We start from the raw sequence: 144,179 nt of genomic DNA, 5'->3' as shown, positions 1-144,179 counted from the left end.
CATAGCATTTTACAATAAAGTTTTTCTAAAAAATTTAGAAAATTCTCTTTTCACGTGATGTGTGTTGTGTATACAGGTGATCAGTCGATAGATACGGAAAAAAGTGAAATCGATATTTCAATTGTGGTGAGTGACTCCAAAAGTGTTTTCGAGGCTCCGAGCCCTAGCCCTAGCCCAACACGTCAATGTACGAGTTATTTGGGGTTTTGTATGATGGGTATAACACCTAAGGAGTGCAACAAAAAGTGCAATAGGTTTTATGCGGGTCAGAATCCATTCGCACGCTGTTTTCACTTGCCCATGACTGATGTGTTCGCTTGTCGATGCGAGCATGATTGCTCAAAACCCTAAAAACATGTATCTATTTAGTTTGTCGGGTTATCATTCTCTATGAATAAACAGAGCATTTGCATGATTTTTTGTAATATGAGTTCTTTTGATTTTTAACCATCTCATTGAAAAAAAAAACAAACAAATGTAATCCCAAGAATAAAATAGTGCTTATAAATCTAAAAAAGGCCGGTATAAACATATATTCTCACAAAGGTAGAACAACACTTGCAAAAAAAGGAGATGATTTCTAAATTAAAAATTGTGTAATTTCATCTCTACATAAAAAACATATACACCCAAATAATAATATATTTTATCAGCAATAAATATGTTAATGTGATTGGAACAAAATGGATTTTTAATTACAAAACTGATGTGTCAGAAAATATTGTTAGAAATAAAACTTGATTGGTTGCTCAAGGGTATACGCAGGTTGAGGAGGTTGACTTTGATGAAACATTCGCCCATGTAGCCCGCATTGAGTCAGTCTGACTGTTGCTTGACATTGCATGTAATATGAGGATTAAACTTTATCAGATAGATTTGAAAAGTGCATTTTTGAATGACATTTTGAATGAGGAAGCTTACGTGAGTCAACCGAAAGAGTTTGAAGATCCACACCACTCGGACTATGTCTACAAGCAAAAGAAGGAATTGTATGGACTCAATTGCCGTAAACCTATTCTAGAGTTCTTTGCGAACCTCTCATCTAGTGTGGGTGATAAGAGGTCTGTTAAATATGCCCGAGTGTGCTTATTTCTCCAACGATGTCCCTTGGGCGAAAGGAGCTTGTCTAGGCAAAATTTTTAAAATTATACCTTTATTTCCGTCTCTTCCAGCTACTTTATCGTTGTTCAATCTGGGGGTGCTTTGAAAAGCTTTATTTCATATGTATCAGTTTAATCATATTGTGATTAATGAGTTCTATAACACTTTGCCCGGTGAAAAAGAAGGTTGTATCCCTGACATTCATGGAATAATTGGTGTTCTCACGGGAGGATCGATTCGATGTTTTCACGATCATCTCAAGAGACTGTCTAAGTCAAACTTTATCTTGTTTTTATTCTGTTCTTCACAAGACTACCATCCGGAATTGGACTTCCTCAACAAACACAAGAGTGATTACTAGACCACAGACACTTATTTTGTTTCCCATTGGTACTAGGACTACTTTCATCTTAGAAAAGCTTGTATTCAAGACTGTGCTTCAATTTGCTGACGGATGATTGAAATCAACAAAGTTGTCATTTCCATCTTTAATTTATGATATTTTGGAATCTCAAGGTTTTATCATATACAATGATAAGGATCTCTCTGATGTTGGTGAAATGCTGAAGATTGCCCCAACTTACTTTAGGGGAATAGGAAGTTGGACCTTCCCTGTTCTACTACTAGTGTTGCCCACGATGTTGGCAACACGACCTCTTCATCTATAGTGAATCTTGCTGGTTTTATTATGTTGTCCTCCTCTTTTGTATAAGCTCAAATTGAGTTTTTCTTGAAGCAAATCTTCAATACGAAAGAGCTCATAGCTCATTATGAAGTTCAAGTAGCCGAGTACCGTTTGCTTCTAGAGATGGCGGTGCATTTTTGACAAAAAATGGAGTAGGAGAAGCTGCAATAAGTGCAAGTGTTGATGTAAGATCCGAAATTTTACCATGTAATTAATAAATTGTAAGGAAATTTTATCATAAGATTTTATAAGATGTGCATATTGGAAATTAATGGTTGGGAAATCCTTATGACCAAGTCAACAATATCTACACATTCCATGCCAACTTCGAAATTTGGAAGGGGATTTTTGCAAGATTAAGATATAACCTACAAGGAATTAAGGAATGATAGTGCAAATATAATATAAAAAAAATCGAAAATTAGCATAATGTGCCTGAGTATGAGATTGCTTGAATCTTGGACTTGAGCTGATCGAATGGGAGCAAATCTCCTACCTCCTTTGCACCTCATTTTTAAACCATTGGATTAGAAATTTGGGGAGCACGATTTGGTAGAGAATCAACAGCCATGGAAAGAGTTTTTGTAGTCAAAATTATAAGATTTGGAATGAGTTTTGGTATGATTTGGGTACCAATTTTAGCTCCACTCCCCTCCCCTATAAATAGTCCACCATACCTAGCCCTTCTACACCATAATTTCGAAATCCCCTAGCTGCAGACTTCGAAATTCCAGCAGCTCCCCTAAGCCAACATTCTGCCCGAATATCGTCCTGAAGCTAGACAAGAAAGCAAGCCGAAGTTCTGTCTGAAGTAGGAGCGAGAAACGACTCTATTTCCGAGCCAGACATCCACGTTTTTTTTAGCGTCAAAACACGGTAAGTGGGCTGTTTTAAATGCTTGAACTTTCGGTTTAATGTGTATGAAAAATTTCGGTTTTTACATGTTCCGTTTTTTAAAAATTCGGTCGAGCTCCGTCTCCCGTCTATGCGTTTTTACGAAAGTTGTTACGTTATGTTTGACACTGTGAAGATTCCCTGAAAATGGGTGGAATTCCAACATATGGCCCTCAACGGTGGGATAGAACCGTTTTATGGCCTCGTCCCCTTAGAGGATTAAAACTTAGGGACTGACGTCAGTAAATCGTTAAAGGTGAAAAATCGCAGTGTTGTTATGTTACGAATACGATGTTACGGTTATGAAAAGCATGCTGTATGTATCTGTATGTTTCAAAAATGTTATTAAATTGTTTATGATGTGTTCAATATCCCCCATTTTCTGAGTATTCCCAAATACTCACCACCCCTCCTTACTCTCCACTCCCAGATAAGTCCGAGGAACAGATTGAGGACGAAGAGTCCGAACAGTTTTGGGGCTGGTGAATCACAAGATTAGTAATAGGTTTTATTTCAAATTTTATGATTTAATGAATTGTAAGACGCTTCCGCATTTATTTCTGTCGTTTAGTGATTTTGGTTGTAAAAGACAATGTTTCTTTGGATTGAAATTATGATACATAAACTGGTTCGGTTTATACTGTGCTACGAAAGGCTTGTTGTTTCGATTGTGTGATTGTTAAACAACGCCGGTGTCAATCCCGAGTTTCGGGGCGTGACATTTAAGTGGTATCAGAGCCAACCTCTCTTAGTACGGTGTGGTTCGGGGACGAACCAAGCGGAAGCTGGTGGGCATGTGAGGCCCGGGGCCGAAGAGGGCGGGGGTGATCGCCGGTGCCATGAGGTTGCACGGACAATGAGCGGCTCCTGACAGGCTTCTAGGTGGAGGGAACATGAATGAACCAATCTCACACCGGAATGAGAGGGATTCTGAGACTGTTCAATGTAATGGACTGTACAGTTGAAGAGGGCTTAAAAGATTTTATGTGTACTACTCATATCACGAAGGCGCATCTTCTTTTCGGTAGCTCATCATTTAAGAACTCCAAAGTTAAGCGTGCTTGACTTGGGACAATTTTGGGATGGGTGACCTCCTGGGAAGTTTCCCAGGGTGCATGTGAGTGAGGACATTAGCACGCTGGAAAGACTCGTCTTGGTACAGTGAGGACAATCGTCGAATGATGTGAGAACCGAATTTTCTTCCAACTTTATAATTAATATTGTAAGGAAATTTGTAGGACTTGATTTTTGTATAAAAATAAATGATATAATAAGTTCTGCACCTTGGAAATTATTTGTTGGATATTTTTATCAAGTCAACAATATTTATACGAAGGTATACATATTTTCGAAGATATGCAAGGGAATTCACAAGATTTGGGATATCATATACATTAGAGGGATTAAGGCATGAAATTTCTAGCAATTTTCGAAATCACCCACCAAATATTTTTCCTAAATATTATAATACCTAAATATTGGATTATAGGCAAGCTTATGCTACAAGAAAGGAAGCAAATCCTCCCCTCCTTTGCACCTCATTTTCGAGCCATTAAATTAGGATTTTGGGGAGCCCAAATTTGGTAGAAAATCATCCGGCATGGAAGGAGTTTTGGAGCCAAAAATGAGAGATTTAGGCCAATTTTAGGCATGATTTGAGTGCCATAATTAACCCCCTTCTCCTCCCCTATAAATACCCCATCAAGCCTAGCATCCCCTACACTTTAAATTTCAAAATTTCTAGCTGAGAAATTCAAATTCCAGCAGATCCTCTCTAGCCGAAATATTGCCCAAAAAAAATCGTCCCATAGTTAGGCAAAAAAAAAAATCAAGCCAAAGTGCTTTCCGAACAAGGAGCAAGGAGCGACCTAAATCCCAAAGCCAAACACCTATGTTTTTTTAGCATCAATTATACGGTAATTGGGCTTGTTTTTAAAATTTAAATCTCGGTTTATGCATATGTTATTTTCGGGTTTTTGATTTTAAAAATTCGGTCGAGCTCCGTCTCCCGACTATACATTTTTACGAAAGTTGTTACGTTATGTGGACACTGTGAAGACTCCCTGAAAATGGGTGGAATTCCAACATATGGCCCTCAACGGTGGGATAGAACCGTTTTATGGCCTCGCCCCCTTAGAGGATTAAAACTTAGGGACTGACGTCAGTAAACCGTTAAAGGTGAAAAATCGCAGTGTTGTTATGTTACGGATACGATGTTACGTTTATGAAAAGCATGCTGTATTTATATGTATGTTTCGAAAATGTTATAAAATTGTTATGTTGTGTTCAATATCCCCCACTTGCTGAGTATTTCCCAAAATACTCACCCCCTTACAACATGTCCCAGTGAAATCTGAGGAGGAAATCAAGGAGGAGGAATCGGACCAGTTTTGGGGCTGGTGAATTGTGAGACTTCAAGATTTAGATTAAGTTTAAGTTAGTATTATTTAGTTTTACGTTTCCGCAAGTTAAACTCTGTCGTTTTTTTTTTAAATTCGGTATTGTAAGACAATTGTTATTTAATTGATATTATGATTTATAAACTGGTTTCGGTTTATACTGTGCTACAAAGGCTTGTTGTTTCGATTGTGTGATTGTTAAACAACGCCGGTGTCAATCCCGAGTCTCGAACTCGGGATTGACACCGGCGTTGTTTAACAATCACACAATCGAAACAACAAGCCTTTCGTAGCACAGTATAAACCGAACCAGTTTATGTATCATAATTTCAATCCAAAGAAACATTGTCTTTTACAACCAAAATCACTAAACGACAGAAATAAATGCGGAAGCGTCTTACAATTCATTAAATCATAAAAGTCGAAATAAAACCTATTACTAATCTTGTGATTCACCAGCCCCAAAACTGTTCGGACTCTTCGTCCTCAACCTGTTCCTCGGACTTATCTGGGAGTGGAGAGTAAGGGGGGGGTGAGTATTTGGGAATACTCAGTAAATGGGGGATATTGAACACAGCATAAACAATTTAATAACATTTTCGAAACATACAGATACATACAGCATGCTTCTCATAATCGTAACATCGTATTCGTAACATAACAACACTGCGAATTTTCACATTTAACGGTTTACTGACGTCAGTCCCTAAGTTTTAATCCTCTAAGGGGGCGAGGCCGTAAAACGGTTCTATCCCACCGTTGAGGGCCATATGTTGGAATTCCACCCATTTTCAGGGAATCTTCACAGTGTCAAACATAACGTAACAACTTTCGTAAAAACGCATAGACGGGAGACGGAGCTCGACCGAATTTTTAAAAAAAGGGAACATGTAAAAACCGAAATTAAGGAGCATCTATTTAAAATTAAAAGGAAAAACAAAAACAAAATTACACAATTTGTTGTTAAGCCTTATAAATCCATATAAATTAAGGAGCATCTATAAATACATTTTTAATTTATTTTATTTTAAAAAAAAACCTTATATATACTAGTGATCACATTCACTCGTTGTATGTTTATATAATTGTTTTTTATATTTAATATTTTTAGTGAAGGAATTTAATTTTATCTTCTTCTTTTTTTTTGCATTTTATTTCATTGTTGCTTATTTTATGGGGTTTTTTTGTCTTGATTTTTTTCAATTTATACCGGATAGTTATCTAAAAATATTTATTTACTTAATTAGAAAAAAAACATATTGTGTACTTTTGAGAGAATTTTTCATTTTTGTTGGATAAGTTATCTGTTGTTTTCACGAGCGATCCAAAAATGTTTTGTCTCCACTCTCATATTTTCACATGTTCTTCAAGGTACATTAAGTTATTTGTCTTGCTCTCTCGTCCGCCGCACGCTGCTCCATCCGCCACCAAACGTTGCTCCATCCGCCAGAAGAAAGATGGAGCGGCATGCAGTGGCCGATGGAGGAGGGTCTAGCGTGACAAAATAACTTGGCGTACCTTGAAGAACACGGTCTATGAAAATACGAGTGATGAGACAAAACATTTTTAGTTTTGGCTGTAAAAAATACGAGAGAGAAGAAGAGGGATATGAAAACTTATTTGTTTAGAAAAAAATTAAAATATTGTGTGGCTTCCACGCGGGCAACACGGGGCCTAATTAATTGTGTGTTTTCCATCTACTAAAATATTAGTACCTATTATGGGCTTCAGATACTTGATTTTGCTATTTGAACACTCCAAATGTGTAAAAAATACTATATTTTCGAACATTCATAAAAAATTCAGTCATTGTTGGTTTTTCATTAAAAATGCATTATGTTGATTTATTCATGTCATTTTATTTTTTAAAAAAATATAGTTTATAACTCATCATTAAATAAGATTAAGTACTTATTTTGACATATAAAGTATCTATTTTGAAGTTCCAGATACTTGATTTGGCAATTTAAATACTCCAAATGTGTGAAAAAAATACTGGATCTTCGAACGATCACCATAAATTCAGTCATTGTTGGGCTTTTCATGAAAGGTGTATTTGGATGACATATTCATCTCATTTAATATTTTTTTGTAAAAAAAATCAAATTCCCAACTAAGCATGTAAATTTTAAAGTACTTAGTTTTACTTGAAAATACCTATTTTGAGTTTGCAAATACTAGATTTCGTAAATAAGATACTCACAATATGTATTAAAATACTGGATATTCGAATAGACAACGTAAATTCACCAAGTATTGGTATTTCAATGAAAAATGCACTTGGATGACATATTCATTTCATTTAATATTTTTTTGTAAAAAAAAAAACAAATTACTAAATAAGCATGAAAATTTTAAAATACTTAGTTTTACTTGAGAAGATCTAATTTGAGTTGTCAAATACTTGATTTCGTAAATGAGATACTGTAAGACCCAAGATTTTGATTATGTTAATCTGGGATTATGGATTATGAACTGATGTGATTATAGCCGGGTCATTCCGAGACCAGATTGGACAAAGCATATGAAATGTACAAAATTGGGCCGAAGGTTCGGCGCCCGGGCGGAAGTCTTTGACCGCCCGAGCGCCATTGAATAATACAAGAATCCCGAACCTTTCGCGCCCGGGCGGAAATTTTTGACCGCCCGAGCGCGATTGAATAAAATGAGAGGGCCGAGAGTTCCGCGCCCGGGCGGAACTTTATGTCCGCCCGAGCGCGAGACGTGTTGCTTGAAGAATCATGCCACGGTTTCTACACATGCACAAGAGATATATATATATTTTCCTTCCTTCAGAAACGAGAAGAAACAAGGAAAAAGCTTCCGAGAAATCCTCCAGCTTCTTCGTAGCTTTGAATTGTGATTGTGCGAGATCCGTCCGTCAGAATTAGAATCCGACTTCAGTACCGAGTTCCTATCGACACAAGCTTCACACGACGTAAGTTTTATTGATTTCTACTATGATTTGAAATTATGATATTGTCAGAATCAGATATGATTCATATATGATGTTCTTGACATGTTAGACATCGTATAATCGAAACCAGATTGAAGAACGGATACCGTATAGAATGGTTATGATTTTCTGAGTTGATTTGATTGAGATGTGATATCAGAATTGTACCGTTGTCGATTATGAGATGTTGGTTGTGAAGGCCCTCGAACTACTTGCTTGAAAATTTGCGAAAAATTAAAAATTTTCTTTTTAAAAGAACTTAAATGGCCTCATTCATAAAATCACTGGTGAATCAAGTTCAATATTTCAAAATATTGCAGCGGAAGAAAATCAAAGTTTTTGCCAACAACAACGATTTAAAAATATCCAACAACTGATAAAAATTGTTTGCGAAGAAAATAACAACTGCTGCTCTGAGGTCCTCGGGTGCCACTACTGCCGACCCAAGCTGACTCACTGGTCCCCGCCCTCGGCCCTGGCCTCATCAGTACCTACAACAATCAAGTCTAGTGAGTCTAAAGACTCAGCATGCATAAATCGCAGGTAACGAGTAAAAATCTGAATTTAAAATATGCATGTGATAAAATATCCTGTCCTGAGGCATACTGAAAATAATCTGTACTGAGCAATTATAATACGTGCATAACTGAACTGGAAATCACTGTAAAAATATTTGCTCCTTGGAGCCTGCACTGAAATATCTGGTAAAATTTTCTGTTGAGATTATGTTTTACGCCTGTGGCCACTGCACTAAGCTGAACTGATCGGTAACTGGCTACCGGGGAGGCTGAAACTGATCTGAGCTGGCCGGTCACTGGCGACCGGGTGGTACCATACTGAACTGATCGGTCACTGGCGACCGTATAAAAATAACACTCCCACATAGTGAATGAACCACAAGCCATATCGCATAAATCTCAAAAAAAATAATCATTTTCTGTTTAATGCACGTAAAATAATTAACTGGCATAATGAAAATTCCTGTAATTTTACCAACTGGATTGGATTGGATCGTTCCCAGGCTCGCTGCAACCTAACTGTGCCATGAAAAATATGCAATAGCTTAAACATGACCAACTATGCAATTTACGTTCAAAAGATGCGACTATGACGCCTAATGACTTCGCATTTAATCATGACTCCGAGCCAACCTGAACCGATACTGAACCGACGTATAGTCATGATTAAAATACGCTGAAAAATCATAAAATAATGTTCCTAAAATGATAGGGTCGAAATCTAGGTGGAATGGAGGCCAAAACACGAAACGTTCTTTCGAGAGTCAATTTGGCACATTGCACCGTAAATTCTCGTACGACCTCAAAAATGATCCAAATGACGAACGGTCAAAAACATGACCTTCCCAACTCAATGAGGCACTGTCCAGTCCAAGGCCATGGGCTAAAAGCCAACCAAGAACTCAAACGACGCTTCTGAACAGCAGCATACTTGCTGTCAAAAAATACAGCAGCTGCGCACTACAAGACTTGCATTGGTTTCGAGACTATCGGCCATTAGGGGCGTGAACCACCGACCAGAGACTCTTACCAACATCCCAAGGAATGATTTGAACCATGGCTAAGGGCCCTAGGCCAGCCACAATCCGCATCACACCAAATCTTAACCGAAGGGTCCAACCGAGAGCAACGTGCATGCGTGTGTAGTGTTTATGCTATGATCGATGTCTTGCGTCGTTCCAGTGGCCATTTGATTGACCATGGCACGATCTAGACATCTAGGAGCATGATATGAACCGTGGCTAAGGGCCATAGGCCAACCAAGATCCACACCAAGCCACAAAAGAAACGAACCATATGCTGAAAAATGGAAGGGCCGAATGGGGAAAGGGGCTGTTCTGACGTTTTGCTTAAAAACCGATGAACCATGGACCAAGCCACCAAAAGGGCAACTTAGTCACGTCTTAGACATGCTAGGGAAGTGATCCAACCATGGCTATAGGCCCTTGGGGCAGCCAAGATCAGATCCAACCCCTTGACACAAAACTGAAATTTTCGAACCACATTTTTCTGCACCTAAGGGACTTGCTGTCATTCTGAATTTCCAGCAAGCATGGGGCTGGTTTGAATGGACCAACATGGTCCTAATGCATCCTACTACATGTATACAAGCCGCCTTGGGAGCCTGGAATCGAACCAATCACCTGAAACCACAAAACTCAGAAAAACGTGAAGCTTGTCATGAAAGGGCCGAAATTCTGCATGTGTGTTCCAAAAATATTTTGACATGTATCTCGGTTTTTGCTTGCTAAAACATGATCATGTACTGAAAAATAAATGATAATATGACTTGATTGAGGTTTGAAAGAAATCTAGACATGCCTGGTTTCGTTTCGAAAGAAAACGAAAAGAAGAGACGAGACGGCGCGGAGGAGACGGAGTGGCTTGCTTCTCTACCTTTCTTGGCTCTCGATTTTTCTCCCTTTCTCCCTAGCTGCTATCCACGTTTTTTCTACTGAAAAGGGGTCTTATTTTCGGTGGAGGTGGAGGGGGGAGTGATGGTTATGAAGGTGAGGAGAAGGGTGCACAAAAATAGGATCATATCAAGACCAAGTCCACTCCCCTTTGAATTTGAATTTTGAATTGATATCAAATGAGTTGGTGGATGCTTCTAGGAGGTGGTGGCCGAAATTTAGCTTGATTCTAGACTAGGATATGTCCATTTATTTAATTAAATTGTGCTCCCAAAAATCCTAGAATTATCCTACTAATTACATGCAAGGAATTGGTCAAAGTTGGTGAGTTGGAAAATGAATCTTCTAGCACTAAGGGTGGCCGAAAAATGCATGATAAAATAAAGGAAAATGTTGATTATCTAGTCAACTAATAATCCTTGAAAGCCTTACTAATCCTTTAAATAATTTAGTGAGCTAACCCCTTAATTTAATAACTTAAATGAGTTCATTTCTTAATCACCTCAAATAATTAAATTAAATCTTCAAACCTTCCTTTCTAACTTAAATGAACTTAGTTACTAGCTAAATTAACTTCTGGAAATATTTCTCAAATCTTAAATTCTATCTCAAAACTCCAACTCCGGTCCGGCCTCACTGAAAATACTGAAATGCTAAAAATCAATCTACTGAACTGAAATAATGAAATAATTAACTTCAAACAAATGCATTTAAAATAATCATGCAATGAAGTCAATTAAATTTAAAAATCTAGAATTATGCATGGCTTATACGTCTACTGATTTACGGGTTCTACAATGGTATTGATGTCTGATTGATACTGTATTACTGGGTATATTGATAGCATTCAGATATGGATCAGATGAGTTGTGATTCGTATATACTGATATTGTCTTGCTAGTATTGTGAGTTTGTACAGAGTTGAGATTATGATATGTTATTATTGAGATTATGGGTTGTATTGATATCGATTATAAGTTGTGATATTATATCTGTGATGTTGAGATTGACGGGGTTATTGAGATCGTATTATTATGCCGTCGAAACATCAGTAAATTGGTATTGATCAGATTCAGTATTGATTGAGATTGTATCATGATATCAGATTAGGTCTCGATTTGCATATTGATCAGAATAGGCCTTGAATTGAACTGTATATTGACACAGTCTATCCGATATTGTCATTTCAGATTGGATATGGACAGAGTTGATTTCGAGACTTCGACTTCGTCAGACCGAGAAGATAAAGGTATAAATTGATGTTGATGCGGGATTGCACAACTCGAGTTGACATGACTTGAGTTTCCCAAAATCACATACTTTACTTTACTGCATTGATATTTGCAATTGAATGAAATTGATATCTTTGATTTATTGATTTATGTATTGAGTTATAGGCGGATACGCCTAGTCGTAGCCGATTGATCTCGTGACAGGAGTGCCTGATAGTGATGGAATCGTCACGGGCACATTGCACATTGTCACAGGATAGTGATTTGGCAAAAGTGCCAAAGTCTGTGACGGATAGGTCAAGACACCGGACGTTTGGTTATATCGAAGTGGATAGAATTGGAGTTTCTTCTATTACTGATGTTCGATATGGAAAGAGCCAAAGTCCGTGAATAAGAATGTACCACCACCCCGATCGGGAGTGTAGGTGGGTGTATGTTCTTTTTCAGATCGGGATCCCTAGATTAGGATGAGTCGAGTCAGAGTCTAAGAATCACGGAGTGTGATTCGGAGTTTGTATTGATTCATGTGATTCAGAGTTTGTATTGATTCATGTTTCTGATTTTGATATATGTTATGACTATCTGTTTCATGCTTGTATATCTGTTTATATGAAATGCATGTATACATGATTTATACTGGGAATGTAATTCTCACCAAAGTTATCCGGCTGTTGTCTTGTTTGTATGTGTGCTTGACAGCAGGTGGGACAGGATCAGGAAGAGGATGAGAGATTTTAGTTGGCGTGGAGATCCGGGCCCAGAAGCAGAATAGGATTCAGCACTGGATATATAGATGTTGAACCTAGTTGAGATAGAGACATGGAGTACATGACTTGTACTTTTATATTGACATGTATATCAGATAGATTACTATTACGTTTCCGCATTAATATTTGTTGTATTTGGTTGCTAACCCTTTTGGTAATCAGATATGCCTCCTCGAAGAGTACCTGAACAGGGTAGTACATCTGCAAATCCGATGGATGTGACCGCAACACCGATGGAAACACTGTTGAAAAGGTTTCAGTCATTTAAACCGCCAACCCTGAAAGGAACAGAGAATTCTGTTGACTGTGAGAGCTGGTTAGATGACATAGAAATGCTGTTTGATTCGTTGGATGACACAGATGAGCGCCGAGTTCGACTGATAGGACACCAGTTGCATGACGTTGCAAAGAACTGGTGGATTACGACAAAGAGAGCGTTGGAACATCGAGGTACGACTATTACCTGGAATGTCTTTAAAGCTGAATTCTATCACAGATTTTTTCCTGTGTCGTACAGGAAAGACAAGGGGGCTGAGTTTGCCAATCTGAGATAGGGTCAGTTGAACATTGAGGAGTATGTGACCAAGTTCTCTACCTTGTTGTGATTTGCTCCACATGTGGCCGAGAATGAGGAAGCTATTGCTGATCAGTTCATCAATGGTTTGAACCCCGAGATTTTTACATTGGTCAACACTGGGCGACCGAACAATTTTGCTGATGCCCTGAATAGAGCCAAAGGAGCTGAAGCTGGTCTGATGAGACAGAAAGAAGCTTCGTATGTTCCTCCAGCACCGAGACCACAACAACCTCCTCCTAGATTTGAGGGTGGCAGCAGCAGTGGTGGAAAGAAAGATTTCTTGAAGGCTCGAGGAAAGCAATTCAAGAAGTCATGAAGCAGTTCATCTAGCTCCGGTGGTTCTCGACAGAGCCAGAGTTATACTGGGGTGTATTGCAGAACTTGCGGAGGGAGACATCCAACCGAGCAATGCCAGGGAGTGATTGGTAGTTGCCGTATCTGCAGACAGCAGGGACATTTTGCCAGAGTCTGCCCACAGAGAGGTTCCCAGGGATCCCAGGGAGCAGAGTCAGCTGGATCAGTGGCACAGACTGATAGACGATCATCAGCTGTACATTCTTTCCAGCCACCACCAACTACTCCATCACAAAAGAGGCCAGGAGGAAGCCAGACAGTGAGCCAGCCTCTGAGACAGCAGGCCAGAGTATTTGCGTTGACAGAGGAGCAGGCTCAGGAAGCACCAGATGACATTGTTGCAGGTAACTGTTCTTTATGTGGTTGCCCTGCTTATGTATTGATTGATACCGGTGCTTCTCATACATTTATTTCTGAGAGATTTGCATTGAGTCATGCATTGCCTGTTGAGTCTTTATCTGCTGTAGTGTCTGTCTCTTCTCCTTTGGGGACAGGTTTGATATCAGTGAATTCTGTTAAACATTGTATGCTACAGTATGACGGGCATGAGATTGAGTTAGACTGTATTGTGCTTGGATTTTCTGATTTTGACTGTATTATCAGTATCGATATGCTGACCAAGTACAGAGCTATTGTGGATTGTTTCCACAAGATGGTGAGATTCAGACCGGATATGGCTGACGAGTGGAAATTCTACGATAAGGGTTCTCGATCTAGAATTCCTTTGATATCCGTATTATCTATGACTCGATTATTACAGAAAGGAGCAGAGGGATTCCTTGTCTATTCAGTTGATTTACTGAAATCGAGCCCATCATTGGCTGATTTGCCAGTGGTATGTGATTTTGCTGATGTTTTCCCAGATGAGATTCCGGGTTTGCCTCCGATTCGAGAGATCGACTTCAGCATTGAATTGATGCCTGGTACAGTTCCGATTTCGAGGGCTCCGTACAAAATGGCACCGATTGAGTTGAAAGAGTTGAAAGATCAGTTAGAGGATTTACTGACCAAGGGATACATTAGACCAAGTGTTTCGCCTTGGGGTGCTCCAGTATTGTTTGTGAGGAAGAAAGACGGTTCTATGAGACTCTGTATTGACTACCGGCAACTGAACAAGGCTACGGTAAAGAATAAATACCCTTTGCCTCATATTGATGATTTATTTGATCAGTTGCAAGGTTCTTCTATTTATTCCAATATCGATCTGAGATCTGGATATCATCAGCTGAGGGTCAGAGATTCTGATATCTCGAGGACAGCATTCCGATCCAGGTATGGACATTATGAGCTTATTGTCATGCCGTTTGGGTTGACTAATGCTCCAGTTGTATTTATGGGTCTGATGAACCGTGTATTTCAGAGATATCTGGATGATTTTGTGATTATTTTTATCGATGATATATTGATTTATTCAAAGAATATGATTGACCATGCTGAGCATTTGAGAATTGTATTGAGAACTCTGAGAGCTGAGAAATTGTATGCAAAACTGTCGAAATGTGAATTCTGGTTGAGATAGGTTGTATTTCTGGGGCATATTATATCCGGAGACGGTATTTTTGTTGATCCTAGCAAGGTTGAGGCTGTGATCAATTGGCCGAGACCGACATCTGTGCCAGAGATACTCAGTTTTATGGGTTTGGCAGGTTATTACCGTCGATTCATTAAAGATTTTTCGAGTATTGCTAAACCTATTAGTCAGTTGACTCAGAAGAATGCTCCGTATGTATGGTCTGAAGATTGTGAGTCCAGTTTTCTTGAGTTGAAGAAGAGACTGACCAGTGCTCCGATCTTGACTATTCCATCAGGTACTGGTGACTTTGTCGTTTATTGTGATGCTTCTCACAGAGGGTTGGGATGTGTTCTGATGCAGCGAGGACATGTGATTACTTATGCCTCGAGACAGTTGGAGCCACATGAATCTCGTGACCCAATTCATGATCTTGAATTGGCAGCCATTGTATTTGCACTGAAGATATGGCGACACTACTTATACGATGAGAAGTTCGAAATCTATTCTGATCATAAAAGTCTAAAATATCTATTTTCTCAGTCAGAGTTGAATATAGGCAACGAAGATAACTTGATTTACTGAAAGACATTGATTGTGAAATCAAGTACTATCCAGGGAAATCGAATGTAGCAGCTGATGCACTGAGTCGAAAGGTATGTTCTTTATCCTTATCGACGATTGGTGTTTTGAATTTGATTGAAGATTGCTATTTGTCTGGAGTGATATTTGAGAGAGATTGTAAACCGTTGCGACTTTATGCCGTTCAAGTCGAACCAGAGCTGATTTTGAGAATTAAAGCAGCTCAGAAAGTTTATCAAAATGTTCAAAATTCGATATCGATGGTCAGAACAGGGCATCGATCTGAATATCAGGTACGTGACAGTGTACTGTATGTGAATAATCGTCTGGTTGTGCCGAATGTTTCCGATTTGAAACGACAGATATTGGCAGAAGCACACAGCAGTCGATTCAGTATTCATCCTGGTGGCAGAAAGATGTATAACGATTTGAAAAGACAGTTTTGGTGGAAACAGATGAAAGCTGATATTGCTGAGTTTGTATCAAAATGCCTGAATTGCCAGCAGGTGAAGGCTGAAAGAAAGAAACCAGGAGGATTATTACAGAGTTTGTCTATTCCTGAATGGAAATGGGATCATATTTCCATGGATTTTGTGACGAAGTTACCAAGATCCTCCCGAGGTTGTGATGCGATTTGGGTCGTGATTGACAGATTGACCAAATCAGCATGTTTTATTCTGTACAAGATGACTTACCGACATGACCAGATGGCAGATATTTATGTCAGAGAAGTGGTCAGATTGCATGGAGTACCGAAGTCGATTGTATCAGACCGTGATCCTCGGTTTACTTCGCACTTCTGGCAGAGTTTACAGCAGGCTCTAGGTACGAAGTTACATCTGAGTACCGCATATCATCCACAGACAGACGGACAGTCAGAGCGGACTATCCAGACATTGGAGGATATGCTTAGAGCTGTAGTGCTTGATTTTAGCACTGGTTGGCAGGATTCATTGCCACTTTGTGAGTTCTCGTACAACAATAGCTATCAGACGAGTATTGAGATGGCTCCTTTCGAGGCATTGTACGGGAAAAAGTGCAGATCCCCTCTGTATTGGGATGATATCTCTGAGGTACCTGAGATTGGACCTGATATGATCAGAGATATGACTGAGAAAGTGAAGCTGATTCAGAAAAAAATGAAGGCAGCTCAAGACAGACAGGCCAAATATGCCAATGTTTGACGTAGACCATTGGTATTTGAGGCAGGAGACCGAGTGTTCTTGAAGATTTCACCTTTCCGAGGAGTTGTCAGATTTGGCAAGAGAGGGAAACTGTCTCCACGATATATTGGGCCGTATGAGATTCTTGAGAAGATAGGAGATCGTGCCTATCGACTCGCCCTACCGCCTTCTTTATCCGGGATACATGATATTTTTTCATATCGTTATTGCGGAAATATCTCTCTGATGCTTTACATATTATTCAGCCAGACGAGGCCGAACTGGATGCGACACTGAGTTACTTCGAGAAGCCGATTCAGATTCTCGATCGAAAGGAAAAGCAACTCAGAACGAAAACTATTCCGCTTGTGAAAGTTCAGTGGAGTCGTCATGGCATCGAAGAAGCTACCTGGGAAGCTGAGTCAGACATGAGACAGAGATTCCCGGAGTTATTTCACTTATGTGAGTATTCTTGTTTGACTTCTATTCTTCATTCTTTATTGTATCTGATTTGATATCTGATTTGATTGCCTGTGATTTCGGGGACGAAATCGGATCTTAAGGGGGAGAAATGTAATGTAAGGCCCTGGCCCTGTCCTCAGACCCTGCAATCACAGTTCCTGGACTCAGACCAGCTTGCACTTACTCATCGGACTTCTCCACGCCAGGAAAGTGGAGTTTGTGCCTTCCCAGGATTCGACCCCTCAACCTCCTGGCATATAAGTATATTGGCTACAATCCTGGTAGCCACTTGAGCTGCAGCTTTTAAAGAACTTTAGTACCGGGTTGCTATCGACGAGAGCTTCAACTGGACGTAAGTTTTGTTACGTTTTGTTATCATTTGAAATTATGATACTGCCAGAATCGGATATGATTCATATATGGTGTTTCTGATATGTTAGACATCGTACAATCGAAACCGGATTGAAGAACGGATACCGTATAGAATTGTTATGATTTTCTGAGTTGATTTGCGTGAGATTTGATATCAGATTTATCGATTATGAGATGTTGGAATTGATATCTGACTGATATGGTATTGCTGGGTATATTGAGATTGTACAGTTATGCTGTTGAAACAGAATTTGATTCAGTTCTGAATATATCCAGTATTGATTTGAGTTGTATACTGATACGATACCTCGATATTGTTATTGCCAGATTGAGTGTTGACAGGCATTGAATCCGAGACTTCGATAGAGTCAGACTAACCGAAAGAAAGGTATAAATCAATGTTGATTCGGGATTGCACAACTCGAGTTAGATTTAACTGGAGTTTCCCAAAATCACATACTGAATTGTATTGCATTGATATTTGCAATCTTGAGATTGATATGCTTAGTCTATTGAGTTATAGTAAAGCGTGTAATGAGGCGTAGGCGGAGATGCCTAGTCATTGGCAGGATATGCCAAGTCATTGGCGGAGTTGCCAAGACACTGGATATTTGATTTATATCGATGTTTGCTTAGGAGCGGAACGGCTTCTATCGCTGAGATTCGATATATGAGACAATGTCCAGAAACGGGATCCCTAGATTAGAGATGAGTCGAGTCTGAGATGACGAGTCCAGAGTTTTATTTACAGCTTTATATCGATACATGTCTTCTGATTTGATACATGATATGGATATGTGTTTCATGCTTTTATATATGCTTTTATATGACTGCATGTTTACATGGTTTATAATGGGATGTATTTCTCACCGGAATTATCCGGCTGTTGTCTTGTTTGTATGTGTGCATGACAACAGGTGGGACAGGAACAGGGTCACGAAGAGAATGAGAGATTCAAGATTAGCATGGAGATTCGGACTTAGACTAGATTGATTTTCAGTACTTGATGTAGTGGCTGAACTCTAGTTGGGATAAACATATGTTGTACATGATTTGTACTTTATGTTGATATTTATATCTGATTGATTACTTTACGTTTTCGCATTGTATTTTAAAAAAAAAAATTTAGACCCAAATTAATTAAATGATCCTAATAATGATTAAGAAGATGGATTAGGTTCGGGTCCCCACAGTTGGGCTTTTCATGAAAGGTGTATTTGGATGACATATTCATCTCATTTAATATTTTTTGTAAAAAAAATCAAATTCCCAACTAAGCATGTAAATTTTAAAGTACTTAGTTTTACTTGAAAATACCTATTTTGAGTTTGCAAATACTTGATTTCGTAGATAAGATACTCACAATATGTATTAAAATACTGGATATTCGAATAGACAACGTAAATTCACCAAGTATTGGTATTTCAATGGAAAATGCACTTGGATGACATATTCATTTCATTTAATATTTTTTGTAAAAAAAAAAAAACAAATTACTAATTGGTATTTCAATGGAAAATGCACTTGGATGACATATTCATTTCATTTAATATTTTTTTGTAAAAAAAAAAAACAAATTACTAAATAAGCATTAAAATTTTAAAATACTTAGTTTTACTTGAGAAGTACCTAATTTGAGTTGTCAAATACTTGATTTCGTAAATGAGATACTCACAATATGTATTAAATATTGTATATTCGAATAGGCAACGTAAGTTCTCCAAATGTTGGTATTTCCATAGAATATGCATTTGGATGAGAAGTACATAATTTGAGTTTGTAAATAATTGATTTGATTTAGAAGATACTCATAATATGTAATAGAATACTGGATATTCGAATATGCAACGTAAGTTCACCAAGTGTTGGATTTTTATGGAAGATGCATTTGGATGACATATTCATCTCATTTAATATATTTTTTTGTAAAAAAATAAAATTCCCAAATAAGCATGAAAATTTTGAAGTACTTAGTTTTACTTGAGAAGTACCTAATTTGAGTTGGAAAATACTTGATTTTGTAAATGAGATACTCACAATATGTATTAAAATACTGGATATTCGAATAGACAACGTAAATTCTCCAAGTGTTGATATTTCCATGGAATATGCATTTAGATGAGAAGTACCTATTTTAGTTTGCAAATACTTGTTTTGGTACAAGAGATGCTCATAATATCTAATAGAATACTGGATATTCGAATATGCAACGTAAGTTTACCAAGTGTCGGCTTTCAATGGAAGATTCGTTTAAAAGACATATTCATCTCATTTAATATATTTTTTGTAAAAAAAACAAATTCTCAAATAAGCATGAAAATTTTAAAGTATTTAGTTTTATTTGAGAAGTACATAATTTCATATTGTAAATACTTGATTTGATACATGAGATACTCATAATATGTAATAGAATACTGGATATTCGATTATGCAACGTAAGTTCACCGAGTGTTGGTCTTTCAATAGAAGATGCATTTGGACATATTCATCTCGATTGATATTTTTTTTTAAAATAAAACAAATTTGCAAATGAGCATGAATATTTAAAAGTACTTAATTTTACTTGAGAAGTACCTAATTTTATATTGCAAATACTTGATTTGGTACACGAGATACTCATAATATGTAATAGACTACTGGATATTCGAATATGCAACGTAAGTTCACCAAGTATTGGTCTTTCCATAGAAGATGCATTTCGATTACATATTCATATTATTTAATATTTTTCGGTAAAAAAAAATTCTCAAATAAGCATGAAAATTTTAAAATACTTAGTTTTACTTGAGAAGTACCTAATTTGAGTCTGCAAATACTTGATTTCGTAAATGAGATACTCACAATATGCATTAAAATATTGGATATTCGAATAGACAATCTTTCTATTGAATATTCATTAGGATACTTATTCACGTCATCTAAATAAATAAACATAGTTCATTATTCATCATGGACTAATTTGGAGATGCATTATGAACATAGTTCGTAAATTAGCTTGAAGTTTGTATTTTAAATATATCTATCGATTCTTGGATTAATGATTTATAAAATACTCATCAATATTAATTTACAATACTTTGTATATTCATTAAATGACTTATTTGACAATTATACTTATTTGACATAATACTTATTGGTAATTATTCATTATACTTATTAGTATATTTTTCTTTATATTTATGAGTATTAATTTATAATATCATTAATATTCATTAACAATGCTTGTTGTTATTCATTAAATGACAAGACAATACTTCATTTGATATCATTCTCATTAGTATTCATTTATACTATTTATTGGTAATCATTCATTATATGTATCAATATTCTTTCATTATACTTATTATCAAATTTGAGTTTTCAAGGGTAAAATCGATTATCAGTTGAATCTAATTATGTAATATTTGTAACAATTTTAGGTATCACATTTTTATTTCACGGATCTCATCATCAAAGGCCACTCAATATTGACTTCAAATTATATCTTTTGACATCATCAAATAATCGAATTTGAGTATTTAAATGGTAAAATCAAGTATTTGTGGATTCGTATTATGTATTATTTATATTAATTTAGGTATCACATTTTTACTTCACGAATGTCATCATCAAAGATCACTCAATATTAACTTCAAACTATATAATTTTACATCCCCAAACAGTTGGATATAAGTATTTAGGGAGTAAAATCAAGTATTTGCGAACCCGCATTAGATATTCTTTGCATCAATTTAGCTATCATATTTTAACTTCACCAATTTAGATACTCTTCGTACCAATGCATCTTTCATGGAAAGATCAACACTTAGTGAACTTACGTTGCCTATTCGAATATTCAGTATTTTAATATATATTATGAGTATCTCATTTAAGATATCAAATATTTGCAAACTCAAATTAGATACTTCTCAAGTAAAACTAAGTATTTTAAAATTTCAATACTTAGTTGGGAATTTGTTTGTTTTTTTTTTTTTGTTTTTACAAAAAAAATATTAAATGAGGTTAATATGTCATCCAAATGCATCTTCCATGGTAACATAAACACTTGGTGAGCTTACGTTGCATATTCAAATATTCAGTATTCTATTACATATTATGAGTATCTCATGTACCAAATCAAATATTTGCAATCTCAAATTAGGTACTTTTCAAATAAAAATAAGTACTTTAAAATTTCCATTCTTAGTTGGGAATTTTTTTTTTACAAAAAAAATATTAAATGAAATGAATATGTCATCCAAATGCTTATTTCATGGAAATATCAATACTTGGTGAACTTACGTTGCCTATTCGAATATCCAGTATTTTAATATATATTGTGAGTATCTCATTTACGAAATCAAGTATTTGCAAACTCAAATTAGGTACTTATCAAGGAATACTAAGTATTTTAAAATTTTCATGCTTAGTCAAGAAATTTTTTTAAAAAAAAATAAATGAGATAAATATATCATCCAAATATATCTTTCATAAAAATACCAATACTTGGTGAACTTACGTTGTTTATTCGAATATCCAGTATTTTAATACATATTGTGAGTATCTCATTTACGAAATCAAGTATTTGCAAATTCAAATCAAGTACTTCTCATTTAGGGAGTAAAATTAAGTATTAGTAGACTCGAATTAGATATTTTTTGTATTAATTTAGATATCATATTTTAACTTCACAAATGACACATCAAAAGTCACTCAATATTACTTGAAACTATATTTTTTTATCCCAAAATAATCAAAATCGAGTCTTAAAAGGGTAAAATCAAGTATATGTGAAATCAAATTAGATACTATTTGTACCAATTTAGGTAACACGTTTTTTATTCAAAAATCTCATCATCAAAGAACACTCAATATTATCTTCAAACAATATATTTTTAAATGCTCAATCGAATTTGAGTATTTAAAAGTTAAAATCAAGTATTTGTGGACTCGAATTATGTATTATTTGTATTAATTTAGGTATCACATTTTTTACTTCACGAATATCATCATCGGTGTCACTTAATATTAACTTCAAATTATATTTCGGCATCTTCAAATAATTGGATATGAGTATTTAAGGGGTAAAATCATGTATTTATAGATTCTAATTAGATACACTTTGTACCAATTTAAGTATCATATTTTAACTTCACAAATGACACCATCAAAAGTCATTTATTATTACTTGAAACTTAAATATTTTCTTACACATTTGAAGTATTCAAATAGCCAAATCAAATATTTGGAACCCCAAAATAGGTATGTTATCGATCAAAATAAGTACTTTTTCTAATTCAACAATGAGTGAGAAACTATGTTTTTTCAAAGATTAGATGACATGAATAAGTCATCTAATGCATTTTCAATGAAAAGACCAACAATTATTGAATTTATTGTGATAGCTTGAAGATCCAGTATTCTCTTGCACATTTGGAGTATTCAAAGAGTCAAATCAAGCATTTAGAACTCCAAAATAGGTATTTTGTCATACTAATGACATGAATAAGTCATCTTAATGCATTTTTCATGAAAAAACCAATAATGACTGAATTTATGGTGAATTCTCGAAAATATATTATTTTCTTATATATTTGGAGTATTAAAATAGCGAAATCAAATATCTGAAAGCCCATAATAGATATTTTGTATGTCAAAATAAGTATTTACTTTTATTCCATGATAATTGAGAAACAATAATTTTTTTAAATTATATTTTAAATAGAGAATAAACATGTAATTTTTATGGACAAAATAATATATTTATTTAAATAATAAAGGGTAAAAATGTAAATTTTGGTTTGCAATGAGTTAAAACTAAAAGTATATCATTGTCAAGTACTGATTTCTAAAAATATGTGGTTAGGTACTGAATCTTAATTGAAACATTGACAGAGATATTTTTCTGAAATTTACCGTTAAAAAAATATATATATTGCTATGATACAAGAATTAGATTATGTTTGCTTAATTCCACGCAATCATTTAATATAAATTTCCGCACGGTTAAATGCGACTTTTATTTACTTTTTTTTATTATACCAAATTAGCAAAATATAATAAATTATGTAAATCTTCAAAGTTACTCCATTAATAGAGCCCATGCCACTATATAACATGAGAATTTTGGAGCCTAGAATCTATCAAAGTTTTAAAAATATTAAAATAATCTTAATTTGTTTACCATCTACATGGCCAACAAGTCTCTGAGTTTATTCCTTTCTCTAGCCTTCATTCTTGCTTCAGGTAGAAATTTCACCCCCCCTGCCTCTCGAATTTTGAGTAAATTTATTTATTCTTCTTTCTTCGTAACATAAATAAAATATGTAGCAAATTTATTCAGAGTAGGTCTTTTGTGAAACGATATCTATTCTGTCCATATTTACAATAAAAAATAATATTTTTTATGATTTACTCAAAAAGAATATATGTCTCACAAAATTGACTCATGAGAAAGTCTCACAAAAAGTTTTAATGTTGAAATATCATCATAAAGATAACATGAAATTTTCACGCTCTAACGATATTTGAAAGTATAGTATTTGGAAATATATATCCTAATTTTTTTTCACGAAAACTCTCGTGATACGGTCTCATGATTCAATTTTGCGAGACAGATCTTCTATCACTACAAGAAAACGTAGCTACTAAAAGACAACTGAGCACCTATACAACTCCAAACAAGAACCTAATAATATTAGCTTCATCGTCTATTATTTTTTTATATATATAACAAAAATTACTTTCATTAAAAAAAAGGTAAAAAGTGTGAGTTATAACTACACTGGGCATCCCCAGGAGACACACAAATAACATAACAAATCAAAAACTAGAACTTAATTAGAGCTACAACAATACATGGGCTATAACAAGACATGCCCCATATCGTTTGAAATCGATATGGATCGGAAGACGTGAATCTGAATCTTCTTAATTATATCATCCACCATCGGCTTATCGTCTGTTACTTATTATGATGTATATACGTAGGTGAATACCCCATACTGCATAGCTCGAAGCATAAAATTGATATTTCACCTGCACTCGCCCGAAGAACAACGTATCCTTATACGTGTGTGAGTATATTGGGAGTATGTGGAAAGACTTTGAGCGAAGCTAGATGCATACAATTATGCTATGATTACTATACGGATCTTAATCCATATCCACATTGTGACCAATTCCCTGGGATTGATGAAGTCTTTTGTTATTGTGAACACTATTGCTTGTAAATGGCCATGCACCTCTATATATTCCATATATACCTCCATAAAAATTAGTTATGTTTAAATAAATTACATATCAAGATGCGATTAAGTTTTAAATATTTCAAATGTTTTAATTATGTTTTTTTTTAATAGGGCTATGTTCAGTGATTATATCTCTATTTCTTTGTCTTAAGTACTAATTGATTAAAATAAGGAAATAAACCTTCGGATTTAATAGAATACATACGAGGTACATTTACCTAAAAAATTGCTCGATTCTAACCACAAAAAACCGAATGGATAAGATAAAACCTTCGACATCTCCACATATTTCGATCATCATTCCAACAACTGGAGGTTTCAAAGAACACAGCAATATTATTTCATTTTCTTTAATGTATAATATGGAGCCTGGAACTTTGATCACTCCACCCTGTTGGTGCTTGTGAGGATTGCAGATTTCAGCTCTTCTTTGTCCAGTGAAGTTTCCACAATAACCTGCCAAAGTCCATGCACATATATACGCGTTTGTCAGTTTGGTTTTATTATGGCTGTATATAGGAATGCAAGCAATGGAAACCACTGTTGCATCAAGAATGACTCAAGTGGTTCGGAACAAGCGACAGCTAATCAAGCGACTTCATGAATTAGGTTCAAGTGCTCGCTCGATATTGACTACTCATTCTAGCTAGACTATTGCTATAGCTCATTGAACCAGCTCAAAGATGACAACAATTAAGCTTTACTCGACTCTTGTGAAGCAAAGTATACATGTTATACAAGAAAATGTTTCTCACAATGCCTACCACCTCCCTCCAACCCCACAACGACACACGCTGACATACACAACAAAAAAGTTAATTCCGATTCCTTTGTTCAAGTCCAGAAAACATTGTGATACATAATGTCTCTCTTTTGAATAAATAAAAAGTTCATTGTATTCATTTGATCAACAAACAAGCTGCAAATAAATGGAGTTAGGAATGTTTTACCTCCTGTACCCTATTTCCAGCCCGAGCGAGTAACTTGTATTGATTCTCGAACATAGACGCCATGTAAACCTACAAGAATTTAATAATAAGAATTTGATTCCAGTATGCAAACCCACAAAGGTAAGCTATCACCATTTTCCATTGCAGATATGAGAATTTCTTTGACATATCAGCTGTGCAACAAAATTTGGGCAAAAAAATCTGGAAGGCAGACAAATATATTGGTATCTTACCTGAAAAGTCGGAGCCAAACCTGGGCTCAAAAAATACCGACCTTTCGATACAGATTGTATTCCTTCAAATTGCAGCAATTCTTTGATGAGAGATTCAACATCGGTCCACTAATAAATATAAAATGTCAGGATTTTCTCATCTCGACTCAGAGATGCAACTTATGAAATCAAAATATTTCTTCTATTATGAAGCATTTAGATATAACAACCTCTGCTGAATTTTCCTGTACTGCTTCAAGTTCATCACCTAAGGAATCATGATCGCCAACAACAGCCTCCAAGGCCTCAATCAGTGGATCTGGCTGCCATGTAAGCAAATATTAGATCATCTTTTATTTCAATGTAAACTTATTAAACCAATAATATAAAGTCATTGACCATGGAGGAGGGTTACCGTTATTTCCTTCAAAGATAAAAAGATACGTTCAAGCAAAAAATCCAGTTGGTGAACTTTGGCATCAATAATCTGAAACCAAGAATACTGATTAGCTAGACGTATAAGGGCATGATAAGAAGATTTGTCGCGGAATCTGTTGATTATGTGAGCAGCAATTGTCTCCTTAGTTCTCTATTATGATAATCCTACGTGGCATAACAATTGAAACATGAAACTTGATAGATGATTTAATATATTTTGAATCCACCATTAGAAACAATGATAGTCATTTGATCCGGGATAAGCATAGCAAATATAATGTCAACAAAGGAATATATTCCATATGTTGCTAGAAATTAAATTACCTGGCCTACTTTAAAGTATGATTCATGATCCAAAGTGGCATCCCATGAGACTTCAGACTGATGAATGAGTGCAGGCACACCTTCAACCTAGATATATTTTTGTTCATTAATAAATACTCAGCTGCTTGTAAATGAATCATCATAATCAATTTTGCTTAGAACAACATAGTGGCACAAAGCATCCGTTGTCACAGTATATCACAACTCACAACTTGTAAAAGGAGGGATTACATATTGGTTTTCAGGTACGTAATATTTTACATACCTCCACGAAGACACCAAAATATGTGATTTTTTTAATGCAACACTTGACTACATCTCCAACACTTAGTTGTGCCTGCAATAGAGAACAATATAACTGCTCAAGAAATGTAGTCTGAACAAAAAAAAAATCTTAATTCCAAAAGATAAAATATCAAAGAGAACAGAGAACAATGTGGCAATATTTAGTAAGCAATAATGAGTGAGAAATCAAGTAAAAGATTTCTCGAACTGAAGTTTCTCTGCAAATGTTGCCTCCTTATATAATTTTTGCAAGTGACAATGAAGAGTAATGGGATCAGTTTCACCAAGTTATACTTGATCAAGGCCCTCTATTTTATGAAAAGTAGCAGCAATTGCAAAGGTTTTATGAGAACCAATGACAACATCAAAATGACAGACTTACTAAAAAATCATACTAATGGGTCAGTCAATGAGCTTAGTGGTAGATTCATTGTTTTCTCAGGATATGACTGGGATGACTCCGAAGGTTGAGAGACTCATAAGCAGCATCAAAATATTCATGGATAAGGGGCTGCCATTGTAATAAAGGTTGTAATAATCATAAATTTTTAAAATTCTAAGCAGCTCATCGAAAGTAGATAAATACGCTGCCAAAGGCTTCAAAGTAAAAAAGATTAAATAAAAGAAACAATTCCATCATGGAACAATACTTTTTTACCATGAGACTTCTCTTCTTTTCGACCAGTTCTTCTTTTTCTTTTTGTTTTATAGAAAATATTAACCTCCTGGAATTTCTGTCGACCAATACCACACCAACTTTGATTTTCTGCAACAGTTATATTTGTGAAATATAAATAAATAAAAATGGCGAATTTCTTGATGCCAAACATTTTCATACAAACCTGACCGACAAATGAAGATAAAAATTTTAGTTTCTCTTGGTCGTAAATCATAAGAAGTTCTTCGAGTTTCATGTCAGATGATATTGCCCTGCTACCTTTATGATCAATTTCTGAATCTCCTGATTCAGAGGAATCACTCAAGCTAGTAGATTCAGAGTTTCCAATTACGCCAAGATTTTGCCTGTAAATAGATGGATTGACGCCTTTCCTTCTTAACCATGACTCAAACGCTAAGAATTTCCACCGAGCAGCAAGATTGCGATAAGGTAAGAATCCTATCAGGGAACCAAATGATACCTGTCCATGAAGTCGAAATTTTCAAATTGGAAAGCCAGATATAAAACTAAATTAGCAACACTTCACCAGACAAATATTTGTTGGACTAATCAAACTCACAACAAATCCTCTAGTGCTGGAGCTAATCAATTCCACTTCTTCCCTATGCCCTGTCTTAAGGAGCTCTTCAGCTCTAGCCCAGTCGTCATCTTCACGCTCCTAGATGAGTTGGCAACATTAAATCATATAACACATAATATATGAGCATCAGATTAAAGAGATCACTGCCAACCTTAACTGGTGAATTTGAGATGAAATTCTCAAGTTCCACAGAATTTCCCAAGTTTTCAACATTTAAGGGAACTCTCTCCTTCTGAATTTTTTGATTTTCTGCTTTCCAAGGAACGTCTAATCTGTAAATAGCATAATAGTTAAAATGATGAATTAAAAAATTAATCCTCAGAAGTAAAAATGATATTAGAAAAACATATTTAGCAGCTGAAAAACAAATGCATATGAAAAGAGTATGCAGAGATAGACGGATATTACAGGCCTTTTAGGTTTTCCAATGAGGACAGTATTTGCAGATGTTGCACGTGTACTTTGAGAAGCTCCATCCGAAGATATTTTCCCATCCGACCACATATTAGACCGCGATTCTTGAAAAAGAAATGGCATATTTGATTTAAAAAATGAAGGTTTGACTATATTTTCTGAGCTTCAGATGCTAAAACATTAAAAAGATAATCCGTACATCCATCAGATTACCTGCTGCGGATGCACTAAATGAGTTGGAAATCAGGGACTTATCTTCAGCATCAACGTCACTGGAGCTAGGCTCGCTATACTCCTCGGATGTTTTGTGTTCTTGCTCGTCCTTCGAATTAAAATGCATCAGCTCTGGCTTTTGTGAAAGCACACTAGGTTCCAAAATGGTATCTTCAGTTCCGTCCATAACTATAGATTTGGCATCACCAGAACCGGAAGTATCAGTCCCTTCCAGTCCATCAGGGTTAATTGTCATCTCAGGTTTCTTTAACAGAGTTATATCACTAAACCTCTCCTTCTGCGGCTCTTTCCACATTTTCAATGTTAGATTTGGGTTCATTCCAAATCTTGAATATTTTTCATCACCATCATCCTCGTTAAACGGCTTCGGTTTTCGCAAGATAACATCAGGAACATTGCTTTTACTCTCTTTCGTTCCCGTTTTATATGGTTCATTAGATTTTTTATTGTCTAATTCCACTGGTTTATCAGTTGTCTGAAATTTGGCACCTCTCTTGGGAACTGGCCTAACCAAATTTAATCCTTGCACGGATTTTGTCAAATTTTTCCCCTCAGATGCATCAAAATGGAGCTCCTCTATTTCATCATTCGATGTTTTACCTTTCTTCTTATCTAATAACTTCTCAATTTCCAAGTAAGTCATATCTGGATTGGACTTCCTACCCATTATCTACAAATTCAAATATACAGGATTAAATACTATTTCAGCCGAAAGAAAACATTGATGTTAGGTAAATACAGCACAATGGATTTATAAACAAACACTCTGTGAATTAAAAGTGAACAAATATAATCAATCCCATTCCACTAATAATACTGGACAATAGAACTCCAAGTTTTCACCCCAAACTCTCACATGATTAGAGAACTGCTCCCTTGAACTTCAGATTGCATCTCTTTGCCCCTTGTGATTTTCAGCATCATTTAAATAACAATTTGGTCGATTTGTTCCATATTTGTGACTCTATTTGATGGTTTGATGTGATTAAACTTTTTCCCATTTTAAAAAGTAGAACATAATTACTTCATGTGTTGAACTTATCCAATGCGTTTTCAAGATTAAAAGCGGCTAATACAAGCGTTTCTTCTGTTTCCTGGAAAGTTCTCTAAATGCCAGAACTGAAACCATCCACGAAGTACAGCTACGGCAGTGGTAAATGCTCAGTATTAATCTGGTAGTGGTAACAAATGGCAGCGACTACAGTTAGCAAGAGCAAGGCACTAGAGACAAGTCACCAAAGCATCGTCTTCCATCGATGCAAATTTCCATCTATACCCGAGGACAGCAGTAGCCTCACCACTCTTTTGCACAACAGAAACGTAAGGAAAACATATTATAATAACAGCTACTTCCCGATCCCGATTTTATCTAGCCTTGCCCCCTGTACCAAAGCTCTAGACTAGTCAAGCCTTCACCAGCTGCATTCTCAAACTCAACCACAAACACACACTCAAAGGACACTAGAAATGTTAGAGAAAGCACCTCCCAAACCGGTCACTGTGACACAGACTTGCAGAGACCTTACATACAGTGAGGGAAAGTCTTGGTGTTCCATCGACTATATAGTGTCATTGATCCACATGATATATAAATGTGGATGGGATCAATCAACTTGTCCTCATCTGAGTATATAAAGAGTAAAGGGACAAAGTGATGCATGCAGTATCTCATCTCGAGAATGAATTATGTTGTATAACAATGGTGGTGTTACATATTAGATATGCGAAATCTCTCTGTTTCCACAACAAAGTTTTCCAATCTTGGGCTAGAGAGATACTACCTAATGTGATTATGAACATCATTACATTTTTTTTCTCCGTGATCTTTAATGAGACTGACATCATTTCAAAAGACCTCAAACAAATCATAACAACTATTAACAAGCAACTCAAGGTTGCCTCCCACATGTAAAATTTAAAATTTCATCGTTAGTTTTTCTTTTAACAAAAAATATGTAATTTTCACCCAAAATACAATGGTTCGCCTCCTTGCCTGCCCTCGGCCTTGTAGACTAATTAATTTGGACTGCTCCTCACTGAAAGACTGAAAGCAGTTGCTAGGTAGCACACATTTTCATCAGCAACTTACTAAACAACGTGATGGAAAATTTTGAGCAACAAGAATAAAGAAACAGAGCAAAAAACCCACAAAAAGTCAAATATTCTCAAAAATATATACTTAAAGCACGTTAGGAAAGATAGTAACAAAAGGACCTTCGCCAACGTAATTTTGGGGTCTTCACCAATCATTTTCCCGAACTTAAGCTCCATTTCATCCCACTCATGAAGTCTGGGCTCATCCTTTGAAGCAAAAATGGAAAACTTTTTGGGTTTTGTAGGAGAAAAGGATAAAATTCTTGATTTATTGGCAGATGAAAAGAGTTGAGGGAAGAATTGAAGTGCAGATGAATAGTTTGGACGGGAAGTCTTGCTGAGAGTAATGCCATCCATCTTCTTGAGCAATTAATGGGAAAATTTTATGTGAAAACAGTAAGAAACATCGCGAGGCTTGCTTCAATTCAGTGACATTTGACGCCAGCGGAGCGGAAATCGTTGGGGGTTCAAGCGAGAAAAAGCGAGCGAGTTCTATCGATTTATCCACAAGAGAAAACGCAACGTGCTTGGCACGTGACCAAACTGGAAAACAAATGTGCTCTGCTTGGGGTTTTTAAATAAACTAACTATAAATTAAAAAATAATAATATTTGCTATATTGTTTAGCATACTACGCTAACTGTTTTTTATCCAACAACTTTTTTTTTCTGATTTTAATCATTAGATAGATAGTTTAATAAGGTTTGTAAAATTTTAGTTTAATTACTCGCTTTCATTGTCTTCTTAGGTGTTTGTCAATCAAATTGTTTATTCAGTTGTCAGTTCGGAAACATCGGAAAGCAGTTTGGAACCACCGAACATGATCGAAAATTCTGAAGTGAGTTGGACCTTCCAAAGTGATATCAGACCTTCCGAACGTTGATTAGCTTCCGAAGTATTGTGTCCTATGAGCATCAACACGTAAGAGTTCGGAGCTTCCAAATGGGAGATAAGAGCTTCCGAGTGGTGAGATGTCGGGACGATAATGACATGTATATTTTGGAACTTTCAAACCCGAGTTTGAGATTCCAAACCGTGTCAATAAATAGGTCATTCAAGATTCAAAATTCTCATATAATGTACATGTTATTCTCTCTTATTCTTGTGCATTTTAGGCTTTTAGTAGTTTTTCCCTCGATCCTAACCAGTTCCGAAGCATGTGTGGAGGATTTTTCAGGATAAAGGAACAAGTAGGAGCTATCATCCCCGAAAGGTTGTCTACGGACGAAGGTATGATCCAAGGGCTTTAGTTATACTTGTGGAATAATAATTGAGTAATCATGAATAAATAGATAGTAATATCATTCTTTGAGTTAAAATGTTTAAGATCAGCGAGTAGATATTTTGTGTACCCCGACCAATTTAGAGGTACGTAAATATTGACTGAGATAGATACCTGCTGATTCAATGAAGAAGTGTACTACATACATTTGTGCTAGTCCGAGTTTGAGTCCAGTTTGATCCTTGATCACCAGTCATGACTCATGCATGCATATATAGATTTGTATACTTATACATTACGTACTGGGTTTTCGTTGCTCAAGCCCTGACTTTTATCTTGGGCACCTAATTCCCACGGAGGTAGGTATTAGGTTGGACAAGTCAAATGGACAGTGCAGTAGCTAGTGGAGATCGGTGCTACCAAGGAAGATTATTAGTGGCTAGTTTTATCAGTTGTTTCAGATTTAGATACGCTTTCGATATGGTTGTATAAAAACTTATAATGGTTTTACCGCTAGTGTTGCAGAGATACAATGGAATTGTACGGTTTATATTTTCTGTTGGTTTTAGAAGTTTGTGTATATTATGATTTAACTTTAATTAGGGTTTATTAAGTTTATTATTGCATGCTATAGAATGTTTATTATAGTCGCTCCAGGCAAGAAGCTATATTTATGTAGCGTCTTTACCCGAACCAATGCTAAACATACTAATAAACATTCAAAATTAAACGTGATAACAACAATTAAATAGCGCAAACCAAATAACTTAATAATCTTACAACCCAAACGAAAACAATAATTCTATGCCCAACCGTTCACAATACAGAACATGACTGAGCAGGCCCAAGAACGAGGTATATCTCAAAAGATATCATGCCCAACAATGATATGTCATTGTTGTAGTGTGTGCTCTTGAATTATGTTTTCCTTGACTTTATTTTGGGTTAAGAACTGCTAAGCCAGATGTAATCAAGGTGTATGATTAATGATAATAAATTGTTTAACTCATTAATAGAAATTTGGACAAAAGTGTTAGATGATTTTACTTGGTGTATAATTTTCACAAACAAGGTATTCCATTAGAACCCTTATTTTGGTATGAAGCCTATAACTAAGAGGATAATCCGAAATAATCAACTGTCCCTTGAAACCCAACCTTTTGATAGGTTATTACGAAGAAGGGATCGTATGATCTGTTGGTTCCACGTGCGGAATTTGAGATAATAAAACCCGAAAATAAAGAATAAACTGGACACCGAGATTTACGTGGAAAACCCCTAAAAATTATTAGGGTAAAAACCACGGGCAAGATGAAAAGATTTTCACTATAATATTTTGTGCAGCCCACGTTTTTCTTTCACAATTCATTGAATGCAATGTTGGACAAATCTCCCGACATGCATTTATGCTCCTGCCTACATTTCTCCCACTTGGAGATTTGATTGAGAATCAAACACATCTCCACACATCCTTTCAATCTTGCCATTCCCTGCTGCTTACGTTTCCGCTAGGCCACTTGAAGATCTACACCACTCAAACTTATCAGTGTTCACTGGCTTGGTCAGAAAATCAGCTATGTTGTCCTTTGTATGGATCTTCTGCATATCCACGCTTTCTTCTTCTACTACTTCCCGCACAAAGTGAAATTGTACTCCAATGTGTTTCGTCCTGGAATGAAAGGCTGGATTCCTTGCGATGTGCAAGACACTCTGACTGTCACAAAATAAAGGAACATTCTCTTGTTTGTGCTCGATTTCCTCCAATAACATTTTAATCCATATTGCCTCCTTGCAAGCTTGAGTAGCTGCCATGTATTCTGCCTCTGTTGTAGATAACGTCATAACTGTCTGCAGTTTTGAAACCCAGCTTTACTGCTCCCCCTGCAAGTGTAAACACATAACCAGTAGTAGATTTCATCTTATCAGGATCACCTGCATTATCTGAATCGACATAGCCCCTGAGTGTAAAATCTGATTCTTCGTAACATAATGCAGCATTCGAGGTACCCTTAATGTATCTAAGGATCCTCTTAACAGTGCTCCAATGCCCTCGTCCAGGATTCGCCATATACCGACTAACTGCTCCCACTACTTGAGCAATGTCCGGTCTTGTACAGATCATAGCAAACATCAAACTTCCCACTGCTGATGCATATGGTACTCGAGACATCTCAATCCTCTCTGCTTCACTGCTAGGACACATCTCGGAGGATAACTTGAAGTTAACAGGAAGAGAGGTCGATATAAGCTTGCTATCTTGCATGTTGAAGTGTTGCAAGACTTTCTTCAAATAATTTTTCTGGGAAAGCCAAATCTTTCTGTTACTTCTGTCTCGATGAACTTGCATCCCTAGAATCTTGTTTGCTGGTCTCAAGTCCTTCATATCAAATTCCCTAGCCAACTGTGCCTTCAATCTTTGGACATGATCTTTGTTGGGGCCAGCTACCAACATGTCGTCCACATACAACAGCAAAATGATATAATCATCACCGGACCTCTTGAAATACGTACAAGGGTCTGCACTCAATCTGTTGTATCCAAAGCTCAGGATATAGGAATCAAATCTCTTGTACCAACACATCGGTGCCTGTTTGAGATCGTACAGAGATTTCTTCAACCTGCAAACCAAGTTCTCTTTGCCTTTTTCCGCAAAACCTTCTGGCTGAAGCATATAGATTTCTTCTTCAAGATCTCCATGAAGAAACGTCGTTTTCACATCTAGTTGTTCTAGATGTAGGTCAAACACCGCACACAATGCCAACACCACTCTGACTGTTGTAAGCCGAACCACAGGAGAAAATATCTCATTGAAGTCAATGCCTTCTTTCTGAGCATACCCTTTTACCATCAATCTAGCACGATACCGCTCCACTTGGTTATTGCCATCACGCTTGATCTTATAGACACATCTATTTCCAATGGCTTTTCTCTCTCGTGGTAGTGTAACAAGATCCCAAGTTTTATTCATGTCTAATGCCTCCAACTCTTCTTGCATTGCTATCATCCATAAGGATACATCCGAGCTTTGAGTAGCCTCGTGGAAACTCGATGGCTCACCATCCTCTGATAATAGACAATATACAATGTTGCTTTCAGTGACATAATCTGAAAGCCAACCTGGTGGTCTTCTGTCTCCAGTTGACTGCCTCACATTGGAAACTTTAAACTCAACATGTTCTTGTTCTTCGTGCTCTGGTACTGCTTCACAAGAAACTTGACCTTCGTCCGTCTTATTTTCCACCTGAAAAATAGTAGTTTCTGAATTCAATGTGCCTTTGTCTCCCTTTACTTTATCTTCCTCGAAGATAACATCCCTACTGATGACAAGCTTGTAAACAGTAGGATCCCACAAGCGAAACCCCTTTACTCCATCAGCATAACCCAAGAAGATACATTTTCTGGATTTCGAATCCAACTTCGATCTTTCTTGCTCATTGTACAGAACGTACACAGGACTTCCAAATGTATGCAAATGAGAATAATCTGTCGGCTTCCCGGTCCACATCTCCATTGGAGTCTTCAGATCAATCGCTACTGAATGAGAACAATTGATAATATAACAAGCGGTTTTGACTGCTTCCGCCCAAAATGACTTTTCTAGACCTGCAGTCCTCAACATAGCTCTTGTTCTGTCCAACATGGTTCTATTAATCCGCTCCGTCACTCCATTCTGTTGGGGTGTGTAAGCCGTCGTGAATTGTCTTTTGATGCCCTCATGTTGACAATATGCATCAAATTCGTCACTGGTATATTCTCCTCCATTGTCAGTCCTTAGACACTTGATTTTCATTTCTGAATCAAGTTCAACCCGCGCTTTGAAATCTTTGAAGACTTGAAGAACATCTGATTTCTTCTTGATTGGATACACCCAACATCTCCTAGAGAAATCATCAATGAACGAGACAAAGTATCTCGCTCCTCCTAGGGATACAACTGGTGCTTGCCAAACATCCGAATGAATCAGCTCCAATATGATTTTGCTCTTGGCAGTAGAAGTGCCAAACTTTAATATGTGTTGTTTACTGGTAACACAATGCTCACAAAAGGATAGTGACACTTTTGTAAGTCCCGACAGCAGCTTCCGTTCTGAGAGAATTTTAAATCCTTGTTCTGACATATGCCCAAACTTTCTATTCCATAACACTGTTAATTCTTCTCCTGAACCAATTGATGCAACAGCTAGTTCTGCCTCTTTGTGTGTTTCTCCCAAAAGAACATACAGATTTGCCGCAACTTTTTTCGCCTTCATAACCACAAGTGCACCCTTCACAATTTTCATGATCCCGTTCTCGATTCGAGTTTTGCACCCGATGTCATCCAATTGCCCTAAGGACAAAAGATTTTTTGTCAGTCCTTTCACATGTCGTACCTCTTGTATGGTGCGAATGGTTTCATCAAACATCTTTATTTTGATAGTACCGACCCTAGCGATTTCCAAGGCATGATCATTTTCCATAAATACAGATCCTCCTGAGACTGGTTCATAATGATCAAAACATTCTCTCCGAGACGTCATGTGCCACGTCGCTCCTGAATCCATAATCCATGTGTCACAAAATTTGTGCTTGCCTTCTGCAACTGTTATTGCTTCGCTGAATAATATTTCACCACTGCCTGAAGTACTGGCCACATTTCCTTGAGAGCTTTTATCGATACTCGTACACTCTCTCTTGAAGTGCCCTTTACCGCCACATTTAAAGCAGTAAATATTTTTCTTCTTACTTATTGACTTTGATCTACCTTGTCTTTGACTCCCACTGGAGTCACGGTCCATAAATCTTCCTCTTATCATCGGTAAAGCCTCTGCCTGCTTCGAAGTTACCAACCTACCTTCCTTATTCTTGCGCCGGCTTTCTTCTCCGAGAACCGCAGTTAAGACATCGTCGAATCTTAGAAAGCCCATAAGAATATTGTTGGTAATGTTGATGATAAGTTGATCATATGAATCTGGTAGACTTTGAAGTAGAAGCTCCGCACGTTCATTTTCCCCTATTTTATGGCCCATGGAAGTGAATTGGGCAAATAGAGTATTTAGTGTGTTGATATGGTCGGTCATCGATGAAGATTCCGCCATCCGAAGAGTATAAAGTCTTCTCTTTAGGAAAATCATGTTGTGTAGCGACTTGACCTCGTACATCTTTGTCAGAGTATCCCAGATAACTTTGGCTGTTTTTATCTCAGAGATACTTGACAAAACTTCGTCAGCTATAGCCAAGTGTAAATTGGCAACAGCATTATCATTCATCTTATTCCATTTTCCATCATCCGTAATTTCCACCGGTCTATCTCCAATAGCCGCCAAGCAATTTTTCTTTCTTAAAAATGCTTGTATCTTTATTTTCCACAGCATAAAATTGCTTCCATTGAACTTTGCTATCTCGTACCTTCCCGCCATTATGTCTACAACAATTTTAGTAGACTGGACAAAATAATCCCGCCTTAAATAAAAAATCTCAAAAAAAATCTTTTCTGATGTGGAAGATCAGTCTAGGCTGCAACCACAAAGCACACTCAGAATTTTAAGAAATTTTAAATCAAGGCTCTGATATCACTTGTTGGTCCCACGTGCAGAATTGAGATAATAAAACCCGAAAATAAAGAATAAACTGGACACCGAGATTTACGTGGAAAACCTCTAAAAATTATTAGGGTAAAAACCACATGCAAGATGAAAAGATTTTCACTATAATATTTTCTGCAGCCCACGTTTTTCTTTCACAATTCATTGAATGCAATGTTGGACAAATCTCCCGACATGCATTAATGCTCCTGCCTACATGATCAAGCCAAGTTGATTAATGAGAAATTTAATCTGACGAGAAAAATACCGAGTGGATTCTAGTTATTGGTCAATGAATTTATACTTATATATGAGTTGGGTGAGGTAACTACTCTGTAAGTCCTCTATGCTTTGGAGGCAACAGTCTTAACTGTTGTAGTTTTGCTGACAAAATCATATGTCAGTATCAGATATAAGAGTAGGTCTTTTGTGAGACGGTATCACGAATCTTTATATATGATACAGGTCAACCCTACCGATATTCACAGTAAAAAGTAATACTCTTAGCATAAAAATTAATATTTTTTCATGGATGACCCAAATAAGATATTTGTCTCATAAGTTACGACCAGTGAGACCGTCTCACACAAGTTTTTATCCAGATATAAAATATTGATACTCAAATATTATATATTATAAATGTATTTTCAATGTTTTATACTGATTTTCATCGGAAAAGACAAATATGTCATTAATACAATGATTTGTTTATACATTTTTGAGTACAGAAAAATTATATATTATTATCAGATCTGAAAAAATTTGATATTTAAATATTATATATCATTATTATATTTTTAATATTTTGTACCGATTTTCATTCGAGAAAATACATGTGAGTTCAGATAATCTAATTACATAAATTTTCAGATAGAGATTAGCATATGTATTTAAAATAAAATTACCCTTCGATTTTACTAGAAACCAAATTCTCCTAATAAATAGAGCGAATGTATTAATTATTAATATAATAAAATGGGTTGCAACTTAGATACCGAGGCCAAGGGTCACAGGTGCTATGTTCGATTAAATGCGCCCATGGAGAATCCAACCATGGCGCTACCCCAAATCAAGAACTCTCGCCTACATTTCACATTCCTCCGCCGTATATGAAGCCAATGTTTCTTCTCAGTCGGAAAATCAGTTGTCAGCAGTAAACGACGACTTCTGCAGTGGACCCATCAGCGTAACCAACGAAACCTACTGGACGCGACGCATTCACAAGTTGTGCACCGTATGCCGGGACGTTGACGCCGCTCTCCACCTCCTCCATCTCCTCAGCCTCCGCGGATGCCGTCCCAACTCACTTAACATCAGCAGCATTCTTCACGCCCTCTGCGATGCCAATCGCTTCGACGAAGCTCATCATCGCTTCGCTCACTTCGTTTACTCACATTGCTCGCCTGACGAACGCACCTGCAACATTCTTATAGCGAGGTTGCTTGATGGGCGTGAACCTTTTTGGACGTTGCGCGTGATGAATGCGTTGGCTGCGGAGAAGCCCGAGTTTGTGCCTTCTTTGGTAAATTATAATCGTTTGGTTGATAGTTTCTGTAAGATAGGGAGATTGGAAGTAGCCCATTTGATCTTGTATCATACAATAGACCGAGGACACTCTCTGAATGTTGTTTCATTCACAAGTTTGCTCGATGGGTACTGTGGAATTGGTGACGTGAGGTCTGCTGAAAAGTTGTTTGATGAAATGTCTGAGTATGGAGTGAATCCAAATGCTCTCAGTTATTGTGCTTTATTCCGTGGGGTGGTGAGGAAAAGGGAGTTTGATTACGGGAAAAGATTGATGGGAATGATTTGGGAGGCCATGGAAAGAGAGGAAGCTGTGCAAGTTAATAATGCTGCGTTTTGTAGCTTGGTTGATTCTTTGTGTAGAGAAGGTTTGTTCCATGAATTATTTAAAATTGCTGAAGATATGCCTCAAGGAAAGAATGTTCTGGAAGAATTTGCTTACGGACAAATGATTTATGCTATGTGTACGTTTGAGAGATACAACGGTGCAGCGAGGATTGTTTATATGATGAGAAAGAAAGGGTATATCCCTACCTTTGTGTCGTACAATTCCATCATACATGGTCTATGTAATGACGGCGATTGCTTGAGGGCGTTTCAGTTGTTTGAAGAAGGAATGGAGCTTGGATATATTCCCTCAGAGTTCACCTATACAGTCTTGGTTGAGGGTCTTTGTCGTGAGCTAGACCTTTCTAAAGCGAAGAAAGTTCTAGATGTAATGTTGAGTCACGAAACCGTGGAACATAATAGGATTAGGATATACAATATATATTTGAGGGCCCTTTGTCATATCAATAACCCCACAGAACTTTTAAATGTACTTGTTATGATGCTTCAATCTCAATGCACTCCAGACGTCATTACCCTCAATACTGTTATAAAGTCATTTTGCAAAATGGGGAGAATTTCAGAGGCCTTGCAGGTGTTTGGTGATATGACGACAGGGAAATTTTGTGCTCCAGATGGGGTAACATTCACTACTCTTATATATGAACTCTTGAATGTGGGAAAAGTTGAGGAAGCAGTTCAATTCTTGCAAAAGGCTATGAGTGAGAATCATTTTTCCCCTGGTGTTGTGACTTATAATGCTATGCTTCGTGGATTGTTTAAATTAGGCCGAGTAAGTGAAGCCATGGAAGTTTTTGATAGTATGGTCCATTGCAGGGTGGCAGCTGATTGTATTACTTACACTATTATAATTGATGGGCTATGTGAATTTTTTCGGATAGATGAAGCCAAAAAGTTTTGGGAGAACGTTGTTTGGCCCTCGGGAGTTCACGACAATTTTGTTTATGCTTCCATACTTAAAGGCCTTTGCCGCTCGGAAAAATATAACGAGGCCCGTGATTTACTGTACGAATTGGCTGATTGTGGGGTTGCTCTCAACACCGTAAATTACAACATCGTAATTGACTATGCGTGTAGGTTGGGTTTGAAGCGAGAAGCTTATCAGATTGTTGGTGAAATGAAAAACAGTAGATTAGCACCGGATGCTGTAACATGGAGAATATTGGATAAATTGCACGAGAATTCGTAAAATAGCAAGATTGAATTTAACCTGTTCAATCAATCAAGCTTGCATTATGAACTTCTAGCTGCCAAGACATTTGAATTGATCAACAGAAAAGGGCGACGGAGTCTTAAATGATGGTCTTTAATCAATTATTGCTATAATAAAGCACGTGGCAAAAGGGACATATTGTTTCATGGTATCAATCGACATGAAATTTAGTGCCTATGCAGGTATATATGTATCTTGTTCTTTATAGGGACACTCAGATAAACGAAATTTTTATTTACTAAAGATTTGTTGTTACTCAACTCGATTTTGATGTGTTCTTTATTTTCCTCTCAATCCGAAATGCATTAGCTCTATTGTTTATTTAACTACTACATTAATATCCAGCTTCTGTTTTCATTTTTATCCAAATCTGAATTTTGTTGCTTTAACATGCTTAATGCTTTGGGTTCTCTTTTTCAAGCTGTTAATAAGAAATATGAAAGCAATATGTGAAATCCCTATTTTGTGTTTTGTTTGAATATTCTAGTAACATATGTGCCTATATATCTACTCATGTAATTCATATACATATGTTTACACACGCGCCATGCTTGCTTTCGAGTTGAGTAAAAAGTTGACAATGAATTTGTTATATGACCTCCTGGGAATTAACTCATTCCGGTGAAATCTAACTCTTTTGGGTGTCTGTCAATATTTAAAATGTTGGTGAAATTTTCAGCATCTTACATTGCGCTTTTGGGAAATGAGGAAAACCGTGGATCAAGTTCTTAATTCATGTTACATTTATAGGTTCTCGACCACTTAGTAATACACATTGGAGGAGGAAACCAAGGAAGTTGTGTTTCGATAAAAGGTGCATGACACAAACCATTTTTATCGGATCAAACTGCTCATGATCGTTTCGCGTGGCTGTACTATTTTCAGTTGGCTACTTCCTGAGAGATCTATTTTCTGTTGTTCAAAAAAATGATAAATGTACAGACTTCCCCAAATTGATAGTCACATGTCACCATCATTTTGATTTTTGATATAAACTAATCTCTTGGAAGGCTAACTATGATGGAATTTTCATTCAGCCAAGCTTGTACTTTTGTGATAGCTTGCAGGTGCATGCCTCTCCACTTCGTGTTTCTAGTTATACTGTATGATTGGGGCTGCATATGTGATGGTCATTGATTCTGCACAAGCACAAACCACCATCAACATGATCATGAGCGTATGAAATATAGATTCGCAACAGCTGAAGGGTTGGTCCCTCGACGATTAACTCATGTGCGGTTCAAGCCAAAGAAATAGGAGTAGTTTGATTAGATCTGTAGTTTGTTTATTTATTTAATTATATAAATATACATAATGTCAGTCATGGTGGATAAATATGAATGATAGCCATCTTGTTCTTCATCTTTTCTCCCTGCTTTGCCTTCCTCTTTTCAAAAGTTTCCTGATTTTGCGTTATGAATCGATTCAACTCCAATGTAGTTAAGACTCAATATGAAACCATATACTAAAACAATGAATCTGCTAGAACCAAGACAAATGTAGGCGAATGATAGGTTGGTGGTGGACAACAAATTAATGATGGTGGTTGAATGGTTAGCTTACATGTTAAAGGTTTGTCAAAATGGTAGAACAAATTAAAATGGAAATATACATTCAGACAACGAAGAAGGATGTGTTCAGACGAGGAATTGTATTTATAAATAGATGCAATCCTTCATCATTTTGAGTTCTTTCTACTATCTTGTAACATTTGAGTGCTTAGTTTTATAATATTTATGAGGTGTTTGTTTTCCTGTATTAAAAAAATGTGTACACCATAAAATATTATAGTGGAATTTTTTTCATTGAATTTTACCTTAATAATATTTTGGGGTTTTTCATAATCTCGGTGTCCAGTTTTATACTTTATTTTCATATTATTATCTCGAGTTGTCGCACGTGATACCAACAACAAATAAATCCCAAAGATTTTAAGGATCCATACATAATCCTAACATTCAAATATCGAACCCTCAAAACTTATTGATTCACCACTTCGTCCAGCATAGCCTCCTCCCATAAATCATCAATCCGATTTATAAGTAGTTTCATTCAGTTAATGTTTCGGAAGTGAGATTATATTTTGAAAAAAAAAATGTATAAAATCTGAATTCTTGAAATTTTACCTCAATCTGTTTGATTTTAGTGTTCTCCCATGCATCTATATCAGCCAACTTTTTGCGAGCCCTGAGTAAAACCTTTTCAAGCATTAATATGTGTAATAAGCAATCAAGAAACAAGCTTATTTTTACCAAAAAGAAACGAAAATAGAGAATAAATTCGTGACGACAAAGACATAAAATTACTTCAAGAAACTCTATAAATTATGATGGAAAAGACCAACATATTTTTTTAATATATATATATATATATATATATATAACATGTGGAAAATATTTTTTTTAACAAAAATACATTTTTGTTACACTCGAACCTCATTGATCATCATCAATATCAACAAACCTACTTGTTGTCTACTTTAGTTTTTTCATTGTCTTCCCAAGCTTTAATCAACGCCAATCTCTTCTCCATTTCAACTCTTGCAAGTGCCGAATCTGTTAAAAAGAACACCGAAATATATGATTTTTTTAAGGAAATGATAATCAAATAAAAAACCAAATTCAAGAAAATTTATTTAGCCAAATATATATAAAACCAAATTACCCATGCCTTCGCAATTCCTAGAACAATTTTGATAAAACTCCTAATCACTCCCAAAACAAAATAAAATAAAATAAAAATAAACAAATAATAATTTTGAGCTATATATATTGGTTGTCCCTAGGGTGACAAGTTCTTTTTATAGAATATGGAGACAACCGGTAATGATCGGATCCATCTCGACCTAATAATAATTTCAGTAGGTCTTTTGTGAGATGGTCAACCTACCGATATTCACAATAAAAAGTAACACTCTTAACATAAAAAGTAATATCACTATCGATATTTACAATAAAAAGTAATACGCCTAGCATAAAAATAATACTTTTTCATGGACCCAAATAAGAGATCCGTCTCACAAAATACGACCCGTGAGACCGTCTCACAAAATACGACCCGTGAGACCGTCTCACACAAGTTTTTGCCTAATAATTTAATTTATCAGTTAAAATTTAAAATACCATAAAGTATGAAACCTTTGGTTTGCTTATATTAGATTAAAAAAAATTATAAAACTTCCTCGTTTACTTTATATTGATACAAATCAATAATTTTATGTCTTTTTTCATATAAAAATTGTACCGTATTATTTGGTCAATCTTTCTCGATAGATCGATATCAATTGATCCTTTATGCTCTTTGATAATGAATTGAGTAAATGATGTACTGAATTTTCGAAAACGGGTTCGATTTATTTCCACTCTCTGCTTTCATAAATATTTAATGACAACAATGAGAAAATATTTTATATTTGTAGTATATAGGGTTGTTATTAGTAATGATAAAATTTCTTATATAAAATATTTGATGTTTATATTAATTTTTTTTTAAGTATAGGAAAGACCAAGGAGTGGGACACTTGTCCCGATGGTAGTTGAGATGATAGAGTATCACTGACATCTACCAAATGTTCGGGTGTTTAATTTCTTTCTGTTTTTGTCTTCTCAGGTTGTTTCTGTCTACTCAGTTTGAGTCTGTCATGTAAGATTTGTCCATTATTTTTATCTGATCAATGTGATTTACATGTTATTATATTTGTTCTTTTAAGTTTATCAAAATATAGTGAAGTAGGGTTCTCAAGATTTTTTTTTAAAAAAGTGAGGCAATTGAGAGTGGTAGGTGAGTGTTGTTGGGAAACTTAAAAAGAAGGAATATGTCTTTTGTGATACGTTCTCACGAATCTTTATCTGTGAGACTGATCAATCCTACCAATATTTACAATAAAAAGTAATATTCTTAGCATAAAAAGTAATATTTTTCATGGATGACCCAAATAAGAGATCCGTCTCATAAAAACGACCCGTGAGACCGTCTCATACAAGTTTCTATTTTCCTCTCTCGATATATTTCTTTTTATTCTTTGAAAAATTAACGTGGAGTTAGCGATCAAAGTTAACAATTTTTGCGGGGAAAAATCGAAATAAAAAACAAATGAGTTGAAGTTGATGGAGATTTTATAATAGTTTCGAAAATAATTTAAAAAATATTATCTCCATTTGTGTCCTTTCATTTATTCGAAATAAATTACACGTGGTAGCTCACTTGTATAAACGATTATAAATTCATATTTCAATAATCAAATATTTTTCAGTTGCAATTTTAATAAAGCATTTTCATTGAATTAAATATAAATATTTGCGAACTTTACATTTGAAATGGGCAACTAACGCTGCTCAAATCTTAACCATTCTATTTTATGAACACTTTGTATTATATATGTTGTTTCTACACTTTATACTAATTTGTTTTTTCCTCCACAATATTAAATTATAATGTTCTACATAGCTATAAAAAAATTACATGGTTTTATGTAAAGTGTGCTAAAAACTGCTGTTTTTCTTTCCATATTTTTTTTTAAAAAAATACTTTCAATAACATATGTAGCAATTAATTTTCAGAGAGATATACATGATTTAACGCCACTTTTTAGAAATTTTCTTTGGTAGTGGATATTTTATTAGGATAAAGTACTTATCATTAGTTAAAAAGTTATTCTTGTTAGTTAAAGCGCAATTTTATTTGTTTATATTTGTGATTGTGGAAAGTGCACCTATTTCGGTTGTAGTTGGTCGGTCTGTTAGGCCCATGAATCCGAGGAGGTGTGTGTCTACCTGCCGGTGTAGTATTATATCTTTAGATATCAGTTTTACCATTTTTCTACCGCATGTCCTGTGACATTATTATCTTTTAAGACCCGACGTCACTCTTTTACGGTCCATGTAGGCAACCAGATCAAGTGGTGTAATGTCAATTATTTGACGAACGACAAGTCCTCAAGATTCACTCAAATTAGTATTACGCTTAATTATGCACGATTAACCCAACATTCCCCTCAAGATGTATATAAATATGCTTCTTGAGAGACTTGAACTCATGATCTCGTTCTGATACTAATTGCTAGACCGAACAATTGTCACTTTACCAAAAGCTGTAGTTGACGATAATGGTGCAACCCAAATTACTTAAACCATACAGTAACTCAAGTGTCACGTTTCGATTGCTCTACCCATGGAGAATTATTGCAAAAAAAAAAAATTTCCCAATAATTGCACTTCTTGCAATCAATTGGAATCAATTCGTGACATTTGATTGATACCAATTATAGAATTAAGGGTTTACCTCTAGGCTAAAAACTATAGTTGTTATCTAAAGAACAACTTTATTTGCTTATACATACGCAGACCGCACATACTTGAGTTCTAATGGATCAGGCTGTTAGACTCATGAGTTCGAGGAGGTGTGTGTCTATCTGCTAGTGCGGTCTCATATTCCTCATAGATCGGTATTACCTTTTGTCTACCGTCGATTATGTCTCCAGCAGAGATAATATTATCCGTTAAGATTCGACGTTATTTTTTTACGGTCCACGTAACCAACCAGATTAAGCTTTGCAACTTCAGCAGTTTGACGTACGAAAACTTTTCAAGAGATTCATCTCAGTACTACTTTCATTCATTGATGCTTAACCCAACATTTCCTCCCCCATTAAGTATATTAATATGCTTATTGGGATACTTTTAACCCATGATCTCGCTCTAATACCAATTGTTAGACCAAACGCTTATCGCTTTACAAAAACTATAGTTGTTGGTAATGGTACAACTCGATTATTTTAAATCGTAGAGCAGCTCTAATATCACGCTTGGATTGCTCTACTCAATAAAAACAATTATTGTTCCGCATACATTTAACCAACAGACGCATTTTCAGGATAAAAAAAGTATTTTTAAATGCGGATGATCATTTTGGATTTAGAATTAATGATATCTATATAAATAAATAAATTTACAATTAAAAAAATGGCTTTCATATATTGTTTTAAAAATAATATAAGACCATGTCATACAATTACTGCTTAAATTTTTAAAAATAATATTGGATCGAACAGCTTAATCCGTTATCAACTCATCGCAATTCTAATACATTTTCATTTTAATTATTTTACGATTAAAATAATTTTATTGTTTAATTAAATATATAACATATTAAAATTATTCCTACTAGTATTCTCTCTGATCGTTTTGAATTTTTTTAAAAAAACTTAAGTTTTGTTTATTAAATATATAAACAAAAAATAAGTAAATTCCTACAAAGATGGATGCTGTCAGTCTACAGTTTTCCATTCCCTTTCTCATATTATTTTTGTCAGGTGAATTCATTTCTTCCCGCTTTATATTTGTTTTGTGAGATTACAAGTAAACTAAATTACAAGAAATCATTTTTAACATATTCTACAGAGTTTTACGGTCCACCCGACGAATCAAATCAAACAACACAACATTACTAACCTGACGCACGAAAACTTGATACTAAGTGTTAGGTTCAAACGCTTGTCACTGTGCCAAAAGTTATACATGTTATTCAAGATAATTTTATTTTTTTATACTCGTAACAACACACAGTACACCTACTTAAATATTAATGGTTATTGCGATTTATGCCCTTGTATTGTTCGTGGATTATTAAACTCTTAGGCTACGTTTGGTTGGAGGATAAAATTATGAAATGATTAAGAGAGAAATGATAAAAAGAACGATCGAAGTAGAAATATAATATATAATGATAAAATAATATTATATTTGGTATGATTGTTAAGAATGAGATAATAAAGAATCTTTTGATGAATTGACAAAATTGCTCATCCACTTCGGCGGCGGCGACAGTGTGGTGGCCGGAAGTCGACGGCGGATGTGGTCGGTCGGCCAGCGGCGACGGCGGTCTGCCTGTGTTCGGCTGTCAATCAGTGGCGGCCGGCAGTCGGCCGGCCGGAGGTGGTCGATCGTCGTCGGCGACGGTGGTTGGCTTGCGGCGGCGGCGGTCTGCCGGCATTCGACTGTCAGTCGGTGGTCGGCCGGCTGCGGCATTGGTCGGCGGTGATCGGTGGACGGTCGGTGGCGACAATTGGTGGTGAGTTTGGATATCCTACCAAACATAAGATTAGATGGGTTAAAAAACTATAAATCTACCTAATCTCTCGTACCAAACGTAGCCTTATATAATAGATTATTAATAGTCTAGAAAATATATGTTTTAAAAATAAATTACAAATAAATCACTATCTTCTAAAGATACAATATCACGTTGACGCTAATTTTGACTCACTTAAACTTCAATTCGGGGTTTCCACATAATAGTGTCTAATTATCATAATATATTTATTGAAGTTTTCCCATGCATGTATGCATTTCTGAAATTTCAATTTTTTCATTATTAATTATACTTTCCAAAGTTTCAAATTTTATTTAAATTATATATTTGACCATCATAAAGTTTTTTCTTTAAAAAAAAAAAGAAAAGAAAGAAAGAAAAAGTGTATTTTCCTGTAACTATTCCTCCATCGTCCACCTGTTATGCCATTGATGACCGTAATTTTCCTTTGCACAGAAACGATGATTTAAAGTTCAAAGCCCCACCCACCCAACCCCAGTATCTCCTCTGCCACCCTTCTCGATTAATCTTACATACATTTCAGTGCTGTGCTTTTGCTGCATTTATCTGTTTCTTTCTTACCCTCTGCATTTTTCTTGATTTGTGAAACCAACACCACCCCGCCCTCTTTTTTTTTCCTTTTTGTTTCTTTATGGTTCTCGGTTGAAGGGGTAGATTTTGTGTCGGTAGATAATTGCTGAAGGGCTGTTTGCAGATACAAATACTGGTATTTCTTTCAGAACACAGGAAATGTTTTTCCAAATTTTTAAAATTTCTTGAATTCTTTGGTTTTTGGCGTCTTTCTTTTCTTTTTTTACTTGAAAAAGTTCTTTTTTTGACATAAAACACCGATTTGTGTTGAAATTTTAGAAGACTTCGATGAGCTTTTTGTTTCTGGTAAAAGATTAATCTTTCCAGTCTTTTCACGCACAACACACATTTGTGCGTCTCTCTTGTCTTGGGCAACGTAAATTTCATTTAGCTGCTTTAGATTACGTTTATCTTAATTTTTTTAATAACCTTTTCATATCTAAGTTTTAATGATTTTAAAAAAAGTGGTGTCTTTTTGCTCGTCAAAGTACTTTGGCTTACCTTTTTGTAATTATATTATGTTATTTTATATTTATACTTATTAATTATTATGTATTGATGTCTATATTATGCCTTCTCTCTTTAGTTCCTTTGTGGAGTATATGCAGTTTAGACTCGAATGTGACTAAAGTATATGCATCTTTCTTTTTCTTAAGCAAACTTTAGTTTTGTAATTTCAAGAATTCTTTGTTCAAGTACACGGATCTCTCCACGAGGTACACACACGAGCACATGAAACAGTTGACCCAATTTTTTCCTTCTTCTAAATAAAGAAAATAGAAAAAATAAAAAAAATACACCAAGTTGTTGCCACCCAATTTCTCTTGAAAAAAGTAGAGTTCTTGTGTTGCATTGTCAGTTAGAGTTTAGTAATATCCCTGAAGTGTATTTTGTGAAAATTTTAAGAAAAGATAGGTGGACTTTTCAATGAACGTGATTTCATTTCTTGTCTGTATTACCTGTCAATCTTTGTTTTAATAATGATTGCTACTTTAGCTTGTGGGCCGTAATGCATGATTCTGTCAAATCCATTCTCAAAGACAAAATTTTGATTTTGATCTGCACTAAAATAATATTTGTTCAAGCTAGATCTGTTCATGTGCCATAAACTATTGTTTTTGTTACTCTGATCTGTTTCTTTTTCTAATAAAGTTGGATCCAATTTGGTACCATTCCCCTCCGAGTGACCCGAGAGTTGGACTTTAATTAAGGTTATATATTTTAAGGTTGTAGGTGGAATGGGTTTATGAACAGAAAATCTCGTCTCTGTCCTTTTGCTAATAATCTGAGAACATGTAGCATTTTCTGATTCATAGTAAATGAATTTCTTGATTGTCTTGAAAGCTCGATAACAATACTATGTCATCACTTTCTTTGATGTTTACTCGCAATGCTCTTGCGTTGCAGCTCATTTTATGAAGTTTATTTCTGCGAATTTTGTCCCATTTCTTCTTCATGCGACTTGAAATCTTAGTTCGAGAGGTGGGTTGTGACGCAGCATTTAATCAAAGTTTTACGGCAAAAAATGTTGGTTTTGCTGTGCTTAAATTTGTATTACTCGTAGATTTGTCCTTTGGGTATCATGTGAATGCTTTTTCTTGGCTTTTTCTGGCATAATTTTTCTTCTTTTGTTCAACGACAGTCATAAACTTGCTATATGAGATCCAATTGTTTTTCTTTGTTGTTGTTGTAGCTATCAGGACCTGGAACCTCATTCTTCGGATAGTGATTTTCTCGTAGACAACATACTACAATGACTATGGGTGACCTGAAGATAGGAGTTGATGTGGTTGGTGCTCAAAACCTTTTACCCAAACACGGACAGGGTTCATCTAGTTCCTTTGTGGAGCTTTGCTTCGATGGTCAAAAGTATCGTACAAGTATCAAGGAAAAAGATCTCAATCCGGTGTGGAACTGAGAGTTTTTTCTTCAATATGACTGATCCATCTGCCCTCAACTGTCTTACTCTTGATGCTTGCATCTACAATAATGTGAAAGCAGCTCAAACTCGGTCCTTTCTTGGAAAAGTAAGCATCAATGGGACTTCCTTCGTTCCCTATTCTGACGCGGTTGTCTTGCAGTATCCTTTGGAAAAGCGCAGTATCTTTTCTCGCGTTCGTGGGGAGCTAGGACTGAGAGTTTATGTCACAGATGATCCATCTATAAAGTCATCTGCTCCTGTTTCTGAAGTCGAGGAAACTCAAGTGCCCCCGGAACAGGTTGCTAAAGCTATCTCTAATTCAAGTCAAAATTTTAAATCGGAGGCAAGACACACATTTCATCATCTCCCGAAGCGAGAAAAGTCAGAACCGCAGGATCATGCTCAGGCATTTTCAGTTCCTTATCAAACAGCTAAATATGTGGCAGACGAGATGAAGGCTGCGGAACAACAGCCTTCAACCCTTGTTCGGGTTCAATCAACGTCATTGGCACAACCGGTCGATTATTCGCTTAAGGAAACAAGTCCTTTTCTTGGAGGAGGACGAGTTGTTGGGGGACGTGTGATTCAGACAGATAGGACAGCTGCTGGTACTTACGATCTTGTTGAAAAAATGCACTTCCTTTTTGTCAGGGTTGTTAAGGCTCGTGACCTTCCTGCTATGGATGTCACTGGGAGTTTGGATCCGTATGTGGAGGTGAAAATAGGAAATTTTAAAGGTGTTACCAAGCACATTGAGAAACAGCAAAATCCATTGTGGAATGTTGTTTTCGCCTTCTCACGGGAGCGGATGCAAGCATCTGTGCTTGAAGTAGTTGTCAAGGATAAAGATCTCATGAAAGATGACTTTGTTGGCTTTATCAGATTCAACCTCAATGAGGTCCCAATGCGTGTTCCACCCGATAGTCCTCTGGCTCCTGAGTGGTATCGACTCCAAGACAAGAAGGGAGAGAAGACAAAGGGTGAGTTGATGCTTGCGGTTTGGATCGGTACTCAAGCAGATGAGGCCTTTCCTGATGCATGTCACTCTGATGCAGCTACACCAATCGACAGCTCAGCTGCTGCATCTGCTCTCATACGTTCAAAAGTCTATCATTCACCGCGCTTGTGGTATGTCCGGGTAAATGTCGTTGAAGCCCAGGACTTAGTACCATTGGAGAAGACTCGATTTCCAGATGCTTATGTTAAGGCACAGATAGGCAATCAAGTTATGAGAACGAAGCCGGTTCCGGCACGAAATTTCAACCCTCTATGGAACGAGGATCTGTTTTTTGTAGCTGCGGAACCTTTTGAAGACCATCTTGTTCTGACGGTCGAGGATCGCGTGGCTCCGGGGAAAGATGAAACAATCGGGAGGGTCATTATACCATTGAGTATGGTTGAAAAACGTGCTGATGATCGCGTCATTCATTCTCATTGGTTTAATCTTGATCAGCCTGTCGTCGTGGATGTTGATCAACTCAAGAAAGATAAATTCTCTAGTAAACTCCATCTCCGGGTTTGTTTAGACGGAGGCTACCATGTTCTTGACGAGTCAACTCATTACAGCAGCGACCTTCGGCCCACAGCAAAACCACTTTGGAAGCCTCCAGTAGGGATCTTGGAACTTGGTGTGTTGAACGCTGTTGGGCTTCACCCTATGAAAACTCGGGATGGAAAGGGCACTTCGGATACATATTGTGTGGCAAAATACGGGCACAAATGGATCCGAACCCGTACTGTTGTTGACAACCTTTCTCCGAAATACAATGAGCAGTATACATGGGAAGTATTTGATCCAGCAACTGTCCTGACAGTCGGTGTCTTCGACAACAGCCAATTAGGCGAAAAGGGTCCGAATGGAAACAAGGACTTGAAAATTGGAAAGGTTCGTATTCGAATTTCAACACTAGAAACGGGTAGAGTTTACACACATTTTTATCCACTGCTAGTTCTCCACCCTACCGGTATCAAGAAAATGGGAGAGTTGCATTTGGCATTACGATTCTCGTCAACTTCTTTCGTAAACATGCTCTATGTTTACTCACGACCACTACTTCCGAAAATGCACTACATAAGGCCTTTCACGGTCATGCAATTAGACATGCTACGCCACCAAGCTGTCAACATAGTGGCCACAAGGTTGGGTCGAGCCGAGCCCCCACTTAGGAAAGAGGTCGTAGAATACATGTCTGAGTCTGATGTCGACTCACACCTCTGGAGCATGCGCCGAAGCAAAGCCAACTTCTTCCGACTAATGTCGGTCTTCTCATGCTTGTTTTCTGTAGGGAAATGGCTCGCCGAAATCTGTATTTGGAAAAACCCAGTGACAACCGTGCTCGTGCATGTTCTATACCTCATGCTCGTCTCCTTTCCCGAGTTGATCCTACCTACAATTTTCCTCTACATGTTTCTGATAGGAATATGGAACTTCCGGTATAGACCAAGATATCCACCCCACATGAACACCAAAATCTCACAGGCCGAGGCGGTTCATCCTGATGAACTCGATGAAGAGTTTGACACATTCCCGACGAGTAAAAATCCAGATCTTGTCCGGATGAGATATGATCGACTGAGGAGCGTTGCTGGGAGGATTCAGACCGTTGTTGGGGACATTGCAACTCAAGGCGAGCGATGCCAATCTTTGCTAAGCTGGAGGGATCCTCGGGCCACGGCTATCTTTGTTACTTTCTGCCTCATCGCAGCTTCAGTTTTGTACGTGACGCCATTTCAGGTAATTGCAGCATTGACAGGTTTGTACATGATGAGGCACCCGCGGTTCCGGTACCGATTGCCTTCCGTGCCCGTGAACTTCTTCAGGCGACTTCCGGCTAGGACCGATAGCATGTTGTAAACTATGTTATGTTGGTTTTGGACATTATTTTGGATTGGGACATGTTTTAGGTGTATGTAATATGACTTTTTAATATGTTATGAGTTGGGCTTCAATTTAATTAAAATAAATTTAACCTTGTGAAAAAAAAAATCTGTACATATAAATATATCTGAAATGTCAAAATTATCTTTATATTTTATTTGAAAAATAATTTCAAAAATTACAAAAATTTGTGTCAACAGTCTCAAGGATCGTATTTTGTGAGACATATTTTTTATTTGGATTATCCATGAATAAATATTATTTTTTATGTTAAGAGTATTATTTTTTACTATGAATATTGGTAAAGTTAACCTGTTTCACAGATAAAAATTTATGAAATTGTCTCACAAAAGACATATTCTTCGAAAATACACTTAACATAGTTTTATCATTTTAAATATGTTTTGTAACTCAATATGTGAATTGGAACTTTTCAACAAAGAAATAAACTTTTATGAGAAAGGACACAAAATTTTAAAGGAAAACAAATATTAATTTCCACCACCAAATTAATTTGCATCACTATAGAAGAATATTATCCTTCTTATCCAATATTCTGCAATTATGTATTTAATTTGTTTCTAGATGACACGTTTGCACCCCCAATTTACATATGTCCACTTATAACAAATTGCATTTTTGATTCTTTTTTCTTTTCTTTTTTTTAAAAAAATAATTTTTAATGTGTGTTTTCTAGGTATCTCTATATTTTAATTTTCTATATGATATTATAGTATTATAATCTTATACTATTGTGTCATTTTTTTTTTGGTATTTTGTTTATTTTATTTTTTGTTTTTTAAATTTATCATTTGAAAATTGGGATCAATCTCTTACTAATTTTCATAATTATGGCATGATCTTGCTTAAATATAAACAATTCAAATTACAATACATAATAATATTATTATGGTATTATTTGTCTTTTATATAAAAAAAGCACAAAAATTTTTTTGAGTCGTTTTGTGAGACTATTTTGTTTGGATCGTCTACCAAAAAATATTATTTTTATATCAAAAATATTATTTTTATTATAAATATGAATATAACCGTCTAATAATATATATACTAAAAAAAATTATACAGATACACCATATATAATATAATAATTTCAAAAAATTCCGAATCACGTGCACATGCTCGGAGGCCATACTTCCACGTTACTCTAATTTTCACCGTGACACGTGCCAATACAGAATCAAATTACCACCCCATATTTATTCTCCATTTTCCTTTGGATTTTATATATATGCTCGATCATTATGCTCTCTCTCTCAAACCGGGTTTTGAACAATCTAAACAAATTCGTTGGACCTTTGAGTTCTTTGTTGATTCTTGGGAAAACCCATTTCGGTTCACTGCGTATTTCGATTCCTCTTCCTCTTCCTCTTCCTTCTAAGCCATACGAAGCTAGATTTGTGAGTACTTCAGCTTTCTCGGGTGTGATTAATTCAAGAAAATCTTTGTTTCTAGGCGCGAGAGCAGATCACACAATGGCCAGCCAGTCAGCCGCGCCTCAATCAGTTCACGACTTCACTGTTAAGGTACCTCTATTTCATCTCTCTAATTTTTAAATTAAGTGGATGATTTTATTATAGGCGTATCCTTTATTGTTGATCGTAGTCAATTTTGTTTCTTTAATTTTAGTGTGAATGATTTGTTATTGTTTTTTTTTTTTGTGATATTGGAATTTCTGCCAAATTTCTTTTTCTTGGAGAGGGGAATTTAGGGATTTGTTTGGTGTGATTGAAAAAATCTTGTATCAGGTTATGCCGACATTTTAGTGGTTGAATTAAAGTGATTGCTTGTAATTTGGAAGAAAGAAGAGCATGAGCTTGATCTTGTCTGGCTGAACAGCCTCAAGATCTCAAATATCATCTGTAATGTTAGATATGATTTTAAAATTTTAATAGGATACGAATTTAATCTTAGGAGAATAAAAGTTTCACACCCACAAATGTGTTTAGAGTCGGTTGAAATTAATATTTTTGACATAAAAATAATATTTGGTTGGATCATGTCTCTACCTTTACATGCAACTGGTAGTATTATTTTTGAAAAAAAAAATATTTTTCATTGGTTTGTCGAAGATTTGGTTAAAACAAAATTGATCCACAGGATCACATGAGTTTTTTTTAACTGATACCTGGATCAAATTAGATGATCCTTTCCTACAATTAGCTCCTGCTTTCCCTTTTGGTTCCATTTTTTCGTTGATAATGGTGGGTGGTTGCAGGATATTAAAGGAAATGATGTTGATTTAAGCATCTACAAGGGAAAGGTCCTGCTTATTGTCAATGTGGCCTCGCAGTGGTATGCGCATACCCCTTTCTATGTTGTACTAATGAATTATTTTTAGAATTGGAGTGTAGGAAAGGAATTCTTCTATGCTACTTTGCATGCTTGGGATGGCACCTTGACTTGTGCTCGATGTTTAGGCAGGCCCTTTCAAATAATGTTATTGGGAAGTCGTGTTGAGTTTTGTTTTTCTTATTTGGTTGTCATGCTTGATCCATAGATACAAATTGTTGATCCTAGATAGTCACGTATATGTCAATAGTATACTTACCCGCATGTTGGCTTCTAGTATCTAAATATTTACTATGATAAACAAGAGAGGTTTTTTCTGATTTTCAAGCTTTTGTGCACCATTTGAGAATGAGCATTTCAATTTTGTTTCTGTTTTGACTCAGTAGTGCATCTGTTTACATTCTGATGAAAATGTTGATGTGATTTCGTTCCTAATCCTGTGCAGTGGCCTGACTAGCGGAAATTACACCGAGTTGGCCCAGTTGTATGGGAAATACAAGGATCAAGGTCTGATATTTGTGTCTTATTCTTTTAATTTTTATTGTCGCACTTTGTACTTGGAGGTGACGAAATTACTCCTGCTGTTTGAGGCTTGAAAAGCTTTGTAGCATTATGTCTTGCAACAAATGAGTATTTGAAGCTCGCCTTGTTTGAGTTTAATTTTCTTCCATAATTTGTGTAATTTTCTGGAGGAAAATCCCTGGTGACTACTCTATGATAAGTCTCCATTATGTGCAGGTTTGGAGATATTGGCTTTTCCATGCAATCAGTTTAACTCACAAGAGCCTGGCACCAATGAAGAAATTCAAGAGTTTGCTTGCACTCGCTTCAAGGCTGAGTATCCCATTTTCGACAAGGTAACAATTTTAACATAGCTGGTTTCCTTTAGGAGGTCTTTTCCAACTTAAAACACTTCTTTGATTTGTGAAATGTTTCCTTATCCCCGAGTTGGCCGAGCCGTTTCAACATAGTTGTAGAAGAAACTTTACCTGTCATGTCAAACATATAGGTCGACGTGAACGGTCCCGCAGCTGCCCCATTATACAAGTTCCTAAAGTCAAGCAAAGGTAGCCTTCTTGGGGACGGTATCAAATGGAACTTTGCAAAATTTCTTGTCGATAAAGAGGGTCATGTCGTTGATCGTTTCTTACCCACCACCTCTCCCCTCAGCATAGAGGTAAAGAAATTTAGTTTCTGCTTTGTGGTGTTGCCTCGTTTACAATCCCGATAGCTTAAAAATTCCTCGATCCCGTGACTTTGCAGAAGGATATTAAAAAGCTTCTGGAGAAGGCATAAACACTGCTGTTTTCGGGTTCGTTTGGCATCGATGAATAAAAATCCCATTTGAGGATGGATTCTAAATAAAATGTCGTGAGTTCTTGTTGGAGTTCGCAAGTGTTTAAGATGCATTTTTAATATGAAGTGATGTGAGACCTTTTATGCCATGTAAATGTATCAGTATTACATCTGTTCTGCCCCTGATGTTTACCTGAGATTTTACTGTTCTGTAATTGACTTTCTATGGTATTTTGTATGCTAATAATAATTTTATGGCACGTCGCTCTATAGAAACCAGTAAAATATTTAAAGAATACACGATCCATTCAAAAAGTCCTTAAACTACTACCCACTGAGAATTCAAAAATGCCTCTATTAATATAAACCAGTACCAGAAAAGATGAATGCGCTGCTGCATGCGATGGGATACCTGAGTGGTATGCTTGACAAGCGAAACGCAAGGTATTTGACAACAAAATTTATTTGCATGACATTATAACTTGAGGGAGGAAGAAAAGATATTTAACAAGAAAGTGAGATAATTTGAAATACATATTTTGGAATGTATTGTATCAAATTGATCGTAAAACAGGAAAGCAATTTTCAATTATACAATATCAGAGATTCGGGGATTGTGTTTACTGTTCATATTTAATATTAATCAGAATAATAGAAGTTTAATTTGTACTAGTTAATTTACCTACGCAATTTTTTTTTGTCATTATCGATGAACCAAAGTTTAATTTGATAATTTATGGAGTGACTAAATTGATATTTGAATGGTTGAAATAAAAAAAATAAAAATAAAAATGCGTGGAAATTTTAAAAAAAATAACAAAAAACAAAAGTGGAATTTTAGTAACATATAAGGGTAAAACTGGAAGAAAAAGTTGGTATCCTCTTAGGTAGTTACTTTCATATGCTCAACCTTAATAAAATAGAATAAATATTATGATTTGAGAATGAATTGAAGAAGAAAGTCTCGGCCACTCCTCTTTCAATTTTTTTGGACATGTATTATTTCATATGCGTAGTGGAAGTTATTGGAAAAAAAAACTATTCCCTCCAATAAAGAATCGAATGAAACATTTGAATTCATTTGGATCAGGTCACCCCTAAGGCACGATTTGTTAACCCATTTTGTTATCTTCTACGTCTCTCACTCGCATATGAGGACTATAAATATTTTTTTTCCTCTTAAATTGATCATAATCATAGATACCACTAATTTCAAACAAGCAAATTGATCGTTTGACAATCGAGCATATTAATTAAGAGCTCGTAGTCATATGGCAGTTAAGGATATATAGCAACTCAATTCAATAATGCATATGAAGACATTCAACTCTCTATACCCTAGATTTTTTTTACTACGTTTATCAATGTATCTTTTGTCCCAAAGAAAAATAAAATAAAATATTATACTTGAATCCAAACAATTTATATGTTTTGGTATTCACAATCATGTTCTAACAACTAAGTTAAACATAATTAGTAGACTTGTGAATACAAAACAAATACCAAATTGAATATTTCTTCCAACTATAATTATTTCAATATTTATTTTAGCTACTTTATTTGACATATACTGCATTACCGAATCATCCATAATTATTCGTAGCAGGATAAATAAAAACACTAACAGGTGATCTTGGTCTATGTGCATTGTCTGATCAGATGAGATCTCCCACGCTTCACTCATCTAGGCTCCTCTATCCATGTATAGACTGAGAACTACACCCAACGACTCTCAACACGTCGTGAATCAAATAGACGCTTCCCAGATGATGAAGATGAAGATGAACCCTTCTAAAGTTTAAATGGTTGTCTGTGCAGTCTCAATGACTCCTGAGTCCGCTCTGATAATCATCCCTGATCCCATACTCTTGCATCACTAACTCAGTCATCTCAATCATTGTCACTGCATCCTCAAATGATATTGGGTTGTTTGATTTTACACGATCAAACAACTCTAACTTCAACCATATCAAGAAATGCATCATCTTAGCATGAGCATTCATATGAATATCAACATGTGTCACATATTTCAACAAAGTAAAATACTGAGACTCATACTCAACAACAGACATACTACCTTGTTTGAACTCCTCAAATTCTGTCTATTTCTTTTGTCCGACTCCTATAGAAAAGTATTTATCAAATAAATGAGATCGAAACACATCCCAATCAACAGTACGACCATGGGCTCTCAATCTAGCCTCAGTAGTCTTCCACCACAACAGTACATTCATCGAAAGCTGAAATGTAGCCAATCATAACCAAGCAGACGTAAGACACAAATAAGTCACAAAAATCTGCTATATCCCCTCAATCCACTCCTCCGCTCGTTCCACGGTCTCAGAGCTATTAAATCTCGGCGAAAGATAATTACTAAGCTTTGTCAAACTCAACTCACCAGGCAATAAAATATGCTTTGTAGGTGTCTGTACCATATGAAGAGGTGGCAATAGATTCACCAGCCTAAACCCATTGTCAACTTCATTCATTTCCTCATGTGGATGTACATGTTCCCTAGCTTCCATCAAATTGTTAATCATAAAATTTAACAATTACAATCCAATCATCATCATCACATCTTTCGCCCAAAAATACACGCAGCTAAATAATAATCAACCAGACCAAGAAATCATCAACAACACGTCAAAAGCACAGATACAAGCATATAATATCATCTTCCAACTCAATCATCACAAACCCAACTCATAATCATCACATGCATCTAACATATGCTCTGATACCACCAAGTGTGACATCTCAAGTCTCGCCACGTAATTATAAAATATGTGACGTAATATGCATAAAAATATTTATTTCTACTACATAATAATATAATGCATATACGATCAAACAGTGTAGTCAACACACTATTTATAACATTATATAAGAGATAATATAATAATTATCTCTCTATTACTGCGACAAAAAACATCAACAATATGTCGTTTTCCTACTAATGTAACATGTCGCTCCCCTGATACCGCAACAAACAACGTACATCGCTCCCCTACTATTGAGACATGTTGCTCCTATACTACCGCAACAAACAACATCATTGCCCAATAACCGGCCATCAACAATAATAAGTAACAACACACAAAATATCAATCACTCATTCCCGATGATTTATCCTCATTCAACATAATAGTATTCGTCAATACTAAACAATAACAATATATGTTTGTACGTCAACACATACCTGATAATCGATTATATATAAAATTTGTTTATTTATTTGATCCTCAGGCTTGTGATATTTCTAAATAACTCAACAACAATTATCATATCATTGTCACTGTATCAACACAATCATAAGAGCCTCAATGTACAACATCAAATAACTCAACAACAATTAATTCAACAAAAATATAAAACTCGGTTATAAATTTTTATCATCACGATACTAATATCAAATACACCAAATAACTTAAAATAATATAATATATCAAAACATCCGCTAAGCTATGAAAACTTCATACAAAATATATCATATGTCTCGTAGACTCCGAATAAATAATTTGATTTAACAACAACAAACAAACAATGCCCCAATTTTGATTTAACGATTAAAATTTCTTGTTATAATAAATTAAGAATAATTCCAAATAACGCAACTATAATCTTCTATCATACAATATTCAAAAATATTCAATTTCAATGCTTTAACAATTTATCAGATTTATTCGAAAAAATTGATGAATTCCAAATATTTCCAAAAATATTAAATGTATTCCTTTAATCGAATACCGTGTGTCAACGATTCCAGAACTGAAGTCGGTTCGTTGATTAGATAAACTATTGAGTCGCAAGATCGAAAAGAAAAATTGAAACCATATTTATATCTCTTTCGCTCGTCTGCTATAACTTTATATCGGTAAATGAAATTATTGAATTCATTCATCTACTTACTTTTCAAATTTACTTTTTTTAATATTACATTATATTTAACATTTTCAAAACAATATATCCATTTGAACTAGTCAAACAATCAAATTTACCAAAAAATCAAAAACAAAACTTCTATATCTTTGAATTTTCTATTTCATCTCTAATTTTCAAATTATTTGGACTTTATATGTCAAGATATGACATATATCGTTATTTTAACACCGTTTTTAGTAACCTCGTAATCTAAATCAACAAATTATGGTATTTATTTCAGTGCATTACAAACACCCCTACACCATTTGGAAATCTGGCGAGTTCAAGTATATTGATAATATTGTTGGAGTATTGTTTTCTCATATCCAAAATGCATCAATTTTTTTTTTAAAAAATTGACGTTTTAAATGTTCTTGGGCATCATACGATTTAAATTATTAATAGAGTGTTTAGATTTGATTTATCTTTACGTTTAAGTATACTTGACACTAAACCACCCTCGATTAGCAGAGTTAGCCATTCTTATAAATCTTACAAACTTTCAGCAACCTTATAATTAAGTTCATGATCAGAAACTTTGTTACTCGTGTAGATTGCACTATAAATCCACGTGAAATTTGCGTTAAGATAATCGATCACCGAAAATAGCAGGATTCCGACAGAACTACGACGACAGGCAGACAACGTGGTGGTTGAAGGGAGGTGATCAGCCTAGACCCTCTAAGGGTAGACGGAAATTTCTCTCGTGTCGAGAGATAAAATCAATAGCTTGTTGTAGATTTTCTTGTTTTGCGTTGTATTAATCACATGTTATCAACTTTTTAATAACTTGTATTTATTAAACACAGTTTTTCAACCAATCGGGATTTTTCTTGAATCAAGATTCTATATTTTCATTATTAAAACTCTCATGTTGTATTTTCATTCTTGATAATACCTGATATATAAATAATTATCAACTCTTGATCATACATGATATAATATAATAAAATAATAATTATTTAGTCAATTCATTAATTAATTTTAGACACCTTCTAGAATATTTCATGAGAAACTTATATAGTCGTCATTACTAATCAATTATTATTTAATTAGAATATTCTAAACTCACTAATTAAATAATTGTGAACTCATATAATCCCGATTGACGATCAGATAGCACCGATGTATTAAGAGTACAAATTTTGTTAATATAATGAAAAATGAAAATTTTGAAGTTACATTTTTTTCCAATTGCCAGCTTTGTAAACTTCTTCGCTAATTTTGGCAGTTGCAGTCACCTAACTTAATTAACATTTAAGCTAATTTTCACAACTTTCAATAATGAAATCTAATTATAAACTTATTTATAAGCAACACGTTGGATATCCATCAAATTACATTCGTCAAATTCAACCTCTCGAATTTGACTTTCTCAACGAGAACATGGAATCCAATACTTGTATGACTCTGAATAGTTCAAAGATATAGCTAGATGTAGGTTTAAAACTTCATGTAATTCACAAAACATTTGTTTTTATGCTCACTTACCTTAATTTAGCCTCATTTTTTCATCAACCTCTTGATGAAGAACGTCACAACTTAAGTCTGATTACACCTATCGGATCATGGTAAGAGCCTTTTGTAGTTTTTCTCCACAATCTCTCCTAGGTATCACTTATATTTCATGTAAAAATCAGTAACTTATGATTAGCATACAGTACGGTCACTTCAACTCGTATATCCTGACCGAATATGCAATCATTGGTACATCGAGAGTTGCAAATGAATTCAATAATGATATGATGGATCTTTAAGCAATAATAGTGACATGATATGTGCAACTAAAGAAACATATTTATATAATTCATGTGTCTTACTCTGAAACTACATGCATAATTTATTAGGTTAATTATTTTAATTTATTTAAAAGAATTAAATGATGAATTCAACATGTTTAATTTATTTTAAATATTTATATGTTTATTTTTATGAGATTTAAATGCATTTCTTAAGTTTGAGTTTTTCAGGCAAATATTTGATGCTTGGCCGGGGATATGAGACTGGAGGTGATTTAGGCGATAAAATTAAATGTTATATTTTATTTTAAGTTAAGAAATTATTTATTTTTAATTATTATGATATATAGCATTTTAAGGTTAAATTTAATTTATTAGATGAATTAAAATATTTTAAGCATTTTTTTGCAATTTTCGAAAATTAGGAGTTAATTCTTTAACTTATGGTTTATTATTTTATAAATTTTGTGGGCTTAATTATTTAGCCTAATTAGTAGTTTAGCCATTTAATTAAGTTGATTAAAATTTAAAAAAATAAAGAAGAAAGAAAACAAAAAAAACTCATGCACACACATATACTTATACTTTTGCACACACTAAAACTAACCTAAAAAGCTAGGGTTGTGTCTCCCTTGAGCGGCAACCTCTTGAGCACTAATCCTAGCAATATTCTAGAAATTTTGGTGAGTTTTTGTCAAGAAAAACGTCGAGGAATCGTCCTCTGTTCATACTCCACGTATTCTCGTGCCGGTATTCGTTTATTCGAGCATTTAGATACAAAAGCATGTTCTAAACCTTTCTTGACGCATCGATCATGTCATATATGTGTATTTGATGTAAAACATGCAAGAAAAACATTGATTATATGTGCAAAGTTTGATGGGTTATGATTTAAACGATTTATGAAAATTTTGAGTAGCAAAACCCGTCATTTGTTGTGATTTTGATTCATGCTGTTTATAGGTACGTTTCCTGGAAACGTCTTCGATATATGATTTGTAGTACTCTGTAATACTTTCGATTTGATAGCAATTCGTAATTTTCTAATAACAAACGAGGAAGATATGATTTTTATCATAAAACCACTCAAGCTGGAAAAAATTCAGTGTCGCAAAACCTGTCATCCTCTGTTATTTCGATTTCTGCGATTTATAGGTTGGATTTCTAATTTTCAATATATGATTTATAGCACTCTGTGTGATATTCGATTCGATAGAAAACTCGTAAATTTTTGTAATAAATGAGAGAGATGTGATTTATATCGTAAAATAACTCAAGCTGTGAAAATTTGTGCATGTTCTTCATGTTTTCTCAAGTTTTTGGTTGCAGGATTCGTTGGGATCTCCTGGATATTTTTTGATGTGTTTGGCTATGATTAAGGGTGTGTTTAGATGTTGCTAAGTGAACTGGTAGGGGCTGGAAGTGGTCTGGTACAACAGGAACCGCGGGATGAAGTTTTGCGCAGGTTACGTGATGTAGGGGCTGTTCTTGGGTTTGATCGTGCGACTCACTGTATGGCTTGACCAGGGCTCTTGGCTATGGTCTGGAGCTTGTCTTAGGGTACTAGGATGAGTCTTGTGGTGGTAGTTCATGGGATGGATGGTCGGGGAGAAGGCTGGAACCAACAACGTGCACTATGCACAGATTGAGTCTCATGAAAGAGCTGTCACGGTTTTGGCTTGTTGGAGGCTTGGGATGCAGGTCTGGTCTGGAAAGGGCTGGGTCTAAGGGCCGAGTCTAGGGTCTAATTAGGGTGTTGGCTAAGTATGGTTCGAGTCCCGAGTCGTTTGGTAAGTCGTAAGCTATTTTAATTAATTCAAGAATCATACGCGTCCGAGTGCATCTTTGAGACTGTGTTTAATTAGTTAATTTTGAGGTTGAGGCAGCATGTCCAGAGCGTTCCAACAAAGTCCAAGACGTTTGTAAGTATGATTGACGTACAAAAATATTTTTATTTTGGAGGTACGTGATTTGTCTTGTGGCCATCCGATAAAGCATGAATAGGGATTTATGATTACGGGATTGGAAAGCGGTAAAGCATGACCGAGGACCTCTCCACCCGGTAAATTATGACCGAAGATTTATGTATGTGGTAATGGACATCCGGTCGAAAGGCTGTGGTGATCTCTGTCATCTAGTACTGTGGTTTAGTCTGATCAGACGATTTATATTATGGGCCACTTGCTTTGAAAAATATTTCTATGCAAAATTATGTATGATTATGTATGATATGATGTAATCACTTTTATGTAAATGTTTATGCAGCTATGGCACGTCTATACTTATGTATACTCAGCTTTTACTTCGTACGCACTACTTTCAAATGCATGAATTTCATTAAGTATTACTTGCTATTTGTGATTTATGCATGTTGAGTCTTTAGGCTCACTAGACTTGATCGATGCAGATGATAATGCTTTTGAGGAGGCCAGAAGTGCTGACCAGTGAGCTTGTTCGGACCGTGTAGTGTAAACCTGAGGACCGCTATTATTATGAAAGGAGTTATGCACGTTAAACATTTTTTACTCTGATTTTATTGATTCACGTTTTGTTGGCAACCAAGTATTTTTTTATGCTCGTTTTCGAATAATGCTTTTTTTCAGTTGTTATGAATGATATTTTTATGCCCTAGAAATATTTTTGTACTTAGACTAATTTCAAGAATTTAGTCAAATATTTTATTTCATTCAGAATGCGAGGGTTTACTATTTAAATAAAAAAAATTATTTTTCCGCAAATTTTAAAGTAATATTAGTTATTTTAGCACGTGATGTTACATAAATCATCAGATCACATATGATATCAACATCCGTGGGTGAGCGGTGAATCACCGACTAGAATACATTGGCTCTTACATATTTCAAAACTACACTCAACCTCGCCACTTGATGACCCTCAATGGAGTCGGTAAAAAAATAAAAGTATATACTAGTATGCAGAGCTTTCATGTTGTCCTGGGTCTATAGACTAATATTGTACAACTATAGCCACATACTATTCCACTCAATAAATAATAATCACTTGGAAAGTTCGAGTGAGGATTATTCAGTATCTCATCAAATGAGCACACATCTGGATGAATGAACATTTCAATGCCCTTACCAATGAAACGTGACGTTTACATCACATATACTTGTCTCAAGCTCGAGCGATCTTTATCCTTGGTTTAGGCTGCTAAATCGACTATGAATGAATTTATAATACTCAATATACTTCTTAATAAATTTAATGATCCACTACATTCATGGATCTTATGGTATTTATAGTATATCCAATGACTTTATCTATACAGCTTGCATTGATATACAAATAAAATAAATGTCATAATTGGATAAAATCGTAAAATATTATTAAAATAAATATTTTTTTACATAAGAGGTAATAAAACTCATTACATAAGTTGAACTTGCTGGACATCTACTCTAATAAATATCTCACAAGTTAATTATCAAAATGACTAGCAGAAAAACAGTTAGAAAGAAAACTCAATTTGCTACAAGTCATAAAACTAGTTCGGATGTTATCTATATTAACCGGACGTTGTCGGCTATTGTATCTATGTTATCCAGCTTGATCTTGCAGCGTCTAGTTAGCATAGATAACATCCGAACTAGTCTAGCCGACCTAAAATATGACTTGTAGCGACTTGATTTTTCTTTTTAATCATTTTGTCCGATGATCATTTTGAACACTGGTCTATGAGTTAGCATCAAAAATTTCAATTAGCCAGATTTTTAACTGGCGCAGAAAATGTTCGTACAACTTTTATAAAAGATTAAGATATAAGATACTTATTTAATTTTTATAAGGGAGAAGTGAGAATTTTCGCTATTTCACATAAAGCTTAATTAAAAAACTCAAAAATCTTCATAAGAAATATTTGAAAATCGATAACATGTAAAGATGAAGAAACTTAATTATATATTATTCTATTTTGCTTTCAAAATATCATTTTAAACTTTGGGCACATCTGTTTGCCCATGTAATTCCATGTACAGGTACTTCAAAAAGCACACGTAATACATATAAAACCCCGTTAATTTGAGGGTTTTAGCAACAAGTTTATATATATACCTTTTATACTGTCAATTCTTATAAATAATCGCCTCAAAACTTTTGTATGAACATCTATATTATAGAAATATATAGTTTATTCTTTCACAGAAAAAATACTTACTAATTTCTCACACTCAAAATATATTAAGCAACTCAAAATATCAATTCGAACATGGCCACATCAGCTTCACAAGAAATCTGGGAAGAAACAGTACTCTTCATAGCCGCAAATCATATGCACATGATACAGACTGCAATCAAGTAATTTGTCTTTTGGTAATAACCTTATTCCTGTTCCAAACCGATAGTTTTTTTGTAAATAGTTGAAAAACTTGTATGAAAAAAGTTCCCGATCAGCATTAACATAAATAAAATCTAGTTTTCCAGACAAGTTGTATGTTTCCTATGATCATATCCACCAGCTATACGAGCAATCAAGAGTGGAGAAATAACATGTCAAGATGGCATGATTGCATCGGTCTTCGAATGACCCCGTTGAAGATAGCGAGTAGTGGCTTCTTTATATGATGCTGAGATGGAATATAAATAAACAAGCAGACATTATTTCAAGTAGATAATGATTAAATTCATGTTTGTAGTTGGAGTAGTAAAAAGAAAGATTTATCGTTCCCTAAAGCATGGATGAAGGAAAAAATGGCTTCACCTTTCCAAATTTCGAATTTCTTCTGGTTTATCATGGAACCGGTCACGTTTTGAATCACATCAAAGAGCATCTCCCGCGGGGTATACTTCAGTTCTTGGGCCACAGCATAGACGGTCTTCCCATTCTCAAAATAAATATGATTATTCGGGTGTTTGGTCTTGCAACCAGCATGGCTCTCAAATTCATAAGCATTTTGCACCTGCACGCATAGGTTTAGTGGGAAAAAGAAAGCTTCTTAAAAAACCGCAATGCATTCTTATTTATAAACATAACACAGATACCTTAACAAGCTTGCACTCCTGGCAACCGCATAGATAATGAGTTCCATTTACCACTCCTCGAAGCGTCATCTGCACACACATACTAATCTTCGGTCAACATAAACAAGCCTTGAATAGAAAGGCAGAGAATGATATCAGAATCAGAATTTTTTACCTCCCTTGACCATGAAACATACTTCACTGGAACCCCGTCGAGTATGCCAGTTGATAATAAACTTTTTACATTTGCAGGGAAATTATTTCGTGATGTTCTTTTAGTTGCCTTCTTTTCCTTATTCTTTTGTGCACCATCTATCTTTGAAGATGATGCAGAGATAACATTCAAACTTTGGTGACGCACCTGATCTCTATCTCCCAATGCTCCTGAAGATTGAAATGGCAATACGGCACAACTGCTTACGAGCCCACCTGAGGAATCATTCTCCCCAGCATTTTCATGTAAACCTTGGAAAGGTGTGGTAGTTTGTTCACTGTTTCTTTGGTCGTCACTCAATGGTAAGGGACTAGAATTTTCAGTGTGGAAATTGATCCTTGGGGATGGGACAACAGCTTCTCGATGATCCTGATATGAAGTCATTGATCTGATGGCATTGAGTTCCTTACTACTAGACAAAGTTGGATACAATGCTTCATTCGGACAATTGAAGAAAGGATATATTGTGAAGAAGTTCCCATGGCAGTAGTTGTGAGTAGGACAAACAGACATGAAATTGACATTTTCCTTTTGATACCAATTCAACATTGCAGTAGTATTGTAATTTCCTCCGTCGAAAGCGTGACCAGTATAAGGCATAATGTTATTTACCCAGTTATTGTATTGATTATCAAGAATATAACTGCCATCTCTTTCGCTAGAGGCCTGTCCAAGCGAATAAATATAATTTTCTGTCCTACTAAAAGAAGGATTGACTATAAGAGGACCTCCATGGAACGCGCTATAAGTATGTTCAAAAGACATGCCATTTTCCAACCTTGGTTCATTCTCTTTTTGAAGGCAGAACGAGTTCTCCACCAATTCAGGGGAGCGATTTTCTGAGATCTTGACCTCCTTAACTTTAACTCTTCTAACTCCAGTTTTCAGACACAAAGGATCTTCAAAGGAACGATGCATGGATAAAATATCGGCCAAATCATTTCCAAGTTGATCCTCAGAATCCTTTGTCTTAATGTTCAGAGAAGAGGAATCAATGGAGGGAACATTCTTGTCAGAAGCATCTGAAATCCCAACAGGCTTGGGGATGAAGAGGCCATCACCTATCTGACCTTCAGGGTGATAATTGGAAGCATCATGCCGTAAAGGATCATTCAAAATTGCTTCTTTCGAAGCTGCTTCAATGTTAACAGATTCTACAGCTTGCTTCTTGTTGTATAATAGTTCTTGCTTCGAGGCATCCATAGACATTTGATGACCTCTCTTTTGGTTAATTCCAGTAGAAGGTTCATGACTCATCTCACTTTTAGCCTGAGAATCAGAGCCATTGAGAATCCAACTACCAATTTTCTGAAAAGACTTCCAACACCATTTGAGCATTCAAAGACTAATGCGGTACATTGTTCAAAATGAGGTTTAGCAACCTTCTACCACATGTATCATTTTTCGAGGGTTCGAGGATGGAAAACATAATGGGAAGAATTGGAAAGTGAGTTTTTTTGGTAGGGGATCCTATTTTTAGAAACGGAAAACGAAAAAAAAACAAAAAGAAAAAGAAATACACACACTAATCCCTTTCTTAAAACTGTCAGTTGGAAAGTTGGTAAGAATTATATGAACAGCAGAGTCATCCAAGGATGTACTAAATCAGATGATGGTGGAGATGGAAGAAGAAACTTACCAAATAACTAAAAAGATGGAAAAAAATGCATAATGTAAGCTATACGTAAATTCCATGGCAAAGACTGAACTCGGATCTATAAGTATATCACTATTAAATGAATTCATGCTTCAACAAACCAATATTCCTTGTAGATAATTGAGTAAAAAAATTGGAGCAAGAAGGAAGACAATGAAGAGCCAATGACAATGGTAGAGGAGAACAAGGACAATGAAGAACAAAAACAATTCTATAAGTGTTATTTTTAAAAAAGGTAAATTAACAATTACATAAACAAAATAATAGAATAACACTATAACAAATTTGGAAACAAAAAACTCAGCAAGTATAATATTTCAAAACAAATTAGATGTATGATATTATTTATTAAGTACACCAATTTGCATTTTGACCAACGGATTATGAAGCAGAAAGTTTAATTATTTTCCTAGTCCACCCTTCTTCGAGGTAGTCAACATACTAACACTAAAGCCGAGAAGTGTGCAATAGCTTCCTCCTTTTTGGTAATTTTTTAGGTGCACCATAATAAATACAAGAGGAGAACAGATTTTCCAAAGTAACATTTACAAACAAATACGCACATTAGCAAAACAAATTTGATGCACATTAATTAAATTCGATATTTTTTCAGAGGACCCCATACTAATAGTGTGCTTAAATAGCAAATATTTAGTATAAATCCTAGACTTGTCCCCCTGCATCATTGACCCGTCATTGCATAAGTAAAAAAAGCGTACTCCTACAAAGAAAACCATGTGCAATCATGTAGTTTTGTACCGATAAACGCTCCATCAATGCTTAGATGGAGCAGTTCATAGTTCAAATTAGATCATATAACCCCTACAAGCTTCAGGGAAGGAAAACGAAGTGCAACAAAAAATGTTTTCGTAAAACATGAACCTGTCCCCAGTAACAACTCAATCTGTATAGTATGCTAGAATGCTATGCAAACATATATCACTCTGTATTTTACAAAATCTATAAATGTTAACATTTTCACTTAAAAGTTCCAACACTATTTTTGAAGTAGATATGGCTTAATGAAAAAATTTTCTTTGAATTTGTCCCTAGTTTCTTTGACAGACCATGAGTTTTTCTCTCACACGCTAAAGATATGCTTGAGGAATGAGATATACAACAGATTTTTTCTGCACATATGCACTGCATCTTTATGTGCACTCAAAAGCACGAGTTCAAAATGAATCCAACATTATCCAAAGATGATTCAATAAATATTTATTTATCTCCCTTTTCCGTGTCACTAGCAACGGTAGTTCATTTTTATTTTGATACAAAAGAAAACAAATTAAGGTTCATTCAGCTTCAGCAGTAAATGCACCACATTGGAATTTATATCCACCATTTTAGTTATTTTGTCGTTTTTCGTGTTAGATGTCCGTTTGCCACGTGATGTATGGTTAGTAAATGATGATAGGAATACAGAGCCAGCGACAAACAAGAAAAAAATAATATAAGAAACCGTTATCCCGCAAGTGCACTAAAATGTAGAAAGACTTGAAAAAAGTAAATTCTAAACATCTTATTGCAAGATCCTACCATGTTGCCCAATTATTTTGTGATCAAATGTCGTTAATTTGTTTCTCTTTAAACATACGGGCACGTTCATGTGCATATTAATGCAGCATAATCACGTGTATATTTTCCTACATGAAAGAGGACACATGAAAACTCAGACACACACACAAAATCAAATAGTCTATGAGTGAATCAAGCTGATGATCAACTTCTCTTTGAATGATGTTTCATAAACAATGAATCATCCAAAATATCAAACACAGGTTTTTTTTATGAAAGGAAATGCAGGCTTTTACTAATAAAGCGAACCGAATTTTTGTAAGAGAATTATATTCGACTACCAAAACAAAACTATTCGACCAACCAGAAAGCATCATATAAAGCACAAGTATATACATACATCTTATGTGCACAGATACATATTAAAATTCAACAAGCATATTGGCACAAAACAAATAAAGGTTGAGAAAACGAAGGAATGCTGTATTGCTGTTAGTGAATTCAGTTAAATTTAAATTAACTTAGTAAATGAGCAGCCGTGAAAATGTGATGTCATGATATATAATGCACACAACACAATTCCAAACAACAAGAAAACCGAAATCGTTAATATCAAAGTTGCATTCATCTCACTGAAACCAGAATTAGAGCTTACCATCTTGCACTGTAGCCTCAGTATAAATCTCAACCCGCTCGATCAATTCCCCCGCTGTATCTGTATCGGCCATGCACGAAGAACAATACACAAATAAATCAGACGACGTTAGAAAACCGAACAGCGTAAATTCGATCGTAAATCATAAACGGATGCAGAAAAAAAAAACAAAAGACAAAAATAAATCGTCAATTCCCTCCAAAACACACACCATTTCCACCTAGCAACTCAATTTTACACCATGAAATCGTTCCTCCATCCAGAAATGCATTCACATCTACAAGCATGCATTGGTCAAACTTGTTCAGAATTGATCGAGATGAAGTTCATCCCAGACCCCACTAATTTCAGCAGCGCTCAACAATCAGGTGAAAATTCAAAGTCGGGGATTAAGAAAGATTAGTTATACCTTCGCCGGAGAACAACAATCGCTGAGCTTCCGACGGGTTTTCCGGCAAAGATGAAATCTTTATGATCAATTTTTATTACTTTTATGTTTTCCTTGGATTAAAATATATACAATTCAAGCATTTCATTACTGATACTAAATTGTTCGCAAAATGCGGAAAGAAAACTGTAGGACTTTGAGACCTGAGAGCGGAATTCAAGCGGTTTTATACTGAGACAGTGGATTCCGTACGGTTCGGTGTAGGTGCTCCAGTATTCTTACATGAAAACACGTGTAATAATAAGGAAAATGACTACCATTTACTGAGCTGGAAAATTACACAAGAACACGTGTGATAATATAAAAATATATTATTTTAGTAAATTAAAAATCTTAAAATCTAAATATACATTTGAATAAATAATATACATTAATTGAATTAATTTTTTTTTTTGGGGATATTTTCAAATATTTTCCTTGCTTTTAAAAAAAGCATATAGGTTAAAAAAAAGTTTGTTATATTACAAAAACCTCTTTTAAAATTGTCTTTAAAAGAAAAATAAAGCGAAATCAATTTGATGCTCAAATATAATCGTGAAAAGGAAAATTTTTTTTACCGCTGATGTCTTTTTTCTTTCAAATGCAACTACTAATCTAAACACCATATTTTTGGCAAAATCATTTTTTTCTAGAAAAACATATTTTTTTTAATAAAAGCTTCTTGGCAAAAACTTGTGTGAGACGGTCTCACGAATCGTATTTTGTGAGACGGATATCTTATTTGGTCATTCATGAAAAGTATTATTTTTTATGCTAAGATTATTACTTTTTATTGTGAATATCGGTAGAGTTGACCCGTCTCACATATAAAGATTCGTGAGACCGTCTCATAAAAGACCTACTCAAGCTTCTTTATCCAAACTATAATTCATAAATGCACAAAAAAATTTATTTTTATTTTTTTACATTTTTCAAATTTTTCCTTTTTTTAGTTAGAGCTTTAAAAAAATTAAACATATGTCGAATAGCGCGGTTTTAAATTAAAACATTAAGCTTATTTTTATGCATACTTTTTGCATCCAAACAGATTATACATCGAGCGTAAGCTCTCGACTATTCTAAATTTCGACTATATATCGAAACAAGGTTAAATACATTAAAATTTATAACAATAAAAAAAGTTGAAGGAAATTTTTTTTTAAAACCCAATTAGTGAGTTGGATTTGTTTTATTTCCTTCTGAAAATCAGAGAAGAGATTACATTAATGATAAGAGATAAGAAAGAGATGTAAGAAGATTATGTATTCAGTATTCACAAACTCCATTATGAATGGGATAAATAACCAACAAAAAGAGAGTCATATATAAAGCACATCTTAGGTCACGTTTTTTGTGTTTCCAATGAGGGCACATTTGTTACAGATTTTGTCGATTTATTTGAGGATGATTATATGTTTTCTATGATTTTAGTAATTGTGAAAGCATGTCGTGATACTGAAATCTGACAAACAAGAAACAGAATCACATCTGTAACACTAACCATGTATATCGATGCGGCAAATATGTAATTGTCAGTAAAATTCAAATATCGTGAGTTGTAAATTGACTCAATCCGACAAACGAAAAGGTATCTAATCTAATTTTATCCGACTTCTAACTATAAGAATGAAACATTTCCAAAATTTGAATGATTGATGGAATCAATCACAAAATGCCTATTATCATCAAGAAAAGAATCCCTTTTGAGACATCCAATAATCCTCACTTAGGTTGGAGCTTTAGCAAATTTTTCAACGAGCTTTGATGGATTGGATTGTCTTTGATGACAAAAACTTGTGTGAGACGGTCTCACGGGTTGTATTTTGTGAGACAGACCTCTTATTACTTTTTATTGTGAATATCGATAGAGTTAACCCGTTTCACAGATAAAAATTCATGAAATCATCTCACAAGAGACTTACTCTTCTTCATTATCCGACAGAGATAGTTAATAAAATAACATTGGTCAAACAAAAATAACTTTCTTATGTGTATTTTTAATCCCATTATTTATTGTAAATTTCAATATGCTAGAGATCTGGTTCAAAAGTTTTTATGAAAAATAATTTGTTGATATAGTAGACATGAACTTAATTCGAATATTTTAGCTCATCATTTAGACCTTTATCAAATATAATGGACAAGGGAACTTCCGTTTTGCTTTGTTAATTTAATTTCCTTTTGTAAAAAAAAATAACATTTTCTTTATTCGTTGTATTTGGATTGATGAATTTAAAATATATTTTTGTTATTTAGATAACTAATATCATAAACTTCAAATCCACATTCTGTATGTTTATATAGTATTTCATATTAATTAGAATGGATTCACGTTCACCTAATAATGTGTAAATAAGTAAGTTTATTGATAATAAAACTACAATCGAAATTCACATATTTTAAATCATATATGTTAGTTGTCTCACATCGGTTAGATAAATTTTCTTAGAGTTGCATATATAAACTTGGACAATCCACCCCCTTGAGCTAGCTTTTGGTGTTAAGTTATGTCCAAGTCTCAATATTAACATGGTATCAGAGCTCATGTTCCATGTTATGTGTTGGTCAACCTGTTCAACCCATAATTGGGATATTTGTAAACTTCATGTTCCAGATATTCATCTCTGGACGTGAGAGTATGTTAGTTGTCTCACATCGGTTAGATAAATTCCCTGAGAGTTGCATATATGGACTTGGACATTCCTCCTCCCCTTGAGCTAGCTTTTGGTGTTGAGTTAAGTACAAATCTCAATCTTATCAATATACTCATGCAACTTTATGTTCAACATACAAGTCAAATGGCCCAGTATATTCCAACCGTGTCATATTTTGTTCTTAGTAAAATCTAAAATAACAAAAAAAAAAAATAACAAATTTAGCAAAAATTGAAAACTAAGAACATTTCAACAATTCCACTTTCCACAAGTCCAAGGTGCAATTGATGTTAGTATGTTAGAATTCTACCATTCACCTTATTTTGAAAAATTGGGTTATTTTAAGGAATAAAAAAAATAATTTAAATGTACTTTTCACATGCTAGTGTTTTTGTAATCTGGCATATGTATCCATTGCACACACTCGATTTCAAACATCTAAAATTGGAGATCTTGACATACTAACTTGTAGGGATGTAATTACATAAACCTCTCGTAATAGACGAAAACATATTTAATCTCACGTTAGTACTTGACCATTGGATTCTAACTGATTTGGATCTTCAAATATATAGTGGCACTTATTGGTAATCTCGTGTTCGAAACTCATGTAAAACTCCGCTTCAAATGTAAAAAAAAAAAAAAAACACGAAAAACGTTATTCGTTTGGACATTGAAGTGAAATAAAATGCCTTTCAAAAATCAAGATCAGAATTATTTACCAAGAAAACAGACCCGAAACCGTACAAACCCATTACTGAAACCGGCGATACATGCGACGGGGAAATGTATACTAAAGTGTGCACAAGATTCTCAACACGATCAGCTGAAATAAAGCTAAATGAACTCGCAAAAATCAGCAATGCACATAAAGAAAGTGCGATAAAGCTAAGGTGAACCACCTCCTCAATATAGCAGCTCCTCAAAAACGGGATCAATGCTCTGTCCCCACTTCCCGTGGTACAAGTCGAGGAGCTTTTCAGCTGGTGTTATGCCTACACGGGGTGTTTTTAGAACGACATATGAAACAAAATCGATATCGTTAAAAAACAGAGAGCGATATACGATAAAATAATGAAACAGGAAATATAAGTAGGGGATGTTCTTGTCCCAACACCGTCTGATAAACTAGTTTTTTAGGAGTAAAATTAGACAATCTTGAGATGTTTCTCAGATGGGCATTTTGAGTTAGAGTCGCTTTTGTTGATTTACTTATATAGATTGTATTACACTTCCATTCCACAGTTTACAGCAAAGACTCCCATGTGATCATGCAAAATGTGATAGAACCTACTCAACTCAGAAATAAAAGTTCGCCGTGCAACTAAAGATATGTAATATGACTTGTGAGCTTACCAGTTTTAACCACTTCGCTCACTTCATTTAGGAAATTGGTCTCCTTAAAGCCTCTCCTTTCTAAGCCATCCTACATGGAAAAAAGTACAGATACAGAGATTTTAATAAGCTCAAACAGCAAGTAACTATGAGCTTGTTGTTACCTACATAGACAATGCAGACTACTAAAACAATGACACTAGAATTAACCATAGAGAAGCAATTGTTTTAGAACTTTTGGAAACCTTTGCCAACTTCACGACGTCCATGGCAACATGCTTCAGCAGTCCATCCCGAAAAGGTGTCTTCAGACCACTCTTTGGTACCTACTAAATAGTTACAAATTAGAAGGGCATCTTCATTGCTATTACAGAAATCTTCATAGGCAGATATCATAATGAGAAAGGACATTCCCCCACACCGAGCCAACGTTTAAGTGTTGTTAGTAACAAAAATTTTCTTTTCCCACGGAAAGTTCACCATCATTACAGTCAGAGTTAGCATCTCCATAGTTCCAGGATTTTCCGTCCCGCCTCTCCCCTCCCTAGTTTTGGCTATGCCTCGAGTCTCTCTTCCTAGGAGGAGCAAGGAGTTCCTAGCCATCGGAAGTATACCCTGCCATCTTTTCCGGTCGGCTTTGTTGGGGAAACTAGTCATTTTATACCTAACCAGGCTTTGTACGGTCAAAGATACATTATCTTGTTGGGACTAAGCTTGGATGGGGTTTCCCCTTCTACTTCCGTTTTTTTTAGTCTTTAGTAGCTTTCGCATCTAAATGTCAGGGTTGACAATTGACCCCATTCCGTGTATTTTGCTCCACTATGCATCCATAGATTGGAGTCTGCCTAAACCTCAACCGGTTGTTTCAGGAGAAAGAGAAAATGGTGGCAGTGGAAATAGAAATCATGGGTAAAAACAAGAGGATTTGAATTCAATGCAAAAAAATTTCAATCCAAACATCAGCAAAAGACAGGAGTGAAGAAACGTAAGCAACAAAAACCTCCCCTTCATAAAATTGATCCATGGTTCTTTTTCAATGATTTTAATCATTTGTCACAAGTTTTATTTTGGGGTTTGTTGGAGTACAATCTGTCTGTCTCACAAAATTACTATTCTGAACCTGATCTTTTATAGGTATATTGGAAGAAAGAAGAATTTTTTTTCCATTTTTTTGTTTTAAATAAGTGAGTTGAAGCTTCTAAATAGGATTCCATAAAGATCACGGTCAAAGGGTATCAATGATCACAAAGTCGGGTTTTATTTCACTCCTTGCTTTCGGAGTGGCAGAAAATGTGTTCCTCAAATCCCCTCCAGGTGATTTAAATTCAAACTCACAAGTATTGAGATTGCGGGTGCTAGATAACAGGCAAACCTTAGCCAAGATCTCAAGCAAAGATAAAACAGGCAACCGTTCGCCATACATGTTTTACTAGTTGTAGAGATGGCATATCTCTGGTCTTGCCAAAAAACGAGGAGATGAAGTGTAAAAGGTACGCCTCAATCAAGTTGAATGATGAAGTCTAAAGAGAAATAAAACAAATATCGTATCTGCATTCTAGAATTACCATCTCTTTTTTTATTCTGTGATAGAAACTAATTGAAATCGAAAGTCATGTTTAGTCCACATTTACCTTATTCCTTAGCATCTGTCTTTCCTCCGAAGTCCAGTCAGCTGTCATGTCCAGGACATTTTGTAGAGAGACCTCATCATAGAGGAGACCTACCTGAAATTCAAAACTCATGAGAGCTTATAAATCCAACCAAAAGCCTGATTTTACAAGAACTAAATATGTTCTTAATTTGAAAGAGTGAGAAAACCTCTTCAGCAAAACATAAATTTCCCAACATTCCCCCAATTTTTCTTCTCAATTTTGAACTTGATTACAAACATTTGCTTATATTCCGCTGAAACACAACACTCCATGCACTGAAAGTAAAAGAAAAAATACCCAGAAAGCAGGTAGAGCGCATAGCCTCCTCCAAGGCCCTCCATCGGCACCTCTCATTTCCAAGTATCTTTTAAGCCTGACCTGAGATAGGAGAAAAGGGCAAACTCATCAATAAGATCAAGATGATGGGCGTAACATTTGGTGAACCTTAACCAATGATGCAAACCTCAGGAAATATTGTCGTCAAATGATTCTCCCAATCGTTCAGAGTAGGATAATCACCAGGAAGACAAGGAAGTTTACCGGCCATGAAAGCCTGTGTCAGATTCATAATAACCACCTTAGACAACTGGAAGAGAATTAGATAAGCTGCGAATTTTTAGTCATAGAATCAAAGATAGAAAATAACCCGGAAGGACATCCCAGCACAATTAATGTACTTTTTCTTCCGATAGACAAAGTACATTGGCACATCAAGAGCATAATCTACATACCGTTCAAACCTGTAACAAGACATGGAATGATACACATAAAGGCTACTTCTTTCATTTGGGAGGCAAAGTGCTTTCAATGGTAAAACACTACCTCACAAATAATAGAAAACAAATCCAAGATGTGGAGGGGCCACAGACATGACACAACATTGACGATAAAAACTCTTGTGACCGCTACATAGGATGTGATATAACTCATAAGGTTGTGGTGATTGTGCAATAAATGTTGTAGCTCTTGATAGAAGAGTAGGTTGTGTTATTTCCAGCACAATGAGAGTAGACTCAGCAGCAATAACGGACCTCGGCAATTGGTGTTGGTTTAAAGCTCTCTTTGTCATGGTGGCTGGTTGTGGATGTTATAGGTTGGTAATTGAAACCTGTTTAGGTTAGTCAAAGCTTTTTACAATTCGATCTGTGAATGGATGACGACCAAGAAATCAATTGACAAGGTCAATCGAAAAAGTTCTGTCCGAGGGACGGATATTTCAAATCTTAATCCAAAATGGAAAGATTCTGTTAGGAACAAAAGTTACAAACTGAAATTATATTGCAACCAGAATGAAAATGTTTTCCCAGAGGCACTCTGTTACAAAACCCTAGCAGAAATGCTAGTATTTCCCTAGCCAAAGCTAGTCACAGGATACAAATCGATAACTGAATGCCTAGTCTACTCTCCCCACTCACATTTATATATCCTCCCCATTTCTAGATACTTCTAAGGCTTGTGGACTTGGGGCCCATTATATTTGGGTCCGTAACAATACCACCCTCTTGAAAATCAGCCTTGTCCTCAAGACTGGAGTTAGGAAGTTGTTTGGCTACAAGTACAGCATCACCCCGAACTGCTTTCCTTGTGTGTGATCACATATTTGGTCTAGTATATTTTCTGGCTTCTGCAGAACCTCATGCATAAAGGAAGCTGTTCGTTGCACTCCCCTACAATATCTTTATCCCCTTTCTCCACGTAGCCGATACCATTTATACCTTAGCCAGTAATGGCATCTGCCCCCTTTTGACGGTTGTATATAGCATATCTCTGGATCCTGCACTAGTACACATTATATCCTCCAACTCCAGCTACATCCAAAGTTGCCATTACTCGCCATACAAAACCCCACCTAACTTCACCACTACCATATTTACTCACGCATATGTCATGCTCATGTATGTCCAGGATATTGCTCTTCGAATTGCAACATAGAAGCAATCCTCCTTTGTGCCAATACTTTGACAGCAACATTGGGCCCCTACAAACTTCAGACGTCCTTTTAACCACTCTATCAAATTCATGCATACCCATAACATTCTGCCTCAATTTCACGACAATGGCATCCATAACAAGATGCCCCAATATATGCTCAAAAATTGTGTCCCTAACAGCTGACACAATAGCACCTAGAGCCAGTTCACTGACACAGTAGCACCTAGAGCCAGTTCACCGGGAATTTCATCCGGATAGTTGGCAGATTTACGAGTGTCTCCTGGTGCAAGTCCGAACCTCGTGATGGGCATTTCACTACCATAGAAATTGTTGTATTACAAGCTACCTGAGTCAGAAAGGAGTCATACCCTTTTATTTTCCTCCCACTCCTGGCCACAAACAACCATCATTTGGCCCCAAAAAACTCCAGACATGAGTTCACCCTCTTCAATTCCAACAACATGTTTGTTAACTTCGTTGCACATGCTCCTGATTCGATTCTCAACCCACCATCAATTTCCCTTGTAATTAAATATCCCTTTCCCGGCATAACTTTAATTGTGTTAATGTTATCAGCAAGCAATTCCATTCTATTATCTTCAGAATTAACACGGTATCCTGCACCTCTAATTCCAGCAGGCCTACTCACGTTCAAACTCCCCCACCCCCATTGGCAATAAAAACCACACACTGAGGGCCAACGTCATAAGACACACCACCAAAAATCAGCACAGGGAGATGACCCTCAACCCTCTGTTCCTTTTTGAGAAAGGATGTTTACGTTATTAAATATCTCCATGGTCCACTTCTCACAAGAATTTCGATCTAAGCTTAAAAAATAACGAAGTTCTCTGCCTTTACCAAGTTCCCCGGCAGTCTTAGCAGAATTTGGCAACCTGCAGCTCTGCCTGCTCGTACTTCTTCTGCCCCAACCACTTCCCGCCTTTTCCGGACCCTGCTGTGGGCGCCTTTCTTCCGATGACTGTAATTTGTCGGGTTAGCTCATCAGTGGCCCCTCCTTTCCATGGTTCGCTGGTTGACAACATATCGCATTAGCCTTCTTGTCAAATAAGCGCCCTCTATTAATTACTTGGACCCAACCCGTGTGTCAGCTACTAGGATGATTGTGCAAGGGCCTGTCAAAGTACAGCCTGGTCCCTTGGAAGTGCCGGCAAAAACACCCCCTGCAATTTCCTTCACCAAGACATGACTCAGTAACCGTTCCACAGCCCTCAGAATGGGATCTGGGGCTACTGCCACTTTTCCTTCTCCAACCAACACGTTTGAGCCTACTAGGGAAATAGCCCATGAGTTTTCCTTCCTCCACGACCCACTGTGTTAACCCCATATCAATCAGCCCGTGGTGAAGCTCTGCTCTCTTCCACTCCATTAACGCAGTGAAACCTTCATAGGGGTTCACCGCCTTACACCCACTTTATCTGAGAATTAAATCTTCAGTAAGACACTCATCGATTGTGACAAGAGTCTTTGTTTTCATCAACCGTGACCTGGGAAGTTTTAGGTCTCGAATAAACATGGGAAAGTGAATGCTATGCTCCATCTTCACCTTCATTTCACTGCACAATTCCATAGATCTGTCAAAGTCGGTTTCCCTTCCATTTTATTCCATAACTCTTTCGCAAGTTCACCTTTGGATCCAACTCCCTCAAAATCATGTTGTTCAAGCTTTCTTACGGCTTTTCCCGCTTTCTCACTGCGTTGGTCAGGCTCATTATTGGTTCTGGAGCTCCTTGTTCTCATCAGCTTGTTTGTTATATTCAGCTTGGTGATTGAAATCCTCTTCTGTGCCTTGCAGCTCTGGATCTTTGTTCCTTACTGGAGATCCAACATCCCCTCGAATGAACTCTTCCAACAAAGGTTTCAAATTCCAGCAAGGATCTGAGAGATTGATTGATGGAACTCATATCTTCCGCGATGACTTTCATATTTTCTGCAATGATTTTCATTTTTTCCTCCCTTTTCATCAACGTCTCCTCTATTGCTTCCGATCTTTCCTCTTCTCCCTCCATGGAATCCGGCAGGTCGAACCAATTGTTAGGAGCAAAAGTTACAAACTGAAAGTATATTGCAACTATAATGAATATGTTTTCCCAGAGATGCACTCGGTTACAAAACCTTAGCAGAAATGCTAGTATTTCAAGCTAGTCACAGGGTACAACTGAATGCCTAATCTACTCTCTCCACTCACATTCATATACCCTCCCCATTTCTAGATACTTTTAAGGCTCGTAGACTTGGGCCCATCATATTTGGGTCCGTAAGAGATTCACAATCTCTTTGAGGCGGAGGGACTATATGCGGGTAGAGGTAAAACCATCCTCACAGGAGAAGTATATTAAGAGGAAACTCACCCAAAAGAATCATCAAACACGAAAGGTAGCATCCCAGCTCGGTTATTGTCCGTATCAGTCCAAATTTGGCTGTATGAAAGAAAGAACTGTTACTTAACGAAATTTCATGAAAACTTAAAACCCAGACAAATGTTCAGAAAATTGAGAATAAACGTTGAAGAGGCTTGATAGTAGAGGACAATAAAACTACCTTCTCATGCTAAGATAACCATTTGGTTTTCCCTCAGTGAACGGTGAATTTGCAAATATTGCCGTAGCTATCTGTTCCACAGATCAGTTAGACTCCAGAGAAATACTGAAAATTCCAATGCCATAAACAACCAACTTACAGGTTGTATGGCAAGGCCAGCTCGAAACTTCCTTATCATGTCAGCTTCAGAACTAAAATCCAGATTGACCTGTAAAATATGAAGTTACAAAAGAATAACAGCAACATCTTATAAATGGCAGTTGATACCCTCCTGAACCAACTATTCATATGTTGTAGTAAGCCCAATGAGTTTCTTGTATTTTTGTTTTAAATTAGCATTATGCTCACCTGGACCGTGCAAGTTCGAAACATCATATCAAGTCCAAGTGACCCAACTTCGGGCATGTAATTTTTCATGATCTTGTATCTTCCCTGATCCAAAATATTTTGTCAGTATTCACAAATTTACATGCAATGAAGATTGTGTAAGCAACTGAAAGAAAAGAACCACGCAGAGCATAAAAACACATACCAAGTCATTTAAAAGACAATGTGATCTTCAACAGCCTAACTTCTCTGGTTCTTTAATGTTCTTGTTTACATCTGAAGCATGTTATTTCGTGGCCTTTTTAACATTTAATATTTTCTATTTTTACATCAAGTGATAAGGATGGTAATTTGAAGCAAATATGCACACAAATAAACGTACAAACTGAGTAGTTATTTTTAAAAGAAAAATATACCAATAGAAGTTAATATGAATAAATTAGTTAGTCTGGTTTCTTCAAAAATTGAGAATTTGGTTTATTATATTTGGTTAGTTTTTAAAAATCGATGCTAATTGCTATCAGATAACCAGGTAAAACAACCAAATTTGTAGTTTAATCGGTTCAATTTGACATAAAAAAATTCAGATTCTATCGGTTCCAGTAAATCAATTGGGTCAGAAATCAAACCTCCCGATTGCACACTACTATCTTTTATCACGAGAATTACTAAACTGAATGATGTTCGTAAGGTCTTCTTGTATATAGTTTGTGGAAAGGCGCGGAAGACAGCAAAGGATAAAGAATCAAATCCATCACATCGAAAGGTGAAGTATATTTCTGAAATTATGACAAGTTTTTTTATTCTGATTTTACAAAGAACTAGGTCCACTAATCTATACAGAATAATCAAGACTTAATTCTAGGCACAATCCCTTAGGTTTAGGTACTAGACAATAATTATCTTTAATTAGCCTATGTGCTTAAGAAGGAAATATTCATATAATATCTCTATGCAAACACAATATTTCCTTCTATTTTCTCCACATATCACAACTAACACATATATAATCACCACACGATAAACAACTCAAGCATGAGGCATTATTGTTGCACAGAGAGCCTGTAATTTCTGAGAAGGAATATAAGTATAGAGAAAAGAAGGGTGCCCTACTTATGGCACAAAACTAGATAATTGGTCATTGAATTGTGCGGACACAATTTTATATTGGAACGTGAAAATTATCTGCATCAAATTGGCATAAAATGAATGATTTTGGGTAGATAATACCTTGGGCATAACTGGTATATCTTCACGTCTCCATTTGGGCTGAAAGCCAATTCCTAGGAATCCAATCCCCAACTCCTCCGCAACGGCTTTAACCTGAGTATTTCATTTAAAAACCGATATTATACCAAATCACACGAGACGTGATTCATTAACATTGTTGCAATTAATTTTCTAAAGGTATGAAGTTCGCAGGATTGGAATGAGAGACAAGAGTTACGGGACATCTCTCTCAGAATTTTATCCCATCCCTCTCAGCATTTAATCCAGAAGTTTAGAACAAAACATCCTTCATAAGAATAGCAAAAGGGGAGCCAAGCTAAGGGTTGGTCATATAAAAAGAAAATGACAATAGATCAAGCAAAAACAAATCATACAAGCCCCCGAAAGCTACACACAGCCATGGTTTACTCATAATTACACCCACAACAAAAAGCATTGAAATTACAACATAATGACCAGAAAATATGATGGAAAATGACAAAAGATTGATTTTAACTTTTAATCACGCTGCTGGAACTTGTGTTATGACATCCTAAGATACTGAAGTTATTGGTAGAAAGCTTTATTTCACTTTAGACACATGTCAAGTTGAGTAATGTGAATGTACAGAAGCAAAACGAATTGTGTTGATGGCACATAGGTAGCCTGATTTCATTACATGGCAGTAATTCCTTTGCTTCACGCCAACCACCTTCAGTTCACATACATTTTTTTGAGATTTGTACTGATATGACACCCTAGAGACCAAATTACCAGATAAATAAGGAAAGACACAGTTAGAGTAAAAAGGGTTTCTAGTGAGAGAAAAATTTGAAAATGCTTCCTCCCTTCTCCAACGTTCAAACAACCGGTTCCTTCCTTCTTCCAACCAGCGTCTCCATCTACTGAGTCTTGTCGGTCACACTTTTTCCCAGTCACCGGCGACGGCCGTCGGCCTCCGGCGACGCTTATTCTCATATTTTTTCTGTCCTTTCTGACCAAAATGTCTTGCCCTCACATGACGTAAGTAGGCTGCCATAATCCGACGCAGTAATCCGCTGACTTTCGCCTTACTCCGCCGTCCATCACCAACCATTTCCGACCATTGTCCAACTGCGTCTACCATTCATTCCGTCATCCATCATTTACTTTTACGACGATTATTCTTCGTCCATCGTCGAACATCTTCAAGCGATTTGTGGCTGTTTATTGTATCAACCCAACATATATACTACTCAATCCTTTCAGCATACATACTTTTCCTCAGTTATTGGTCCGAACATTGTCAACCACTTTGAATATTGAAGCCTTCACCACCATCAGAGATGTTACCAAGGAAGACTAGCAATTACCACTTTGCTGAGGCAGTAGAGGAGGTTAGAATAGAGCAAAAATTATTTCTAATCTCACTGGGCAGAAGGGGAGACTTCATTAATATCACAGAGAGAACGCGGAATGCGAGTTATATGCTGGATATTGATCGTGACAGTGGTTATTGGATGAGGAAAATTATGGGGGATTACATTACAAATCCTAAATCACAAAATACCTTTAACAGATTGGTGCAAAAGTTTGTTAACAGCCGAGGAAGCTACATTGAGGTGTCAAAATTTGAGCGATCCAGTAAGAAGCAGCGAATTATTATTCCAAGCGGAAGATATGAGGAGGGCTGGAAATGTTTGGTGTACTATATTGAAAGAATTTTGAACAACAGTAAGTTCAAAGGAACATTGAAGATCAACCAACAACATCGACAATCCTTGTTTGGTGGAAAGATTCATTCAAAACCTACTGAATCAGGGAACATTGATGCCCACAGAGAATTCCGCCAGTGCTTGACCAAAGAGTGGAACAAAGCTTTGGTAGTCACGAAGGAATGTGTTAATATTTCATGGGAGATGGTAAAGTCAGCCATTGGTAAAGCGGTGTTGCCAAGAAGATAGAGATATTCCCTTTCAATGCAAATAAAGCAATGTGGTGGCCGAATAGTGGAGAGGATTTCGAGTTTTATCTGAAAATCAAGAGATGCTTTTTCGAGAAGAGGATTTGCTTGACTTTTGAAAGTTGGAGGAGTGACGTCAACACTGATGAAGAAGTTTATGAATGCTGCAATAGTTGGATCAGGGTTGTTGCACTACCATGGGATATGTGGACAACAGCTGTGCTCAAAAGTGTGGGGGATAGTTGTGGGGGATTGGTGGATATTAGTCAAGATACATTTATGCTCAAGGATTTGGCAGCTGCAAAGATTAAAGTGGTGGGGCTAGAAGGGGGTTTCATTAATAGCTCCTTGACAATTCAGACACTTAGTGGACCTTTGACTGTGCGCATTTATGTTGATTCAATCAACAAATCTGCGTATGAAATCTACGAAAAAAAATCATACGCTCAGGTAGTAGTTGATGGGGCTAGAAAGATAGCGGGTTGGGACAGAGTGAAAAGACCTATTGAGGAAACCGCTGAAAATTTCAAACAAGCAGGAGATGCGAGGGAGGTGATGGTAACAACAGCATACAAACAGAATACAAGTGTTGGTGAAGATACACAACAAAAATTTACTGGAATAGAAAAGGTATTAGAAGGACAGGTCCATTTCAAACACAAAGCATGGGAATACAGCAATACTAAGATTGTTCAAGGGATAGAAGTCTTTGTTGGCAAAAAACAGGATGGTGATCCGACCTCAAGCAGGGACGGGGGTAAGGGTTCTAAAGTGTTGGGATCAGAACCAGCGAGAAGGAGCAAACATCTCAAAATTCTCAAAAGGGTGAGTCCGAAAGGAGTACATGGTTTCAACAAAGGAATAGTTCAATCTCTGAGCAACAAATGGAGTGAGCATACATGGCGCTGCGATCATCAACATGACATTAGTGAACAAGAAAAGAATTATCAGATTGTTTATACTAGAAGGAAATCAGGGAAAAAGCTTGCTTGGTTTAATGCACAGGATGAAACAACAACAAAGATCAAGAGACAGTGGCTAGATGATGAATTATTGCATAAGGAACAGGATACCACATGGGATGACAGGGATTTCACGAAGGATCAATGCCACGGTTCTGAAGAAGATAGTGATTTCAGCGATGCCGGGACTCATATAACCATTACCTCAGACACGACGACACACACCAGCTTGGGTTTGGAGGACATAGGGGATCTCTTCGCATCACCCTCGGCTAAGGTACACCACACAACTACTGCTTCCCATATTCATTCTTCCAATCATTCATCTCATTCTTCCAAACGATCTTTCAAAAACAACTCTGGGGAGGGGATAATTACCGAGGTTGAGGGAGATTTACTGGTTGGTGATAAGTTGGGTATGTTAGGAATCAATAACCACGAGGGTGAGAGGGATAGTAGGGGTTTGATGATATTGGCAGACAAAGATGGAGATTATGGTTGTTTGAAGATGATGGGAGTTAAAAGAGTAGAGATCGGGGATGAGTTGAAGAGAGAAGGACTGCGTAATTTGGGAGAAGAGGTGGTTCCATGAAGATTTTGTCTTGGAATATAAGAGGAGGGGGGTCGGCAACGAGGAGAGGATTCATTAGAGATATGTTACGAAAGGAGAAACTCGACTTAGTTATTCTGCAACCATGCACAGCAACATTGCGGAATAGATTTTGGGATGAGTTGGCGGGCTTGAGAGTTTTGTGTGGGGATAGGTGGTGTTTGGGAGGGGATTTCAATGTTGTGAGATTTTTGAATGAGAAAATTAACAGCCACTCACAAACAACAAGTATGGCTTGTTTTGATATGTTGATTCAGGAATTAGAATTGTGTGACCCACCATTGATGAATGCGAAATTTACATGGTCAAACTTGAGGGCAAATCCTATATGTAGCAGGTTAGATAGGTTTTTGTTTTTGGGAGGATGGGTGGAATTATTTCCACATCATAAGCAAATTGTTTTACCTCGCATTACTTCGGATCATTTCCCAATTGTATTGGAAACACAGAAAATTAAATGGGGGCCCTGTCCATTCAGATTTGAGAACATGTGGTTGCAAAATAAGGCTTTCAAGGATAAATTTTCTATGTGGTGGAATAGCACACAAGTTCAAGGATGGGAGGGTTATAAGTTTATGAGAAAACTTAAGTACATTAAAGAAGCGATCAAATTATGGAATGAGGAGGAATTTGGGAGGAGTGACATGAGGGAGGCAGAAATGATAAACAGAATTGGGAGATTGGATGAAAAGGAGAATGCGGAAGGGGTGGCTGAAAAAATTAAGTTAAAATGGGAATTGGAAGAAATGGTGTGCCGGCGAAATAGAATGCTATATCAAAAAGCAAAGATTAAATGGTTAAAACAAGGAGATCGCAACACCAAGTTCTTCCATTCATTGTTGAACCACCGAAAAACAAAGGCAATGATTACTAAGTTGGAAATGGATGACGGAGGGGTCATAGAGGATGATGGTCAAATAATTCAATTCATTGTTGATTATTTTCAGCAATTGTATAGCAAGACAGATGTGGAAAGATTTGGGATTGAAGGAGTGGAATGGACACCTATCGACGATGATATGAGGGTAGAGCTTGAACAACCTTTCTGTGAAGATGAGATCAAGAAGGCGGTGTTTGCTTGTGATAGGTGTAAAGCACCAGGGCCCGATGGTTATACTATGGCGGTCTACCAGGATTGTTGGGATGTAAGTAAAGGGGATTTGACGAAGGTATTCACAGAATTTCATGAATGAGGCATCATTAATGGGTTGACCAATGAATCGTATATATGTTTGATACCTAAGAAACATGACTCGTTAAAGGTAAAAGATTTCAGGCCAATTAGCCTCACTACGAGCTTATACAAGATAATTGCAAAAGTTTTGGCTACAAGGATGAAAAAGGTGTTGTCACATACATTGTCTGAATCTCAAAATGCATTTATTGAGGGCAAGCAAATTTTGGATTGTTGTTTGATTGCAAATGAGTTGGTGGAAGAAGGGAGGAAGAAAAATAAAAAAGGATGGGTTTTGAAAATTGATTTTGAAAAAGCATATGACAATGTTGAATGTGATTTTTTGGATTTCGTCTTAAAGAAGAAGGGGTTCGGGGAAAGGTGGAGACGATGGATAAGAGGATGCGTGTCTAACTTATCGTTTTCAATCATGATTAATGGGAGACCGGGGGGGAAATTTAAAGCATTTTAGGGACTTAGACAGGGAGATCCTTTATCACTTTTTTTGTTCAACATGGTTGTGGATGTTTTGGGTAGATTAGTTGACAAAGCAAAAGAAGAGAAATTCATCATAGGATACGAAGTGGGCAGAGAAAAGGTGGAAGTATCTCATATACAATTTGCGGATGATACATTGTTTTTTGTTAAGAGGGAGGATCACTTGGGATTTTTGGTGAGAATTTTGAAAGAGTTTTGTGATATGTCAGGATTGAGGATCAACTGGGATAAGAGTGCTTTGCTGGGATTAAATCAAGATGAAGTAAAATATTTGGGACTCCCTCTCGGTGGTAACCCATTACAAGCGTCTTTTTGGGAACCTATCGTCATTAAGATAAAAAGAAGATTGGCATCATGGAAAAAGGCGTTCTTGTCTAAGGGCGGAAGACTAACATTGATTGCCGCGGTGTTGACTGCCTTGCCTATATATTTTTTGTCTCTTTTCAAGGTACCAAAAGGAATAGCGGGGGCGATGGAAAAAGTAATGAGAGATTTTTTGTGGGATGGGAATGAGGGCGAATCACATTGTCATATGGTTAGATGGGAAAAAGTTTGTAGACCGAAGGAGAAAGGGGGATTAGGCATTGGGAATATTTGTTTACGAAATATAGCTTTAATGGGAAAATTGTGGTGGAGGTTTAATGTTGAAAATGAGTCGTTGTGGAAAAGAATAATAAGGAGCAAGTATGGGATACAAGAAAATGGATGGGATGCGGGGTTGGCTAAGAATGTGACTTTTAGATGTCCGTGGAAGTTCATTTCAAAATCATACCCGACTTATCACCGACTAGTGAGATTAGTGGTTCGAGGGGGGACAAAAATCAGATTTTGGGAGGATAATTGGTTGGGAGATTCATCTTTCCGGGAGTTGTTCCCATCTTTGTTTCGTGTCTCCTTGGTTCATAATTTGCCTATCTCTTATTTTGCTCACTTTGATTTTTCCACAAATGCTTTTTCTTGAGACCTTCATTTCCGTTGATCACTACGAGAGGAGGAGGTCACGCAGCTATCTTCACTATTAGGCATTCTAGAGGGGGTGAGATTAGAGGAAGGAGTTGAAGATTTTCAGCAGTGGCAGGGGGATTCATCCGGGAGGTTCTCGGTCAAATCTTTTTTCCAATCTTTTTTCGTGCAACATAATGGCGCTCATGATTTCAAATTTTTCAATATCATTTGGAAAGTGCCTATTCCTTCAAAGATTCAGATATTTTCATGGACGGCAATCCTTGCTAAATTACCGACAGCTGAGATGATGCAAAAGAGATATCCTAATTGTTCTCTTTGTCCAAACTGGTGTGTGTTGTGTCGTCAAGAGGTGGAAACACAAGATCATTTGTTCATTCATTGCAAATTCACTCATGCATTGTGGGCCAAGGCTTTGGTGGAATTGAGACTGATTTGGGTGGTGCCGAGGACAACTAATGATTTGTTTAATACGGATCTTGGCTATATGCTCGGTAAGAAAGGTAAGATTTTTTGGAAAATGGTAATCCACAGAGTTACATGGGAAATTTGGTTGCAGAGGAATAAAAGAATTTTCCAAGAGTTAGAAGAAACAACGGAAGATATCTGGGGGAAAGTCAAGTTCACGTTAGCCGATTGGATTGGAGCGGATAAAAACTTTTATGGAGTCTCTACATTTGACATTTTAAGGGATTGGTCCTATGTGTATTGTTAAAATTAGATGGTTTTATTTGGGTGCAGTGGATCGCTAGTCCACTTCTTGTAATGTTAAAAGAACTATATTAATAAAATTTATGTTTCTCATCAAAAAAAAAATTACCAGATAAATTCACTGCTTCACGCCAGTAACCTTCAGTCGAAATCCCATTTTTGTGAGGTTTGTACTGGTATCACAAGCTAGAGGCCAAATTACCAGATAAATTAATGCATAAACCTCAAAAGGTTGTGACAAGAAATCAAATATCATACTTTATGGATTTTTTTTATGAGAAACAATATTTCATTAATGATATAATAAGAGTTAATTACAATAGTGGACTAGTGGTCCACAATCAATAGAAATTACATAATATCAATGTTGTATCAAGGATACACATAAGCCCAATCTCTCAATATATCTGAGATTGACAGGTTCTTAAATTTATCATGAGTGCCGATCCACATAGCAACTTTTATCTTGACTTTATCCCAGCAATGTTCTCTATTGTCCTCCTTATCTTCAAAAACTCTTCGATTTTTTTTAGCCATACTGTCCAGCATATGCCTTGAACCACCACTTGCCAAAAAGTTCTTCCTGACATACCTGTTAGTAAATTAGTCGTTGACTTAGGCATCACCCAAACCAATTCCAGTTCTTTCAAAACACTAGTCCACAAGCCGGTCGTGAATGCACAATGAATTAGCATATGATCATGTGTTTCCGCTTCATTACTACACAACACACACCAATTGGGGTTCATAGCAATTGAAGGACACTTTTTTTGCATCATTTTCGAGGTCAGTAGCTAACCCTGAATCGCAGTCCACGAGAATACCTGAATCTTTGTTGGAACCGGAACCTTCCAGATAACATGGAAATAAGGAAAAACAAGGAAGCAACTATGGGGAAAAAAAGACTCAAAGAAAGATTTTACACCATAAGGATCCACACTCCACACTCGATAGTAATCTACCCCTTCAACCAACCTAGTCATATCTAACGAACCTAATAACTCAGTCAACTGTAAAAGCTCCTCATCTCTCACGGCCCTTCTAAAATTTGAATCCCATGATTGGGTGGACAACGAATTGTCAAAATGAACAAAGTGTGATATAGGCAAATTTTGAACCGCATATAGGTGAAATAAGGCCGGAAAAAGTTCTTTGAAGGAGTAATCTCCCCACCACCTATCTTTCCAAAATCTAACCTTGTTACTTCCTCTGACCTTAATTGAAACTAATTGCTGAAAAGTCGGGTATATTCGGGAAATAAACTTCCACGGGCATCTGAATGTCACGCTTCTTGCTAAACCCGCATCCCACTCATTCTTTTGTAACCCATATTTATTCACTATGACCTTCTTCCACAACGTTCCATCTTCCACATAAAACTCCACCGCCATTTCCTCAGCATAGCCTTGTTCCTCAACATTATTTTCCCAATACCCAATTAGCCTTTTTCTTTGGGTTTGCACACTTGATCCCACACAACCAAGTGTTATGTACTTCACCATCTGCTCCATGCCATAAAAAGTTCTTTGAAATTTTCTCCATCGCGTCCGCTATGCCTTTAGGTACCCTAAAAAGAGACATATAATATATCTGAAGTGCATTTAAAACAGATGTTATCAAAGTTAACTTTCTCCCTGTTGACAAAAAGCTTTTTTCCAACATGCCAATTGTGAGGCCCAATACCTAAATAGGCCCAGCCCATTTCATTTAATTATATAAACCCCAAACCATGTGATAGAAGGAATCAGATCGCACAAATCCAGAAACTCTTCCCCAGCCTTGCCCGTCGTTCTCTTCTTTCTGCAGCAATCGTGCAACGTCCCAGCGGCCAGATTTTTGTGCAGTAGGTTAGCAATCTTTCTTCCTCCATTCCATTAGAGTATTTCCTGCCATGAATCGGAAGTTATCGAGTTCGATCGGCTTGATTTTCCAGCAACAGTACGTGTAAGCTTCAATTCGGATTTAGGTAAGGTTTTGGTTTCGAATTTTGGTTGTTCTTGGTGTATTAGTTTATATAAGTGAAGAATTGAGCTTTTTCCCTAATTTCCAGCTAAGTTTCCAGCGTGAACAGTGTTTCCGACGATTTTTCCGGCGAGCCATCTTCGCAAGATTATCGTTGTGCATTCTAGCCTCGAGTATTAAGGTATTAAGCTTGGAATTTCAGAATTTGTATGGGTTTAATAGGCTGCCCGGATTTCGATTGTTAACCGAGCCGATTTAAATTGTTTTAGTCAGTTGGAATGCATTATATTGAAGTGTATAGCGAATTTATATTGTAGGTTATATCGTTGGACGAGTTCACCCGATATTCCTTAAGAAATTACTGTGGTATTGTAGTTGAGGTACGCTCAAACCTATATCATTATGACGCTTATATTGGCGTGTAAGAATATTCAGTACATGTTGTTTGCTATTATGTGTCTTGAATGTTTATTCTGATGCATTCATGCATAAATTGTATTGGCATAACATATTGAGCCTTGTCTCCTTCGACGGCTATTTATGTTGATTCTGTTGAGATATATTGAGTCATCAGAGGGACGAGTGGGTTAGGATTAGCCACATTCCCAGATGACAGCTAGGGACGAGCGACTTAGCTACTCGCATTCCCGATGCTACGTGCATGGACGAGCGGCGATTTGATGCTGCATTCCTGGCACGGGTGGCCACTGTTACTGTTGATGATGCTATTCGTTTGGACTCCATTTGCTATCCGTTATTCCATTGTTACCATTCATGCATCGCATAGCATTGCATTTACTTGGTATTATTACATGTCTTTTATATACGTCGTGATTTTACTGGTTTGTCGTACTGGGGTCCGACCCCTGTTTTCTTTTGATGTTGTGGTTATTTTTGATGCCATAGCAGGTCATTCCAGGGGTTTTGACGCGTCTGGTGGAGCGTCAGCAAGTGGTACCCAGTAGTCATTTGGTTTGTGTCAGAGTTCCCAGATATTTATATATATTATACTGGTTTGATACATTTGCCAGGGAGATGCCCTGTGTAGCTGTATGGTTATGTTTTTATGTTGTTTGGATTTTATTTGTGGTATGTTGTGTCTAGTCCTGGCCAGTGCGGCTGTAGGATATTTGTTTGGTTGATTGTGAACTTGTTGTTATTTTCAAGCGTATATTGATGTTGTTGTGTTTTGAGATTTTTGGGATGTCCTACTTACGGGGAGGTCATGCCGAAATTTCTGTAGGCCGAAATGAACGTTTTAAACTCGTTTTCGCTGTTTACCCCATTTAATCCTTGTTTTTTGGTAACTAAATATTAATTAAGAGCACGGGCCCTGACAGTTTGGTATCAGAGCGTAACTTGGATACGCTCGAATTAGAGTCTAGGACACTAGAGTTAGACACAAATAAAATGATTGTGCATGTGTTTGATTATTTGCTCTTACTTGTTTCTATGTTTTGAATTAATTGTATCAGCATGACTAGAGCGTATTATTTAAGTTTATGCTCTTATACTCAACCGATTATTTTGTTTTCTGCATGTGGATTAAATCCTTGTGTCTTGTAGATGACACCTGATCGTAAGGGCAGAAAAGGAAAGGGAGTTGTTCAGGAATCTGAAGCTCCTAATGTGAGAGGACTTGATGAGACTGAATGGGGAAGACGAGGTCGTCGTCCTCGTGGTGAAGCACGAAATGTTAACGTTGAGCATGAAGTGGATCAGTTGACTAGAGGAATGGGTGAAATGGAACTTGTGATATCCCGATTTCAGAACATGCGTCCTCCTCGATTCTTTGGGAATGAAGATGGTGAGAAAGCTGTAGCATGGTTAAAAAGTATGAAGCGTTTGTTCAATATGTTGGAGTACACTCCTGATTTGCAGCTTAAGTTGGCTATTTGTCAATTAAAAGACCGAGCTCAGTTATGGTGGGAAACTACTGAGGAAGCTCTGAAAGAATCAGGTGAAGGAGTTACTTGGGATGTATTTTGCGCTCAATTTGCTCGAGAGTGTTCACCGCCTTCATACTATTCGGCCAAGGAAGCTGAATTCAATAGATTGACTCAAGGTAACGTGACTGTAGTGGAGTATGCCTCTCAATTTTTAGCGCTTCTTGCCTATATTCCTCATGTTGCTAGCAGTGATCGGAACAAGCTATCTCATTTTATGCAAGGATTGAATCGAACCATTTGCAATTTAGTAGTAGCTGGAGCGCCTGTTAATTATGCCGATGTTGTAGAGAAAGCCAAGAATGTGGAGGCAAGTCTACCTTTGGCAGAACCACGGTCAGTTCAACCATGTTTTCCTCAGAGTTTCGGAGGTTATGTGCCGATGCCAGTTGGTGCACCACTATACAGTCCTTTACTGCCAGTATCAGCCTTCGCAGTCTTATCAACAACCAAAGCAGCAAAACTTTAAAGCCGAAGGAAAACAGTTCAAGAAACAGACTCGTAGTAGTTCTTCTAGTTCTGGCAGTCAGCATGGAAGTTCAGTTGGGTCCCCAGGTGGAGTATTTTGTGATCGTTGTGGTGGTAAGCATTTCAGTACTCAGTGTACGGGAGTTCATGGATCTTGTAATATCTGTGGGCAAGTTGGACATTATGCTAGAGTATGTGATGCAAACATGGTTGGTCAAGCACCAAAGAAGGCATGGGAGTCGTTGGAGTTGCCCGAAGGACCTATAACGAGGGGCCGTAGCAAGAAGTTTAAAGAAGCACTTCAAGGATTCATGGTGAACTACCAAGGAAGTTCAATAAATGGGGTGTATAAATTAGAGGAGCTTGAGGAACATGGTTACAATGATGGAAGTGTTTGGAATGTAATTCAAGTGGTAAAAGACCATGAGGACAGCAGCACGCGCACCCCCGCGCCAGAAGCGGCGCAGCCGCGCGCGCGCATGAACCGGCGTAGCCGAGCGCCCCGCGCGCGCGCCCTCGCGCGTGTCTTGGTGCTGTCGCGCGCACAGGCAGAACTGGGCGCGCCCCCGCCCGTGTTTCAGCGCTGCCGCGCGCACCTTGGCTGTTGAAGTGCAGTGTGCCGCGCGCCATCGCGCGAGTTCACGCGCCACCGCGCGACCTTCCGTTTATAATTTGTTTACAACTTCCTTTATGACTTTTTACACTACTTTTTGCATGTTTTAATTGTTATATAATGATTGTAATAGACATGAACGAAATAATTGAATCATATATCAAAATTCTTGAGATTTATCTCAAATTTACAAAGCAAAAGCTTTGTCTTCAAAATCAAATCAAACTTATCAAAGATTGCATCTTTGTGGCATTTGTCGATTGTTTTTCGCACGGATTGTCAAAACAAGTTCTTTGAAGGTTCGTTTGAAATTCGATTGTTATTATCGTTGATATTTGTTGCTAAGTTATAATCGCTTAGAGGTGAATATCACAAATCGTTACTTGTTTCAAAAGATCGGGACAACATAATCGATTCTTGTTCGATATTGAATTGAGGGCGCGATTCTAATAATCGTTTTTGCTTTCATTCGTACGAGGATTCGCATCATTTGGTATCAGAGCTTCTGGTTCTGTTTGATTCAAGTAAGTTATCGTTGTTGTTGTTATTTTCAGATCTGTGTAAAAATAAAAAAAAAAATCCATTTTGTTATCAGATCTGTGTTATCCTTTTGTTTCCATTTTCAGATCTGTTTAAAATTTCATTTTGTTTTCAGATCTGTGTTATCTTTTCGTTTTTATTCAAGATCTTTCTAAAACTTCGATTCTGTTTTCAGATCCGTGTTGTATTGTTGTAAGATCTGCGTTATTCTAGTGTTCTTGGCTTTGTGCAATCCAAGTGAGACAGTTGCAAGTGTTCACAAGTTAAATCTTGTTAGTTTGATAAAAAAATATGTATATAAAGATTGATCACATCTTTGAGAGAACTATCACATTCGAGTGAAAATATTTGAGTGCGAGTGTTATTTCTTTGGAGTGATTGTGAGAATTTGGGTGAGGAACATCTTTTATTTCTACTAACATTTTCTTACAGGTACAAAATCTGAAAGTAAAATGGAGATGGAGGTAGGAGAGAGTTCGAATCAGGGGTTGTCTAAGGTTCAAATGGAGGCGATATTTGGGTATTTTAGTAGAATGATGAGGGCCGAGTTGGATCCTTTATATGAGAGGTTGGATAGGCTTGAGGTTAGTACGAGTGAAAATAAATCTAAGCCTAAAGGTTTGGGTAGAGTGGAAGAAGAAGAGGATGATTATGATTTGGAAGGAGAAGAGGAGAGTCAAAACGAGAATTGGGGTAGAAGCGGAAGAGGTAGAGGATTTGGTAGGGGAAGAAGAGAAGCTGTACGGGGTAGGTACGATGATGGGAATAAGGAAGATAGTAACATAGGTAGTATTAAGATGAAAATTCCGTCGTTCCATGGTAAGTCAGACCTAGAGGCTTATTTAGAATGGGAAAAGCGGGTTGAATTTGTTTTTGATTGTCACCAGTATTCTGAACTCAAAAAGGTTAGGTTGGCCGTGGTTGAATTTGTTGATTATGCACTTATTTGGTGGGATCAATTAGTGACCACTAAGAGAAGATGCAATGAGATGCCTATAGAAACTTGGGCTGAGATGAAAAGCGTAATGAGGAAGAGGTTTGTACCAAATCACTACTATAGAGAAATGTTTAAAAAGTTACAAACTTTGAGACAGGGTGTGAAGAGTGTTGAAGACTACTATAAAGAGTTGGAAGTAGTCATGATTAGAGCAAACATAGAGGAGGATAGTGAGGCTACTATGGCTCGTTTTCTGTGTGGTTTGAACAGGGAAATTCAAGACCAAGTGGAGCTTAGACACTACTTGGATCTAGATGAAATGGTACAAATGGCGATAAAAGTGGAGCAACAACTCAAGAGGAGAGGAGTTGGCCGTACCATTCAAGCTGGGAATACATCAACACCTTGGCGTTCCAATGTTGTTAAACGTGAAGAAGGCAAGGTAGTGGTCAAACCCAAAGCTGACATTAAACAGGAGGCGCCTAAGCAAGGAGTGCAAGGTCAACCTGAAACTACTATTAATCGTTCTAGAGATATTAAATGTTTTAGGTGTCAAGGAGTTGGCCATATTGCTAGCCAATGTCCCAATAAAAGAGTGATGGTGTTGAATACTTATGGGGAGTATGAATCTCATAGTGAGGGAGATGATGGAGAGGATGAAGATGAGATGCCTGCATTAGAAGATCTTGATGAGGGATATGAGGCAGTTGTGGGTGAGGCGTTAGTGACTAGGCGTATCATGAATGCCCAAGTCAAAGAAGAAGAGACTAATCAGCGGGAAAACTTGTTCCATACTAGATGTTTTGTCAGTGGCAAAGTTTGCAACATTATTATAGATGAAGAGAGTTGTACCAATGTTGCTAGTCTTGAGATGGTGGAAAAATTGAGCTTGCCTACTTTGAAGCATCCTCAACCATATAGGCTACAGTGGTTGAATGACTGTGCTGAAGTGAAAGTGAACAAACAAGTTTTGGTTGCGTTTTCGATTGGGAAGTATATTGATGAGGTGTTGTGTGATGTGGTGCCAATGCATGCTTGTCATATTTTGTTAGGGAGAACATGGCAATATGATAGGCAAGTGACACATGATGGGTTTAGAAATAAATATTCTTTTGTACTCAAGAAAGAACCCATTGTTTTACTTCCTTTGTCCCCAAAGCAAGTGTTGGAGGACCAATTGAAAAAAAAGAAGAGAGATGAGGCCGGAAAAAAGAGTGAATTAAAAAGTGAGATAGCCTTTGAAAACAAAAATGAAATGGCTAAAAGAAAAAGTGAGATAGCCATACAAAAGAAAAATGAGGGAAAAGAAAATGAGAGGAAAGAGGTCAAAAAGAAAACATATATGGCCCAAAAGAGTGAGTTGAAACAATTGTTGCACACACATGATCCACTTGTGTTGATTCTTTACAAAGAGATTCTCTTTAACACAAGTGATATAGCCGGATCCCTTCCGAGCATTGTTGTTTCACTTTTGCAGGAATTTGAAGATGTATTTCCGGAGGAGCTACCTCAAGGATTACCACCATTGAGGGGAATCGAGCACCAAATCGATTTCGTGCCTGGGAGTGCATTGCCAAATCGTCCAGCCTATAGAAGCAATCCGGAGGAGACTAAGGAACTTCAGCGGCAGGTAAGTGAGTTGTTAGATAGGGGTTTTGTGCGTGAGTCCATGTCACCTTGTGTTGTACCTGTTTTACTAGTTCCTAAGAAAGATGGCTCATGGCGTATGTGTGTGGATTGTAGGGCAATTAATAATATAACCATCAAGTATACACATCCTATACCTAGATTAGATGACATGTTAGATGAATTGCATGGTGCATGTATTTTTAGTAAGATTGACTTGAAGAGTGGATATCACCAGATTAGGATGAAGGAAGGTGATGAGTGGAAAACAGCATTTAAAACCAAATATGGGTTATATGAGTGGATGGTGAATGCCTTTTGGTTTAACAAACGCTCCTAGTACCTTTATGAGGTTGATGAATCATGTCTTGCGTGCTTACATAGGGAAATTTGTTGTGGTTTATTTTGATGATATCCTAGTGTATAGCAAAGATTTAGAAGAGCATGTTGAGCATTTGAGACTTGTACTGACAACACTTAGGGCTGAACATTTATATGCTAATCTTAAGAAATGTGATTTTTGTACAAGCAAACTTGTCTTTCTTGGTTTTGTGGTAAGTTCACAAGGGATACAAGTGGATGAGGACAAGGTAAGTGCTATTCGAGATTGGCCAACGCCTGCTTCTGTTGGTCAAGTTCGAAGCTTTCATGGTCTTGCAAGCTTCTATAGGAGGTTTGTAAAAGATTTTAGCACACTGGCTGCACCCATGACGGCGGTGATTAAGAAGAACGTTCCATTTCATTGGGGCGAGGAGGAAGAGAAGTCTTTTAATATTATTAAACAAAAATTAATTAATACGCCTTTACTTGTTTTGCCTGATTTTTCTAATACTTTTGAAATTGAATGTGATGCTTCAGGTATAGGTATTGGTGGGGTTTTGATGCAATGAGGACGACCAGTGGCGTACTTTAGTGAGAAACTCAATGGAGCAGCACTGAACTATCCAACGTATGACAAGGAGTTGTACGCGCTTGGGAGGACTTTGGAGATGTGGCAACACTACTTGAGGCCTAAGAAGTTTGTGATCCATACCGACCATGAGTCTCTAAAGTACCTTAGGGGACAACAGAAACTGAACAAGCGGCATGCCAAGTGGGTGGCATTCATAGGTACATTTCTCTACATAATCAAATACAAACAAGGTAAGGATAATGTAGTGGCCGACGCACTATCACGGAGGTACGTATTAATCTCTACCTTGGAGTCGAAAATCTTGGGATTTGAGCATGTGAAAGAGTTGTATTTGTTGGATGAGGATTTTAAGGAGATATTTGAAACATGTATGCATGGTCCACATGACAAATTTTATTTGCATAATGGGTTTTATTTAGAGAAGATAGATTGTGAATTCCTAAGTCATCAATTCGTGAGTTACTTGTGAGGGAGGCACATGGTGGAGGTTTGATGGGGCACTTTGGTGTGGCTAAAACTATGAATTGTTTGCATGAGCATTTTTATTGGCCACATATGAAACGTGATGTTGAGCGTGTTTGTGAAAAGTGCATTACTTGTAGACAAGCTAAGTCTAGAACACAACCACATGGATTGTATACACCACTTCCTGTTCCTAGTGAACCTTGGATTGATATTTCTATGGATTTTGTTTTAGGTTTGCCGAGGACTAAGAAGAGGAAGGATTCAATATTTGTTGTTGTTGATAGATTCTCTAAGATGGCACATTTTATTGCTTGTCATAAAACCGATGATGCATCAAACATTGCGGATTTGTTCTTCAAGGAAGTCGTTAGGTTGCATGGTATGCCTAGGACTATTGTATCTGATCGTGATGTCAAATTTTTGAGTTACTTTTGGAAAACTTTGTGGGCTGAAATTGGCACAAAATTGTTGTTTTCTACTACATGTCATCCTCAAACGGATGGACAAACTGAAGTTGTTCATAGGACTCTTGGAACACTTTTGCGTGCTATACTTAAAAAGAACTTGAAAAATTGGGAAGAATGTTTGTCATTTGTTGAGTTTGCGTATAATCGTAGCGTGCATTCTACTACAAATTATTCGCCATTTGAGATTATTTATGGTTTTAACCCTTTAACTCCTTTGGATTTAATGTCTTTGCCTGTGAGTGAAAGGTTGAACATGGTTGGAAAGAAGAAGGCTGAATTTGTTAGAAGTTTGCATGAGAAGGTTAAGGCTAATATCGAGAAGAAGAATTTACAATACACGAATAAAGCCAACAAGTGAAGGAAAAAGACAGTTTTTGAAAAGGGAGATTGGGTGTGGTTGCACTTAAGGAAGGAAAGATTTCCAGAAAAACGACGTTCGAAGCTCTTACCTAGGGGTGATGGACCATTTCAAGTGCTTGAAAGGATTAACGACAATGCCTACAAACTAGACCTACCAGGTGAGTACAATGTTAGTTCTACTTTTAATGTTAGTGATCTTTCGTTGTTTGATGTAGGAGACGATCAAGATTTGAGGACAAATCCTTTTCAAGAAGGGGAGGATGATGCAAACATGGTTGGTCAAGCACCAAAAAAGGCATGGGAGTCGTTGGAGTTGCCCGAAGGACCTATAACGAGGGACCGTAGCAAGAAGTTTAAAGAAGGACTTCAAGGATTCATGGTGAACCACCAAGGAAGTTCAATAAATGGGGTGTATAAATTAGAGGAGCTTGAGGAACATGGTTACAATGATGGAAGTGTTTGGAATGTAATTCAAGTGGTAAAAGACCATGAGGACAGCAGCACGCGCGCCCCCGCGCCAGAAGCGGCGCAGCCGCACAGCGCGCATGAACCGGCGCAGCCGCGCGCCCCTCGCACGCGCCCTCGCGCGTGTCTTGGTGCTGTAGCGCGCACATGCAGAACTGGGCGCGCCCCCGCGCGTGTTTCAGCGCTGCCGCGCGCACCTTAGCTGTTGAAGTGCAGTGTGCCGCGCGCCATCGCGCGAGTTCACGCGCCACCGCGCGACCTTCCGTGTATAATTTGTTTACAACTTCCTTTATGACTTTTTAAACTACTTTTTGCATGTTTTAATTGTTATATAATGATTGTAATAGACATGAACGAAATAATTGAATCATATATCAAAATTCTTGAGATTTATCTCAAATTTACAAAGCAAAAGCTTTGTCTTTAAAATCAAATCAAACTTATCAAAGATTCCATCTTTGTGGCGTTTGTCGATTGTTTTTCGCACGGATTGTCAAAACAAGTTCTTTGAAGGTTCGTTTGAAATTCGATTTTTATTATCGTTGATATTTGTTACTAAGTTATAATCGCTTAGAGGTGAATATCACAAATCGTTACTTGTTTCAAAAGATCGGGACAACATAATCGATTCTTGTTCGATATTGAATTGAGGACGCGATTCTAATAATCATGTTTGCTTTCATTCGTACGAGGATTCGCATCAGTATATCCGAATGCAGTAAGACAACAATTTCAGCAACCTCAGTTTGGTCAGGGTTTTAGAGGACAAGCAACTAGACCTTTTGTTCCGACTCAGTCTTTTCAGCAGTCTAGCTATCCTCAGCTTAGAGGTTCTGCACAACAGCGTTTTCCAGGGCCACAGCAGGCTCGAGTTCATGCTCTAACTCAGGATCAAGTTCAAGACGCACCGGGCAGAGTTATCGCAGGTATCTGCCTTATTTTTTATCATCATGCTCGCATACTGATAGACACAGGAGCATCTCATTCATTTGTATCTGTTGTATTTGTTGATGAACATGAGATTGCTACTACTACGTTGATAGACACTGTGTCAGTCTCTACACCTGCCGGTGTATGTTTGATGTCTCATGAGATAATTTTGAATTGTGTGATTAGATTCGATGATAATATTATGATAACTAATCTCATCAAGCTAGATATGTCTGACTTTGACTGTATTCTGGGAATGGATACTCTGTCTAATTATCGAGCTACCGTTGATTGTTTCCATAGAGTCGTCAGATTCAGACCGTATTATGGCAGTAAATGGAATTTTTACGGTAGTGATTCACAATCACATATTCCATTAGTATCAGCAATGGAGATGTTTAGAATCTTGTCGACAGGAAATGAAGGATTCATGATCTATGCAGTTGATGCAACACAGGGAAAACGATTTGAAGTTTCAGATATTCCTGTTGTCAAGGAATTCCCTGATGTATTTCCCGATGAAATTCCTGGATTTCCACCCCAGAGGGAAATCGATTTTAGCATTGAGTTGGTGTCCGGGACAAATCCTATTTCTAGAGCACCATACCGTTTGGCTTCAGCGGAATGGAAAGAACTCAAAGAGCAATTACAGGACTTACTGGAAAAAGGCTATATTAGACCAAGTATGTCACCTTGGGGAGCTCCGGTATTTTTTGTAAAGAAGAAAGACGGAACGATGAGAATGTGCATTGATTTCAGGCAGTTGAACAAAGCTACTGTGAAGAATAAGTATCCTCTGCCGCGTATCGATGACTTGTTTGATCAGTTGCAAGGTACATCAGTGTATTCAAAGATCAATCTTCGTTCTGGCTACCATCAGCTTCGAGTTCGAGAGGAAGATGTTCCGATGACAGCATTTCGAACGCGTTATGGGCATTATGAATTTCTAGTTATGCCTTTTGGATTGACTAATGCTCTTGCGATTTTTATGGATTTGATGAATCGTGTCGAGAATTTATAGACAGATTTGTTATTGTCTTCATAGATGACATTTTGATTTATTCAAAACAAAGAAAGAGCATCGAGAACATTTAAGGTTGGTCCTCCAGACACTCAGAGCAGCGCAATTGTATGCAAAATTTTCTAAATGTGAATTCTGGATGGACAGAGTAGTATTTTTGGGTCATGTTATATCAGCTCAAGGAGTATCAGTGGATCCTAGTAAAGTGGAAGCTATTATCAATTGGCCAACACCGACGAATATATCCGATATTCGCAGTTTCTTGGGTTTGGCAGGATATTATAGGCGTTTCATTGAAGGATTTTCTATTATAGCAAGGCCTATGACTCAATTAACGCAAAAAGATCGACGTTTTGTGTGGACTGATGAATGTGAGTCAAGTTTTCATACTTTGAAGGAAAAGTTGACAACAGCTCCAGTGCTGGCTTTGCCATCAGTCTCAGGTGGGTATGTTGTTTGTTCAGATGCATCTCTAAATGGACTTGGTTGTGTTCTAATGTAAAGGGCGAGTGATTGCATATGTTTCTCGTCAGTTGAAGCCGCATGAGACCCGATATCCAGTTCATGACTTCTGCCATTGTGTTTGCATTGAAGTTGTGGCGTCATTATTTGTACGGTGAGCAGTTTGTGATTTATTCGGATCACAAGAGTCATAAATATCTTTTCTCACAGCCTGACTTGAACATGAGACAGCGTCGATGGATGGAGTTACTTAAAGACTTTGATTGTGAGATTCAGTATCAACCAGATCGAATGAATCTTGTTGCAGATGCTCTCAGCAGGAAAGTTCAGAATGCTATGCTGACATCTTTGACTATCTCTAAAGTTCACGAGCACTTGGGAACTTCATGATGGACTTATCAGATCAGTGGAGACTACTTTATAGTGTCATCTATTCAAGTCGAGCCACAGATTTTGTTCAGAATCAAAGCAGCACAGAAGACCGATCCGCACATTCATAGATTAAAGGAATTGTCTCGAACAGGTCAGACAGAAAAGTTTAGTGTTGCTTCATATGGTAGTCTGCGCTTTAATGGTAGACTTGTGGTTCTTAATTTGATAGATCTGAAAGAAGCCATACTAAGGGAAGCACATTGTAGTCGACACAGTATTCACCCAGGAATTCGAAAGATGTATCATACCTTGAGAGCTCATTATTGGTGGGAATGTATGAAGAAAGATATTTCTCATTTTGTGACTAAATGTTTAACGTGCCAACAAGTTAAAGCCGAAAGAATGAGACCAAGTGGAATGTTACATAGTCTTGAAGTGCCACAGTGGAACTGGGAGCACATTGCTATGGATTTTGTGACTCATTTACCTCGTTCTAATCGTGGTTGTGATGCGATTTGGGTGATTGTTGATAGATTGTCTAAATCAGCTCATTTTATTCCGTATGATCGTACTTGTACTTATTTGAAAATGGCGAAACTGTACATTGATCATATAGTAAGATTGCATGGTGTGCTAGTAACCATAGTATCCGATCGTGATCCAATGTTTGCTTCGAAGTTTTGGGGAAGTTTGCAATCAGCTTTGGGTTCAAAGTTGGCTATGAGCACTGCCTATCACCCACAGACAGATGGTCAGTCAGAAAGAACCATTCAAACGCTTGAAGACGGGTTACGGGCAGTAGTGATGGATTTCAAAGGTGGTTGGCAAGAATCATTGTCTTTGGTTGAATTCTCTTACAATAATAGTTTCCAGACAACAATCGGTATGGCACCATTTGAAGCTTTGTATGGAAGTAAGTGCAGATCGCCGATATGTTGGGAAGATGTAGGAGAAAGACAGATGTCAAGACCAGAATTTATTCAAGAAATGAAAGATAAAGTTGAATTGATCAGGAAAAGGATAAAGCAGCCCAGGATCGTCAAGCCAGTTATGCTAATAAAAGGCGTAGACCTTTAGAGTTCCAAGTGGGCGATTATGTTTAATTGAAAGTATCACCATTTCGGGGTACAATGAGATTTGGACATAAAGGGAAGTTAGCTCCACGTTATATTGGTCCGTATGTGATTGTTGAGAGGATTGGCACATTGGCGTATCGTTTGGATTTACCGCCGAGTTTGTCTTTGATACATAATGTGTTTCATATATCTATGTTGCGGAAGTATGAGTCCAGATCCATCTCATATCTTGAATGTCGAGGATGTAGAGTTGGACAGTTCTCTTAGCTATGTTGAACATCATGTGCAAATTGTGGACCGCAAGGAAAAACAACTCAGGAGCAAGACGATTCCATTGGTTTTGGTACAGTGGAGTAGACATGGGAGAGAAGAATCTACATGAGAATTAGAGGCAAAGATGTGACAAGAATGGCCTCATTTGTTTGAGAATGTAATGAATTACGCGATGTATTCTAAATTTCCTATGTATTATCAGTCGTAATGTGGATATCAGTGTTGTGTTTGTTAGATTTCGAGGAACGAAATCGTTTATTAGTGGGGGAGAATGTGTGGCCCAACACACCTAAATAGGCCCAGCCCATTTCATTTAATTATAAAAACCCCAAACCATGTGATAGAAGGAATCAGATCGCACAAATCCAGAAACTCTTCCCCAGCCTTGCCCGTCGTTCTCTTCTTTCTGCAGCAATCGTGCAACGTCCCAGCGGCCAGATTTTTGTGCAGTAGGTTAGCAATCTTTCTTCCTCCATTCCATTAGAGTATTTCCTGCCATGAATCGGAAGTTATCGAGTTCGATCGGCTTGATTTTCCAGCAACAGTACGTGTAAGCTTCGATTCGGATTTAGGTAAGGTTTTGGTTTTGAATTTTGGTTGTTCTTGGTGTATTAGTTTATATAAGTGAAGAATTGAGCTTTTTCCCTAATTTCCAGCTAGGTTTCCAGCGTGAACAGTGTTTCCGACGATTTTTCCGGCGAGCCATCTTCGCAAGATTATCGTTGTGCATTCTAGCCTCGAGTATTAAGGTATTAAGCTTGGAATTTCAGAATTTGTATGGGTTTAATAGGCTGCCCGGATTTCGATTGTTAACCGAGCCGATTTAAATTGTTTTAGTCAGTTGGAATGCATTATATTGAAGTGTATAGCGAATTTATATTATAGGTTATATCGTTGGACGAGTTCACCCAATATTCCTTAAGAAATTATTGTGGTATTGTAGTTGAGGTACGCTCAAACCTATATCATTATGACGCTTATATTGGCGTGTAAGAATATTCAGTACATGTTGTTTGCTATTATGTGCCTTGAATGTTTATTCTGATGCATTCATGCATAAATTGTATTGGCATAACATATTGAGCCTTGTCTCCTTTGACGGCTATTTATGTTGATTCTGTTAAGATATATTGAGTCATCAGAGGGACGAGTGGGTTAGGATTAGCCACATTCCCAGATGACAGCTAGGGACGAGCGACTTAGCTACTCGCATTCCCGATGCTACGTGCATGGACGAGCGGCGATTTGATGCTGCATTCCTGGCACGGGTGGCCACTGTTACTGTTGATGATGCTATTCGTTTGGACTCCATTTGCTATCCGTTATTCCATTGTTACCATTCATGCATCGCATAGCATTGCATTTACTTGGTATTATTACATGTCTTTTATATACGTCGTGATTTTACTGGTTTGTCGTACTGGGGTCCGACCCCTGTTTTCTTTTGATGTTGAGGTTGTTTTTGATGCCATAGCAGGTCATTCCAGGGGTTTTGACGCGTCTGGTGGAGCGTCAGTAAGTGGTACCCGGTAGTCATTTGGTTTGTGTCAGAGTTCCCAGATATTTATATATATTATACTGGTTTGATACATTTACCAGGGAGATGTCTTGTGTAGCTGTATGGTTATGTTTTTATGTTGTTTGGATTTTATTTGTGGTATGTTGTGTCTAGTCCTGGCCAGTGCGGCTGTAGGATATTTGTTTGGTTGATTGTGAACTTGTTGTTATTTTCGAGCGTATATTGATGTTGTTGTGTTTTGAGATTTTTGGGATGTCCTACTTACGAGGAGGTCATGCCGAAATTTCTGTAGGCCCAACTTTTTAAACTCGTTTTCGCTGTTTACACCATTTAATCCTTGTTGTTTAGTAACTAAATATTAATTAAGAGCACGGGCCCTGACACCAATTTTTTCGACATCTTAGACAGAATAGGTTTCCAGAACGATGCTTGTAATGGATTTCCACCTAAAGGCACACCCAAATACTTAATAGGTTACTTCTCCATACCACATCCAATTTATTGTGCTAACAGTTCAACTTCTTCTTCTTCACCGTGAATACCCGACAAATAACTCTTTTCCCATTTGATTTTTAATCCAGACATGTCGCAAAAAGATCTCACAACTTGCACCAAAAACCTAATATGATTCTCTTTCCTCACAAAGAAAAGTATATCGTCCGCAAACCGAATATGAGATATCTCTATCATGTCTTTTTCAACCTCGATCCCCTTTATTAAATTCTCGTCCTTGGCTTTATAAATCAATCTTCCCATCACATCCACTACCAACTTGAACAAAAAAAGAAACAGCAGATCACCTTGTCTAAGCCCTTTGTAAGCATTAAATTTGCCCTTTGGCCTTCCGTTAATCATAACAAAAAATGATACATTCGACACACATCCTTTGATCTATTTTCTCCATCTCCCTCCAAACCCCTTCTCGTCAAAACAAAATCCAAAAAATCTCAATCCACGTTGTCATATGCTTTTTTGAAATCCACCTTCAATACCCGTCTTTTCTTCTTCTTCCTCCTTTCCTCTTCCAATAGTTCATTCGCAATAAGGCCACAATCGACTATTTGTCTTCTCTCAACAAACGCATTCTGAGATTCGGATATTGTTTCTGCTATGACATTCTTAATCCTTGTTGTTAAAACTTTTGCTATTATCTTATACAAACTTGTTGTAAGGCTAATCGGTTTGAAATCCTTCACTTTGATCGATTCATTTTTCTTCCAGATTAAAAAAATATGTTTCATTGGTTACACCATTTATGATTCCACGGAGTATTTGTCATGTAATGGGAGAAACTAAGGGTTGTAGTCACAAAATCTAAATCAGAAGGGTTTGAGAATAGCAAACAAAACTTCTTGAAGAAAAAAATGAGAAACACGAAAATAGTTGATTGTCATTGCCACATTCATATAAAGGACAACGAACCTGGTAAAGATGAGAATTAACTTCAGCACAAGTTTGATGCAGAGTTTCGAGAGGTGCACCACTGAGCTCGAACTGGCCACCAGGCTCCAAGGAGATGCTTTGTTTTCCCTACCATAGATGGTGAAATTTAGTGGTAGATATTTCGTATGGAAAAAAATGAAAGAAACCTCAATGTTTATTCCAAAATGAAAGGCGTTTGGCATTAAGTACCAATGGCACGAGCTCAACGTGAACATGGAAAATGTGATAAAAATACCTGTTAGAAACTAGACAGTGTTGCCACAAGTAACTATACACTACATAAAAGAAACGAAGAAAAAATATATCCACAAGTTGACTAAGAAAATATCATACCTGTTTGAGTCCAATAATGTAGTCACCTTCCATTATCTTATCCCAATCAAATCTCTCGGAAATAGCATTAAGCATCTCGGCTATTTGTTCATACTTAATGGGTTGTAAAGTTCCAGTCTCAAACCCAAATTTTTCATGCTCAGTTCCTATCCTGCATGGACAAAAATAAGATATTGGGAGCTTTACATGCCTTGTGATGCCTATAATATACAATAGTTAACACAAGTACCCACAAACAAATACTAAACAAAGGAAACGACTAATTACTCCTTGCAAATAAACAAAAACAGATGAAACTGCCAGGCGAAATTCCTGACAAAAAATTAAATAAATTAAAAATTGAACTCAAACTTCCAAAACTCTAAAAAGTCTAAAGCCATGATAACGAAAGAAATCGTAAATTGCAGGTTGGGGAGTGGGGTCTGCAGTATCTAGATGCATACGTACATATCTCAATCATTTAACTAGGATATGTAAGGTTCGTCCAAAATTTGAACTATTTAAGTGCCGAATATCTCAAAAAACAAGCAGTGAGCACCAGGATTAAGGTTAGCAATAGTCACAGTGAAAGAACTATTTTTCTAGGAAAAGATGAACCGAATCCAAGTACCAATAAGAACTAGAAGTTGAACCTCCATTTTTCCTTCGTCTTGCAGCCAGAAGCAAGGTAACCTACAAGATCTTCTTTGGTCAGTGGCTCTGCGGCAACAACAGCATCATCAGTAGGAGGACTTGCAGCCACAATAAATCGATGTCCTCGACAAAATACTGCTCCAGAGACATCTAAATGCAAGTTATGTGCTGCCTTCAAGGAATTCCAGAAATGTGGGCGCAAACCAGAGAAGATTTCCTTCGTTTTGGGCGCCTCCATCGTGCTAAAACTGCTTTTAACTCCATTATGTCGAACTTTACACTGTATTTCATTAGATATCCATTGTGATGAGCCAGGTTGGGACATCATCGCCATGTCTTAAAGCTGAAATATTTAACATAAGACTATTAGCAGATGACCCAACAGGCCCATGAGATAAAATTTATATGTTCAGCATTTTGAGTTAGAAAGCCTGAATATAGATACTAGAAAGATAAGAATCGTAAAATGCCACAAATTTTTATGATTTTGATGAAAACTTACTTTCACTCCAACAAAAACAACGAGAGGTTATACCCAGATTTATTATAACTTGTTAAACGAAAGATAAAGCCCCAGATAGCCATTAAAAGGAGATTTTGTCCATGGAACCTACTAAGGAGTGTTGGAAGTGTGAAATTTAATATTGGACATAAATTTTAAGAAAAATAATCTTAAAAGGACCGCAAATTCTCCTCTTTACAACAGGCAAACAATACATCCATGAATGAGCACTCAAATTCGAGCTAAATCACACAAGTAGAACCAATGAACAAGCACTGGCTCATAAATTCATTGCATAATCTTTTTTCCCCGTGGATAATGGATAGAGTGCCTTAAAAAAAACCCACAAGCAAGAATTATCTACATAAAAGATTAAAATAAAAACGAATGAAAGAAAGCTCGAGAGAACATAAGAAGATTATCCAAAATTGAATCTTGGAAAGACAACGCGATACCAAACAGTACGAGGAAATATGGGAAGGCGCTTCCTACAAAACAGGAAAAAGTTCGAGTCTTGGCTTCTCCGAGTGCCGCCGCTTCCAAAGATTGATATCTAGCTTTGTTCAGTTACAATACAACAATTGCAGAGCAACAGAAAAAAAAATATGAAAATGGGGAAGGTGGGCCTCGGGGAATTGCAGGGTGCGGCACCATCCATTCTTTTTGGTTGGGTCCTTTTTTGCTTTTCAATTTTTTTGTCATTATATCAATAATGAAATGATTTCCCAAAATAATCATCGCATATAATATATATATATGCGATATATATATATAATGTTGATATGTTGCACAATTATCATACATATTTGTGTGATGAGATGATACTCACATACTTGATCTAGCATATTAGATACGCAACATATCAAAATTATATATAAAAAAATTTCCATGGAAATAATTTAAAATTTGTAGTTAATCGGATTCAAACTCGAAATTGATGGCATCTTCATCATCTTTATTTTATACAAATTCTTCTTCGTAATGTTAACATTGTCTCAACATCATCTCCACTGTCAACAATCCATCATTTTGCCATAATTGCTTCAATAGAGACTAGAGTTGTGTAATTTTTAAATTTGATTTAAAAATGTGTGTGTATTTATCCGCCTAGGAAGATTTCGACTGCAAAGGCGACTTATTTTTCCGACCACATCTAGAGGACATAGTCTTTCTAAAAATCGAGGCAGTAGGTGTGTACATTGTTCAATATTGCATAGGACAACCTGTTTAATTTTTTCCCATTTGGGAATTAATTTTTAATCATTTGCAATTATTTAAAAATGAAATTTTATCATTTAGTTAATTAATGTGCATGAAAAATTTTAGACCCACAATTTCTAATCAACTTTCCTTCTGTTTTTTTAGGTATTCATTATGTTCATTTTGACCAATCTGTCATTAAATTATATTTTTGGCAGATTGCACCCTCAAATCAAATCAAGACAATCATGTTACACCTTTTTTTATATTTTCATTATGAATTTTTCCCTCGAATCAAAATTAAAGATCCTTTTATATTTTCAATAGAAATGTTTTAAGGGGAAATTTTGTCAATTAAAATAATTAATTTACTAAATGGGTTTTCATTGTCAATTTTCAAGCAATAGAAAGATATAAACTTGTAGGATATATATGTTATTATAGAATAATATTAAAGTAATTTTCAAACATTAAAAATATAATTTATTTGTGATAAGAAAAATTAAAAAGAGGACTTAAATTGAATAGAATATGAAAACAATATAGAACAAATATTTGAGAGTATATCTTTCAAAAAAAAAAATTGTGCGAAATTTTTAAATTTTAAAAAATGATAAATTATGAGACGAGTGCTTTGAGAATTATTTTAAATTATTTCTCGAATAAAATGTTTCATATAATATCTAATATATTAATTAAATTTATCCACTTATATACATTTAAAGATAACTAACGGAAAATACAAGTTGCGAGTGTATCACGAAAATTTCTATTTATTTTGTATTTAGAACAATCAAAATGTGACAATATCGGTGTTTATCATATATGATCTCCACCAAGTGCGACATATATTCACATATAACTTTCACCATTTATTCAAATCTTTAATGCATATTCCAATTCGTTACAAAAGCTTGGTTAGCTATAAACTTGAAACATGCATTTTAATGGATATATTGGAAGACGTGTGAGTTTACGTAAAAACCATAACTCTCGTTTGGATAAATATGGAATATGTTTTTTTCCCAAAAATAGAGTAGCTTATATTATAAATTGTTGGAGATCATTGGGAAGTTTTTTTTTTTTTTTTTTTGTTATTGTTCTTGAAGAATCGTCAGTATTTTAATTTTTTCAGAGTATTGTAAATAAGAAGTTTATGTGGTAACTGAATATAAGAAAATAGTACATACATAACCAAACATGTATATAATTTTAATCTGATTACATATTTCTACCTTTTTTTAGAATCGAAGATAAAGTTTAAAGGAAGAGTGAATAAACTCTTTTAAAGCTTTATTCTAAACTCGTTTTAACAGTTGTTAGCTGTTAATACATGTTTCTTAACTAGCTAGATTCAACTGACCACTATAAAATTATTTTCTTAGGTGCGGGAGGGGTTGGCTGGAACAGTGAGCTAATATATATTCACTTGGATGATCTTTTAATAAGTAAAATAAAAGAATGAATTGAAGCAAAAATATATAATGATGCGTAAATTAAATAACACAAGATATATGAAAGTTCGAAAACAAAATCCTTATGAGTCTTCCATTTTTCACTCAAAGAAGAAATTCACTAGAATGCTTTCATTTTTACAACTTGCAACAACCGATTTCAGTTAGGACTTATCCATTATCTATACTGAAACTCCTAACACACTTCTCAGCAAGAAATACAAACGAGCTACCTTTAGAACCCTAACAGGCATGACAAGGCAAATCTCCTACAGATAGCTTGAACAACTTGAGTTGATAAGGAAAAACAAAGTGATCTTTGATGATCACATATAGAAATATGTGTATGCTAAGTTGAGCGACTTGATGATGTTCAACAGGAATTTCAGATTCACCAGGTAGAGTGTTATTTTCAAGAATTTTCAGTTTGCTCATATGCTGGTCACCATCTTGATCCCTAGGCGGATCTATTTTTATCTTGATCCTCAACGTGAATTGTAGACTAGTCAGCGGCTGGAGTTGGGTCTTCCACTGAGTCAAAAGTAACAATCTGCTTGTCATCGACCTCGTCATCTTCCGCAGACAACTGATATTCTCACCTTTTCAACTTGACCATCATGGAGATGGAAAAAACATCCATCTCCAATTGCAGGATGATGGCAGAGTCATCACGAGCTGTTGGACTGTTAGGGTCAAAGTTAGAAATGATATATATCTCAGTCCATCGAAGAATGTCATCTTCAAGTTGGGCCATTGCCTTTAGCTTCTTCTCCTTTCGGATTGTTGTCCCCCAAATTGTAATATCGCCACTATATTACTTATAGTAATCGAAACCTGTACAATATCTGACTTAAAAGGTTTTAATTCAACAGTAATGTCATGTTTTGGCTAATCCAATATTTTTGTTATAAATTTTCATCCTCTTTGGATTCATGTAATCGTATGTACGGAATTTACAACAAATAGAAAGGAAAATAAATGTTAAGTTATAGGGGATTAGTAAGGAAATAAAATGAGCTTGTATATAGTTAAAAAAATCAGACGATAACATATAATTGTAGCATTTCAAAATGAGATAACATGTATCAAAAGTAATGTATCGTCACAAATTATCTTGTGAAATGAAATGCAGCAATTATTCAGGTTTCTGAAGTGAATATTGTGAGCTAAAAAAGTAGCTCCCACCAATATTTGGTGCTTCACTTTTCCTCACTTACTCAATTAGTATCCGTAGAATAGATAATTTACGAGCCAATGTGAACTCACATTTTTAGACCGAAATTACGTTGTTCAAATGAATCATATACTAGGTTTTAAACATGTTGTTTATTGGACTCACTTTTTGGGCCTAAGTCTCGTTGTCAAGTGGACTAGAAATTCGGCATATAGACAGTTTTTCAGGGCTTTGGTCATTCAATCGTTCATTCACTCATTAAAGGAATTTTATTGTAAATTCCAGGTTGAATGCCAAAATCCATAATTAAAGGAAAAACCGATAGTAACATTTTCAAATTCATTTTTGTAAAAGATTTGTGTTGGTGGGTTTTGACCAAAAATTTGAAAATTCATATTAATTTGAAAAAAATTGAAAATTCGTGAACTTGTCAAATGTGTCGAAAATAAGTACAGAAAGCTTCAGTTGTCGAAAACCGCCAAATCGAGGCAGCGTGCGATCTTCATACGCCGATGCGTGGGCATGTGTGGCTACTCCGGTAGTCATGCGCGGCTGAAATCTTCACCGTGGGCCGAGTCAAGTTACGTCTTGAGCCCAAATAGTACGGCCCAATTCATGCACATAACCCAATATATATAAGTATTCCTGCCCAATTATTAATTGTAAGCGATAGGTTACTCCAGCTTGGCGGCGGCGGCGGAGAAGTGATATCACGACGTATGCTCATTCGCGATATCTCCTTCATAAAGTGTTTGACAAATTTAGTGAGAGAAGAACTGATACGATTTCAAGCAATCAATACACACATGGGACGAAAAGGAGCGAGCAAGAAACTGAAGAACGCAGTTTCAGGGCCTCAGCCACGCGCTTCCATGACACTTCGAGAAGAAGCGACTGGGAAGAAACAGGGGAATGTCAATGCCAGAACTATGAGCAGAATTGACCACCTAAAAAGCCTTGCTTTGTGGGCTGCCACCGAAGCTTCTATTCCGTCACTTGGTGCTTTCTTCGGACAGCGCTTGGCTGCGTTCACTGAGGCCGTCGGTGTTCGCTCTGACCCGAGTTTGTTTTTTTGCGAAAGGTTTTATATTTCTCTCTTTTAATATTTACATATAATAATCCATGCTTATTTTCTGAATCAAGGGATCAGGTTAGAAGCCGATTTAATGGAGTTTGGTCTTGATTTTGTATTGTGAAAAAATTGTTTCTTGCACCAATTATTTTTGCTTATTTTCTTGTTGTGCTATTATTCTTATCCATTGGTATTTGCCTATTAAATTATGCAAATAACTCATTTTTATTTAGTTGTTGAAGATTTTTTTCTATTGAAAAACACGAAATTGTGTGCGGAGTTCTGCTGCGTGCAAAATTTGTGTAAAATGCGTGGCTTGGTTATGTGAACCCTTTTTTCCTGTTCTTTGTGTTTGATCGTCGCAGGTCCTGGCTTTCAACTTTTGTATTAATCTCTTAAAATCTGCATTTTGATTAATCATTCTGGTTCATATGTATCAGATGAGCTGGATTTTGATTTTCTCAATATTGTCAGGATTTTTTTGTTAGCGAGATATCGAAACTTGCTATTTTCTTGATACGTTTAATCCTTGAGGATGGTCTAATCTTAGTTCTCTATTTGTAATTGAATATGGCATATCAGGGGATAAGTCACATTGATACCAAATCCCACTTTGCTGTTTTTTTTCTTCTATTTTATCCGTAAAATTAAAGATTTTATGGATCAACGAGTTTAATGCAAGGATACAAAATCGGTACATAGCTGCTATACCACGTGATTTTTTTCTTTCTATCTATATGTCAGATATAGATTTTGAGTTTCTAAACATTATTATTGCACATAGTTCTTCTTGGAATTTTTCTGATTATAATTTCCAAGATTTTATGTGTGCAGACAGAAAATTATTATTAAACATCCTTTCTGCTTGAGCCTTCTCCACAATAAATAAATGGAGCTGTGCTTCAATGTTATTGGATGACAATTCTTCCACTGTACTAATCACTGGTAAAAATATTTTGTTCTCGGGGACATTTGTTACTTCGCCATCTTTGTATATGAAACCTTGTCGTTGCATACATGATGGACATATCTGTTACAATTAACGATGATGTTACTTTGTAAACCTTTTGATACATCCATTATTTCTTAAGAGCGTTATTCTCTCGCTCTGACTATGCGTTGTTGTTCACCAGATGTGAATCCATTCTTCAACCTGGTGACAATTGTACTGTCAGGATTGAAAAGAACAAGCCGAATAAGGGACGTAGACGTAAGAAATCTGCTATTGCCGTTCAGAATAACGTGGTTTACAATTGCCATTTCTGTTCTCATCGAAATTTAATGAGAGGAACACCGAAGGGTTATGTACAAGAGATAAGTCCTCCGAAGACAAAACAACCTTCAAGATTAGATCCCGCCTATCATGTTGTAGAAAGATCTAGTAGCTTGACCCAAGCTACACCAACAGCTGTCGAGACTAATAACAAGACGGATGTTGTTGCTTTTCCAATTACTGCTAGGCAGAGTCTTGAACCAAGCAGTCCCTCAACTCCTTTGCCAACAACAGGTATTTCCCTATTAGATGCAAAGAGGAGGAAAAGGAACAGGCGAAGTGCCAAAAAAGTCGCTGAACCAGAAGGTAGCTCAACTGCGGCCGACGCAGAAAAAGGTAGATGTACTTCAAGTAAGAGGAGGAGAAAATCCTGGACTAGTTTGAAGGAAATTGCCCACAGTGCTGAGCATGACACAGTCAAGAGGTTCACCAACTTAACCATTCCATTCTTTATGTAAATAATAATACTCTGTTTCTACATCATGAGAAAGTGGATCACCATAGCTGCAATATATCTTCTCTTGCTATTCATCGGAGGCCCTGTATTCGTGTGGGTTTCCGAGCCACGATATTCTCTGCAGCACACCCTCTACATAGGTCTTATTAGTTTCATTTGTGCACGAAAGCTTGTTGTTGCATGAAATGTTTACATCATTAGCGAGATAAATGAATTCGGTTTACTGTGCTTTAAATTTGGTTATGCCTTGAAGCAGGAAGCAATTATGATTTTAACCCATCGAAGGAGAGATTCTATGTTACATCCGATTATTTACACTCGAGATCTTCACCATTCATGTATGGGTTCCACACCAAAAAGAATGGTAGATGTTAAAATTGTTTATTTATTTTTTGCCTATGGCATTTTCAAATTATATAATAATCACCATTGTATAAAATTTTAATCAATTATTATTTTATAATCCATAATTTTCGAAGCAATAAAATAGTCAAATAATAAACTATGATTCATTTTTTATGCTTGCGATAACTCATGATTTTGAGCGACATGATCTATATTTTGTCATAAAATATGGCATTGTGACATATGAATTTGCTAAAAAACCATATGAAGAAGATTTATAAAAATATAAGCTTATTCATTGAAAACGGATGCGAAATAATAATAATCATCAAAACAAAGTCAGCAACTTTGTTTTATTTTTATGTTTTCTAGGATTTATTATAGTTTTGTATAAAATAAATCATGTCAGGAATTTTTCTTCTGTTTCCAACGTCGTTTTCATTTTTCGTTATTTTTAATACATATTAGCTTAATATATCATAACTAATGATCAAATTAGGATTCACAATTGTCATGTGTTTAGAAATTTCCAACGTCGTTTTCATTTTTCGTTATTTTTAGTACATATTAGCTTAAGATATCATAACTAACGATCAAATTAAGATTCACAGTTGTCTTGTGTTTAGAAGTTGGTGTTTTACTATTTTTAACTCAAGTTAGTGTATTTGCGCCTCACATACTCGTATTTGACAAAAATTTGTCTGAGACGGTCTCACGAGTCATATTTTGTGAGACATATATCTTATTTTGGGTCATTTATGAAAAAATATTACTTTTATGCTAAGAGTATTACTTTTTATTGTGAATATCGGTAGAGTTGACCCGTTTCACAGATAAAGATTCGTGAGACCGTCTCATAAGAGACATACTTCCCGTATTTCCAAAACTTTGTGCAAACAGTTATTTATATGTACAATAGGTTACTGATTATTTATTCTATTTTATTTCTTATCCTACGAAATTAAATGATTCATCGTTGTATCGATGGATCCAAACGGTAGGTATATTGATGGGCACACTTTTAATTCATTATTAAAGACACCAAATTTGACAACAAGATTTTGGCCAAGAATTGAATGCTGCACATGTTGGACTCATATGAAGTCCTCATGGCATCTCCAACCCTTCACGCCGTTTTGATGCAGGGGAGAAACTCCAATGGGAGGTGCACTATCTTCAAAATAGCGCACCTCTCGTTCCCTCTGCGCCATTTCGTTGGCGCAGGGAATTTCTTTTTTTTTTTTCATTTTTTTAATTATAAATATTTAAGAATTATAAATATTATTTATCTAATAATATGATATTATTATAATATTAATTTAATAATTAGATATATTTAAATAATATTTTATTATTATTTTAATAATTAGATATTTAATAATAAAAATTAAAATATTTAATTATATAAATTTATAAATATATTTTTAAATAATTTTATAATTAAACATCTAACACACAAATTCATTGAATAATATTTAAACATTCAAGTATACAGTTAAAATAAAAATAAAAATTCGAATTCAGATAATTTAAATGCAAATATAATAAAAGATAAACAAACTAAATCATAAATAATTTGAAAAATCAGATCCGAGAATATGTAATTATAATAAAGGATAAACAAACTAAATCATCAATAATTATAAAATGTAATTATAATTATATCAATACATTTAAAAATTATACATTTAATAACTAATATTAAAATTAATTATAATTATATATATATATATATATATATATATATATACAGTTTTGATATCCTGCACACCTACCGTGCACACCTTTTTGAGCACCGATGAGGTGTCACTCGCCCATTGGATGTGATGAAATATAGAAAAATTGCGCATCCAATGGGCGAGTGACACCTCATCGGTGCTCACAAAGGTGTGCATGATATCAAAACTATATATATATATATATATATATATATATATATATATATGGATAATTATTACTCCAAACAAATATATTTTTAATTGTAACTTCCTTACCGGAGCCGCCTACATTAAACGTTAACTAGCAAGCATTAATAAATTTAATAAATCATGATTAGAGTTTTAACATAAACTATGGAAACTGGATAAAACCAACATAAAATAAACTCATAATATCTCTATTGTATCAGCGGTAAAATTCTGAATATCAATAATACATCACAATCGAAAAGCAGTATTGAAACCTAAATAACATCAAAACCAAACCGTGGAAGAACTCCCCTGAAGGCACCTGATCTCTACTGGCAATTGTCGGCTCCTCCCGATTGTCCAACCTGAGACATTTCCTGTAGAATAGTATGTCCAAGATGAAAGTAGGAGTGATAAATTGTCCAGTACGTACAATATGAGTATACAAACTTATATGTACATGCATAAACCATCAACTGGTGATCAAGGATCAACACTAGAAGCAGTGGGGGAGTCAGGAATATGGCTCTACTCGGGTAAAAATTTTAAACTCTAGAATCTTTTAATATTTTAAATTAATCTACTCCGACTAATATCATATTAATCCAAAATTATACAAAATTTACATATAATTTTTTTTAAAAAAATTGGGTCACCCGAATTTAGTTATCCATGTGGCTCCGCCACTGACTAGAAGGACTTGCTCAATCAATGAATACATTGGCGCTTGATTATGTGCACATTGTTCTGTCGATCCCCAACCTCACATTAACTAGCTACATACTTTAAATATAACAGATAAAAGAGTTAAATTTCACTGTCAAGTAGATATCAATCCTTCATTGTAGAAACCTTTAATTAATATTAGTTTAATTTGAAGAAAATGTGATAAATGCGGGTTTTTTCTTGTGTAATATTATTATTCATTGTATAGACAGAATACTTAGTATATCTCATATACATAATAATCGAGGTGAATGCGTTTATAGTCCACCATGTTATGACACAAACAACTGCTGATAGAAAGGAGTTTGGAGGCATAATGGGTAGATGTATAGACATCGTATCTATAAACTCGGGTTTCTCGGTTTATTTTACCCGTAGACAAGCAAATGAGATTTTATATATGTTAGCTAAACATTCTCGTTTTTATGCTAGTCTTTTTGTTTAGTTAGAGACAGGGACGGATCCAGAAATAAGAGTTAGGGGGGCTTGAACTCATATCATAAGTTATATATTATTAAAAAAAATTATATTATATCGTTCAACGAAGTTGTGCTCTACGAGATTCTTAAAATCATCAATAATAGAATTTACATCAATATGTTTAGCTAAATCTCGTTCAATATAGAGTGTCAAATAATCGATAAAAAGAAAAAAAATGAAAATTCATGATATTGAGTATTTAAAATTTGAAAATTCATCATATATGATACCCAGGGATGAACCCATCAAGATCGGCCCAAATTCTCGGCCCATCATTAAGGCCCACAGGTGAATGACCCATGACAAGCCCAGGTATTCTCCTATAAATACCAGGTTGGAGCGTATGATTATTGGATTCAATATATTGTTTTAAGCAGCACCCTTAGCTGCTCCCCCCATATATACTCAGTCACTGACTTGAGCGTCGGAGGGGCTACGCCAGGACACCCTCCTGGTCCCCTCCTAACGATCTTATTTGTGATTTCAGGCTCAGGGTAATTTCAGAACCTGCGTCTGGACTAGTGACACTTGCCGGAATCGGACCCTAAATTTCCCGTGAGTATCACTTGGCGCCGTCTGTGGGAAAACTTGAGTTAATACGTAGAGATGGCAGGCAGGAAAGGAAGTAGAAGAGCTACCTCAGCATCATCGCGTCCTCAGAGGGGACCCGAACAGTCTCATGTTGAGACAAGACAGAAACAACCGCATCTGGAGACGAGACATGAACAACCTCGTCAAGAGACAAGAGCTGAGCAGCCCCGTCACGAGATGAGGGTTGAGCAAACCCGTCCTAATGAGAACGTGGGAAACTTGACCTTGGAACAGTTGGGCCAATTCATCGCCCGTACAGTAGATGAGGTCATGAGGAGGAACCAAGAGTCCATGGGTGCTGGGGAATAGGCCCCTCGTCAGGAGCATGAGGGAAATGTTGAAGTCCACCAGAGTAGGGTGGAGGAGACGCAACCCATACAAAGTGGAGAGATTAGTGAGATGGGGGAGATGTGGAAGGAGATACAGAGGTTGAGGGAGCAGGTAGGGAGTAGGGCGCCGGTACCCAAGAGAGGAAGCCCTTTTTCACTAGCCATATTGGAGGAAGGGCTTCCTCCGAATTTTCGACAGTCGAATGTGGGAGAGTACGATGGACATACTGACCCCGAGGAACACTTGGGGAGATTTGAGAATGCGGCCCTGTTACATCAATATTCAGATGGAGTCAGGTGCAGGGTGTTCCTGGGCACGTTGGTGAGGTCAGCCCAGCAATGGTTTAATACCCTGCAGCCCAACTCCGTACAGTCTTTTGACGATTTTGCTACACCTTTCTTGCACAGATTTGCCAGCAGCAAGAGGCACCAGAAAAATTATTTGAGCCTGTTCGTGATGAAACAACAAGAGAGTGAAACTTTGCGAGAATTTGTCCAGCGTTTCAACAGTGCAGCGCTGGAAATACCAGCGGCTACCCCTGACATCATGATAAGTGCCTTCACACAAGGGCTGAGGGGAGTGGAGTTTTTCAAGTCGCTGGTCAAGAAGCCTCCGTTGAGCTATGATGATCTGTTGGCTCGAGCTTAGAAATATGTAAACTTGGAAGATGCCCAACGGTACAGAAGGATGGAGAGCCGGCCTGGAGGAAGTAGAGTTGAGGGAGCGGAAAAAGGAGGAAGGAAGAGGGGTGCGGGTGAAAGAGAGGAAGACAGAACTAGTAGTAGAAGACAATTCTCATCCCATGTTCCCCTAGATAGGAATCGGGACGAGGTGATGGAGGTGAGGGAGCCCGCGGGGAGGTGGGAGAAGTCGCGAAGGGTTGGGTACAGTGCTAGATTGTCTTCAAGGGATAGACGAGAAGGATCCTCATTAAGGAGTCGACAAAGGTCTCGCTCGCCCCCTAGGCGTGGTCCAGGCCCTCCATAGATAAATCAGAGGATCGGGGAGTAGAGAGGGGAAGGTCGATGTCAAGATGTCCCTCAGGAGCTCGTCGAACCGAAGAGGGGAATGAATGAGGATAACCACCCTACGAGAGGAATGATTCATATGATCTCGGGGGGTGCTACTGATGGAGACTCTGGGCGAGCTCGGAAGGCGCATGGGAGAAGGTTGAAGAACTTTGAGATATCTAGGGGTGCAGACTTACCACAAGACCCCGTCATCAGCTTTGGGCCGGAAGACCTCCGAGGCGTTGTGACTCCACATAACGATGCCTTGGTGGTAACGACCACCATTGCCAATTATGATGTGGCGAGAATATTTATTGATAATGGAAGCTCCGTGAACGTCTTGTTCAAGAGCACGTTGGATCAAATGAAGATGGGAGGATTTGAGTTTGAGCCGGTATCCACCCCGCTGTATGGGTTTGCAGAACACGTCATCTTGCCTTTGGGTCAGATTGTTCTTCCCCTATCCTTGGGGACTGATTCTCGGCGGGTAACAAAGATGATAGCCTTCACTGTAGTAGATACCCCGTCAGCGTATAATGGAATTCTAGGACAACCAGCCCTGAAGGATTTTAGAGCAGTAGCTTCCAGTTATCATCAGAAGCTTAAGTTTCATGTGGGAAAAGGAGTTGGAATCCTGTGCGGGGACCAAAAAGTCGCACGTCGTTGTTATGAAAGAATCGTGACGGAAGAAGAAACGAGAAGTCACGAGCATTCGCATGGAAGCTTGAGCTCAGTCTTACAGTTGTAGAGTCATTCGGAGAAGCTTCTACGTGGGTAACTTTGTCCTGTGGAGGTACAAGAGGAGCAGAGAGGAAAGTTGGAGAATGCGCTGGGTAAGACTCTAAAGAGTCATGAGAACGCTTACCACCTTAGAGAATATTATACTTCATTTTTGATGTATTTTGTTCTTGAATTTGTCTTACGTTATCAGTTGATATTTAATAAAGCCAAGTTCTTATATTAAGTTCGTAGTTGTTCTTGTATTATGAGGATTATATGAATTTTATTTTACCTACTTAGGCTGCGTCTAGTAGAGGAGAAGAGTGGGGGGGAGAAAAGTTAAATTTTTCCTGCTAAGGCATCGCCTAGCAGAGGAGTAGAGGGTGAGGTGGAGAATATTTATTTTCCTGCTAAGGCATCGCCTAGCAGAGGAGCAGAGTCGACGATGAGAGGAGCATAGTGGAAGAGAAGAATTTTTATTTTCCTGCTAAGGTATCTCCTAGCAGAGGAGTTAGAGGGTGGAGGGGTTGAATTTTATTTTCCTGCTAAGGCATCGCCTAGCAGAGGAGTTAGAGGGTGGGCGCGTTGAATTTTATTTTCCTGCTAAGGCGTCACCTAGCAGAGGAGTTAGAGGGTGGGGGCGTTGAATTTTATTTTCCTGCTAAGGCATCGCCTAGCAGAGGAGTTAGAAGGTGGGCGCGTTGAATTTTATTTTCCTGCTATGACGTCACCTAGCAGAGGAGTTAGGGGGTGACTTGAGTTGGGGATGAGGAGAAGTTTTATTTTCCTGCTAAGTTTATCGCCTAGCAGAGGAGCAGAGTTGGGGAAAAGAAAAATTTTATTTTCCTGCTAAGACATCGCCTAGCAGAGGAGCAGAGTTAGGGTGGAGGTGTTGAATTTTATTTTCCTGCTAAGGCCCGGCTTAGCTGGCTTAGCAGAGGAGTTAGAGAGTGGGCGCGTTGAATTTTATTTTCCTGCTAAGGCATCGCCTAGCAGAAGAGTTAGAGGATGGAGGTGTTGATTTTATTTTCCTGCTAAGGGCAGTCCCTAGGCAGAGGAGTTATAGGAGTGGAGGTGTTGAATTTAATTTCCTGCTAAGGTATCACCTAGCAGAGGAGGTAGATGGAGAGTTGAATTTTGATTTTCCTGCTAGACCCGGCTTAGCAGAGGAGCTAGAGGGTGGGGTGATGAATTTTATTTTCCTGCCTAAGGCATCACCTAGCAGAGGAGCAGAGTTTTTGGGGGATGGAGAAAATGTGATTTTCCTGCTAAAGGGGCATGGGCCTCGCAGAGGAGGAAGGAGTGGATGAGGGAGAATTAAATTTATATTTTCCTGCTAAGGTCGTCACCTAGCAGAGGAGTTAGAGGGTGGAGATGTTGAGGTTTATTATTTCCTGCTCAGGAGACCCTCGCCTTAGCAGAAGGAGCAGAGTTTGGGAAAGAGAAAAATTTATTTGGTTAGTCGATACAAAGATGTTTACGGGGATCGACCTCAGGTCGCGGGGATCGACCTGCCCGGTCAGGTCGTGGGGTGGTGGGGGCAACGCTCCATAATTTTTTCAGAAATCACACAATCATTTGCAAGGGAATATATCAAATTTCTCAACGTATTGGACGAGGCGAAGGCGTGGCCGAGGGCTTGAGGGCGAGCCTGTGGCGCGAGGGCAAGCGAGTGGCGGGCAGGCTCTCGGCGAGCTGGCGTGGTGAGGGCGAGCTGGCGTGGCGTGGCGGGGGCGAGCAGGCGTTCGGGCGAGCCGGAGTGGCGGACGAGCTGCGGGGCGCGGGCGAGCTGGCGTGTGGCGCTCGGGCGCGCGGCGAGCAGACGCTTGGCGGGCGAGGGCGAGAGCGGCGGGCGAGGGGCTAGGGGCAAGCTGGTGCTCGGGCGAGTTGGAGTGGCGGGCGAGCTGCGGGGCGCGGGCGAGCTGGCGTGGCGCTTGCGAGCAGGCGCTAGGGCGAAGGCATGGCCGAGGGCTTGAGGGCGAGCCTGTGGCACGCGGGCGAGCCGGCGCCCGGGCGAGCAGGCGAGCGTGGTGCGAGTGCTTCGGCAGGGCGCCGGACGAGCTCGGTGAGGGCGTGGCGCGCAGGGAGCTGTGCGGCCGCGCGGGGCGAGGGCGCCGGGCGAGCGCGCGAGGGGGCGAGGCGCGCAAGGGAGGACGCACGCTGTTGGGGCTGGCGTGCAGGCGGCGAGGTGATGATGAAGCGGTGCTAGGATTGATATTTGATTTGTTTCCAACTTTTTGGAGACTGACGGAGGGCTGGAAGAAAATGCACAACTCACATGTTGTAAACCGAGAACAACGCAATCAATCGAACTTTGAACCTACGATTCAGTTCGACTCGGGAGGGGGAGACTGGTGATACCCAGGGATGAACCCATCAAGATCAGCCCAAATTCTCGGCCCATCATTAAGGCCCACAGGTGAATGACCCATGACAAGCCCAGGTATTCTCCTATAAATACCAGGTTGGAGCGTATGATTATTGGATTCAATATATTGTTTTAAGCAGCACCCTTAGCTGCTCCCCCCATATATACTCAGTCACTGACTTGAGCGTCGGAGGGGCTACGCCAGGACACCCTCCTGGCCCCCTCCTAACGATCTTATTTGTGATTTCAGGCTCAGGGTAATTTCAGAACCTGCGTCTGGACTAGTGACACTTGCCGGAATCGGACCCTAAATTTCCCGTGAGTATCAATATATATTTAAAAATTTTCATTCACATCATGTAATTTTTAAATAAGTACCGGATGAGTTTGAGTATCCTATTGTTCCTCCCTTCCAACAACAGCCATACCCAAAACATTCGTGCTTCCATTTTTTTGTGAGATTTGGTCCTCAATATTTTTTTCCACGTTCTTCTATTCCAGCACATGTTTGTTAAGAGGATCTCAGATCACTTTTATGTTTCTTACCGTTGGATCTGCATGTAAATGGGTTGGGCTGTGTTGGGCTGGACTGGACATGACATTGGTGGGTGGGCTAAAATTTAACTTAAGTAGTAAAAAAAAAGGGGGGGGCTTGGCTACAGCCCAGTATAACCCTTTAATGGATCCGCCCCTGGTTAGAGACACCAAAATATATTGATGATCTTATGAATCTATATTTTGCTCTTTCTATTGTTGAATGAAGTAAAAAAAAAACAAGTTCCAAATATATTTAATTTAATATAAATATATGCACATATTTAACGAAGCACCGACCCAACAAAAAAATACTATATTATATTATTACTATTAAATTTAGTGGAAAAAGCTAGGCAAGAGGTGATTAATTATTAATATTAAATTAAAAACACTAAAATAATTCAGTTCCCAATGGCAAAAGTTGAATTAATCTCTGCAGAGGATTCTTTCTTTAATTTAATATAATTGGGACTCCTCCCTCAGCTGGTAGCACGTATATTCCCCAAAACACCCCCTGGTTAGAGAGATATTACCAAGAAAGCCCCTCGTTAAAGACGATAGCACGATATTGAAAAGGGTGTTTTCGCCTTTTTGACGAAGCTACCAAGCTTATGGCCTCTCCCATCTAAAGTGAGGGAAAAAAACAAAGTAATGATTAAAAGTAATTTAAATTTTGTTAAGCTATCATTTAATTAAAGAATATTAACATATTTTACGTAAAATTTATTTACACTACTACCAAATGGGACATAACCCATGCAATATTATTTATCGAATTGAATGAATATCTCATATATTAAAATCGATCATATGTTGATAAATGGAATTTTTGAAGATATAATCGAACTAGAATGTAAACAATCGAATAGAGTCGAAACAGGCTGTTATCTTATTTAAAATTATCAAACTGGTTAACATTTACATGAATGATATCTCTAAATATTTTAAACAACCCTTCATTTTCAAACTGACCAGTCAAAGGGACTGGCTTTGGTTTTTTAAAATATTTGGACACAAACAGAGGCTTGGCAGCTGTGTCACTCTCCATTCTACATTGTTATTTAAATTGGAGTGAAATTTGATGTCACATCCACACCCCCGCGGCTACCCCACCCCAAGCAACAAAAAAGAGAGAAAATAAAGAAATTCAAGGCATGCATGTTATGTTGTCTTTTGTGGAGGCATATATATCATTAGCTTCTACTGTTTGTGGGTTGAGTTCAATTTTCTCTCTTTTTTTTATTAACGGCATGACACTGTTCTTCTTCTTTCTTTGAGAAGTTTTTGTTACTATTTTTATTCATCTTTTTGGTGGTTCAAGTTTTATTGAGTCTGTTGTTAAACGTGGGTGCTGTTCAGATTTTCTTGTTTTGGTGAATCTGATTGTGAAATGGGAGTTCTTGGGAGGTAGGGAAAAGTGATTGCTTTTTCTGGCTGTTGTTTGGGGTTTGCTTTGGCTTCACTCCTCTGAGATCTGAAGTGTGGTATGACTGTTTTCTGTGGAAATTGTGTTTTACTTGGCTTGGAATGCATAAAAACGTTGTCTTTAATGATGTTTGCTTTGTTAATTATCATGCAGTCAGTAGTTTTTGCAAAGTATAGGTTGCCTCTCTGTTGGAAAGTTTCAATTTTTATGGCACACAAATTGGGTTTTTTTTTTTTAAGTTCCATCGAATATCATAACTAATTGGCGCATGAATTTGTGGGCATTGTGCATTTTCAAGGAAAAGATATGTGAATGAAATTGGAATTTAGAATCCTGGTTGTAAGTGTATTAGATAAATGAAGTTCATTCTCTTTTGAACTAAAGATATGGTTGTGATTGTCGTTAAATTGTATTTTCCAGTTTGTGTTTTTGAAGGCCTCAGCTGGTCTTTCCTACAATTAATGTCTTGTGTAATTTATTTAGAAAATTAACTTCAGCAGAAGTCCTCACGCTCCCCGATTCAAAATCTTTCCATCCCTTGTTTCGATATTCTTGGAAATAGATGGTGCTTTTGAGTTATGCGATTGACAAATATATTTTGGTTTCTATTTAATGTGTGTCCCTTTTTCTTCATTTAAGTGTATTCAGTATTGTCTCATTGATATGGATGTACTTCCATTGTTGTTCAATTGAGTGTAGGAGTTATCGAATATAGACGTACTTCCATTGTTCAATTGAGAGTAGGAGTTATCGACACGTTACCAACTACATTTTATTTCCCTGGTATTAAATGAATAGATGAAACGGGACTAAATAGCAATGGATTTGGATTTCGACAAGTACTGCGTTGTAGATGGAAGTCCGACAACTGTACTCGAAGCTCCTAGGTGTCATTTGAGAGTTTCAAGTAGAAAATCAAGTGGAAAGCCCAAATGTGATGATTGTAAATCGATCCTCAAGGAAGGCTTCTCGGAGATTAGATTAAATCACTACCGTAGTGCATCGTGCAGAGACAGAACATCTGGGAGATTCAAACATGGTCATGAAGTGTTAAAGAGGGGTTCGGTCTATCAAAGTTCAAAAGATGTGAGGCTGATGAAGAAAACCGACGCAGTTGAGGCAAGGCAAAAAATTGAGTTTTCTCGAGGAAGTGCATCTACTATCTCATTCAGGATTATTGATTCATTATGTAGTTCAGAAGACGAGGATAGCTCATTATTGGAGCAGAATAGAGCTTCATTAGTGTCTCTCTCGGAACAAAGTACATCTTTGGTCCGCAGATCCCAGACAGAGTTGAACTCTCGGGATTCCTTAACTTGTTCTTTCCCCCCTTTGCCACCTTTACCGGGTGATGGCTCAAACACCGATAGTCCAAGGGCAAGGTTTTCTACTGTCAGAAAGATGTTTGATCCATTTGTTAAATCCAAGGTGCATAAGAGTCCCTTGAGTTCTTCAAATGATACAGGATGGGAAAATAGAAACAGAATGGTTGACACGAGTCATGAACCTACAACTTGTGGTACCTACGAGCCAAATCACGAAGAATTCGGTTGTAAATTTGAAATGAAGGAGAACCACATTTCCATTCCACAGTTATCCCCAGCTCATCTACATGGCCTTCTCAAGTTAGAATATAAACACGGGGTGCCATTTTTTAAGTTTTCGGTGAAGTCTCCACAAGAAGTTTACGTGGCAAAGATGAGTAAAGTGGAAAATTCTTCAAGCTGGGTCTACACTTTCCATTCAATTCATGGTAAAAGAAAGAGTAATGCTAGTGGATGGGGCCTAAAAGAAAGCAATAGAGGATCCTCCGTAGCGGGACAAATGCATGCTTCATGTTATCTACATACAGAAATAAAAGACATTGGGGCACTCAATGAGTCTATGGTGACAGATTTTGTTTTGTCCGATGTTTCCTGTTCAAGAAAACGTATGTCTGTTCAAGATAATTCTAGCCATCTCCATGATGATAGAGCGCAAACAGTTTCTGATGAACCCTGTGACATTGGTCGAGCACCGGGAAATTTAGGTCCAGAACTTGAAATTGCAGCAGTAGTTATGCAAATGCCATTGGAGATGAGAGAAAGTCTGAAGTTCAAGAGTGGAGATAGAATGATCACAAAAACACTTCCAAACTTGCTAGATGTAAGCCGTCTTGAGCAGAAAAAGGAGTTGAATTCCAACACTTCTACTGGTCAGAAGATGCACGTTGTTATTCCATCTGGAAACCACAGTGTGCCGGGTACTGAAAGCCGCGGCCCTTTGCCATTACTAGATAGATGGAGATTAGGTGGAGGATGTGATTGTGGTGGCTGGGACATGGCATGCCCCATTGACATTTTTGGAAATGAAACTATTCAGATTGGCGAGAGCATTATGGACAATCAACAGCCAGTGCAACTTTTTGTTCAGGTAATTTTCTCATCTTATGCAAGATCGCATGTTTCCTACATATACCAAGGATGTCCATGGCTGTATTATCAGATTCTTGAATATTATGCTACCTAATACTAGAAATCTTACTCTCAATTAGAATCGAAAGACGTCCTTGAAGTTTTATGTGCATACATGACTTTTGTTCTTATATCATATTCAATAGTTTGATTCATTTATTTCTGCACTGGGGATGTAATAATAAGAATGGAAAGACCTTTCCCACTGTTATTCTTCATTTGACTTCTGATGATGTGCTTGAAATCCCTCTCTTGTTTTCCATGACATTTACTAGTACTCAAAACTATATAATCGGTAGCTTTGACAATGACCCGTTACAGGTTTTTCGAATGTTCTGCTAATTTATGTGGTTTTCAGACTAAACCTTTTAGATCGAGTTAAGATAATGACTTGAAATGAATGGACGACAGATATCTCGATTTTATTGAAGAAGTTCATATCCTATGTAGCTGACTTTGTACTAGATATTTTATTTAATCTCTCTGACAGATGCTAGCACTTCTTAACCATATTCAGGGAAAGAAAGATAAGTTACCTGCGTTCATGATGACTGTAATCGAGGATGGAAAGTATGCCGTTGATTTCCATGCTCGATTATCTTCGTTGCAAGCATTCTCCATTTGTGCTGCAATTTTACATATATCAAATGCCTCCACTCTGGTCGGACGTGAGAGTACCAAAGAAATATTGCGACGTGACTCACTGAGGGTATTCGCCGAGGAAGAATTCAAGAATTTGATAGATGGAGTGGAAGAGAAACTTGTTGCTAGCAAGAAGATGGGCGAACCTGTACCATCTCTCGTACTCAATCCACCTTTCTCCCCAATTGCCCGAGTGTAGAGAGGCCTGTGGAGCGACCTGAAAAAAGAGGTAAGATCAAGAACACCTTACACACGGTGTATTTGTTCTGAGAGAAGAACATCTGTACATTCGTTCTCAATCTCCATTCTCTCCTATTACTCGAGGATACGTCATGCGATGACCTGGAAAATGGTTGCATTTTTTTGCTGTAGAAGTCGGAACATTTTGCATCTTACGTTCTCGATCCACCATGTTCTCTTATCGTTCTTGCGAACCCACATGGGACATCCTGCAAAGTAGTTTACATCGAGAAAGCTTCGTGTTTGTTATGAAACATGATGCTGTCGCACATATTTTGATATGTTTCTCGACGCTACCGACCCAGCTATTCTTGATCGAGGAGGTATTCTTGATCGAGGCAGATACTGAGAATGGTTTGACTTCGAAGGAGAAACTATACTGTTTATTATTTTCTTAGTCGATAGGATTAACGTGTTCATGATCATCAGTCAAGTATCAGTGTCTGCAAGGCATATATTCTTTTTGTACTTTATACTTTGTTCAAGTGAAAAAATTGTATTCTGAAACATGCGAGATTGAGCTCTTCTTGCACAATGTTATTTCTCAATTTGTACCTGTCTGTACAATGAACAAAAATAAGTCAATAAACGATGTAGTTTGGGCCTAGTCAAGTAGTGATTTTTTGTTTTGTACTTTATTTGAATAAATATGGAGTTTGGAAAACGCATTAATAGAAGGAATTGAACTTTTAAAAAAAAAATTGGCTTCCATAGTATATAATATAGAAATTGATAATTTAAATAATAATATTATGAAAAAACTGAGTATTATTGTAAGTTGTATTCAATCAGTATAAAAACTTGAATAAGAGTGGAATCGAAGCTCCCTTGGCTTAGAACTCGATTTACTCTATGCAGCTTCATCGATAACAACCGTACTCTAAATCATCTTAAATATATCTAGCCTGTGTTTTGCTGGTTTTTTTTTTTTTTTTTTGAATAATTAAAGTGATAATTTATAAGAGTAATAATATCATAAAAATAGGCTGTTAAAATTACATCATACACGTATTTTTCGATTTTTCCCCAAACCGGCTGGCATGTTTTCCACAAGTGGATAAAATCAAGGGGTAAGATCTTGCCACACGTACAATTTCCAAAAAAAAAGTAGATCCTATATATGTATGGACAAATCTTGGCTATCCATCCTATCATGGGGCAGGTGTCCACATGAGTAGGATAAAATAAACCTGAAATCAAATACAAATCCACCTACAGTCATAATATGTTTGTATTTCAGACTTTTTGGTTTGAATCCACTCTTGCCAATCATCTGAAGTTTCTGAACTTCGAAACAAATTCAAAACAGTGGTTTTAGGGGCACTTTTCAACGGCTGAAACGGGGAGAAAATACAAAATCATGATTAATTTAGTTTCAATTAGCCTTGAAGATAAATCAAAATAAACCGTGACATTCAAAACGAACACATAACAATCAGGTACAGGAATGATGGGAAAAAAAGGACTCTAAACTACAACACGTCCGTTACATAATCTAATCTACATTAGTAGATCATGACCTCCATTTTTCGTGTAATCGGCCACGAGTTAGGTTAGGTACTTCACGAATGAAGGCTTGTAAATAGCCTCCTCTTTCATACAACATTCTCATGCCTTGAGAAACATCATTTAATGACACTAACGTTGTAGTAGTATACCAACACAAAGGTATTGAAAATTTTGGTCGTCGTGCTAGGAACTTGTGGATTACACCCATCGCTTGGAAGATTTTTGTGCATATGAATTGCCGGTTGTGGATCTTTTAGAGCCTGAGGAGCACAGAAAGAGACGAGATTTGATTACAAATTGCTCTATAATGTCATTGTAATGCTGTTCCCACTATATAAATTCGTTGAATTATTGTAAGTGCAACCAATCATCTATCACTCCGAGGGTGAAGATTCAGGATGATCCAGGGTGAATTATGGACTGAGACTGTTGATTTCAGTGCAATATAGAACACCCCTACCCGCATCAAGTCACCTTCAACAAAACGACTCTACATGACAACTTAACACACAACAAGAAAAAGGGGACATACTTGAGGGCTTGGAGGAGCTTTTGCCTGCAGACATTCGAGAAGATCCTGCTTGCGTTTGTTTTTGAGGTGGTCTTGGAAGTTTGGCGGGAACCTTGGGCCTGCAGGAAACATAATGGTACCCAAGTTCAACGATACGAAATAAATGTAGGCAAGTATCAGCTACACAGCAGGCTTTAAATTCTTATTCTATAATTTGCAGTTCTCTTAAGAGCAATATATGATTAAAATTGCAGATTATTGGTGCCAATAAACTATTTTATTTCCATGATATTAACTTTTCGGAAGCATTAGAGAGTAGCAGGGATAAAAGAAATTATTACTTTTCAATTGTTTCTGCGGTTGATTTGGCAGTTTCTGGGAAAAGGGTATACTCTACCACACTACCTATAGAACCATCAGTTTCTGTAGCCATAGAAAGAACACTATCAGATATATCACTAAGTCTTTCTTCTGAATCTGCATCTCCAAATCCCAAGAGTTCTATGTCCTCATCAAGATTCTTGACTCCATCTGCTAAATCAAGCTTCAAGTCCATGTCTTCACGGAAATTTTCACCAGCACCTACAACAGTAAGTCTTGATTGTCGAAAGAATTCTTTGTGGTGCCTGATATCGTCAACTGACTGCTGAGAACCAGCTTCAGAATGCTTATCACTGTACAGAGAACTGTTATCCAAATCAGAAGCACCTTTCTCACTAGAGCTTTTCCCACCTGAAAGTCTTTGGCTGGGCCGTGATGTCCCTAAAGAATGTCTTCTTGGAGAGGTAGATCCATACCTCGGAGAACTTATACTGCGTCTGTCGCCATTTCCAGAATTTTTAAACAATCGTAGACGTCCTATTTCCTCATCCTTTTTTGCAACATCATTCTTTAGAGAAGCTATCTGCAAGATAAATACAAATTAATTGCTTCTTAGCTCTTTCTGTTTAATATGCAAAAATGCATATACATATATTCGGCTCATTGAGGAAACACGTAAATAATTTAGACAACAGAAGGAGAGTACAACCAGAGGTCCTGTATCAACAAAAGGCGAGTAAGCAAAAAGGTGATAAACAAAATTAAACAAAGCCACTTAAAAGAGAGATGCATACATCACAAAAAAGGTGCAAAAATAATCAAAACCAAAGAACAGGGAAAAGAAATGAGACTAATCACGGTTAATGATTTCACTTGGCATGCACACTAACGATGTTTAGATATTAAACAGAATGATATAAAAAAAAAAAACTAAAAAGTGGAAAGCCTGGAATCAAAACATCATACGGCAATTATCATCTAGACAAAAAGCGAGAAAAAGGAAACGAAAGAGAAAGGAGAAGAACTGAGCAAGAACATCAACTCAAAGATACAACAGCGAATAAGCAATCCGACAGTCACAGACTCAGAGGTGATAATCACATCACAATTTGACCACGCACGTTCATCAAACAACTGATCTCTGGATGAACCTGGTCCTTTAAGATTTGACAATGCTGGGTATTTAAAGCACAAGACTAAACCTGTTCCATAAGTTCTCTGACACCCCTACCCTCCTTGTTACTGCGTGCTGCACCCAACTCAACTCCAGAAACCCTCTCAGCAAACTTCAAGGTACTTATAGTTTCAGAGTACGATTCTACATCAGGATTTAGTTGCACAAACATGAGTGTCTTTGCTTGTCCACCTGCAAAAAAAGACGACATTTGAAGCAAGCTTACATGAGAGGAAGAGAGAACAAAATGAAAGAGCTATCAATAACATGGAAGAGAACACATAAAACATAAGGCAAGAAGCTTTAGACATTAAAAGAACAGCTTATTCATGTGAAATAACTGAAAATGATCTAAATACCTAGAGAACTTTGAAGAACTTGAGTTAGTTTACTATTTCTATAGGGAACATGAGGGCTTTTTTGTGCTAGAGCGAAGATTACGTCTCCCAGAGCCGACAAAGACTTATTGATGTGTTGTGCTTCTCTCAATCTCTCACCAGTAGCTTCAGAACGGTCCACTCTTTCACTGCCAGCGAGATCAACTAAGTGCAAACAACCACGCAAAACAGCATTTGTTTCCAAATCCGTTCCCCGGACATGAACAGTGAGGATACTGTTTAATTACAGATACAATCAAAACTAGATAATCCAAAGCAATGTAGAGATGGAAAGTGACAAAAAAATAATGTCAACCTGTGAGAACGACTACTTCTTTCATTTAAGGCTGTGGCACCTACAGCCCTATTCGTCAATCCAATATTCATCAACTCTAACACATCAGAAGTTGATTTAACATGGTGCATGCTAGCATCAGGCACGGTCAACCCATTTGGTTGGGTGGTATTCCAAATCCCAAGCGTGTGCAAGTCAAAGGAAACCATGAATTAAGAAAGTACCACAAATGAAAACACAAAAACATAAGTATTAACAACAGAAACTAAAAAGATTGAACATTTATTGGTTCATTAAACATGAAATAAGCTAAAAAATTTATAAGGATATCTCTTTTGAGAAACGTCGTTGCTGAGTAAGTCACGCACTTGTTCATTGTATATTTCAACCATTTGGACACCAACTTCGTATGCAACGGATCCGTGTCTATTCCTTGATATATTGAAGAGATCATTCAAAGCTCTATAGTTAACTCCCCAATCCACAATTGATGTCACATTTGGTCCAGTCTGGAAATTTTTTCAATTGCACGATGTTAATAAACTAAACAGCCAACAAAAGCCAACAAATGTTTTTCTTGATGATAAATTTATGGACTTACCATTGTATAAGTTTTCCCAGAACCGGTTTGACCATAGGCAAAGATGCAAACATTATACCCATCGAGAACTGACCTAATTAAAGGTTGAGTGTCCAGAAATACCTCCTCTGGAGATGGACACAACGATGATCACCCAACCAAAAGAGTAGGGATGAAAGATATATCAAATAGTATTGACTAGTGATTTAACATTATAAGCAATCATTAAAAATTTAGTACAATCAGAAGTCAGAACCTTGAGTAGTGGTGGGACCAAACACCTTGTTAAATTTGAAAAGTCGATGGTTGTCTTTTCCTTGCTTTCCTGGATTTATAACAACCAACTCTCCGTTCTCACCAACATATTGCATGGTTGTTTGTTTATCACTTTGTCCTGGAAGGAATGGCCTTATACGGGCATAAACTCTTATATTTCCTATCAAAATAAATCAAAATGAATGAGCAATTCATTTGAGTCCTACGCTTGTTGATAAACTACGATATATACCTTTCAAATCTTGAACCTCGTTATACAATTTCCTATTTTCCTCTTGTACGCTGTGGTAATTCTGAGCAGCATATATCAAGCCTTCCAGATTTACACCTAAAAATACAATTTAAATGTTAATATAAGAAATATCGAGCAAGTCAACTTGCTTTATAAGAAAACAAGTAACAAGAAAATAGCCATTTCAGAAGCTCAAAAGAAGGAAAACTTCAGGCAGTTCTCACCAAAATTATGAAACTCTTTTGCAAAGGCCTTGTTGATCTTCAAAACCTCTAGCTTGATGGACTTAGATGTCAACCTCAGTTCCTGGTTATTATCATGAGATAAAACAACAATGACGAGAGCATTGTACATAGCATAAAGTATTATGGTTGTTACAAACCTGCAGAGACACAAATTGAGAATCTATGAAGTGTCTATATTCGTGTTCTTTTCTTTTCCATCGCAAGAATTTTGATTCAGAAAAATCTGAAAGTTCTTTCACTTTCTTCCTTGAATCAGTCAGCAAACTATCAAGTTCCAAAATTTTCTTTTCAAGCTTATCTTTAGTATCATCTGCTTTGGCTTCCAATTGCAGGCGATTCTCTTCATAGGTCTTTTTGACTAATTCCAACTCTTCCTTTAATGACAATATTTGACTCTCACAGGTGTCCTTTTCTTTCCTCAATCTGATTAAGTCCTGTTCTTCAAGCTTCTTCTTCTCCTCAATTTTGGTCTTTTCAATCTGCCATACATGTAAATTGTCAAAAAAACCTAGAACTTTCTAGAGAAAACTTGTATAAGCAAACATAAAAAAGAAGCCATCTTCCAACAGCTTAAGTAAAACTTCATCCATGATAATTTTATATTGTAGCATATGGTATAGTTTCCTGGTTGATACATTAGATCGATATAGGAGTTTGGTAATTCATAAACCTCGTGACAAAGCACCAGAAGAGAATTATCATATGGAGGCAGACATCCGGGTAACATGATATATTAGTCCTCTATGTAAAGAGAAATTTACTCTCAATGCTATGTTCAATATTTAAATTAAGAGGAATACAAATACATCCTAAGAATCTATTCTAGGAAAGATAAAAAAAAAAGAATTTAACCTTGAAAATAAATACAGATGCTAAAATAATATAAAGATCATAAATCTAAACATAGCCAAATAATCAAACAGTATTTAGCTCTATACAGCTGCCCAATGAAACATAATCTTGTCATTTTGATTTTTCAACGCTTCCCTCTCGAGATAATCGGTAAAGATATGTCATTCTCAGCTTGTTTAGAATATTTCTAACTGTAGGATGAGAGAGTCCCTAGTGAGGATGATAGCAAATTGGTCACCAATGGGAACATACAGAGTACATAATAGTCCACTATTAAGTTTCTCCTATATGAAATGCCTTTCCACCTCATTATGTTTTGCTATGTTGCACTACTGTTTTAAGTTGTATATTGCTTTATTCGGTCGAGACACTTGGTTCTTAAGAAGAGAGCCATCAAACCCAGGTGGAGGATCCATGTATGCTTCTTCTTCTAAGTCACCATGTAAAGAGACATTCTTAATATGTTATTCCTGCATAAACCATCCAAAAGTTTGCTAACAATATTCATTTTTGCAACCAGGATAAATGCATCTTCATAATCTATACCAAAGGTTGGAGTATGTCTCATCGCCACTAGCTTAACTTTATATCTTTCCAAGCTTCCATCGTCTTTATAGTTTAGGGTGAACAAAAGAATTAACTATGGATACAATAACAAATCTTAAAACTAAATACAAAACATATTTCTACAATAAAGGCAAATTCATAGTAGTAATTAGCTCTATAAATCAATTTATTGAAATTTAACCCTATCATTTAAATTTTTCAACAATTTAAGCTATAGTACATAATTTAAAAAGAAAACAAATAGATACAGGGAAAGTAAAAGAGCAGGCAAAAATTTGCAATTAAAACATGGGATATTGTGATTCGTCAATCAAGACACACACCTTCATTTGTTGAAGCTGGTTCATGACAATCTGCAGAATTTTGAATTTTGTGAGATAAAACAAAGAGCAGGAAAAGAATGCATCATCCATTATCAACAATTGAACCACCATTCTAATACCTCATTTTCTTCTGTAGTTCCAGTTGCAAGGGTTTCTAATGCTCTGATTTTCAATTGATACCTATCTTCGCGGGACTTGTACAGACTGCCTTGCTGCAGTGACAAGACAATTGATAATTACGAAGCCACCCAAATAAATAAAATGTTATTCAATTTCAGATAATGTGTTACCTTCTTCATAGTATCTGTTTGTTTTGAAACCCGCTGCTCAATTTCTTGCACAACTAATTTTAACATGGATGCAACACGCTATTTAAAACACATCACAAGATATCATCGCAATGTAGAAGGATTAGTCAGCTGAGAAGAAAATAAGTTATGAATTGAATAAGCAACTACATGATATTTTCTATGTTCTCTTTAGCCACCATACCTGAGGGATATCTTCATTCTTTCTCTCGATGCTTTCATCCAAAATACTATCCACAACAATGAAAAGTGAGTGCGTAGAGGCGCTCTGCATATTCAGAGTGGCTAGAAGCTTCATAATCATATGAAGATGTAGAAGTATTATAGATAAAAGTAAATCTGCCTCTATTATTAAAAAATATTAGATATTTATTTGCAGGGGAGGGTTCATTTCACCTCTAAACTACCCAATTTCATGAGCTCTGAAATCTTAGAGACTGGGGCATCTCCAGAATGCCCATGCTTAGGTTGGAAGTTGTCGGCAAAACTATTCCCTACAAGACAAAGTGATACAGACAAGCATTACTTCAAATAGGCAGAAAATTCTCACCAAGGATGAACACATTTAAGGTGAGAAGACCACGTTTACTAAAATGAGCTAAATAATAACAAGGTGAGAACCATTTTTGAATGAACATACAGTAATGCACATAACGATTTCTCTCCGCATGGTATATTCCTCTCACTGTCCCTCCAAGGTCAAAGTAGATACTATTTTTTTTAAGAAAGGATGGTGAAATAAGAACGAAACATGTCTTGCTAAAAAAATTGGAGAATAACAGCACAACATCTACTTCTGCATTTACTCATGAACCCACTGACTTTGAAGAAGACAAGAAGTAAAAATTGACGCTAGCATCAAAGTGGTTGAAGATTAAAACTTCTCTGACATCCGCTACTTTGATTTCCAAAGGAGATCACAAACACTGACTTTATGGTACATCAACGAAAATTAATTACGATTCAATATAATATTCGAAGTAAAAATCTAGCAAATAGTCCTCTACCTTCAGCCCTGCCATTAAAAGCTTCAATTCTTTCCGAAACATTGCCATTGCGGATTTCACGAAAGCCATCCAGTTCTCCATTTTCACTCACATGTCTTTGTGTGTGCGGATCCATGACAACTTGGTAAATGGTTGTCAAGGTCAACAATGAACACCTGAAACTGGAAAATATAAAAGGTAGTTGTGAACGATTACCCAAATGCACAAAATGAGAGGGCAATTCCTGAAAGAATTTGGAAAAATGAACCGAGTAGAAGTCTAACAATAAATAAATTTGCAGAGTCTATGTATGACTTGGAACAGTGCTCTGTGACAAATAAGGCAGGGGTCGATGCCTTCGGAGCTTTTGAGTCTCAGAAACAGAAGTGCCCAAGATCATCCAGAAGTCATGTGACACTTGTGAATAAAATGAGGTACTGAGTATACATAAAAAGCCATTTGAAGAAAAACTGGATAGATTATAATGGTTCCGAAAAGGAAATGACAATAAATTGAAGAGGGCATGTCTGATATCGATGGTGAATTATGCTCAAATTTAAACCTATCATCTAGTATCGCCCAATAGAACGAATTAAACACAGCTGTCAGGATATTGATTCAAAATGCCTGATTATTAAGACAAAAATAAAAAACAATATCAACAATAAGAACTAAACTACAGACAAAGTGCTAGGAAATGCCACAACTTTTAACGCATGAATGGAAGAAAATTTCAAAGCTAAATATTACTATAGTTGAGGATACCATCAAATTGGTTCTCCGTAGCAATTTTGAGGGGAAAACACAAAACTCACAGAGTTGACATAATCAGAATAATGATTCATTTCCCCAATAGCCTCACAAATCAAAATGCCCAACCCCTAAGTGATCTCTACTAGCTCTCGGCAGAACATCCCAAAAAAGAGAAGCACGTAATCTGTTAATTCAAAAGCCACATTCTCATAATCAACATGGCTGATACCTTTCTTCATTAGACATAAAATCATCCCCGTATGACTATAACTGTAGGAGAATCTAGAATGCAAGTTAAAGCCGCGATAATTTTCGACGTAATAAAAAAAAATTATATAAAAAAGTTACATTTCTTAAAATAAAACATTTCGAAAGTGCCAAAATCCCCACATTATCTTAAAGCTCAACAATTTCATCCAAGCACGAATCCATCTCAAAAACACCACAAAAAATTTAGCGACAAACTCCGAAATCAGCAAATAGGTGAATGCAGCCTGCTACAATAAATGAATACATAAATCGACTGCATTACCTCTTTCAAACATCAAAAAGCATCCATCTTGAAGAATTTAAACCTAAATTTGCAAGGTTTTGCTCATCTTGGCAGATGGAAATAGAAAAAATATAAATAATATAAAACAATTCCGAATGTTGGGGAATCTCTTGATTTAGAAGTAAAGCGGATTTGGGCTTCAATGGTTTATGATGAGTGAAAACAAAAATATAAATTGATAATATGAAATATCAAAAAGCGATCGTGTGGCCCGCTGCCGAATGGTATTCCCGCCCAGTACTTTCTTCTTGTGCTGTTCGGGAGCTTTTTAAGGAAAATTATACTGTATTTGGTTTTAGATATTTGTACTTTTTGAATTTAAATAAATTAATTTTTTGCATGTATTAGGATAGAAGATTTGAATTTAAATTCATGTCTCAAACATTCATTCATAGAATGAGCTAGAATGAAAGATTTGAAATCTATTGTGACGACAAAATATTTTTATGGCAAAAATTTGTGTGAAACGGTCTCACGGATCGTATTTTGTGAGAGATATCTTATTTGGTTCATCCATGAAAAATATTACGTTTTATGCTAAAAGTATTACATTTTATTGTGAATATCGGTAGGGTTGACTCGTCTCACAAATAAAGATTCGTGAGACCGTCTCATGAAAGACACACTCTATTTTTATTGGTTTAATATTAAATAACTCTGACGACTAGTGATAATTTATTATAATCTTCTCGCAAATGTAAATTATTTCATCCAGACAATCATTTTAAACAATTTTAACATTTCATGTAAGCATATTTATTAAAAATTGTGACGAAAAATACATCTGAATTATTAGTTTTAGGTCTTCTATAAGAGAGTTTCACGAATTTATTTCTATGAGACGGTTGAGTCGGTCTATATTTAGAGTGAAATTTTTTTAGCATAAATGTAATATTTTTCATGGTTCGTGTCGAATAGAAGATTTGTCTCACAAAATTGATATATGAGACAATCTCTCAAAAACAGTTATTTTTGTTTAAAAGGTTTTGACCATGATTCTAATCATGGAATATTTCATAATTACTACGCAAATAAGCAAATTTTGTAATTGCATTAAAAACTCACTCGATCATTTTTAAGGATACGTAATACACTTGTATTCTTTAATTTATATGTGTAACATATTGATACTTTCTATGATATTTTGATATATGCTCCCAATGTTATTGTAAGGTCTAGAAAATTAGAACTACGTAATCTGACTGCATACAATCTAGGGTTTTTGTTAAAATATGTGTTTAATTATTTTTACTGCATTAAGTGCATGATCATGACATGGATAGGTGTTTTATTTCATGATTTGTTAAGATTTCATGTACTAGGCTTTTAGCAGTATTTCGCGCTCGAACGAGGAACGGAGACCGGGGTACATTTAAGGAAAAATTTTTATTAAATAATTATTTAATATATGAAGAATATATGTGGGATTTTCGAAAATGGACTTTTGTAGGATATTTTTTTACTCATCGAGTCATATTTTAAACCGATACGCGAGGGTTCGGGCAATATTTTCAAAAACGTACCTAAACGAAATATTTTCGGGAATGTATTTGGGCGTAATGAGACTACTTTATTACATAATGGGCTTAAAATCTTACTCAACCTTATTATTTTTAATTAAGAGCCCATTAGCACTAAATATTATAATTAACCCTACCTTCCCAAACCCTAAACCATACCTTCATACATTCGGCCGCCTCCTTCCCAACTTTCAGCAGCTTATTTTCGAATTTCCAGCAGCCACTCTCCTTGGTTTCTCAAAGTTCCTCAAAGGAACCCTTCCACGTCCCTCCGGTGCACGTTCTACGCGTTTGTGTCAAGGTTTCCGAGTGTAAATACGCAATGGCACGCCCTATACCTCATTTTTCTCATCAATCACATCATGATATGCGTTTTTAATAGTTTTTGCATGATAATAGGTCGATACATTGAATTACATTGTATTACACGATTTTGACATGAAAATCTGCATAAACTTGGTCATGTTGCTCACGTTTTCCTTTGTGCATGTAAGGGGCTGCTAGGTTAAGGCTTGTAAGGGCTGTGCATGTTCAGATCGAGGGTTTCTAAGTGCTGGAGTTGGATTTGAATCGAGCCATGGGAAGGCCGATCGAATCCTAGGGTGTTGGTGTTTGGTGATGCTTGGCCAATCGGTGAGGAAAGGAAGAGGGGTACGATTGCGTGGGTTGAACCAGGCCATGGTGCGGGTTTTGGTGGGTCCAAGCCGTGGTCTAGGGAGGCCCAAGCGTGGCTGGTCATGAACCGAGGGCCGATCGGGAGTGCTTGTTTGAAGGGGGCTCGCGTGGGGCTTGATTGGTTGGTTCGGGTCTGGTCCAAGCCGATTTAGCCTAGGGTCGAGAATTCGAGGGATTAGGTGCATTAGGGTTTGAAGGATGCGAGGTGCGGATTTTTCCAGCAGTTGTTCGGTCATTTTCGAGGGCCTTAGGTGTTCTGAAATAAGTAGTTTAAGGGACGGTCATGCAGGTTCAAGTCATGGTTTAAGTTGGGAAAAGTTTGGTTGAGTTTCGGGTTAATTCGGATTAAAACCTGACCTCTGTCCAAGTTTTAAAACGAATTATAGAATTTATTGCATGGGCTCGAGTTTACGTCTATGAAATGGTTATAAATATGTTTGAGGTGTTTTAATAAGCTTGGTTGACTCTGGGTCGAAATTTTGAAGTTCATGGGTAAAATGGTCAATTATGGTCTCCAGGGACAAAATGATCATTTTGCACGCGGGTCGAGTTAGTAGTCCTGGAAGCGCCCTGATCACCTAAATTGCCTGTTTAAAATGTATATTTTATTAGGAGCATGAATTTTTATGAAAATACAAAATACGTTGCATGCTTGATTTTAAGAAAATGTACGATATACATGATTTTTATAAGTGATAAATACGATGATATGTTTTGAAGGAGAGGAGTTGGTTGTAACTAATAGGAACACAAACACGAATACGAACATGTAAGGCCAAGGCTCAGTGGATGGGTAAAACTGTCGCCGATGTCCCCACCGCTGGGTACCGCGGTTATACGTAGATGAATCCATTGAACTAGAGCTGACACGAAAGTCACAACTAATGATATGAATTCACTAAAAAGAAATGAACACATTTATGTTGATATGATGAGATATGTTATGGATACGTTTATGCTTTGCCGTGTTATGTTTAAGCTCGTGCTTATAAGATCATGAAATGTATTTTAATTACAGTAATTTTACTGTTGCATGTTATGTATATGTACTTGCTGTTATGGTTAAGGTGTATTGAGTCTTTAGGCTCACTAGGTGAGCATGATGATGTGGAGACTGGAGGCGCCGGAAACTGAGTAGGCGGAGCTAGGTGTGTCATGTGTGCACGTTAACCCGAGGACTATACATTTTTCGCATTATACGTTTATGAGCCAGGAGTAAAACATTGTTATTTTTATACATTTTCATCTTTTACTATGTTGACGATTTAACAGGATTTTGGATGTTGCATTTGCGTTCCTTTAAAACCATAGTCTATGAATTTGACGAGATTAAAATTATTTATCTGCAGTATTTTCATTTAGTAGTAAATGATCTTTTTAAAATGGATGTGTTGATTGTAATTTTTGAAAATAGCTTACAAAACAAAAAATTTATAGTAGTATTTTTAGTAGTAAACGTTTCAGGTACTGCTAGTCAAGTTGTTACCAGTTTTGTCGAAAGATTGAATGATCGTTTGCATCATTCCATCTCTATTGGGAAACCAATTAATTATCTTGAAGCAATAGAATTAGCTAAGAGGACCGAGGTTAGTTTGAAAATAAATGGTAAACGAGTTCCTACTCAACACCATCAGTCTGGAAGAAAACATTTAAATCCATCTTTTTTTGCATCACTTCTGGTTCTAGCTCTTCGAGTTCTATGAGTTATGGGAATCATAGTGGACATTGTTATACTGATCCTTTTTTGTGATCATTGTGGAGCTAAACATTACAGTAAAAAGTTTTGGACTATAGGGAGCTTACGATATTTGTGGCAAATCAGGTCATTTTGCTAGGGTTTGTCCCAGTCAGGCAAGGAAACAGTTCAACATGT

The 144,179-nt window shown here is 36.8% G+C and overlaps 9 protein-coding genes and 1 long non-coding RNA gene across 31 annotated transcripts; 5 read left to right on the top strand and 5 right to left on the bottom strand.

Moving 5' to 3' along the window:
* Positions 1–24,876: 24,876 nt before the first annotated feature.
* LOC142524249 (uncharacterized) lies at positions 24,877–31,437 on the bottom strand. Of its 5 annotated transcripts, none has more exons than XM_075628138.1 (14): positions 31,045–31,436; positions 28,810–29,500; positions 28,595–28,700; positions 28,334–28,454; positions 28,162–28,260; positions 27,766–28,062; positions 27,582–27,689; positions 26,904–26,975; positions 26,639–26,725; positions 26,292–26,363; positions 26,107–26,199; positions 25,898–26,005; positions 25,665–25,733; positions 24,877–25,170 (listed from the first exon to the last, which is right to left on the bottom strand). In XM_075628138.1, the coding sequence occupies exons 1-14, from the start codon at positions 31,279–31,281 to the stop codon at positions 25,096–25,098; spliced, it is 2,235 nt and encodes a 744-aa protein (XP_075484253.1). In that variant the 5' UTR covers positions 31,282–31,436; the 3' UTR covers positions 24,877–25,095. The 5 variants fall into 5 exon arrangements, 3 of the variants coding, with proteins under 3 accessions (XP_075484253.1, XP_075484254.1, XP_075484255.1); XM_075628139.1 differs by having other exon boundaries at positions 25,898–26,007; positions 26,112–26,199; XM_075628140.1 differs by lacking the exon at positions 31,045–31,436 and adding an exon at positions 30,824–31,000.
* Positions 31,438–38,666: 7,229 nt separating this feature from the next.
* Positions 38,667–42,131, top strand: LOC142524708 (uncharacterized). Of its 8 annotated transcripts, none has more exons than XM_075628783.1 (3): positions 38,667–40,973; positions 41,471–41,605; positions 41,852–42,131. In XM_075628783.1, the coding sequence occupies exon 1, from the start codon at positions 38,737–38,739 to the stop codon at positions 40,765–40,767; it is 2,031 nt and encodes a 676-aa protein (XP_075484898.1). In that variant the 5' UTR covers positions 38,667–38,736; the 3' UTR covers positions 40,768–40,973; positions 41,471–41,605; positions 41,852–42,131. The 8 variants fall into 8 exon arrangements, with proteins under 8 accessions (XP_075484898.1, XP_075484896.1, XP_075484897.1 ...); XM_075628781.1 differs by having other exon boundaries at positions 41,734–42,131; XM_075628782.1 differs by having other exon boundaries at positions 41,542–41,605; positions 41,859–42,130.
* A 6,265-nt stretch (positions 42,132–48,396) lies between these two features.
* Positions 48,397–53,356, top strand: LOC142525325 (multiple C2 domain and transmembrane region protein 7-like). The gene is given in 3 exon segments (XM_075629585.1): positions 48,397–48,607; positions 50,165–50,383; positions 50,385–53,356. Coding segments are annotated over 2 exon segments (3,021 nt in total). The 5' UTR covers positions 48,397–48,607; positions 50,165–50,224; the 3' UTR covers positions 53,247–53,356.
* A 1,168-nt stretch (positions 53,357–54,524) lies between these two features.
* On the top strand, positions 54,525–57,091 carry LOC142525076 (putative phospholipid hydroperoxide glutathione peroxidase). Its single transcript, XM_075629247.1, has 6 exons — positions 54,525–54,814; positions 55,507–55,583; positions 56,026–56,087; positions 56,319–56,437; positions 56,590–56,757; positions 56,844–57,091. The coding sequence occupies exons 1-6, from the start codon at positions 54,533–54,535 to the stop codon at positions 56,874–56,876; spliced, it is 741 nt and encodes a 246-aa protein (XP_075485362.1). The 5' UTR covers positions 54,525–54,532; the 3' UTR covers positions 56,877–57,091.
* Positions 57,092–66,775: 9,684 nt separating this feature from the next.
* Positions 66,776–72,129, bottom strand: LOC142524853 (uncharacterized). Of its 3 annotated transcripts, none has more exons than XM_075628986.1 (6): positions 71,970–72,129; positions 71,561–71,620; positions 67,692–69,038; positions 67,538–67,606; positions 67,257–67,455; positions 66,777–67,122 (listed from the first exon to the last, which is right to left on the bottom strand). In XM_075628986.1, exons 2-6 carry the CDS (start codon positions 71,561–71,563, stop codon positions 67,049–67,051), a joined length of 1,692 nt encoding a protein of 563 aa, XP_075485101.1. In that variant the 5' UTR covers positions 71,564–71,620; positions 71,970–72,129; the 3' UTR covers positions 66,777–67,048. The 3 variants fall into 3 exon arrangements, with proteins under 3 accessions (XP_075485100.1, XP_075485101.1, XP_075485102.1); XM_075628987.1 differs by having other exon boundaries at positions 67,692–68,999; XM_075628985.1 differs by lacking the exons at positions 71,561–71,620; positions 71,970–72,129 and having other exon boundaries at positions 66,776–67,122; positions 67,692–69,316.
* A 3,249-nt stretch (positions 72,130–75,378) lies between these two features.
* On the bottom strand, positions 75,379–110,510 carry LOC142524226 (glutamate--cysteine ligase, chloroplastic-like). Of its 3 annotated transcripts, none has more exons than XM_075628104.1 (16): positions 110,337–110,510; positions 109,342–109,685; positions 108,710–108,860; positions 108,356–108,463; positions 83,680–83,772; positions 82,471–82,554; positions 82,262–82,330; positions 82,123–82,193; positions 81,933–82,001; positions 78,275–78,368; positions 78,092–78,181; positions 77,926–78,006; positions 77,608–77,700; positions 76,222–76,302; positions 75,998–76,067; positions 75,379–75,636 (listed from the first exon to the last, which is right to left on the bottom strand). In XM_075628104.1, the coding sequence occupies exons 2-16, from the start codon at positions 109,674–109,676 to the stop codon at positions 75,548–75,550; spliced, it is 1,578 nt and encodes a 525-aa protein (XP_075484219.1). In that variant the 5' UTR covers positions 109,677–109,685; positions 110,337–110,510; the 3' UTR covers positions 75,379–75,547. The 3 variants fall into 3 exon arrangements, 2 of the variants coding, with proteins under 2 accessions (XP_075484219.1, XP_075484218.1); XM_075628103.1 differs by having other exon boundaries at positions 75,382–75,636; positions 110,300–110,500; XR_012814852.1 differs by having other exon boundaries at positions 75,564–75,636; positions 76,222–76,305; positions 110,300–110,502.
* A 3,659-nt stretch (positions 110,511–114,169) lies between these two features.
* Positions 114,170–116,697, top strand: LOC142525338 (uncharacterized). Its single transcript, XM_075629614.1, has 2 exons — positions 114,170–114,753; positions 115,878–116,697. The coding sequence occupies exons 1-2, from the start codon at positions 114,392–114,394 to the stop codon at positions 116,473–116,475; spliced, it is 960 nt and encodes a 319-aa protein (XP_075485729.1). The 5' UTR covers positions 114,170–114,391; the 3' UTR covers positions 116,476–116,697.
* LOC142525339 (uncharacterized) lies at positions 114,980–115,862 on the bottom strand. Its single transcript, XR_012815055.1, has 2 exons — positions 115,762–115,862; positions 114,980–115,705 (listed from the first exon to the last, which is right to left on the bottom strand). It is a non-coding gene; the product is annotated as an uncharacterized LOC142525339 (long non-coding RNA).
* A 9,861-nt stretch (positions 116,698–126,558) lies between the features above and the next one.
* On the top strand, positions 126,559–130,861 carry LOC142525247 (uncharacterized). Of its 5 annotated transcripts, none has more exons than XM_075629474.1 (3): positions 126,559–126,972; positions 127,614–129,326; positions 129,858–130,861. In XM_075629474.1, the coding sequence occupies exons 2-3, from the start codon at positions 127,734–127,736 to the stop codon at positions 130,206–130,208; spliced, it is 1,944 nt and encodes a 647-aa protein (XP_075485589.1). In that variant the 5' UTR covers positions 126,559–126,972; positions 127,614–127,733; the 3' UTR covers positions 130,209–130,861. The 5 variants fall into 5 exon arrangements, with proteins under 5 accessions (XP_075485589.1, XP_075485590.1, XP_075485591.1 ...); XM_075629475.1 differs by having other exon boundaries at positions 126,559–126,980; positions 127,713–129,326; XM_075629476.1 differs by having other exon boundaries at positions 126,560–126,972; positions 127,713–129,326.
* Positions 130,862–131,610: 749 nt separating this feature from the next.
* LOC142524483 (kinesin-like protein KIN-14J) lies at positions 131,611–140,382 on the bottom strand. Of its 3 annotated transcripts, XM_075628496.1 has the most exons (20): positions 140,091–140,382; positions 139,090–139,242; positions 138,827–138,987; positions 138,216–138,313; positions 138,004–138,087; positions 137,802–137,879; positions 137,631–137,723; positions 137,512–137,541; positions 135,907–136,248; positions 135,749–135,830; positions 135,525–135,620; positions 135,273–135,452; positions 135,038–135,144; positions 134,767–134,945; positions 134,458–134,622; positions 134,124–134,377; positions 133,793–133,956; positions 132,611–133,173; positions 132,291–132,388; positions 131,611–132,018 (listed from the first exon to the last, which is right to left on the bottom strand). In XM_075628496.1, the coding sequence occupies exons 3-20, from the start codon at positions 138,939–138,941 to the stop codon at positions 131,957–131,959; spliced, it is 2,790 nt and encodes a 929-aa protein (XP_075484611.1). In that variant the 5' UTR covers positions 138,942–138,987; positions 139,090–139,242; positions 140,091–140,382; the 3' UTR covers positions 131,611–131,956. The 3 variants fall into 3 exon arrangements, with proteins under 3 accessions (XP_075484611.1, XP_075484612.1, XP_075484610.1); XM_075628497.1 differs by lacking the exon at positions 139,090–139,242 and having other exon boundaries at positions 138,827–138,981; XM_075628495.1 differs by lacking the exon at positions 139,090–139,242 and having other exon boundaries at positions 140,091–140,381.
* Between the last annotated feature and the right edge of the window lie 3,797 nt (positions 140,383–144,179).

Source organism: Primulina tabacum, chromosome 14 (genome assembly GCF_025594145.1).
Source record: "Primulina tabacum isolate GXHZ01 chromosome 14, ASM2559414v2, whole genome shotgun sequence".
NCBI lineage: Eukaryota > Viridiplantae > Streptophyta > Magnoliopsida > Lamiales > Gesneriaceae > Primulina > Primulina tabacum.
The sequence above is the reverse complement of the archived record's forward strand: the minus strand, read 5'-3'. Positions and strand labels throughout refer to the sequence as shown.

Excerpts from the sequence above, each read along its gene's own strand:
- LOC142524249 (XM_075628138.1), bottom strand. The coding sequence starts at position 31,281 with ATGGATGGCATTACTCTCAGCAAGACTTCCCGTCCAAACTATTCATCT. Across the intron at positions 29,501-31,044 it reads CCAAAATTACGTTGGCGAAG|ATAATGGGTAGGAAGTCCAA; the intron begins GTCCTTTTGTTA and ends TTGAATTTGTAG. Across the intron at positions 25,734-25,897 it reads GTTTGGCTCCGACTTTTCAG|GTTTACATGGCGTCTATGTT; the intron begins GTAAGATACCAA and ends AAATTCTTGTAG.
- LOC142524708 (XM_075628777.1), top strand. The coding sequence starts at position 38,737 with ATGCGCCCATGGAGAATCCAACCATGGCGCTACCCCAAATCAAGAACT.
- LOC142525076 (XM_075629247.1), top strand. The coding sequence starts at position 54,533 with ATGCTCTCTCTCTCAAACCGGGTTTTGAACAATCTAAACAAATTCGTT. Across the intron at positions 54,815-55,506 it reads TTCACGACTTCACTGTTAAG|GATATTAAAGGAAATGATGT; the intron begins GTACCTCTATTT and ends GGGTGGTTGCAG. Across the intron at positions 56,438-56,589 it reads AGTATCCCATTTTCGACAAG|GTCGACGTGAACGGTCCCGC; the intron begins GTAACAATTTTA and ends TCAAACATATAG.
- LOC142524853 (XM_075628985.1), bottom strand. The coding sequence starts at position 69,068 with ATGCTCAAATGGTGTTGGAAGTCTTTTCAGAAAATTGGTAGTTGGATT. Across the intron at positions 67,607-67,691 it reads ATGTTTCATGGTCAAGGGAG|ATGACGCTTCGAGGAGTGGT; the intron begins GTAAAAAATTCT and ends ATGTGTGTGCAG. Across the intron at positions 67,456-67,537 it reads AGGAGTGCAAGCTTGTTAAG|GTGCAAAATGCTTATGAATT; the intron begins GTATCTGTGTTA and ends CTATGCGTGCAG.
- LOC142524226 (XM_075628104.1), bottom strand. The coding sequence starts at position 109,676 with ATGGCGATGATGTCCCAACCTGGCTCATCACAATGGATATCTAATGAA. Across the intron at positions 83,773-108,355 it reads TTAATTCTCATCTTTACCAG|GTTAAAGCCGTTGCGGAGGA; the intron begins GTTCGTTGTCCT and ends TGAAATACTCAG. Across the intron at positions 82,194-82,261 it reads CTGGCCTTGCCATACAACCT|ATAGCTACGGCAATATTTGC; the intron begins GTAAGTTGGTTG and ends TCTGTGGAACAG.
- LOC142525338 (XM_075629614.1), top strand. The coding sequence starts at position 114,392 with ATGCTCATTCGCGATATCTCCTTCATAAAGTGTTTGACAAATTTAGTG. Across the intron at positions 114,754-115,877 it reads AGTTTGTTTTTTTGCGAAAG|ATGTGAATCCATTCTTCAAC; the intron begins GTTTTATATTTC and ends GTTGTTCACCAG.
- LOC142525247 (XM_075629474.1), top strand. The coding sequence starts at position 127,734 with ATGGATTTGGATTTCGACAAGTACTGCGTTGTAGATGGAAGTCCGACA. Across the intron at positions 129,327-129,857 it reads CAGTGCAACTTTTTGTTCAG|ATGCTAGCACTTCTTAACCA; the intron begins GTAATTTTCTCA and ends TCTCTCTGACAG.
- LOC142524483 (XM_075628496.1), bottom strand. The coding sequence starts at position 138,941 with ATGGATCCGCACACACAAAGACATGTGAGTGAAAATGGAGAACTGGAT. Across the intron at positions 137,542-137,630 it reads GAACTACAGAAGAAAATGAG|ATTGTCATGAACCAGCTTCA; the intron begins GTATTAGAATGG and ends AAAATTCTGCAG. Across the intron at positions 134,623-134,766 it reads AACGACGTTTCTCAAAAGAG|GCTTGGGATTTGGAATACCA; the intron begins ATATCCTTATAA and ends TGACTTGCACAC.